Raw genomic sequence first — 144,179 nt, 5'->3', positions numbered from 1 at the left:
GTACAGCCTTCTCCAGCAGGGTAAGCACAAGACGCACCTGCGAGAAGCTGACACTGGGATAGCCTTTCCTATTTTTTTTTCCTTAGCCCACAAAGTTTTCCACTGACACAAGGAAAACACAGAAAGCCAGTTTTCCCAGATTTGTTTACATGTTTCCTAGGAAACCTCCAGATGTACAGATTAACTGGAGGGAGTAGGGATCAGGAACCAGGCACACGTGAGGCCTGCAGTATTAAGGGTATCAGGGAAGAAGTTCCCTGGAAGACAGCATAGTCACCATGGACATGACACCAGTCCCAAAGATGTCATTTGCAGGTCCTCCTCCCCGTTTTGGCAGAGGTGAATCCAAAACCCAGACTTGAGTTTAGGGATTTGAAGTTCAGAGAGCATCCCTCCATGGGGAGTTGTCAACTGCTCCCTCAGTCTCTCGTGGGACTCCAGGAGTTCTCCAAGGAAGCTCGGTGGCCTTGAATACGTTTCTTGTCAGATCTTGATCTGTAAGATGCATTTAAAAAGCTAGAGGGAAAATATTTCATGCACTTAAGAGTAGTGGTCTTCAGTTTAATTTAAAGTTATTTTGATAATATTTAACTTGAGTTTATATTATGTAACTATTTGGTGCGAGTGCAAACATGTCCCTGTCACATCTGAATCTCTGTTCAGAATTAGAACAAGTGACAACTTATACTCCTGAACCACAGCCTGTCTTCAGGTGGTGAAGTGCAGAGTCCGTTGACCCATTGGGGTGAGTGTAAGTGTGAGTCTGACTAAATCATTTGTATATATCCACCAAACTATCTAGAGAACATAGTTCTTATAGCTGTTGTGTATTTTCAATTATCACTGGATCCCTCAGTCCTCACCTGTTGGTAAATATGTAAGGCTTGGATGAACTTTGAATTTATTTGGTAGAAAGCAAAGTAGAAACCTTACTGCCTTGTTCTGTCTTGATATTTAACTTATTTCAAGATCTATTCTACATTGTTATACATGTTTGCCACTAGAGAAAGGATTTGTAGTCAGCCCTGGGAAGTGAGAATGTCTCTTGGAATTAGGCATTTACAGTAGTCAAAAGGGCTATGCAGCTTTAAAAGAAGTGGATTTTGTATTCAGAGTTCAAGTTAACTGTCTGTTTGACTCATGTTGACTTAATTAAAAAATCCTTAAAGGAAATTGATGATTATAAGAGATATTATCCCCCTGGCTTAAAGATTGAGAAAGCCAACAACCTGTTAACAATTATTTCACCTTTAAAAAAATTACTTAAAAGTTGTCTCTGCTTAAGGAGAGATGTATCTTGCAAGCTTTTTTGTTACTGAGATGTTTAACATTCTAGTTTCCCCAAAATGGAAATTTTTGTATGCAAATGTTTTCTATGATTTAATAAAAATATATGGCATACCTTTTGTTTAAAAGGCAAATATTTATAACAATGGCTTTGTTTATATGACTGTGTTTTTATGAGTGGATTTTCTCGTACATACAAACACAGAGACACTGTGGACTTGAGAGAGCTGAAAGTCTGCAGACGACAAGACTTCCTATACCAATATAGATTGCAATAAAAAGGTCAAAGATATGAAGTGATTATTCATTGAGAGGATGAGCTGAGTATTGATCTTTAAAGAAAAAAACCACATACTGTGATGTTTCATGAATCCTGTGCTGTCCAAGACAAGCCTTACCTAATGCTTAAAATAGAACACAATGAAACAATAAGCCTTTCCTTAAATGTAACTTCTTCATTTTTTATCCACCTTCATGAATCTGGTGTCCCACTCAAACTGGCATAAGGCATCTGGCTCCTCTGTCAGTACAGGAAGCTGCGTGTCCACCAGATGGTGAAGTTACAAACTACGTGTTCCCAGTTTGCAGACCGTTGAGTTTCCCGGTGAATGCTAACTTCTGAAAAGCAATGAGTGACAGTGAGCCCACAGAGGAAGAGCTTGAACACATCTATCCATCACGGCTAACTCACTCCAGTGTGTTCCCTTATAACATTCACAAAGCTCTTCCATCTCAAAAGTAAAGAAAGCTAAGCCTTCTGGATTGTCGTCCTTTCTTATGGTATTCTCCTGCAGCCAAGTCAGTCATGGTTCTTCCATTACCCTATTAAAGAGCCAACCCACACCAAGGTTCCCAGTGACTTTCTGATGGCCATATTCAAAGGACATATTTGGTTCTTTGGTGTCTCTTGGTCGTGACTTGAACTTTATCTCATCTTCCCCAGGTTGTTACATCTCCACAACTGACTCCTATGCATAGCTGGGCCTTCTCAGGCAGTACGTAAACCCATTGGATGTCACAGAGTAACCAGTTCACAACCTCTCCAGCTCACCTGAGCCTACACTCAATTCAGTGACACTTCAGTTTCTCCTCCGCCCAACCGTTATCCTCCGAATCTTTCCTCATGTTAGAGAAGAGGTATCATTACCCATGAACACTCACAACCTGGAAGAAAAACTATAGTCAAGGACATTGCTCTTAAATCCAACTGTCCAAGGTCAAGTGGCTATTCTACATGTTAACAGGTGACAGGAAGGAAGGAAGGAAGGAAGGAAGGAAGGAAGGAAGGAAGGAAGGAAGGAAGGACTTCTGAGTCATAGTTCTTCATCAATACCATGAGCATAGAAAATGGTCTCCAGGAGTCACGCGACCCTAATGACATGTAGCTCTTTGCTCAGTGCCAGGTACTCAAGTGCTCAATAAATGTGAACTGTGGTGCCACACACACGTAGCACTTCTTTTTCCTCCTAGTAGGCAGCAGTCACCAAATCCCAACACTACTGCCTTTGCCACACACTTCTTCATACCCATAACAGATTTTTGTTTATCGAGATTAGCAGTTCCCAACCCATGGGTTGTCACCCTTCAGGGGGTCAAATGAGCCCTTTCCAGAGGCCACCTAAGACCATTGGAAAACACAGGTATTTGCATTACAATTCAGAGCATTCAGAGCGGTAGCCAATTTTTATAGTTACGAAGTAGCAATGAAAACAGTCTTATGGTTGAGAGGGGGGTGTGTCACCAGAACACGAGGGACTGTATTGAAGGGTTGCAGCATTAGGAAGGTTGAGAACCACTGATAAAGACCATGCTTTCCTCTTTTTGTCTAAGGCTATTCTAGTAAACTACTTTTGTTTGCTCTCAAATTCTCAAATCCAGCCTTGGCATAGCAATGGCAGGAAGTTCCACCACTGCACACCCCTGACTGTGTCCCAACCTCCAGCTGCACCCCACTATTCTCAGGTAGAATCCAGCAGGACCAAGCCTGTTGTTTATGATTGCAATCATGTTCCATAGCCTGACCTCTGCAGTTGTCCCTCTCTGTGGACTCAGCCTCTTGTGACCCTGCATATGACACCTGCTCTACAGAAAGCACCTTTCCAGCTCTGGCCCACTAGTCCATGGTCTTCCGTTGAGATTCAACTCAGCAACCATGGTTTGCAGGAAGCCTCTTTTGACTCCTACTGTGTCCATGGCAGGGTTGAGCACCGAATCCTCAGGGTTGGCACACAGATTTCCTTACCCCATGCCCAGCGCCTGGGTGATGGTCCTCTTGTCAGTATCCACAGATCTTGATGGTGACCTTCAGGTCGGTGTCCATCAACAGAGAGAGACTGAGAATCCAAGAACTGCTAGATACTCAGTATTAAGTCCACTAAGCACTTAGTCCCTGCCCTTATGAAATTTGGAATCTATCAAGAAAAGGAGGGATTGAGAGAAGTGGACGGAGGGGAAACTACAGTCAGGAGGTAAAGTATGAGAGAAGAAGACAGACTCTAGGCCAAAAATTAAGAAAGTAATACAAGCTAAACTGTTAGAAGACAATTCTACTTTGTGTTTTATTTGCTATAATCCCTGTCATAGATACCCATTTGTAAATAGCGGAGGGCTAGGGTCAGGACACCTCCCATGGCTTTTCTTCTTAAAGAAGACAAGGCTAAAAGCTCATACTGTGTGTGGTGGTTTGACTGAGAATGACATTCATAGGCTCATGTGTTTGAATACTTGGTCCCCAAATGGTGAAATGTTTGGGAAGAATTAGGAGGTGTGGCCTTGTCGGAGGAGGCAATGGGGGGAAGGCTTTGAGGTTGCTAGTGCCTTCTCAGGCAGTAAATAAATGCCAGTTGGATGTCACAGAGTAACCAGCTCACAGCCTCTCCAGCTCACCTCAGCCTACACTCAATTCAGTGACACTTCAGTTTCTCCTCCGTCCAACCGTTATCCTCCGAATCTTTCCTCATGTTAGAGAAGAGGTATCATTACCCATGAATACTCACAACCTGGAAGAACATCAACTAAGTTAGCTCTGTCCACTTTCTACTTAATGGATAGAGTTCTCAGCTGTTCCTGTGGTCATGCCTTTACTCCACCATCATGGACTCTAAGCATCTGAAACCATAAGCCGAAATAAATGCTTCCTTTTGTGTTACCTCGGTCATGGTATTTTGTCACAGCAATAAGAAAGTACCTGAGACACCGCTTTTGCAAACATCCCAAGTTTCCTTCCCAGAACCCATGCCTGGTTGTTCACAAGTTTGTGTAATTCTAATTCTGGTGAATCCCATGCCCTCTTCTGCCTTCCAAGAGCATGTGCACATGCACATACCCACAAAAAACACATAGATATTTTTTTAAAAGACTAGCTACATAAATGGCTACATACGCATATGTAACTTAAGTGTCAATTGCCTATAGTGCCCTGAACCTTGAATCTTCTAAGGCCATTCTTCCACATTTAATATTCATATTAAATAACTGAGTTTCCACCACACATGGAAGAAAATTTATCTCAGCAATTATTATTCTCTCCGTTGGCCTCTAAATATCAGAAAAGCACAAACCTCATTCCGAAGACGAACTTTAGAATAATAAATTACAGCTCCCAGGAAAAAAACTTGGATCTTTGCTCTTAATCACAGAGTCTGACCGTATACACTTCAGACAAACTCCAAAGGCATCTCAGTGCCTATCCTGGTCAAGTGTTCAAAATCACAGGAGTACAGCTATGTCATGTTGTCTATCTTAGGATATTTCCCTTGACTAAGCTAGTAGATTAACAGATCTACACCATCCCATGTTTCTCAAAAACTTTTTAAGGAAAGCTTACAGAACGCTGAGGATGACTTTGTCGTGTGTTTTGTCTCTTGAGGTAAAATCTTTGTAACGTAAAACTTGCCATTTTAAAGCGTTCTCTTTGATGATGTTCATCATGTTGTACCACTCTATCTAGTTCCAAAATATTTCATCATCCTCAAATAAAACTATGTGTCCACTAAACACTCACTCATTGGAAATTCTCAGTTCAAACCAGCCCCTAGCAACCACTGATCTACTTCCTGTTTCTGGATTCACTCATTCTTCATACCTCATGGAAATGGAGTCATACAATTTGAGACCCTTTGAAACGTGTTTCCTTTACGTATTCAAGGTTCATCCGTGTTGTAACGTGTCATTTCTTCATATCACTAGACAATAGCCCATCGTGTTCATAGAACCCATCTATTCTAATGCATTGATCCATTCATTGGCTGACGGGTATCTCTTGTCCCACTTTACAGCTGTTATGACTGTGAACATTTATGGACAAATTTTTGTGCAGGTTCATGTCTTCAATCCCCTTGGATGGTTATCTAGGAGCAGAATTACTGACCATATGGTAACTATGTGTTTGAGAAATTGCTAGACTCTTTAAGGGTCCCTGTTTAAGGGTTACGCTGGAACCCCTGTGCAGATTTTTAAAGGACCGGTTGTTAGCCCCAACCTTCAGAAGTTCTGATGTAGCCTGCCTGCTCATTCTGTGGCTTAGGTACAAAGCTCGGAAACTCTCCAGCTGATTTTCCCCATCCTAGCTCAACAACTTCTGCTGTAGGCCTGAGAGAGCCAGAGATTGTGTCATTAGTCAATAACTCCTGCACTTAACCTCCCAAGACAGAATTTTCAACCCAGTTTGATCATATGTTCGGATACACTTGTTTTTTAAAAAAATATATAAAATTAATGAAAAAAATCAAACCTAGCCATAGGTCCATCCTTGGGAAATGCCCTCCTCATTGGGAGTGAGGGAAGGCTGGGATCTAAACACTTGGGCTATGTTTCACACAGGCAGATTTGAAGCAATATCTTGGGTTTGTCTCAAAATGTGGTCCTAGACAAGCACTGACAGCATTACCTGAAACTTGTAAGAGATGTAAATTCTAACTAAATAACTCAGACCCTATATCTTAGTAGTTCTGCAGTGACATAGATTTATAGTGTAAAAGCATCAGGTATCCTTCCTCTGCAGTTTCCTTGTAGCTACTTTTAAAAGACTCCTGGAAACACTGGCTTACGTGGATAGCTCTCAGAAGACATTGTGGGTGAGGGGTAGAAGGTGACAGAGATCAAGCAGCCCACTCAGGATGGCACAGCTGGTGTCCAGAAACTCAATGACACACTTTCCTCCTCTAAGCAAACTAGCTCAGAAGTACACCATTAGCTCCCAGCCTCAGGTATTACGTTCCTTAGACAGGTCTCTCGTGCTTGAGCCTGCTGCAGATCATCTGAAGGACATGTTGCTGCACAGCCATTGTTCCCAGCTTCTGAGGTCTGAGATGGCGCCCGAGACTCCACATAGGTCCTCAGGAGATACTGCCATGCTAAGTCTAGTCCCAGGTCTAGACCCCGTTTTCCCAAACTTAGCACTATTGATGTCTCAGATCAGGGCGCTCTGCCTTGTGTGGGACTGTCCTATGCACTGGAGTGTTCAGCTGCTGCCCTGACTTCTACTCAGCAGATGTGCCAGTAGTTCCCTACAGCCTTATGACTATTAAAATGCCTCCATACATTGTTAAACATTCCCTGATGGGGGTAGAGACAAAGAGCTCCGAGTCCAGAGCTATTGGTCTACCAGAGGCATCCGACCTTTTGATATCGTGACATGATGTCATTATCTGTAAATACATTGGACCCTGTTCATGGCCATCCTGGGATGTGTGAAGTGGCATCAGATTAGACAGTCCTGACATGCATGGGTTCTTCCAGTCATCCCTTCACGAGGACAGTATAGTGGGTGTAAGGACTCAGGCAGCCTCTCTCTGCCTGTCCTCACCACACAGATAAGACGGCTACAGAGGAAGGTAAAACCCAAGGGAGCAACCCTGTAGACACGGATCTCTCCATGCAGGGGAATGAGACCTGACCCAGGTCCCTGGCCATGGAGAGAGCAGAGGAAAGTGTGTTGCTAAGTTTCTGGACACCAGCTGTGCCATCTTGAGTGGGCCACTTGATTCCTGTCACCCTCTACCCCTCACCCACAATGTCTTCTGAGAGCTATTCACTGGAGCCAGTGTTTCCAGGAATCTTTTAAAAGTAGCTGCTTCAGAAACTTCAGAGGAAGAATTCCTACTGGCCATCTGTTGTTCTTACACTATAAATCTGTGTCATTGATAAGTTTTGTTTTGATCCTACATTGGTACATAGTGGTACCAATTGTACATGGTGGTTCATTTCATAAAGACATTTTCAAACGTATGTCATATACTAAGGCTGAATTCACCCTCTGTACCTTCCCCTTTCTTCCTTCTCGTGAAGGCCTTTCCTTTCCCCCAAACTCACTTCTAATTTCTTACACACACACACACACACACACACACACACACACACACACACATATATATATATAAAACATCATTTGATATATGTACTTTCGTGTTTATATATGTAAAGCATGCATGAGTGCATATGTGTATCTCTGTGTGTCTCTGTGTGTACGGTCATGTATCTACATAAAACCTAGGATTCACAAGTGAGAGAAAACATGCAAAATCTGCCTCTATAAGTCTAAGTGATGAGTTTTCTCTAACCATAATCGTGGTACTTTATCTTTACAGAGGGGCGGGAGTACTGAGGTCAAGGAAAAACTTATAATACTATGGCTTTCCCAAGGCTGTTAGCGGTTTAGATTATTAGGGAGGAGTGCCCTCTGCTGGAATTTGTGGGTTATTGCAATAGGCGCTCTGTACTACTCTGGAATCCTCCAGATTTCGGAATGTAATCGGCAGCCTGAGGCTGCCATCCTTGCCCTCTAGTTCTAAGGGCAGCAGAAACAGGACCTGCTCCCTGCATACTCGCGCTTCCAGGAGTTGAGTGCCTTAGATAGAACTTCAGTCCAGGGCTTCAGACACCACATCTTCTGCATTTCCTTGGTGAAACAAAAGCAGAATGGGGAAATCCGAGTAGTCAGGAACTTAGCCTGCTTCCTGCTCTGGCCCCTGGCATCATCTTTCACCTCAGCACACCTGGCTGTGAGACCTTAAACATCAACTCTGGAGTCCCCATCTCCTTATCTGTGACATGGTGGCCCCAGATTGCACGTTGGGGTGTTCTGGGGGAACTCAGAAGTGCCTCGAGGGCATGGTTAAAGGACAGCGAAGAGGATATGGAGAGAAGCTAGCAGACAGTTCACTCTACTTCCATGAGACAGCGTTCACTCAATTTCCATCCTTTTGGGGGTTTATTAGAGGGTTGGGATTTTTCCTTGGGTTAGGGGGTTGTTGAGGGGTTTTTGGTGGGGTTTTGGTTTTCAGTTACAGTCCTTGATGTTGAAACAGGTTTTCTTGTAGCTAAGATGCCCCTGCCTCCACCTCAAAGTGCTGAACTTAGAGGTGTGTGACATTATAATCTCCAAGGTTGGTTCTTTTAGGGTTTGTTGTTCTTTGCTTGTATTCCATATCTGTTGTGAGAATTCCTTCTACGAGGAGATGTGAACAATGTCTGCCCACTCCTCATAAAGTCCCAGCAACAAACCAAACTATGAATCCACTAAAGTTCATCTGGGGAACCGATGGGCTTACCACCAGAGTGTGAGTGAGGAGTGTGGGTTACCCCAAAACAGTAGCACTGGAAAATCTTCAGCAGCATTGGTGATGGCATCCCAGAACCCCTTTCACTTCCCCAGCCAACAGTTTCTAGCATCTCCTAAGACTTGAAGTCTCTGAGGCTGCAGGCAATTAAGGCAAACTTGAATACAAATGGTTAGCGAGAGTGGCTAGAATCACTGGTGGGGCACCAGAGGACCTGACAGGACCTCTCTGTCTTGTCAAGAGTCATCAGGGTAGATCTTCAGGGCCTCTTGCAAGCTGGTACAACTGGTTTGGTGAAAAAATGGAAGCTGTTTTGCTCAAAGGAGCACATTCTAGAATACATAATTGCATAGGCATGGCCTATTGCACACTAACTCAATACAGTACTGTGCAATGACCTAATCAAGTATTTTCTCTCCTCAGGCATCAATTATTCTTACACTGGTGACCTTTGAACTTCTAGTTATCTTGTAATGCATCACAGATTATTGAAGATGGTAGTTACTCTACTCCTACCTTCCCATCTCCCCGCCTACCTGGTTTTATTCTTAGATGCTTTTCAACTTAATGATTCAGCCATCTTCTTCCAAACCTGTCAGCCTATTGAACAGCACAGGTGGCCTGTCTCACCTTAACTCAACACCTGCGTTAGCCTAGCGATACACTGTTGTCTGCCACACCTTCCCAATATAAAGTGTTGATGGTCTCATTGTATGGGCGTGCTTTTGCACCGTCATAAAAGCCACAGATCACTTAATATTGTGTGATTGATACTGAAAAAGGAAAGGCTTTTCTCTCCAAAACAATCCAGAAGCTGACATCTAAAGTCCACGTTTCTCTGACCCCTGCCCTACACTCCCCTCTTCCCTGTTTTCAAGCTGTGCTATAGAGAACAGTGAAGGTCGACTTAGTTTTCCAGTGAGCTACAGCCAGTTACTCAGTGTGCAGATGACACTGGCTCCCTCCAAAATCCATTTCCTATCAAGTTCAATAACCTGTTATACACCGAGGGTCACTCTCCATCTTCTGTGTAGCAACTGATTCAACCAAATGCAACCTCACTGGAGCTGGTCAAGAAGACGATACCTTGTTCAGAGGAACAGAGAGATAATTCAGAGGATAACAGAGCTTGCCATACAAGCATGAAAACTGGAGTTCAAATCCCAGCACCCATGTAATGCTGGGCAGATATGAGGACGAATCTCAATTCCTACAATGTGTCAAGAGAGAACAACTCCCTAGAGTTGTACACACACACACACACACACACACACACACACACACACACACACGCCCTTGGTTGGCTGCTCCTCAGTGGTAGAGTACCTGCCTAGCATACACAAAGCACTCAGCTCAGTTTCCAGCACCAGAAGATATAAGGGTCTGACACAATGGCCACCCGAATTCTAGACTCTGAAGCTGGGTTCCCGAACTGTAACAGCACTTGTGCCTGCATCTATGGATTTGCATGCCACACGTATGTTCTGCTGTTGCTCAGTCTTCCGCTGGAGACACTACCTATTTTCTTCCTAATGTTAAAAATCTGAGAATTGAAGTCTGCGGGGTTGGACAATGAATGAGATTTTTAAATTCTCACTGGGTCTGGTAGAATTCTTTGAATCAACAGTAGCTCCTGGGGAAAACCCACTTCTCGTATACTTGAGAGGTCCCAGACTCGGAGCTCAGGAATGAACTAAGCTAACTGTTACTGTTTGATGATTAATTGTAAACTACCAAATAATTCCTTGGGTTTTTGGAAAGCACCAAATAATTTGCAGAGCACTTCACATGAGCCCCTCCAGGCAAGTACCTCAAGAAACAACAGATCGAGGACCGTAAACCCAGTCAACTGCGCATGGCTAGGGAGATCATAGGCCCTAGTTAGGAACTCATTGTTGTTTAGATAAACTGCCATGGTAAAAAGCTGCCGTCTAAATATCAATGTTTCTACTCAGACAGACACTCCTCCCATTCTCAATCAGAGAAGCTTGTCTTTGCAGTGAGTGCAGAGACTCACAGCTGCCTGAGATGCTTACAACACATGATGGTCGAGCGCTCAGCCCTAAGCAGGACATTTATACAACCCGCTCTGATGTTCGGGGAACATCGCAGAAGAGGAAACAGAAAGAGTGTAAGAGCCAGAAGCTAGGGGGAAGAGTTGCAAAGTGCTATTCTCAGGGCTCAACCTAGCCATTGCAGACAGGATCTCACAGCAGCTGGGATTGCTTGCGCTGGGTCAGCAACAAGACTGGGATGCCAGCCTCCCTTGCCCTCAGTTAACTGTGTACCAAACAGTGGCCCACCCATTCGGCTCCAAAGGGTAGTTATAAACCCACGGCCAAATAAATAGAGGGTGCTAGTTAAAAAACAATGTGCTATAAAACAAAAGGTCATGAAGGTAAGGAGACTTGTGGGGAGGAGGGAGTGGAACAGCCTGGGGGAGATGGTGATGGCGGGGAGAAAAGAAGCAGGATTCACCAAATACCTGTATGAAATTGTCAAAGAACAAATTCAATTTCTTTAAAGGTGACTTTCGCTGGGCAGTGATGGCGCACGCCTTTAATCCCAGCACTTGGGCGGCAGAGGCAGGCGGATTTCTGAGTTCGAGGCCAGCCTGGTCTACAGAGTGAGTTCCAGGACAGCCAGGGCTACACAGAGAAACCCTGTCTCGAAAAACAAAACAAACAAACAAACAAATAAAGGTGACTTTCTCCTAGAACTTCATCTTGGGTGACTCATTTGCTATACAAGGCCAAGGTTATGTCCAACCTGGACCCCAGTGTAATCTCCACGCAGCTTCTTTGGCCATGATCAGTGAATTTGGACACAGTGCATACTGTATCAGAGTTGGAAAACCCTACTGTGGAAACTTTTCCTGGGGGAATGTGAACGAATATCCACTCCCAGAATAGGGCATCAACTACAGAGCAAATAATGGCTCCACCCAAGTCTAGTTAGATGAGACAAAGAGTTTATTGGGCTTACTTACAGGTGACCCCCCCAAACAGTGATACCACTAAAAAGTTTTACCCAGCATGGGTGATAACTTCCTCAGAGCTGCAGAAATGGTGTCTCCCACCCACTTCATCCAACCTTCCACATGCTATATATTTTAGCCCCGCCCCCAACCCACATGCAGCGGTGGCAGAATTCCATAGAGCTGGCAGAGACACAAGAACAGGGTGGCCAGGGTGTTGGTGAGAGTTTAATGACCCTCCCCACCCCCTTCTAAGTAGGGACAGCAAGAGCCAAGCTCGGAGGTCACCTGTGAGTTCACAGCCGGCCTGATGATGACGGTGATAGTCTTGGAGGGGGAGGATCCTACAATGGGTCTTACATAATGGAAACATATCCTAGCTCTTCAGGCTTGGGTTGGAATAGGAAGAGCTGGAGGGAGGGGGTCACCTATACATCTACTCCTCAAAAGGAGCAGTGGCCCCTAATGAGTGAGTGATGGATGTTTCCTCAGGCATAGTCATTATTGGCTCTGTTATAAATGGGTCACCAGGATTGGTTTATCCAGTAACAGTAAAGGCACCTGAAGCTTTGCCTTCTGGTTACACACTGGTGGTGGATCCGGGTGCTTCACACAGAGGGACAGAGCTGACTGCATTCCCACTGAGATATTCATACTCTGTCTTGTCAGTAGTGCCTGGTCAGAGAAGGTCTGGAGACACCCACTGTAGGGACCCACATAGATTCATAGATGGTAAAAATGATGATACTTCTCTCTGCTGCTCCCACAAGCGACCTCCGGCCTCCCTGGCAGGTATGCTTGAAAACAAAGCTAGGACCCTTTCTCGCCGTTTGAGATAATAGTGAATAGACTGCAGCTGGCTCCAGGCAAAACTCCTCCCAGCTGAGGAGCTCTCGGAAGAGCCTGAGGTCAGATGCCACCACCACTGGGGTTTCTGGACCTTCTTAGGCTGTGCATTTGGAGCAAGGCTACAGCATCAAGACTGGATGTATTATTAGTCCGGGATCTCTAGAGGAACAGAGCTGGTGGAGTGGATCTATAGACACACAGAGCCGGGAGCTTATACAGGCTGTGGTCTAGCTAGTCCAATGATGGCTGTCTGTCTACCAACGGAAGGATCAAGAATCCAGTAGTTGTTCATACTGGCCACCCTACCTTGCCATAAAGCTGGCTGTCTTGGCTGGTCTTCAGTAGATGCTGGAATCTAGTATGCTTTAATGTCGGTGAAGGAATGGACTTGCCGGTGAGAATGAGTGCAAGCAGGCAAAACCCAGCAAGCTTCCTTCTTCCATGACCTTTCTATAGGCTGCCAGCAGGAGGTGTGGCCCTGACTAAAAGTGGGCCTTCCACCTCACATGATTTAGTCAATCCCTCACAGGTATGTATACCCAACCACTTGGGCTTTAGCTAATTCTACATGTAGCCAAGGTGACAACAAGAACAGCCATCATCCTGGACATAGCCCCAGCACTCCACTGTGGGTTGGAATTAGTAGAAACTAATTTCTTCTGCATCTTGTAAGTTATATAAACACCTATATTTGACAGTAGGACAACTGCCAATGCCACCACCCTGGTCGTGGCTCCCACAGGAAAACTGTCCCCAGACTCAGTCAGCAGGCGCCTCATCTTCTACCCCTTGGTTCCTCTAGATGGCAGCCTTCTTTCCTTCTGCTTTGCACTGTCCCTTCCCTATAGTAGCACTCTCTGGAAGTCTGTGTTAGCATAGAACAGCAAGCCAGGCCTGGTCTCTAAGGCTGCCACCTGTACAGTCAATGCAGTAGTAGTGTCTGGGGTCCCCAGGATGGGGGTATGTAGGGCTCCTAAAGAAGCCCAAATTCAGCCAAGTAGGGTCCCTCTCAAGAGAGCTCTGAATGAAGTCAATTCCTTTTCAGAAACATTGGCTCTGCAGATTTCAGGTGGCATCTATCTGCTCAAGCTGTGTGCCTTCAAAGCTGCAAAACTGTCCATAGCTAGGATTAGCACTGCCAGCACTGAGCTTTTGCCTTGCTACTTAAGAAAGGAGACACTCCCTTTCTGGCTTTGGAGCTGGAACAAGGGATGCTGGGATATTTTGTTTCTCTTTCTATGCTATTTTTCATCCCAGGCTGTTTGTTTGTTTGTTTGTTGTTTTAATTTTACAAAATATTCATATTCTATTTTCGAATGCTAGGGTTGCTCTTACAGTCACTAGGAATTTCTGGTCCCCATTGCTTCCCCAACTATGCTCCTAATTTCCAGATACAGCCATTCACAACTATTGTTTTAAATAATCATTTTTACAGGGGCTGGAGAGATGGCTCAGTGGTTAAGAGCACTGAATGATCTTCCAGAGTACTCAAATCTGATTCCCAGGAACGACAGCTCTCTGTAACTCCAGTTCCAGGGGATCCAGCACCCTCTTCTGGCCTCTGCAGATATCAGACACACACAAGGTACATGTACATATATGCAGGCAAAACACTCAAACACATGAAAAATAAAAAGAATATTTTTTTCAAAAATTAATCATTTCTTTTCCAAAAAAAAAAAAACAACTTTATTGCATGAGTCTGTGTGTGTGCAGGAACCTGAAGAGACCCGAAGAGACCAAAAGAGGCTTTGGATTCCCCTGGAACTTGAGTCACAGGTGGCTGTGAGCCACCCCTAGGATGCTGGGAACCAAATGCAGATCCTCTCCAACAGCAGCAATTCCTCTTGATCACTAGGCTCTCTCTCTGTCCCTCAACTGTTTTCATAATGTTATCCATAAACCATGTGTATATTTGTGTATATTCCTACGCCCATTCACACGTTAAAAAGAACTTCGTAAGTAAGGTAACTAGCACATACCTGTAATTAGAGCAGTCAGGAGACTGAGGCAGGATTCCACATTCAAGGCCACCCTGGAGTACTCAGGAAGACCCAGGAGAGGCCTGGGCTGCCGGTGGGAGTGAGATCAAGCTAATTAGTATATTCATAACCTCAGATAACAATTACTTGTTTGTAGTGACAGCCTTTGAAATTTCCTTCAGCAATTTTGAAATACACAGTGAATTTTTTCTTTCTTTTCTTTTTTTTTTTTTTTTAGACAAGGTTTCTCTGTGTAGCCCTGGTTGTCTCCATCTGTCCACCTGCCTCTGCCTCCTGAGTGCTGAGATCAAAGTTGTGCTCAACCACTTCCTGGCTCACAGTGAGCTTTCAACCATACCCACCAAACTGAGCAATCGTTTGAGAATTTGCCTCAATTCCTGTCTGAGATTCGGTAGCTTTGGGCCAGCATCTCCCCTTCCCCGCTCCCTAGGCCCTGTAACTACCCTTCGGTTCCCAGGAGCTTTATCGTTTTAGACCCAACAGGCAAATGAGGTCATGCAGTGTCTGTCTTAGTTAACTAAGCAGTATATTTTTCTAATTCTCTCTCTGCTGTCATAAACTGCAGAATTTCTTTCATTTGAAAAGCTGAATAGTATTCCCATTGTGTAAGTATTCCAGTTCTTTACTGGCTTATCTGTGATGGACTTACTTAGATTGATACCATAACTTGGCTCCTGTGAAGAATGCTGCAATCGACATGAGGTGATAATATCCTTTTGATACCGACTTAACTCTGAAGTAGAATTGCTGGTTTATATGGTGATTCTATTTTTAGTGTTTATGAACCTCCACACCTTTTCCATGCCTGAACTACTTTATATTCCCACCAACAATGGACAAATGTTTTCTTTTTTTTTTTTTTTTTGGTTTTTTTTTGAGACAGGGTTTCTCTGTGTAGCCCTGGCTGTCCTGGAACTCACTCTATAGACCAGGCTGGCCTCGAACTCTCGAACTCAGAGATCCACCTGCCTCTGCCTCCCAAGTGCTGGGATTAAAGGCGTGCGCCACCACCGCCCGGCTAAATGTTTTCTTTTCTCCTCATTCTCATCAGAACCTGTTGCCTCTCACCTTATGATAATATTTGTTCTGGAAGGCTTAGGATATCTCACTGTGTTCTCTTTGCTGCCAAACCTCCACTGTCATAGGTCATGCATGCACACACCCTGGGGAAGGGCCTGTCCCAGTCGGCGCTGCATACTGCCCTGAAGCATCCCCACCTGGATGAAGCTTACATCTGATGACATGAAGGAACAGATTTACACACTGGCCAAGAAAGACCTGGCTCCCTCCTAAATCGGTGTGATCCAGAGGAACTCATAGAGTGTGCCACGACTCCGTTCTGTGACTGGTAATAAAATCTTGAGAATCCATAGATCCAAAGGCCTTGCTCCTTACTTCCCCAAGGAGGAGCTCTACCATTTGACTATGAAAGTGTCTGTCTGCAAGCATCTTGAGAGCAACAAAAAGTATAAGGATGCTAAATTCCATCTATTTCTGATAGAGAGCAGAAGTCACCCATTGGCTCGTTATAAGACTAAGCAGGTCCTCCCAACAAATTTGATATCTTAGTGGTCCACAGCCTCTGCTCTAGTGCCATAAAATCTCTTGGGCCACTACAAAATATTAAGGCATGAATGGTTGGTAGCACATGCCTACAATCCCAGCTTTCAGGAAGCTAAAACAGGATGATTACTGTAATTTGAGGACAGCCTAGACTACAAAGTAATACCCTAGCTCAAAAAAAATTATTACTGAAATTAGATAAGATTAAATTAAATTAGGAAGTCATGTCCAAAACAAAGTGGCTTTAAAGTGTTAAAGGAGACAACGTACAATAAAGGTATGTCTGCCATGAATCTTGTGCAAATGAAATTCACAAGATAAGACTGCAGGAAGTTATTAGCATCCCACAGAAACCACAGAAGCAGGAGGAGGTGGCGCTTCCTTTCTCTCCACACGTGACAAGGCAGCAAGCAGAACTTGCATGGCGTGAACAGGCCTGTGCAGGCTCTGTGTTTTGTAATCAGTAAGGTTGAATTCAACCTAACCTCCTCAGTGAACACTGCCCTGTCCAGCATTGACACAACATTTACAAAAATCAGCCTTTTGTAAGGCCCAAAACAAAACCTGTATCCATTCAAAAGAAGTATGAGAAAAGCACATCCAGTGCATTGTTGAGACAGTGAAGATGGGATCCCAGACATCCTCACAAGATGCTGATGGGATGTGGGATGATACCACACTTGCAGTAGACCTTGGCAGTTTCTTAATCAGTTACACGACTACTGTGTGTCCAGCTCTCTCACTCCAAGGCACCTACAATGGAGAGAAGAAAGCTCTTGTCCATATTAGCTAAGTGCAAATATACATGCAGGTTTGCCTAGGATTGCTAAACACTGGAACTCACCTGCTGTGGCTTACCTATGGCCTGTTTCCTTGAACTTGATATGGATCTCCAGATCATGTTAATAGTACTGTGAGTGTAGAAATTAAATCCAGCTGTGGTGTTTAGTGTTGGAGAATGTGGAAAGTGATCAGGTTTGGATAAAGTCATTAGGGTGGGCTCCCAAGACTGGTGGCTTTAAAAGAAGAGGATTTGGCTTCTGCTGGTAATCTTAGCACCAGAGAAGCAAAGACAGGAGGATCACAGCAAGTTCAAGGCCAGGCTAGAATAAAGAATAAGTTTGAGCCTAATCTTGGCTACAGGGTGAAACCCTATCAACAGAGGGGGGAGGGTACCAGACCAGATGCAGACATGGACATGTACTTTATGACATGTCCTGTTTCAAGGCTCTGCCAACAAGAAGGTCATCATCAAAACAGAGCCAATGTCAGCACTATGACCTTAAGCCTCCAAAACTGCAAGCTAAACAAACCTATTTACTTTATAAAGTAAGCCTGCTTTGAGTATTTCATTATAGTAATGAAAAATTGACAAGCAGATGAATGAATAAGCATGTTGCTGTGTATTTATATTGCTACTGAGCAGTGAAGAATTAACTGTGTAACATGAATCTTAAAAGAAGCCAGACCAAAGAAGTATAGTTTGCATAGTTCCCTTTGTATGAAATGGCATACTAATTCATTGTGACAGAAAACAAACCCATGATTGTCAAGGAGATGGTGACTATAAAGGCATATGAGGAAACTTTGGAGACTATAGATAGGCCAATATGTCCTCTTGGTTTGTTGATACTTCCATGATTATGTCATTTGTCAAAATCTAGTAAATTACATGACTTAAATCCACGTAATTTATTGAACATCTGTAAGGCCTCAGTTGTTTCAACCCAACTCTAGGCATAAACTTAATGAGAACTACATGGGACCCACAAGAAGAAACTCTCCAATGCTTATTTTTCACTTTTTAAGACACATAAAATAAATAGAGTCCAATAGAAAGACAGTTTACCCATTGATAGGGATACTCTATTTCAAAAATTGGGTGCAATAAAATACCACCAAATAGTCAGGAGGCAGTGGTGACACATGTCTTTACTCCCAGCACTCAGGAAGCAGAGGTAGACAGATCTTTGAGCTTGAAGTCAACCTGGTCTACAGAGTGAGTTCCAGAACAGCCAGGGCCACATAGAGAAACCCTGTGTCTTGGAGGAGAAAATATATAGTCTTAGTTTGGGTTTTACTCCACCACCAAAAACATCCTGTGTGGCAGTGGTGTGTTGGGGGGAGCTCAAGCTAGCTCAAATAGACTAAATACCCTGCTGTGAGTTACATCAGATTGGCTCCTGTGTGTGTTTTTGGGATCACTAACATTTCCTTGGCACAACAGGTCACACCTCCTAATAGTGGCACTTCCTGGGCCGAGCATATACAAACCATCACACACACACACACACACACACACACACACACACACACATATATATATATATTTGATTTACTTCTTTTTTTAAGGTTCAAATTGATTTCAAAATTCCTGTAGAACAATGAGACAAGTGAGAACATTGAGGATGTCCAGAAACAAAAGAGCAGCATCTGTACAGGAACAGACTAACAGTGAAAGAGAGCCAAGCACACAGGTAAACCCAGAAGTTGACAGAACCTAACATATGGTAGAGAGATGGTAGACCAGAAGGAAGGGGCAGTTGGACCACTTAGACTGCCCACCAGGCTGACTATGGGTTACTCGACTTCACCAACAGAGTTGGCGAGTTGGACACTGCAGGATCAAGGGTCCATTTCAGGTACCAAGTAGCAAGTTGGCGCTGCTGGCTGCTGGCAAAAGGCTTCAGTTCCTCCCTAACTATTGATAAGTCGGGTTGTTATCCCTCCCTCCATCAAGACAATCCTAAAGGAGTAAAATATTCTAAAATAAAAATTAAACCATCAAAGTACTACAGCAAAGCATGGATGAATATTCTCATATTTATGGAGTGAAAAAAACAAGTATATTAAGAATGAAAAGGTTTAAATGTATAATGGGAGAGATCGGTTGATTTTAAATTTTAAAACTTTGGCGGGGGCCAGCAAGACAGCTCAGCAGGTACGGGAGCTTTCTGAGAAGACTGAAGACCTGAGTTCAAACCCTGAAACCCACATGGTGGAGGAAGAGAAACAAATGGCTCCTGAAAATTGTCCTCTGCCTCAACACACACACACACAGACACACACACACACACCACACACGTAGACACACACAGACACACACAGAGAGACACACAAACACATACACAGACATGCACACCACACACACACCACACACACAGACACACACACAGAGACACACACAAACACATACACAGACATGCACACCACACACACACCACACATGCAGACACATACACAGACACACACACAGACACACACACACAGACACACACACCACACACACACACACACCACATGTAGACACATACACAGAGACACACACAGACACACACACCACACACACACACATGCACACACAAATAAATGTAAAAATGTCAAATGTATATATAAACTAAAAATATATTTTAAAATGTACATAAGCAAAAAAAGACCAATTTCTTCAGTTAGTTCAAAGAGTAATGCCCATCAAGCCTGTGAAAAAGCAACCAAATCTTAGTAGGATAAGTATGAACTGAATAATGATTTTAAATAATGAACAACAACTGTAAGTATTCATTTTTCTGACATTTTTTACAGATTGAAAATTCATACATTCCTAAACTAGGCATTTCTGGGCTGGGGTTCATCAAGAAGCTGTGGTCCTTTTGACAGAGGTTACCATCATCAAAGAGCCAAACTTCTTCTGTTGTAGGTCAGTTCCCTATTTTGGTTGTTTAATTGTATAGGGGGTAGTGTCATAAAATTTTTGTCATAAATAAAATATTACCGAATGTTCAACAACCAAAAAAGCATTCAAAATCAAATGTGTCGTGAGCCCGTGGTATGACTGGCAGCTCTTGTCATGTGCTTCTTCTCTGCTGCCCTGTTCTGATCACAAGGCATGTGCTCTGCATTTCACATGTGTCACAGTACACAAAACCCTAATTCATTTAATAACTGTCTTAGTTAGGGTCTTACTGCTGTGAATAGACACCATGATCAAGGCAAGTCTTATAAAGGACAACATTTAATTGGGGCTGGCTTACAGGTTTAGAGGTTCAGTCCATTATCATCAAGGTGGGAACATGTCTGCAGACAGGCAGGCATGGTACAGGAGGAGCTGAAAGTTCTACATCTTCATCTGAAGGCTGCTAGCAGAGTACTGGCTCCCAGACAGCTAGGATGAGGGTCTTAATGCCCACACCCACAAAGCCACACTTACTCCAACAAGGCCATGTAGACATGATAGACATGTAGTAGAAAGACAAAGACTACTTGGCCCAGACAGTGCCTTTGTTCTTCCTAGACCTCTGTGGGTAAGAAACACTGTGCCCCAAACTGTACATGTTTTTCCCACTCTGCTCCCTGGAATGCAAGCTCTTGAGCTGTTTCAACAGTAAAGGATACTGTGAGGGAATCTATTTTGAATGAGTGCCATACTCTGTTTCTTTTGACTCCTTTTTTCTTGAAGTTTCCCCCCTTTGATCAGATTCCATAAGCATATTAAAGGCTCTGGGAATTCCTTAAGATGCCTCTGTCTGTGCTTTAATTTAGCATTTCTCAAACTAATTTGACTATGAACTTCATTTTGCTCCACATATACTGTCCTGGTCACAAGCCCTAGCAGCAGACGCCTTTGTCCTGGACCCCACAAATAATGCACATTCGTAGGACCTGGAGAAAGGCAATCATCTATTGCTTTTCCAGCCCCTGCACACTCAAACTCCAAGGCGACTATGTGAAAACACAATGAAAGTATGTGGGTGATGCTGCTGGAGTGTGGGTGCACCCAGCTGGCTAGGAGTCTGGAGAGGAGCCAAGGGGGCGAAGCACTTAGGTAAGAGAAAAGAAAAATGAATGCGCCAAACCCTTCTCAGATAGCTGGAAACAATCTGTCTTTACATAACCAAGCATTTTTCCCTGGTGGAGAGAGACTTCTTTTTCTCTTCTTTCTTTGTATTATGAGTCAGCAAGGTATTCACCAACAGTTGTATGCAGGGTGGTTGAAAAACATTTTGTGGACTCAACCATTAAAACTATGTTCTAAAAACCATGTGACATCAATACCTTGTATTTTTAACTAGATGGACATTTTAAGCTAGAAAGGCAAATACTTTTCATAAAGAATTTTGTTTAACCCTATTAGGTGCAGTAGTGGCACACATACCTTGGCAGTAACCAATAGCCCTCTAGTTGGACTTAAGACCCTCATAACAAGAGGGATACCATGTGTGATAACAGAAATCTAGCAAAGAGACAGTAAAAGTCATGATACAGAAAATAATATTTGGTGAAACTGAAGTATTTTGTAACATTCTATGCTAATGATCATTTACATAAGCTAACCCATTATAATGATATGCATGGCAGATAAACTTGCTGACTTGTTTCTAAAGTTTATTCGAAAATATTGTTCACAATTAAAGTTGCTGCAGCTCAGGCAAAGCAGTGGGGTTTTTTTTTAACTTTAATTTTTTTTAAAAAAATTCATGTCTACAAGTGTTTTGTTATTGTTGTTGTTTGGTTGTTTGGTTGGTTTTTTGAGACAGGGTTTCTCTGTGTAACAGCCCTGGCTGCCTCTCCCTCCTGAGTGCTGGGATTAAAGGCATGAACCACCAGACCTGGCTTTTTTTTTTTTAACTGTCTATGAGTGTTCTGCCTACATGTATTTCTGTACACTGCAAGCAAGTGTGGTTTGCACATCTCTTGTGGTTTGCATTCCCTGACAATGCATTGTGATTAAAGACCTGGTTCCTCAGGCGAAGCTGCCAGGTAGGTGATGGGACTTTTGCAAGTGGGGCCTCATGTCACTGGGGGGGGTCCTCAGCAAGGCCTCGAGGTACCAGTTCCTCCCAACTCCTCTTTTCTCTTTCTCATCCTGGATCAGGTTTGATGCTTGTTCCTGCGTACTTCAACCACTGCTCTCTGCCAGGATGGGTCGGAGCCAAGAACTGAGCTAATGTTGGCACCACGCACTTGAACTTCCAAAACTATGAGCTGAATGAGCCTCTCCTTCAGGAATAGCCTGTGTCCAGTATTTCATTCCAGTGATCAATAGCTAGTCAATATACTATTGAAGAATTGCACTAGAGTATTATAGACTCAGTTATATATGTTTTCACATTATTGTCAATAAAATGCACCTTATAAATCTTGCTTTTGCTAAGATAAAGGAAAGGAAGTAAACAATGAAGGAAAATACAAAATAATTGATTAGCCATCTATGCTTTTTATTATTTATCCAAACGTCACTTGGCCAACAACAGATGAAAAGTCAGACATATCTGAGCCTATTTGATTTTATAGAACACAGCCTCATGTAGTCCAGGCTGACCTTCAACTTACTATGTAGCCAAGACTGACCCTGAGATCCTGATCCTCCTGCCTCTATTTTGCAAAGCCTGGAGTTGCAGCTGTGCACCACATGTGGTCAGATATGCTTAATAATCATTGAATTAATCTTTATTGATTTCTACCATCTTTCAGATGCATAGAGAATTTTATCATCTTGAAGATGTTTCTCAAAGTAGGTAAATAATACACATTTTATCTAGCAGTGTGTTGTTGTGATTCACAAGCCGTGCAGCTGCAACTTAACATTCTTGTCTTCCTGGGAACAACTGTTCGGGAGACGTTGACGTACAGCGTGGTTTCCTACTCTGTTTTGATTTCACCATGATGTATTGCTGACATCTTTCACTACTCCTTGTCTTCCCATCAAGCTTGATTATCTTCACAGTAATTGTATGGATTACTTCACTGAATTTTCTGTCATAATAGCCAGCATTCGCTCAACATCCTTGTGTTCCTACTGTGAGTTCCTTGACCAATGATGTTTATAATTCAATATTCCACATCATCCATCAACATGCTATGGTTGTGGGATTTAAGGCCTCAGATGGCTAAAATGGTCTCATAAACCACTGTGTTGTCTATAGTATCTGCATACATTGCTGAAGGGAAGGCAGATTATTTCCTACTGATCGTATGGGAATTTTCTAGATGCATTCTTCTATACTGCTCCAGGTAGACATTACCAATGGTTTGGAATTGGCACAGTGGATGAAACCTATTTGCCTTTCTCTAGCCCAAAGTTGAGTCAGTTTATGATAGACTCACAGCACACCTAACTGAATAAAACAGTCTCCTTTGGGGGGAGTCTAAATGTTACTGATAAGTGACCTTTAATGACCTGAACAAGATTCTGAGTTTCATCTGAGAATTCTCTCTCCCATCCCTGAAGTCATGTTGAAAATGACAATTCCCTGTCATCCTTTAGGGACTTGTTCAAAGAAAGAAACACCAGACATGCAAGCACTTGTGTGGCATCCAGTTCACAGTGTTTAAGCCACGCTTCCAAAACTCAATAAACGCTTTTATTTTGAAGTAACCTTATTCAAGCATAGTCATAGCAAAGAAAATCTTGTGTGTAGCTTGATGAATTAGCATGAAATGAACATACCTGTGCAGCCAATCCCGTGAGAAATAAAAACCTAGCACCCCAAAGTCCCCATTCCCTTCCAGACTCCACCTTTCTACATAAAAGCAACCTCTGTTGCTTCAAAGCCATTGACCAATTCTGAACATGCTGTCAAAGGAATGGCATGGGATTTGCCCTTTCCCACGCCTGGCTTCTTCTGTTTGACATTCTAATACAATCTGCATACAGTGGCCATTTGCTCTCCATTCCCACGTGCTCACATATGATAGTCTCACGGTGCATTCATCCATTCTAGTGCTGGCTTACTTCCAGCTCTTGGCTACCATGAACGATGTTGCTAATAAACCTGTTGTGCCTGACTTCTGTTGCGCCCGTGTTCACATTCATAAGCATAAAGAGTAAGCTGCTTCAACTGTGGTGGATAGCTCCAACGTTAGTGAAAATTGACCAGGATTTCAAATTTGTTGTGGTGGAGTCCTGTCTTAAGCTGTGGTCAACTGTGGTTGGAAAAAAAATAAAAGAAAAATTTTCAGAAGTAAATAATTCATGTTGAAACAACTCTTTATCACGACACAGTGTTATAATTAGTTTGCTCTTTGATTGTCGTTAATCGCTCACTGTGCCTAATTTATTAATTAAACTTTGTCGTAGTATGGATGGATGGGAAAAAACAATTTAAATAACATATTACAGATAAGCTAACTGGTCAATCTGATCTGGGCCATCCCTCAACTAAGACTCCCTTCTCAGAGGACTCTAGGCTATCTTGGCAGTAAAGCTGACTAGGACATCTGGTTTTTACTATATAGCCCAGGCTGGCCTCAAACTAGTAGTAATCCTCTTAGTACAGCCTTCTGACTGTTAGGGTTACAGGTATATGCTACCACACATAGTCATACATTGCCAAGGGCCAGCCTCGGCTTGCAGATGGGTTCTGAGAGAAGAGTTGTCTGGGAGCACTGATAAGAATGACTTGAAGTCAAATCTTGGTTTCAAGCTGACGACCAGTCTGCTTCTATGTCCTGTATTCTCTCTGGAGATTTTTATATTCTGCTTGCTTGCTATTCTAAGAGACCTCTCTGTCCATGTTGTGTGTGCATGCATGTGTGTGTATGTGTGTGTGTGTGTGTTGTTCTCCAACCAGTTCTCTTTTTATCCTAAAAATTTCTCTGGATAGCTCATCTCCTGCAGAACACAGGTCCAGTCTTTTATTTTACATTTCAATGCAGTCATTTACTCCTGTTTTCCTTTTGATTATCTTATGAATCAATATCCCATGACCCGAGCCCCTATGAATCATGACCCCAGCCCTTTGATTATTAGGAGACAGCAAACATATCTTGTTTCTTAACATTGCAAAAGAATTCAGAGATCTGTCTGTCTTTGTTGAGCACAGACAACCCTACCCTGAAATTACCATTTCCACTACATCTGAGCCTAACGTTGCTCTGTCTTAATCTGATCCTGAACTCAGGAATCTACCTACCTGCCTTTGCATCTTTCTGACAAGATGGCTCATAGTATAGCTACCTCTCTGTTACTTTAGATCTGTGAAGCCCCTCAAATAATTCATAGTGTATCCTTATTTTTTGGCATAGTTGAGAAATTATATATATTCGCGAACTCATGTATGTAGAGCTCTCTCACATAGCTTTAAGGGCTATCCTGAAGGTTCCAGTGTTTACCATTTTGCTAAGAAGTAGCAGCACCTCAACCCCCAGAGCCATGCTGTTTCTAATTATCATGGAGTCATTAATGTTAACAGAGAGGATGTTCCTTAGAGGAATGTGAAATTTGTATGTTAGTATACAAACAAGCTTTCTGCCCATGGCAGCCGTCAATACCGGGTCCCTATTCCAGGGGCAGGAACCATGTCACTCTGTCCCCACCAGAGCCACACCAGGCTCCGCAATACATGTGTGGGTTAGTAACTTGCCATTTTATCTCATAGTCTGTCAGTCTAGTTTCATCCTAAAACTTACTGTCTTGATCACTGTATATTAAGTTAAATTAATATTGAAAAAGTATTAATATCTAGTGACATCAATCCTTCAAATTTGTTAAAATTTTCAATATTTTCTTGTTTCTCTTTGGCACACTACATTTTGTATAAGTTTTAGAAGCAAAGATCCATATTGTTAGGATCCAAGAATCACTGAAGAATGATACCCCAGACTCAAATAGTATGCAAAAACAAAGAGCATTTATTCAGCTGAATTTCCTGCACGCAGGGAATTTTCCTCTATTTGAGAATTGAGACCCCTAGTGGGCTCAAAGGCCCAGCTTTAATTGGGAATTCCAGGGAGGGGTATGTGCCCTTTTACCTTGGGATCTGACAGATTCTACAACTGGTTAGGCTCTGGAGACCTCCCAGGGTTTCGGGGGAGGATCGCTTATTCATTCTAGCTATCTATTCTTACTTCAGGCCAGAAGACAAGGTGTCCTCGGATTGGCTGCCTGAGGCTGTGGTTGGCTGACCACAGGTTCCTGGATCCCTGGGAAGCAGAAATTCAGGTCTTGTCCTAAACTGTCAGTTTGCAGCCTGTCATGAAGTCAGCCTGGCTCTGAGCTTAGTCTCTTCAATGTACCTCAAAAAGCACTGGGGTTTTAATGTGGCTTAATTAGAACCCATAGATCAGTTTAAGGTGGAATAATATAACATTGAGTTCCAGGATATGTACATGAAATTCCACTGATATGATGGTATTATAATTTCTCTATATAATGCATTATACTTCCCTGTTTAGGGTTCTTCTGATTTTTTCACTAATTTATTCATAAGTAGTTGATTTTTTTGGTATTATTACAAATGATGACAGAGTTAAAATTCCATTTTATAATTGTTGCCGTATAAAGAAATATATTTATTTTTCTTTCAAGTTAAGAACATTTATATTTATGTGTTTGTGTGCATGTATGTCTGTGCACCATGTGAGTGCAGGGCCCACAGAAGCCTGGACAGAACATCAGATCCCCATGTGGGTGCTGGGAACCAACTCTGATGCTCTAAAAGAGCAGCCAGTGCTCTCAACCTCTGAGACATCTCTCCAGACCCTACGATAAATTTTTCTGAAGCAACATTTTCACTAATAAACTTGCCGAATTTACTTCCTGATTCTAACAGCTACCAGTTTTTAAAATTACTACATGCATAATTATATTTAAGTTTTTAAAAAGTGGATTTATTATTTTCCAACCCTGTGGGTTTTTTTTTTTTCTTACCGTATTTCACAGGCCAAGAACTCTAGAATGGTCTTAAATACAAGAAATAGTATCAGATCTTTTTGTTCATATTTCTAGAGAAAGTTTTCAATATTCTATCACTAAATTTGATGTTTTCTGCAGGTATTTTATGGATGTCTTGTATTTGAGTTAGAAAAGCCCTATTTCTAGTTTTCTGCGCTATTTTTGACTTTTTAAAACTTAAACACTTTCCCTAAATCCCTTTATAAAGTCCTGTGTTTTTCCCCCTATAATCTACTAATGTGATGACACCAGTTGGTGTTGAGGTAATGCCTTATGTTTTGTGTAAAGCTTGTCTTTGTATTATTTAAATACTGATTTCTATACCAGCAGAGAGTAGAGAACAGGCCAGATTTTGATATTGTTATTTTTATGAAGTGTACCTATCTCAGTGTTTCGTAAACATCTTCTCCATCATCTTCTGATTGGTTTAATAAAGAGCTGAATGGCCGGGCTGGAGAGATGGCTCAGCGGTTAAGGTCATGAGTTCAAATCCCAACAACCACATGGCTCACAACCATCCGTAATGAGATCTGATGCCCTCTTCTGGTGTGTTTGAAGATAGCTACAGTGCACTTACATATAATGAATAAATAAATCTTTTTTTTTTTTTAATGAGCTGAATGGCCTATAGCAAAACAGGAGAGGATAGTCTGTCAGAGACAGGAACTCTGGGAAAGAATTAGGCACAGAAGATTGGCCAGCCAGAAATGAAGAAGCAGGTACCAGTACTGAGGAGAGGTAACAAGCCACACGGCAGAAGGTAGATTACTATAAAGGAGTTAATTTAAGTTATAGGAGATAGTTGTTATACTTGTCAAATGCTGACATTAATATTGTACTGTGTGTCATTAAACAATTTGGTAAATTCACCCTCTTTGTAGGCTCTGGTTTTGTATGGTATTAGCATTGATTAAGCCTGCTATATAAGCCTGAATTTCTTTGACAGATTTTATATTGTAGATGCAATTTATTTCTCTGGAAGATAAAGGACTACTCTCACTCCTCTTTCTTCTTGTGTCAACTTTGTAAGCTGTGTTTTCCCAAGACACTGACTATTTCAACTAATATTTCAAATGTATGCACATTGAGTTGTCCATAATGTCCTTTATGTTGAATATTCATAGGATTTGAAGTTATGTACCATTTTTAACATTCATATTTGTTTATTACACTCTCTATCTTGATCAAATTCTACAGTGGCATGTGCATTTCATTATCCCTTGCTTTGTTGAATCACTATATTTTTAATCATGTATTTATTCTCCATTTTGAGTCATATTTTGGATTTTTCCCTGGCTTTTTGAGATAGATCACTGCTTTTCAGCCTGCTTTATATGATATGAATTTAGAATTCTCTAAACAGCTTTAACTTGAGCTTTCAAGTATAGATATATTGTGTTTCCAATATTATTCATTCAAAATAAATTTTAACTTCCACTGTTATTTCTTCCTTGAATCATGTATTATTTAAAACTAGAAATAAAAATATTGTTTAATTTCCAAGTTCCTAGGAATTTCCTAATATTCTGGTTATTGATGCCTAGCTCTATAGTCAGAGACTATATAGCATGTCTAATTTTAAAAAGCTAAAATTGTAAGATATTGGAAATTACCTTACTACCCTGCATACGGTCAATGTTCCAAATACATACCTGGCATTGTGTCTTAAGTATATTAATAAAGTTACATTTATTACTTGTGGTTTTTGTGTGTGTGTGTGTTCATGTATGGTGTGTGAGTTTAGGTAAACATAAGCCACTAGTGGAGATCAGTGGACAACCTCAGGCATAGATCTTTATTTTCTACTTTAAGAGAGGGTCTCTCGGTATTCGTTTATGTCCATGCCACACTAACAAGCTGGCCTTCAAACTTGCAAAGATTCTTAGATCTCAACCTCTCCTCTAATGCTGGGATTACAGGTGCGAGCTACTGCGTCTGGTTTTGAGTTCTGAAGATCTGAACTCACTTATTCTTGCACAAGGGCTAACCACTGAGCAACCTCCACAGCAGCTCTACTCCTGTCATTTGAGTTAGGCCTTACTAATGTTTTATGCAGTACTAGTGATGGAATCCAGGGCTAAGCAAGTGCACCGCTATTGAACTATATAACCTTTCTCACAGGTTTTATAAAATCGATGTATTATATCAGCTCCTAAGAGAATTATATGGAAATCTCCAACTATGACTGTGAATCTCTCTATTTTTCTTTAGCTGTCATATTTTCTTTATATGTTTTGAGATATGTTATTAATCTATACATATTAAGCATGTCATTTATTGGTCCCTTTGTTTTTATATGCTATCTCTTTGGAGCAGCATTTCTCAAATATGCATATTGATATAGGGGTAGGATAATTAGTGTCTAGTAACACACTTTTCCTCAATAAACTATATGGTAGTAGCATCCTCAACCCAAACAGTGAAGATCAAAAATATCTTTAGGTATTGTCAGATGTCCATGGTGGTAGACACTTGGTGGTAATCACTCCTGGTTATGCACTACCAATTTATAGTAATGTTTTGTGCCTTACCATCTATCTTGTTTGGTATAAATAGAGCCACTTTTAGTTGAACCTGCAAGTGTCTTTACCTATCCATCATTCTACCTTTCAATGTCTTTATTCATGCTATCTCTCAGTGGTGGCTTATACCTACAGTCCCAACACTTGGAAGGCTGGGGCAGGGTGACTGCAATGAGTTCAAGGTCAACCCAGATGACAAGTAAAACTTTCTCAAAAAAGAGGAGTGGGAGAAATCTCCTGTGAGTGGTACAAAGTTGCCTTTTTAATTCAGTTAGGCGATCATTTAATTGAAAAATTTGTCACTTTATCCTTGGTGTGATCAGTGATGTACATGAGTTTGTAGGTTCTGTGTAATTATTTCATATTCTATTATTTTTTTCTCATTTTTTCCCCATTTGGGAGTATGAGGTATTGTAACGGTAAAGATTTAGAAAAGCAGCGGCTCGGGCCAGCTATCTAATCAGCAGGGCGGCTCTGCTTAGCAACCCTGGAGAAAGACGGATGAGTTGAAAGCAGTCCAGGGTAACAATTTATACCTAAAGGTTAGATATTGGGTAATAATTCTAATTGTGTGGGCATCTTGTTAATTGATCATTTCCAAATATATAAATCTACTGGATAATCTTTAAGTTTTAAGAGTCTTCATTCTACCAGGTGCCGCAAGCATGGCGGATAGTATCAGGGGCTCAGCCGAGCTTTGTGGAGGCAGCATGGTGGGTTGGCAGAGCCAGCCGCCATGCTGGCGACTTGTGGGTCTAGCTGCAGCCCGCTTGGCCTCTGGCTGCTTCCAGTGCGGAACATAGCAGCGGGAGTTAAGCAGAGCTGCCCCGCCGATTAGATAGCCGGCCGTGCCGTGGCTTTTCTAAGTATTTACCGTTACAGGTTATTCTTGTTAGTCTGAACATTTAATTATTATTACACCGGTAATTATCCTAAAAGTCACGTGTATCTTTGTTAGAATTTAGTATCTTAGTACCTTTGTTAATTCTTCATATCCTAGGAATGATTCCATTCATCACAATCACATGTATTTTAAGATTTTTAATGTGTGTGTGTGTGTGTGTGTGTGTGTGTGTGTGTGTGTGTGCTTACCTGAGTGCAGGTAATCATGAAGGCCAGAGACATCAGATTCTCTGGAGTTTTAAACCTTTATTTGTATTTTATGTGTATCGATGTTTTGCCTGCATGTATGTCCACACAGCATGTGTGTACAGTGACTGCAGACGCCAGAAGAGGGTGTTGGATCCCCTGGAATTGGAGTTACAGAAGACTGTGAGCTGCCTTGTGGATTCTGGGAAATGAACCTGGTCCCTCTGTAAGAGCCACAAGTACTCTTAACTGCTGACTCACCTCTCCGGGCCTCCCTCCTCCATGTTTTGGATTGAATATCGACATTTGTGTTCCCCTCATGAATGCTCAATTACAATTCTGTAATTCTGTGTGCGTATTCTGTGTGTGGGTGCACATGGTGGTGTATGTGAATGCATGTGGGGGGTCCAAGGCTGATGGTGAGAGTATTCTTCACTTCTTCTGCACTATTCATCAAGGCAGGGTCTCTCAAATGACCTTAGAGCTCACCTTGATGATATGGCTAGTGTATCTAGTCAGCTTGCTCAGGGGATCCATCTCCACCTTACAAACGTACCTTATAAGCATTGTGACTACAGACGAGACACCAAATGCACCCAGCCTTTACGTGGGTCTAGGGATCCAAACTCTGGTCTGCATGCTTGTTCAGTGAGCACAGTATTCACCAAGGCATCCTCTCAGTCCTCCTTAGGAATTCTTTGAAAATATTTATAGTTAATTTTATTCGTGTGCCTGAGTGTTTTGTCTGGATATGTCTGTGTCCACATGCTTTCCTGGTACCCACAGAGGCCAGAAGAGGGTGTCAGATGCCCTGGTACTGAAGATGCAGATGGTTGTAAGCTGTCCTGTGAGTGCTAGGAATCAAACCTAGGTTCTCTGCAAAAGCAGCTAGTGTTCTTCACCTCTGAATCATCTCCACTGCCACCTTTTTATGAATTTGTAATTCACCACATATAGCTCAAGTAAGCAATCACTGCCTAATCAAAGCACTCCACTTTTATTTTGATTTACTGCAATATTTGTTCTCTCAATTGTCTATTTCTTCTGTATCTTCCTGTTTCAATTCAGGACCACTTTGGTTTTGCCTGACTATCTCTCATTAGTATTTCATTTAGCACAAATGCGATGTTGATGCGTTCTCTGGATTTCAATTTCTACAGTCTTTTTATTTCTCCTTTATTTGAAAGCTAACTCGATTTAGAATTTTCGGCTGCTATTCATTTCTGTTGATAAATCAGCACGTTGTCTTGGGCTGTATCTCTGAAGATAATGATGGTTTGCACATCTTTTTTGTGTAGACACATCTTGTCTATGTGTTCCAATGATTTTATGATAAGATTAAGCTGTCATCATGATTGGCCTTCAAAATACCTTTTAATCCATGTCTTCATTACTAAGTCGATTTAGGCTGCTATAACAGAGGACTCTCAAAGGCAACTGAAAAGCTTACCCTTCTTATAGAAGCATTTGTTGCTTTATTTTTTTTTAACCCTCTGGAGGGCCTTTGTGAATTTTCTTAGACAATCCAATATGGCTTACTCATGTGGCTGGCAACCCAAATGTGGAGACAGTAAGAGCTCATAGCTGTTCAGGCTTCTCTCTCCTCACTCTCTCTCTCACTTCATCTTTTCAGTATCTTACCTATCATCTATTTTGGTCTCCTTTCTACTGCTGTGATAGATCACTATGACCGAAAGCAACATTTTGGGGGCTTACACTTCCAGGTCATAGTCCATCCCAAAGGAAAGTTAGGGCAAGAACTCAAGCAAGAATTTGAAGCAGAAACCATGGAGAAATGCTGCTTGCTGACTTGATGGCAGGCTCATGCTTACTCAGCCCGGAACCATCTGCTCCAGAAATGCTACCACTGATAATGTGCTCCCCGGTACCACATCAAGTAACCATCAAGACAACCCCCCACAGACACAGACATGCCCGTGGGCCAGTCTGATCTTGCAATCCATTAAGCCAGACTCATTTCTCAGGTGACTGGCTAGGCTGTGTCACATTGACAGTTAAAGCTAACTAGGACACCATCTCTTTCCATACGCCCTCTGCACAGCATCAAAATATTCATAATTCTTGACACAGTGTTGGGACTCTAAGAGGACAAAAGCAAAAGCACAATACCTCTGGATGTCAGATCCTGGAACTATCAAAGCGTCATTTCCTCTACACCCTTCCCTCCACATCTTGAGATACCCAGAATCTCAGCCTCTGAAGAATCCTGCAACACTGCTTTCACGACTCTGCATCTGGCGCCATCACTCTTTGCTCTCTGTGGTCCTAGGTCTCTAGAATATGACTGGTACACACCAGCACTTAACAACTATTCACTGAATAGATGAAGGAATGCATGCTAATATTGATCTAATGCTTTCTTCATAACCGTACACATTAACATTAGAACAATGCCAGCAAAAATGACGGGCAACTTTGTAGATTCTTTGAGGGCTTGATGTATTCTACATCCTGAATCTCTCCTCCCCAAGAAGCAACTAATTTATTAAACTTATCCACTTTCTCCCTCAATCTGGAACAGGACAGTGAAGGAGTAAGAGTTGAACTGACCTCGGTGAAATAGGTTTTCAGCTGTGTCTCAGAATTCCCAAGACCTGCAATAGTCCCAGGCAGTCCATGTAGCATCTTCAGAGACTTTTACTACGTCCTAGATTATTATGAGAGCATCTTGTTTATCTGCTTGCTGGCCTCAGTGTGGTTTCTTATGTTACCCACCCCCACTCTAATGCTCAGATGCTAATACTTTTGGGCCCCTAACCTCTCCCATCCTAGCCCATGTAGGTTTTATGGTACCTTCCGTCCACTTAACACTGCCTCCGATGCACACTTGATGAGGGGGTTCTCTCAGGCAGTTTGCTATGACTTTCAAGATGCCAGTGTCAACAAGCCAATTCTCTCTCAAGGAGGGTAAGACCTAGGGATGAGTTGCAGGCATTTAAGAGATGCTTCAAGTAGCAAAATCAGTTGAAATGGCCCTAATGCAAAGTCACAAGAACTCTCTTCCATCATAGTTACTGCACGTGTTGGATTAGGCCCAGCTTTCCCAGACTCCCATTTCAGTTACTTTCCCTTTGTCATATTAACAATTAAAGAGCAGTTAGTGTGTGCTCAGCACTTTCTAAATTATATATATATATATATATATATATATATATATATATATATATATATAATATTTGACATATTATATATGTTATAAAATTATAAATATGTAATATAATTACATTTATATATAATTTTATATAATTATATATATTCTACCTCACACATAATTTCAGGCAAAGGAATACATTTTTGGCAATTGGAATGGGTGAATTTAAGGGCAGGGTGTAAAGAAACTACAGAACTTTATTGGATGCTAACTTAAGAAGGAGAAGGTAAAAGCAGGGTCAGCTCAAAATACATGGATAGATATGAGTAAATAAGAATTTGCAAAAATAAATCATGAAGCCAGAGACAGAGAAATTATTAACCCAGGGGGATTTGAGAATACTGAAATTAAAAATAATCAAAGAACATGGATAGTATTCCAACTTTTGAATGGATTCCCCTCCAAGTTTTGGAAATAAAATTAATATTTTTTGTTGTTTTTAGATATGGTCTCATATAACCCAGTTTGGACGCACACTCATTTTGTATCTGAGGCTGGTTTTAAATTTTTGATTCTCCTGCCTCTTCCTCTCAAGTGCTAATGTAACAAGCAGACCAATTTCTGGGACCACACAGACTAAATAAATACATCAGGTTCTTTTTGTATGGCCCTAATGATACCTCTAAAGGGTTTCATACCATCTATTAAACAGTTCAATAGAGCATCGTTCTGGACTGTCCACAGCATCGGTCCTTTCGGAGCTTCAGTGAATGCTGCAGGACAGTGTCTCACCCCCAGCAGGTCTTCATCCAACCTGGCTGCAGACAGACAGGCTCTTAGCCAGGCATGTGGCGGTCCTGATGATCATCCAAATCAACCCAGAAGGGGATTCCCTGTTTCTGTGTTACTAAGTCTGGCTTGGTTAGGGCACAAGAGTTGGTCCAATAACACTGTGCTGAGCAGTCAGGTCAAGCTCAACTGAAAACAAGAGACGAAGGTTGGGAGAAAGGTCTACCTTCTCAAAATAACCCAAATCCTGTCAGTTATCCCCTTTAGCCTCCCTCTGCCTGCTTGGCTGGTTGTTTCCCCTTTCCACAGACACCAACACCACACTGAAACAGTCCTCTTCCTGCCTCCCTGGGGACTTTTCTCCACTGGTGAGAATGAGCTGTCCGCACTTCCTGCTTCCACAGTTGTGCCTGACGCACCCCAAGCCTCCACTCTGGTTTCTTTCCACAACTCTTCAGTTCCCAACAAGCTCACCAGCAACTTCCCAGTCAGCACACTAGATGGAACATCTCCTTCAGCGGCTCACTAATCCGATCTGTACCATCTAGCAAGACATTTCCTTTCTTCTAGAAATGCTTTAACTCTCTGGCTCCCAGAACGAATATTTCTCTTCTACACACTAACCTTCTGGTGACCTGTCTCCAAACTTGTCCGTTGCTTCTTTCATTCTACAGACTCTCAGGCTACGCCAGAGCTTCTACCACCACTCGTATATTGACACCACTCAAACCTCTACATTCTGTCTTAACCAACAGCCCACTAAATATGAGTCACAGAAATCTCAACACATCAAAAACTCATTCATGGCCCAGTCTTGCAAACCTGCCTGTTCTTCACAGACTTCCTAGCCTTTCCAGATGCTGAAGATCCCATTACTTAATCCAGAAACTGAGGAATCATATCTTAGTCACCATTCTTCCTACTACTTGCCATTCATGAGTTAGCAAGATGTCTGAGACCACATCTTCTCTCTGCTGGTGAAAGCCCCACTCCAACCCCTCACCCTCAGATTAACCTCTATACTGGCCACCTGAATATTCTGTCTAAACCCAACTATGATCACGTTACTTCCCAGCTTAACTTCCTTGCATGGCTTCCACGCTGATTACGTCTTTCCATTCTCTCCCCGACTCATGACCACCCTGAGCTCACTGGGAGCCTTGGCCATTCCAGCTTTGGACAGTTAGGGCTTTGGTGGCCTGTCAAGAGATGTGTCTTTGACGTAAGGATCCTGGAAACACTCCAGGTACCTACGATGTGTGCGACAAGATTTCTAGAAGTGAAAAAGCACATTCTCAGGCTCTCACAGCCAGGGCAAAACAAAACAAAACAAAACAAAAACAAAAACAAAAAACAAAAAAAACAAAAAAAAACTAGACTAATTGTGCAGCAGAAGAGAGGAAAGGGTGACCCTATAGGAAAGGTGAGAGGTGAATTTGGGAGAATTAAGAGATGCAAAAAAGAGATGGCCAAGCACTGTGAACAAAGTAAACGCTCCCCAGAAAGTCTACAGACTCTATACCGGTCACTGGAAGCCCAGCATGGGAAGGCTGCGTTAAAAGCACAGTTCTCCAGCACAAGTGAGTGAGGCAGATACTTGGAAAAGCCACTTTCTCTAGAGGGGAGAAAAGGCAAAGACGATAATTCACAAAGGAGAGCTGTCTTCTAAATTCGGTGCAGCACCAGCGGACCTTTTAAAGAAGGCAAGTTCACGGGGATGGAAGAGGCAGTGTTTACTCATTGAAGGGGCAGACTCGGAAAAGAGTGAGTTATTTTATTTGCCTCTCACAAAGGAGAATGCTATAAAGATTCGCACTCCCAAAATGTCTTTTTGAAAGCAGCTAGCTGAAATCCAAATAAAACAACGGTGAATGCACACGTTTATTGTAGACCTACTGACCTGTATAAAGAAATCTCCAGAAACTGCTGTCCAGCATGTTACCAGAATCGAAAACAACTGACTTGTCAGGGTAAGTCCTTTGCACCAAAATTATTGGCCCATGAAGCTTCCACACAGAGAAGCATACCTTAGGCTATGGGCACTGAACCATACAGGTCCATGTTCAAAACCCGACTGTGCCATTCTGTTGGTGAGGACCGGCCTTGACTCCAGTGAGGTAGCTCGCCCTAGGTGGGTCGCGTTGCATTGTTAAAGGCAGACCAGGGGCAAGAACCTAAGGAGGTCGCTTGTTCCTTCCAGCTGAATCCTGACCAGACAGCGAGTCTCCTGCACAGCTATCCCCAATGCCTGGGGCACCTTTGTGTCGTCCCTCCCCCCCACTCACCAGAGAGCACCCGCGGAAGTGGCCCGTGGGTGAGGGGCAGTCAGAAGGGGGTGCAGTCCGCGGGGGGTGGGCGCGAGCAGGAGGGGAAAGAGGGGCGGCCGGGTGGTGATTGGCTAGGAAACGCCAGGCAGCTCCCGGCCAAGAACAAAAGAGAGCAGGCGGCGGGCGTCCTCGGAGTAGGAGCTCCCACCCGCCGGGCACTGGCTTCGCTGCTGCGGGAGGACGCACCCACTAGCAGCCCGCGGAGCAAGTCAGGCGGCGCGCGCGGTTTCTCCGAGAAAGCCGGCCGTGCACCTAGGAATTAACCGGCCGGCGCGCAAGGGGAGGGAAGCGGGGCGGGCGAGGGGTGGAGGGGGGAATGCTGAGCGCGCGCGAGAACAATAATAAGATCGTGTTTGCGGTCGCTGCCCGAGGAGGAATTCGGAGGAGGCGCGAGGCCCGGAGCTCGCACGGAACCCAGAAGCTCGGCGGGGAGGCGGCGGCTGCATGAGGCTGGCGACGCGGCTCCTGTGAGCAGCGCGCGGCGGTAGCAGCAGCAGCGGGACTCGGCGCGGCCGGACGCCGGCTCCCCTCCCCCGCAGCCGGGCGGGGATCTGTCAGGCCTGCGGTGCCCCCCCGCCCACCGCTCGCCGCTCTCCCTCGTCGGAGCGGCCGGCTCGAGGCCCGCAGGGAGCGCGGCGCGGTCCGTCGTCCCGCGGAGGGGCGGCCTCCCGGCATCTTAGCGGCGACCAAGGACCAGCGGCCAGGGGAACGACCGGGATGGCGCGTCCGCGGCCCCGCGAGTACAAAGCGGGAGACCTGGTCTTCGCCAAGATGAAGGGCTACCCGCACTGGCCCGCCCGGGTGAGTACGGCGGCCGCGCGCGCGGGCCTGCCCGCCCACCATTTTCCCTTCATGATGGCGCGCCCGCCCCCTTTCCCCATCACCTCGGCTCGAGCCCGCCTCGCGGCTGGCCGCCGCCTGGGCTGAGCCGCGAGCCGCGCTGTGCACCGGGCTCCGGGCCGAGGCGAAGGTTCCGGGCTGCGCCCTCGCCGGCTCGGCGGCCATCCTGACGCCCACGTTCGAAGGCGGGTCCAGCCGGACAGGCCCGACGTCGCCTTCCTCATGGAAGCCGGCGGGGACCGGGAAGCGGGCCCGGGGTGGAGGCGCCGGCTCCCAGCGTGGTCCTGGCTATACGCCCTGCCCCGGGCGAACGTCGAGGCAGGTAGGAAAGCAAAAGGCTGTCCCCCGGCCGGCGAGAGCCGGTGACGGTCAGTCCTAGAAAGGGGTTAGTCGTGCGGGGGCCAGCGGCAGCCTCGTGGCAGCAATCTTCCATCTCAGAGCATCCTTCATCTTGCAGACTTGTTGAGTGTTTCCTGGGCGCGATTCCCTGTGCCCCACCTGCCCTCTCATTGTCCATTGCCTCCCTGCTGCCCTGATTCTTAGAAACTGACAGCAGATAGCCTGTCACTGGCTGGTGAGTGTGAGGAGCTCCTTGTGCCTTTTCACCTCCATATTTGTTTTAGTCGGTTCCCGAACCTTATTCTTGGCCTCGAACCAAACCCACGACAGCTCTCTTCTTCCTAAATAGCAAGACTGTCGCTAGGTTTTCTCTAGAAAGCATCTGCATTTAATACACAGCATTCAGTATTTTTATTATGCTCCCTGACTGAGGAAGAATCCCCACCGCGTGTGTGTGCGCCTTATGTTGAAAAAAGTCAATCACTTTTTACCTTTAATTTGTCTAAAATTAATACTTGGCAGTTGGCTGTCTGAAATAAATATAGGTAAAGGATAGTTAAGGCAGTTTGGAGACAATGTTGGTATTCTTGAGGAACAAAAATAGTCAAGGGGAAAGCTGACAAAAATTGGAAGCGTGAACTCATGTGTTGTGTGGTAATGAAGTGAAGATAAGAAGACCAAGGGGAAAATACACCCATTCACACAAGGAAGTGACATCAAGAGGGGCAGGCTGAAATTCAGTGAAGTTGAGGTAATGGACAGACATAATCATTCTGAAATCGTTTGTTTTGGCATGGTTTTAAAATGGAAAGGATATTGGGCCAGGAACTTAGGGATCTGGAGAGTGGTTCAGGCACTGTCAGGAACTAATCATTTTAACTGCCTGCACCTCCGTTTCTGTAACTTTAAAATAACTGTCCCTAGGATTCCTTCCAACACTAAGAACCTCAGGCGTCAAGAGGAAAAAACAGTCTTACTCAGATTCCACTCGGATGTGATAAGTTCTGCATGTATGAGCTCCAAGTCCTTAAGTAAGGCAAAGTTTCAAAGTCGAATTATTGGTTGTTGTTTTGTTTGCTTGCTTTAATCTTACAAAATAGTGTATAATACTTGAAGGGCAAGATTTGCGACTTTAGGGGTCTTTTGGGGAATCCCTGTGTGTATTGTGTGTATTTGTCAAGCAAATAAACAGCTCTGTGAGGTTGTATGTGTATATCTAAAAGTGAAAGGTCACAGCCATGCCATAGAATCTTGCCATGGAAAAGTATCTTCTGAGGGCCAAAAGGAAAATACAATGTCATTAACAAACTGCTGTCACAGGTTGCCCACCTGTGGTAATTAGTGAAACAGAACTGCTTACAAAAGTATTTCTAGTTGTATGAAAAAATTCCTAGAAGGTATAACTCCAAACCGATATAAAAAGAGAAACGAGAAAGCGAAAGCCATTAGGTTTTCAGATGCATGGAAGAAAAGTCCGTGTGTTCAATTTTACCTTCTTTTTTTCTTTTCTCTATCTTCTTTTTTTTTTCTTCTGTAGCTGAGGACCAAACCAAGGGTCTTGCTCTACCACTGAGCTAAATCCCCAACCCCTACATTTACCTTTAAGGAAAGACCTAAGGGTCACAAAAACCTATAGCAACATTTTGCATTTTCCAAGGGAAGGTAAAGGTGAGGAGAAAAGAGTGTTTTGAGGCCTTCTCTTGATTGCATATGTTCTCATTTTCATCCCAGTTTTATGCAGCATTATCCCTCCTTTTATACCTGCTGCTACTTATTTGCCTTTCCAGTACTTTCACCTTATATAAAAGCTAGCAATATGTGAGGCCCCAGAGAATCAAACCTGAGATGGGAAGATAAGGTGGGTTTTTTTTCATACTGTAGGAAGGAGCTTTTGAAATCAAGCCAGAGCTGGTCCATACAGGAATGGAAGCATAATTTCCTTGCTTCTGAGGAACATTTGTGGTTCAGGGAAGCACCTTGTGAGGAATGTGGGTCAAGAGGATGCATAGGAAAAGTTGGATTCCACTCCTGGCGGGCCTTGCTGCTTAGTGGTCTGGCTCTACTTGGATAATCTCTTCTGCATTTCAAGTTAGTAATAGTTCTCACTGCGGGGCTTTATTAGTCTCCTTATCTGTGCTTTCATTTACTACACTCCAAAAGTCTACTTTATTGTTTCCCTTTACCTAATTTATAAGTTGAACTTTTTCATAATTATATGCATTTCAGGAAGAAAACCAATTTCATAGGATTTTGTACTGCCTCATTTTCGATATTCACTGTGAATCTTGAAGCATACCGAGATGACAAGGAGCTACTATACCAAAGCAATGTGCTCGAGGAAATGTCTCTATTTTTTCCTTTATAACTTTATAACGTACATTGTACCATTATACCATTTTAAGTTCATATCTGGCTGTTTTCAGCTCTTTCATAAATGTGTTATTTTCTCAATATCTTACCATGAAAAATAATAAGAGAAGTTCAGTTATACAGTGAACATCCATGTATCTTTCACCTAGATTTGTGTCAATTATACTGTAGTATCACATATCTGTTCACATATCAATCAATCCTTTTATCCAGATAGCAGTCTACCTTACTTTTTCTTTTTGATTTTTCGAGACAGGGTTTCTCGGTGTAGCCCTGGCTGTCCTGGAACTCACTCTGTAGACCAGGCTGGCCTCGAACTCAGAAATCCGCCTGCCTGTGCCTCCCAAGTGCTGGGATTAAAGGCGTGCGCCACCACCGCCTGGCTACAGTCTACCTTAATTTGATATATTTCAATGTATGGTGTAGACATTATTATAATTTACTCTTAAGACAATTAAAAATGCTTGTCATTAACTGTATGTCAACATATTTAATGAATCTTTTTTTCTTATGAGGCAAAATTTACATAGAAGGAAACTTAAATGTACATTCACTAAATTTGACCAAAATATATGCTAGACTATATGTGACACAATAAAAATATCTACCAAGATATAAATTAGTTGCAGTGACTACGAAATTTCTCTTGTGTCTCTTCCCGGCAGATCTGTCTTCCTCCCTTTTCTCCCACCATTTATCTGTGTTATTTTAACATTAAATAGCAACTATTTCTTTGTTGTATATGGTTTTAAAAACTAGTTCATTTGTGTATAGGGATTTGCTAGCTTAATACTAAAAAAAAAAAATATGTACACAAGGATCTGACTTTTGATTGAGTTATCCTGTTGGTAAAATTGGAGCATACATCTCTAATACATGTAAATTTATCATAAAATATAATACATATATAAAATATAATACATCCTTTTACTTTATGCTACTACTATGTACCTTGTAAAATAAACACCAAAATGATCCAAAGGGGATGAAGTAAGAATATTTTATGGTTCAGATGTTTTATTGTCAAAGTATTAACAGTAATGTATTAAATCCATATTTTTAAGCCTTAGTTTTTAGAATATTTTTGGCCTGTACTTTGTGGGACTCAATTGGCCTTGTAGTTTTTAATCTTCTAAAGAGGATTTTTGTTTTGTTTTGTTTTGTTTTTCTGGGTTTTTTTTTTTAGATTACACTTGCCAATTGAGCCATTTTTGAAAGTCGCTTGCTTGTATTCATTAGCATTACCTGTGTAGAACTTTCTTAGTCATTTGTCTGTTTGGTGAAAGGTAGTGGAATTAAATATTCCATAATTCTGTCCAACCAAGCTCTCACAACTGTAAATGACAGTGAGCCTAAGGTAAATAAGTACAACTGCCCTGAGTAAGGACATTAGTGGTCATTCATATATTCAATGACAATGACACTTCTTAGATTAAAAAAAATTAAAATAGAAAGTGTCTTCTTCCCACACACCCACCCCATTCACCTTGTGTGTGTCTTATGAGCACTCTATGTTACTGAGTACAGAGTATAGCCTCAAAGCTTTTGTGCTTCAACTGAAGAGCTTTGTAAAATTGGAAAACTTTATATGATGGACTTCAGTGGAAAATCATGTGCTTTGCAGTCCCTAGTTCTCCCCTCTGCCCCAAGTTATTTTCAGGCATGTTAGCCCATGCCTTTAGTCCTACTACTCAGGAGGCTACCACAGGAGGATGGCTCGAGTTCAGAAAGCTCAAGGACAGACTGGGTAACATAGTGAGACACACACCTCCTCCCCATCTCAAAATTTCAGTGAATATATTTTTATATAAACTCTTTTTTGTTTTGTTTTGTTTTTTCAAGACAGGGTTTCTCTGTGTAGCCCTGGCTGTCCTGGAACTCACTCTGTAGACCAGGCTGGCCTCGAACTCAGAAATCCGCCTGCCTCTGCCTCCCAAGTGCTGGGATTAAAGGTGTGCAACACCACAGTCCGGCTTTATATAAACTCTTAAACACTGTTCATAAGTAATTAATATACTCACCTTCAAAATCTGGCTTTATCTGCTGAAATTGAATACACACCTACTTTGTGGACTAGCAGTCTGTTGTCTCAGAACCAAGAAAAGATAAATGTTTATGTCCAGCACAAGGTCTAAAAGTGTCTGTACAAGCAGCATATTCATAATAGACTATAGAGACAACCCAATGCCCCTCAGAGGAGACTTCTACAGTGTCAAGTATTACTGATACTGATACCCACAAAAAATATAAAGGTGAGCCAAAGAAAGCAGGCATGACAGTATACTGAGTAGAAACCTATTTATATAATGTTCAGAAACAAACAAAGCTCCTGTGCCTTCATCTCCTGGTGCTGGATAAGCCAGAGCTCACAGAAAGCGTGTCTAACTGTACTGTAATGGAATTCTGTCTTAATTTTTAGAAACATGTTTCGGGGTAGTATATGGTATTGCAGCCTCTCTCACACATTTTATATGAGGTGAGGAAGCAGAAAGTGTCCTATAAGCTACATAGATTAGATTTCACCATTTTTTTTATATAAAAACAATCAACATGTATTTATTTAATATACATTGTAAGGGTTCAAGCAGACTTAATTTAAAAAAAAAAACAAACAAAACAAAAATAACACAGCTTAGAAATCAAGGAGAAAGGACAGACAGTCTAAGAAAAAAAAGACAACACAGAAGAGAGGTGGACAGCGTGCATCAGGGCTCTTGGCTGGAGACCTGCTTTGAGTAGGTTTCTTGCAGGTACTTCTTAAATGCTGTGGGGTTTTTCCAGAGCTCTGCAGCATGTGTGTTCAAAGGGCTATCGATGTTGGGTTCTCCTAGCAGGCTCTGGATAGAGAGCAGGATGGTCCTGACGTCATACAGTGCAGACCACTTCTCCTTGAGGATGTCCAGGCAGATGTTGCCCTGGGTGTCCACGTTGGGGTGGTAGCAGGGGGTGAGGAACTTCACTGTGGGGGCGTTGTAAGGGTAGCCACTGGGGAACTCTAGGGAGAGCTTATACCTCAGGTCTTCGTATACAGTGCCGGCTGCTCCATGGATGGTCCCCACCCATTTGAACAGGTTGTCTGATTCAGGGAAGGCGGAAATTCCTTTGTCACCAGACATCATAAGGGTCATCAGCTCCTGCTGTAGCCTCTTACCCACAGGGCCCCGGGCGGCGCCCCCGCAGGGCTCGGCTCCTTTTCGAACGGCGGCAACGCTGGCAGCAGCTGGGTCGCGGTTTTGCGAGGCCATCCTAGAAGTGCTGGCACCAAGACAGGAGTGTGGAGACCAAAGGGCAACTGTCAGATTTCACCATTTTTATTGTTCAGTGTTTTGTTTTCCTTTTACTGCTGGAGATTTAGCCCAATGGTAATGCTCACTTAGCAATGTGAAGGCCTAAGTTCATCCCGAGGCGTTGGAAAACAGAAAAAAGAAGGTTTCATTTGCCACTTTACAACTTTCTCTCAGGTCTCCTTTCAGTTCTGGTTTCAGCTGCGTTTCTTTACTCACATTTGTCTTTCTGTTCCTTTCTTACTGAATCACTTAGGGTCATGTTTTGGATCTGTCTCAACCTCTGTCACTTGATAGAACTTTACAGAAAAGCATTTACCTTACCCTTCTGTATTGCTTGAAGTTCTGAACTCTTACTTAACTTTTGTTGGGTATTTATTCTGCGTAGAGCACAATACTAGGTGTGATTTAAAATTTAGATTAAATTTGTCGCACAGTAAAGCCATAAATATAAAGTATTTTTATCCCCTTTACTAGTATAAACATTTGAAACATTTTGGTTCCTTACCAAACCCTGTCCAGGCGGTGTTGGCCATGCATTTGTTTGCCTCTGGCAGAAAATACTAGTGTATAAGCCTTCCTCTCTGAAAGCAGGCCACACATTTTCAAGAATTTAAGTTTATGTAAATCACTGCATAAAGGAAGGTATCTATAGTGTTCACTATTTATGCATGAGTCCAGATAAGTTATCTTCAGGTAGAAAACAGCACAAGCCTCTTCCCCAAGGGGCTGCGTTGACCTTGCCAAGAAATAGGTGGGTTGTCTCATTCTTTTACATGAACTGAGAGCAAATAGGCTACTTAAACCCTTAATACCAATCTGTGCATTAATTCTTTGATGTACAATCTCTACTCTTATGATACTGTTTATAATTCTTTTGGACAGTGACTGATAGTTTAGAACTGTATACAGTTTGATTAGAAGTGTCCATGAGTATCAAAGCAGAATAGGCTAGTTACCAGGAGATCATTTTCTATTGTTAAGAGTACCCAAAGGTTAAACAAGAATCTGGTCGGCTTGGTGTGGTTACTGGCTTAGGCCTTTCTGATCACATCAAGCATGCTACTGGGAACACGATCTCCAGGTTGTCAACTGTCATTGGTAAAATAGGTAAAAAAAAGTATAAGAAGGTGAAGATGTAGCCCAGCAGTGATGGCGCATGCCTTAAATTCCAGCACTCAGAAGGCAGAGGCACTCAGGAGGCAGAGGCAAACATCTACAGAGCAAGTTCCAGGACAGTCAGGACTACACAGAGGAACCCTGTTTTGAAAAACAAACAAACAGGGCTGGTGAGATGGCTCAGTGGTTAAGAGCACTGACTGCTCTCCTAGAGGTCATGAGTTCAAATCCCAGCAACCACATGGTGGCTCACAACCATCTGCAATGAGATCTGATGCCCTCATATGGGTGTCTGAAGACAGCTACAGTGTACTTACATATAATAGATTTTAAAAAAATGAAGTGGGAACAAAAATTAAAAAAAAGAAAAACAAACAAACAAAAATATATGTGAAAATCATTTAGGGTAGTTTTGTTTGTGAATATAATTATTTTAAACCAGGCTTAATTTTGTGTGCCTTTTAATTACTACTTTTTAAATTATTCATCTTTATTATATTTTATAAACACCAGTAGACTTTTAAAAAATACTAATGTCCTTCACAATAAGTAGAAATGCTATTTATAAAAGACTATTTTAGCCAGGCGGTGGTGGCGCACGCCTTTAATCCCAGCACTTGGGAGGCACAGGCAGGCGGATTTCTGAGTTTGAGGCCAGCCTGGTCTACAGAGTGAGTTCCAGGACAGCCAGGGCTACACAGAGAAACCCTGTCTCGAAAAACCAAAAAAAAAAAAAAAGAGTATTTTAAAGGCAAATTACTAGTAGCCTTTTCATCTGAAATGTTTGACTCAATACTATAAACTATTTGTACTATTATCAACTTTTTAAAAAGAAAATAGATTGAATTTTATATTGTAGGTGCTAGTTTCTCCTAGTAAAATGTTGTATTATACAAATAATATTCATTGTAGAAGGATTAATATCACTGTATCTAGTTATAACCAACCTGAATATACACTTAGAATGGTTATAAATTATAATAGTTCCTGTTATACAACACAGGTTATTTCCATTTATAACTGTATTACAAGACTCAGCAACATTCTAAATCCTTATTTTATTTGACGAACCTCTAGAAATTCTATTTCTGAGTCAAGGGATGTGTATGCATTTTAGAGCTCTGGATTTATATTACTAAAATCGCTTTAACAGCGAAGCTTTGACTCCCACATGTTTATTAGCAAAAAAAATGAATACCTGTTTTCCTTCTAATTAATTAAAAATAAATAACTTGACTTTTTAAGTGTCTAGCATGCATAAGGCTCTAGGTTCTATCTTTAGCACCAATAAATAAATCTGTCAATTTAACGAACGCTCACATGTACCTGAATCAAGTTATTTAATTATGGTTAACTATCTCTGAAAGTATATATATTACATTTTTTTGATAATAGGATAAGGTAAATATACTTTTTACTCCAAGACTTATCTTAAATGCACTAAGGATTGCCCAATTAATGAATATCTTATTTTTATTATTGTTTTAAAACAGAGTCTCCTATTTTCCAGGCTGACCTCGAATCCATTATGAAATAATAAATGACTTTAAACTTCTGCTCTTTCCATTGTAAACCTTCTGAGTACTAGACTATGGACATGCATTACCATATTCAGTCATAGAGTGCTGGGAGTCAAACCCAGGGCCTCAGGATTTCTAAGCAAACACTCTGCCATCTTTCGTGATCCCTGACTGTTAAGAATGACTCAAGAGAGTGAGTGAGTCATTAGATTAGATGTGACATTAGATTAGATGAAAGGACTGAAGAAACATTTTAAATCTGTAAGAAGATCAGATAGATAGATAGATAGATAGATAGATAGATAGATAGATAGATAGTCAGTCCCAGTGTCTATGAAGCTGACAATCTTAAATCATAGAACATTCATTATTATAGTGGTTTGTATTATATTTCTCTAGCCCATATCTTTAAAAGCCCTTTTATTTAAGGAAATATAAAAATAAATAAGGTAGTAGTTATGTGTTTAGACAAATTAGAGAACTATTAAAATCAATTCTGAGTTAGTTGCACAGTATTATTTATTTAGGTGAAGATTTCAAAACCTGCATGTGTAAGAGAACAAGTACTCTCTGAACATCAGGTAGGCTAATTAAGAGTATTTAATTTGCTAGAGCCTTTATGTTAAGTTGTAAGACTATTAGCCAGTGTAGTTTCTACCAGTTTACTGCATTCCTGATCTCTTCCCTGCCCAAATACGAATTGATTACAGTTAGTCTGGTAAATAACTATATGATTACAGAGAACCACATAGAAGGAAAGGAAGAAAGAAGAAAGGAAAAGAAAGATAAATTCAAACCTGCAGGATAGCATTTTCCGGATACTGAGGAAGCCAAGCATCTGTTCTACCACTGTTTAGGTTTACTAGGTTGGGCATACCTTTTACAACAAGAAGAATGATAACATCTCAATCTTTTTCCTAGGGATTTAATTCCTATTAAATTATGCATGAAAGAACTATTAAGTGACTATTCAGTTACCTCCTAAGAGCTCCTAACTCTCTACTTGGTAATGAAAAAAAAAAAAGGATAGTAAAAATCTCAGTAAATGTTTTATATGGCTTGATGAGTATGTTTTTCAACAATTTCCTTGTGATTTTATAATAATCATTTTGGCATTAGGTTCTGGGAATTAATTGTGGGGCCTTCCTATTGTAAGATTTTCAAGTGCAATGAACCATTTCTAGAGATTCCACATAGCTTCAGAATTTGGGGGGGGGCAAGACATATGGCCATTTTGGTGTACAAGTGGGTCAGTGACTGAACAAATGAACCTTTCTGTTTGGTCACTGGGACTTGAACTCCATAAAAATGCTGATCATAGTTTAAGGCCACCGAAAGTGAGGTCCAGTTTCCACAGAATGCTAGAGTCAGCGATGGCAACAATGTTTTTTGTGTGGCCACTAGAAAGTTCTTGATAACACAGTAGTAGTTTCTAATGCAAAATATGCTCAAGATTAAAGTTATTAAACGTTTGGTTCAGTAGTGCTTAGCACATTTAAAAATAAGCTTTACAGAAGATTGAAAAAATTATGTAGGTAGGAATGTCAGAAAATAACTCAGCTTTAGAACACGCCTTTTTTGATTCTGAGGTAGAAACCTTGTACTAATGACATCTTTAATTTTAAAGGAAATGTATATCTAGTGGGAACAATATTATAAATTCTCAGTGAGTTTTGAATTCACATGTTGAATTGATTGAAAATGAAGTTTCTCTATACATGTCTTTTACTTTCAATATGAGACCAACTGTTGCCAAACAAAGTAAAACTTCATTGGACTGCTGTATGATTAACTCACTGATTTTGAAGATGTAGACTCTAAAAATGAGTAATTGCTGCTTCACTTAGGGTGGGTTTTTGCTTTGTTTGTTTTTGCTATATTCCCTAGGAAAAACTAAATGCTATTTTCTAGCACACAACACACTAGAAGTTTTCCCAATCCATACTTTCTACATGAGATGCAGCCTGATAGTTTTATATTTAATTTGATGTAAGGTTCAGTTAAGTACCAGTAAATCAGTTTTTACTAATTTAGAAACACTGTTTTGTTCTGTTAGGCAAATGGGGAGTTAATCTATTGTGTGTTATATGTGTTTATATGGAATAATTGTTAGGTTTTAAGAATAATAATGATTTACTAACATTTCCTGATTTGTGTATTTTAATAAAACTAAAGTCTTATATCAAAGTCATAAATAGAACAAATGAAATTGATATTGTGTTAGATATTTTAATCATCCAGGCCTAAATATTCCATGTTCTCAAAGGGCTTTAAAATACAAGCCAAAACTTTTCTACTTTCCTCTTCTTTCTAATTTTTTTACTGTAATATATCTGTAACTACCTCAAAGCTGTTATAATTTTATGCATAGCACTTGTTAAGGGTAAAAAGTACTATGTATTTACTAATTGCTATTTATGCAGTCTTACTATGTAACATTCCTTGGCTAATATTGAGGCTCTGGAATTTGCTTGGGTTTACAGTGCTACACTGTTAAAGTGTCAGACCATCTGTGACTAAGGATGAAAACTTTTGTTATGTTCACAAAATACAAGTTTGTGGAATACAGATAGTGGAAGTTCAGTTCCCAGAAGTTACCCTCTTACCTCTATAAGCACTAGAGCAGTCACACACAAAGTAAGTAAACATGTGGGGAGAAATGTTTAAAGGAGAAAATTTGAAGCATTTATATAGTATTTGTGGGCCACTAATCAGCACAGAAGCCCTATATAATAAATATTTTTATCCCTCCTTTTACAGATGGAAAAGAACTAAAGTCTAGAGAGATTCTAAGTATCTCCCCTAAAAGTTGCCCAAATATAGCAATTGATATACTGAAAACTGTCTCTAGTACTTACTTTAAACTATCCAGTCAATTGTGTGTTTATATCTGGCAATGCAAGTTTATTCATCTTTTCATTCAAAAGCTATTGAGCGCCTGTACACTGGTCTAGAGGCAGGGTTTATATGTGTGGAATCTGACAAAGACCCTGTCTTCAGGCATTGATTAAATAGTTGAAGAGATGGTGTGTGCTACCAAGTATGCAGAGTACAGAGTAGATGTTTCTATGTTACATAGAATATTCTGAGAAGAGCCCTTTAATAAAATAGCATTTAAATACAGACCCTTAGAGAAAGATCACTAAATCCTGAATGAGCCTATTTTTACATTTTGTTCCATTGCTTATTCCCTTCCTGCAGGCAGTTTTGAAACCTTTAATAAAAAGTTAAATGGTGCTACTTTCTGAAATGTAGGGTTTAAGATTTATTGTTTTAGAGAAGATAAGAAAATTTAAATGTATTAATCTAGGCAACCAACTAAGTTGCTTGGATTACACTCAGTTGATGGAACGTGCTTTGCTAAAGTTGATGCTCTTATTTATCTGTGTAACAGAAGGAGGATGTGAAGGTAAATGAAGTCACTCTGGTTTTGACAATTAGAAATCATGGTACAATACACGTACTATAAAACCATCGTATCTATATCATGTTTGCTACAGGATTTTGCTATTATTAGAGAACAGTGTTCAAGGTTGCAAAGAAAAAGACCACATTCCAATTGAAGAGTCTCAACAAGGCAAAACTTGACTCTTAATCAAGAGGTTATGCCACTCACAAAAGATGAAGAGCAAAGGGGTTCAGGAAGTGCACCTAAAGTTTATTCTTTTTTTAATTTTTTATTGGATATTTTATTTATATTCAGATATAATCCCCTTTCCCCATTTCCCCCACCACCCAGGAACCCCCTATCCCATCCCTGCTCCTCCTGCTTCTATGAGGATACGCCCCCAGCCATCCTCACACTCCCACAATTTCCCCCACACTGGGGCATCCAGCCTTCACTGGACCAAGGACTTCCTTACCCATCTATGCCTGACAATGTCATCCTCCCCTACGTATACAGCTATTGGCTGGAGTCCAGTCTCACAGTCTTTTCACAATTGGCTAGGTTTAAAAGACTCCACATAAAAGAAATAGAGAAAGCTGGTTGAGGTGTGCCACTTAATTTACATTTAAGTTCTGAGAATACAGCATGACCTTTATGTAAACAAAGGTTTTGCCCGGTGGAAGTGTTTTTAAAATTTGCATTAAAGTCTTACCAGATAGGGGAGATAAAAAGACTTGAATTCCTTGTCGGAAACACAAATTTTATACTGTTTGATAGAAAAATTCATATTTAATGTTTTTTATACTATGTGGCTCAGGCCTAGAACTTTTATAGAGCACGTACCAGCTTAATAACCACATACAAGTGAATGGTTTAGTAATGTAATATCACTTTCATCTATCTTTAGATACAGAACTTACTTCCTCCTATAAAAATGAAACTCTTATGTCCATGTAACAGTAACTCTCCATTTCCTACCTGCTAACCCCTGCAACAGTCTCTAGGTGTGTGATTTGTCTAGGCATCTTACATAAGAAGAATTATATATTATATATACTTTGAGACTGGCTTATTTCACTTACCATAATGTTCTCACGATTTTTCCATGTTGTGTCGGAATTCTCTTCTCTTTTAAAGACCAAATAATATTCGTTTGTGTGAGTGAAGAGTTGGAGTCCTAGCACAGAGGCCAGATTCTAGTGAGGGCTAGTAGGTATGGCCACTTACCCTGCAAAACCAAATAGAGGTTTCTTACCCATGAATGTAATTTATTTACTTCTCTGTTTATTTAGGCCTTTAAATGTCTTTATAATTTTCTGCACATCTATATTAAATGCATTTTTGTCTTGTTATAATTTTTGTTCATATTATGTGTGTTTAATTTATATTTTCTTTTTGTTTCTAGTCTTTGAAGTGTACCTAAAAATAAGAGATGACCAAGGCAAAAAGTTTCTAAACAATATCAAAATGATGGCAAATGATGGGGCTTTATGATAGCAAAACATAGAAATTTTCAAAGAGTAATTAAAGATAAAGTAAGATAGTTTAGACTCAGAAAAAGTGAATTCAGAAGCCAGTCCACAGATGATGCAGTCCACAGTAGGTGACAACTGTGGGATTACAGATGGGGGAGTGTTTTAAAGTGATGCTGGCATGCTTAGTTAGCCATGTGCATCGCTTCAGAGTTTTATTTTCTTTTATTTTTATTGACAAATAACCAGAAGAGTTTAAACAGCATTTGTTTTTGTTCACAGCTTTAGATGCTTCGTAGTCATCTAGTTCTGTCCCTTGAGCCTCAGGGGAGTAGAGCGTCAGAGTGAAGGAGCGTGCTAGAACAGCACTCTGCTCACTCATTGCTCTTGTAGCCCAGAAGCAAGGGGGGGTAGCAATGTGGGGACCAGGACAAGTTAATCCCCTTCAAAGCCATGCCTCCAGTTACCCACCTCCTCTAGCTAGCCTACAGTTCCACTAGCCCCCAATGGTTAATTTGTTAATTAGGTCAGAGCCTCATAATCTAATCATCTCTGAGAATGCCCTCACAAGCATACCCAGAGAAGTTCTTTATTAATTTACTAGGCATATTTAATCTTAATCAAGTAGACAAGATTAATATCTCATCAAATGTTCAGATGAGTTAACTGTCATAACATCTGCGTAAAACCAAACATCTATTTTTACACCATATACAAACGTCAGGTGAAAGTGTGACGAGCAAAGCTGCATGAACATCCATTTTATTAAAGAAATACATAATGGCTGTAAGTTTATAAAAGTGCTCACAGGCAAACATGGAGACAAAATATGGGACAGAAACTTAAGGAGGGGCCGTCTGGAGACCATTCCACCTGGGTATCCATCTCATGTGCAGCCACCAAAGGTAGACGCTGATGTGGATGTCAGGAAGTGCATGCTGACAGGAGCCTGATATAGCTGTGTCCTTAGAGGTCTGCCAGAGTCTGACATATTCAGAGGCAGATGCTCACAGCTAACCATTGAACTGATCGTGAGGTTCCCAATGGAGGAGTTAGAGAGAAGACTGAAGGAGCTGAAAGAGTTTGCAGCCCCATGAGGAGAGCAACAATACCAACTCCCCAGGGTCTAAATCACCAGCCTGGGAGCACATAGGGAGGGACCCATGTCTCCAGCTGTATATGTAGGGGAGAATGGCTTTGTCAGGCATAGGTGGGAGAGGACATCCTTGATCCTGTGAAGGCTGGACACCGAGTGTGGAGGAATTCAAGGGTGGGGAGGTGGTAGTAGGGGGGAAGGTGGGGGCACATCCTCATAGAAGCAGGAAGAGAGGTGATGGGATGGGGGTTCCTGGGGAGGTGGGATAAGGAGATAACATCTGAAATGTAAATATAATATCCAAGAAAAAAAGAAAAATAAATAAAGAAAGAAAGAAATAAAAGTGCTCACAGAAATGCAAATTAGTATCACTGTAGGAATGCCAGAAATTAAGACATTTGTAAGTATCATAAACTGCTGATGGTGTAACTCAAAAGAAATTCTTTAACACAACTGATGGACTGTGTAAGGGTCCAGCCACTTTGGAAAACAATTTATTTTGAAGTAGAATTCAATTGTGAAGTAGAATGTTGCATGCTTTCTGAATCAGCATCTATAATTTCCATGACACATATATTCCTGCTTCTAGAGGACTAGGAATGTAGCTTAGTTGGTAGAATGAAACACACACACACACGCACGCACGCACGCACGCACGCACGCACGCACGCACGCACGCGAGTTATTAGACTGGCTTATAGGCTGTTGTCCAAATATTCAATAATGGATTTTTCCCAGTAGGCCAAGGATACAGTAGTTGTTCAGTCTTTGAGACAGGATGTCTCAGCAGTCTCAAAGTGGTGCTAGAGTCTCCAAGGAGTCTATGTTCAAATCCCAACGAAGTAGCTTCTAATACTAGTGAAGGAACGCCTCACCAGCAGGATAGATGAATTTGCCTGTGAGAGTGTGGGCAACTGGTCAAAAAGCAAAGCTTCCTTCTTTCATGTCTGGGCTGCCACCAAAAGATGTGGTCCAGATTTAGGATAGGCCTTCGTACCTCAGATAATCTAATCAGTTCCACAGATGTGTCCAGTTTCTTGGCTGATACGGGATCAGACGTAGTCAGTTAACAAACAAGATTAGCTATCACACTACACATTGTCTGCATGCTAGAGATTAAATGCTGAATGGTATGAAAATGTTTCTGTCCTTGTGAGCCGTTTTCGTTAGAAGGGACTTATGGATGAGCCAGCAAGCAGAATCACCTGTAATTTAATATAACCATAAGAGAGCAGGAGATGAAGCAAGCTAAGGAGGGTGCTTGTGATGTAATGCTGAGATGAGGACGGGAGAGGGAGTGTGTGTGTCTGCATAACAAAGGGAAGGGCTCTCTGCAAATGCCAGTGAGATTTTATTATTCATTGGGAGAAATCCACTGAAGGAAAAAGTGACAGTGAAGTTGGAATAGTCAGGAAGGAGTAAGTAGATGAGTGGGGCTCATACAGATTCTCCTTTTGGTAAAAAGACACAGGAGAAGAGTTCTGCAAGGTAGACAAAAAAGCCTTAATATGTAGGCTTTTAGATTTCTTGGCCTGTTGAGAATTTTGTAACTGGTAAAAAGTCATTGGGGAATTTTGAGCAGGCAGTGGCAATCTGATTTATATTAAGGGACTGAAGAGTTGAATGCTAGGTGGGGAGGGTAAGGATTGGGGATGTTGAATGAAAGGGCCCTTTTAGGAGGCGTGTAGACGTGTGGGCCTTAGCTGACTGACAAGGACTAGGAGAATGATGAACTTGGAAAGAAGGGGCTAGTGTAAAGGCGTTTCTTAGCAACATAATTGGAAGGAATTAGTGATGACGAAGGTGTAATGCCTTTGAAGAACATTACATCAACAAGGGTCTTCCCAGTGTCTGGTGGAGACAGCCGAGTAGACAGTGATGCCGTTTACTTATGCGGTGATCAGCTCACAGTTTTTAGGACAACCTCAGTAAGTGATCAGAGACTTAAAAACTCTGGCATTTAGGTACTTACAAATGAGACTCATCAACTTATAGATGACATTTAAAGCCATGAAGATCACAAATAGATTAAGTGAAAATAGAGGCAACTCATGAGAAGAGGTAGTTTGTGTGGAGAGAGAAGAGACAGAGACAGATTTAAGTGATTGATTGATTGATATCCTGGAATTCAAAAAAAAAGAAAATGTCTCCAAAGACATTGACTGTCTTGGGAACACTATGTACTAAGGAAATAACAAATGTAGGGTTAAGATATGGCAGAGAATGATAAAAAAGACAATTCTGTAGGGAAATGAAAAAACTGATATGTGCAGGAAATTTCCTGAAGGGCAAATTATAATGTTATAATGGCCAGTAAAGCTATGAACACATGTTTAACCTCCCTATCAATCAAAAATGCAAATTTAAAAGAAAAATAACACCCAAATGCTATCAAAGATGGTAAAGGGGGCCATTTTTATATTTCGGTGGAAATGTGAGTTACTACAGCCCTGTTGAAAACATTTTATCTATGACCCAGCAAAGTCCTACCAACCTGTTCCATTGAGATTGTTACATAAATGTACGGTGAAAGGCCCTAAAGAGCAAGGTACATGCCCATCTCTTAGGGAAAGGTGAATATTCTATAATCATTCTATTATTAGTCATTTAAAAAGTTAACTGGTCCATGCCAATTTTAAGAATTTTCATAATGAAGAGAATTTTATAGAATAAAATTCCTTCTGTTTCTTTGTGTGTGAGAAGTATCACAGGCACCACTCCTCCCACACACCTCCCCCCAAACCAGCCCAACACTGTCTAAAACATTTGCTTATGGTTATGTGTGTGGAGATGGAGAACAGCAGACTTTGTTGTAAATAGTATTTACCTGGAGTGAGCAAGTCTAGAAGATAGGAGAGTAAGCCTGTCTCTACAAAGAGAAAGGAGCTCCGTGATCAAACATGCCCCATTATGTAGTGTGGGTGCACACATGTAGAAGATGCAGACAGATACCCATCACAGTTACCATCTCAGGGATAACTAATTTTAAAGATAAAGTACTAGTTGATAGGTATTCACTACCTCTTTATTAACCTATCAATGTTGCTTTAGATGGAAAAAATCTTTACATTGGTCAAGATTCAATTCATATTATTTTAGTTGTGAGAAATATACAGAAATGTTATGTTATGCTTTTTTTGTTGTTTTGTTTTTTGTTTTGTTTTGTTTTGTTTTTTCGAGACAGGGTTTCTCTGTGTAGCCCTGGCTGTCCTGGAACTCACTCTGTAGACCAGGCTAGCCTCGAACTCTTGAACTCAGAAATCCGCCTGCCTCTGACTCCCAAGTGCTGGGATTATATGTTATGCTTTTTACTAATGTTTATTTCTGTTTATTTTGTTACTTTCACTTTCCATTTTTAACTATCCCCTTTATTTTGGGTATAAACTAAATAATATGAGACTAATAACAAACATTGGAACAGTTTAATAGTTAAATTCACAAATAACTAACAGTACTTAATTGAGTGTAAATTTTGAACCTAATTATCTGATATCCTCTACTGTTAAACGTTTGTTCAGTAGACATAATAACATACTGTTAGGTTTTAGAGAAGAAATATGTAAATTATTATTTACTTTTAATTTTTGAATGGAAGTGAACTAATAGCTGGCAGTGTGTTGAGTACCTGTGTGTTTGCTAACTACCATTCATAAAATGTTATATCTAATCTTGTCAGTTTTCTCTTATGTCTTTAATTTGGTGTTGAGCTATTAATTCAACTGATAAGACTTAATGTGTTTTCTTACTTTGCTCTGTTGAAGCTATGTTTTGTCACTACTTATGTGATGCTGGCCTTTTCTCTGGCACCTTGAGTAAGGTCTGCTAATGAAAAGTCCTGAAGTCAGTTCTAGTTTAACACATACAAATCAATAATTAATATTGTCAATTCTGTGTAATGATTGATAACTTTGAATTTTATGTTCAGCCAATTCTCCTGTCTAAAGTAATTTATCCCTGCCTCCTATTACAATTGGTGAGGAATCAGCTAATATTTCTGACCTTGCCTATCTTACAGACCCCTTTCCCCCACGTCCTTACTAGCCATATTCTTCAGCCTTAGTCACCTCAGTGGAAATGAGGTAGGAATGGCAGGAAAGTTTTGTGGGTTTGTTTAGGTACAGAGTGTTGAGCTCTGGGCTTTCTATGTGCTAAAGTCCTCTGCTGTTGAAAGTTCTTACTTACACTTGACTAACAACTGGTGAGCTGGTGTTTCTGCTGCCTGGACTTGGCAGCTCTTTAAAGCTAATTCTTTGCTTGTGGATTCTTTGCAATTTCTTCTTAATTACTCCCTAATTGTCTTTATTTTACTTACTAATCTGTTATAATATGTTACCATTCCAAATTAAATACCTTCATAATAACATACTACTCTAAAATGTAGTAGTTTAAAACAGCACACATCATTTAATAGTGTCTGTAGATGTGGTTCCTTTGGCTCTGCGTCTTGAGAAGAGCAGTTACCTTAAGGTGCGATATAGGATGGACCACTTGTGAGACACATGAACAGTTGGAAGGGTTCAGGTCTTCTTGGTCTGTTGACCTAAGGAGTTCTTTTTTTTTTTTCTTGTCATTTGTTTGTTTGTCTGTCTGTTTGTTTTTCAAGACAGGGTTTCTATGTGTAGTCCTGGCTGTTCTGGAACTTGCTTTGTAGTCTAGGCTGCTCTCAAACTCAGATCCACCTGCCTCTACCTCCCTAGTGCTGGGATTAAATGTATGCACCACCACTGCCACCAAGCTAGGAGTTCACATCTTCATAGCTCTTAGACAGAGGTTGTCCTGTACTCTATGCCTTGCAGGGTTAAAATATCAGTTCATAGCACAACAAAAGTCATTGTCTGATTAACCATAGAAGTGACATCTTGTCATGTTTGTCGTGTTTTACTCATTACTAGTGTATAGCTACAGCTAGCCTGTACTGTAGCTACAGCCTGTACTGTAGCTACAGCTAGCCTGTACTGTAGCTACAGCTAGCCTGTACTGTAGGAAGGAGATTTTACACAAAACAATGGCTGTCAGGCATGGCTATCACTAGGCACCATTCTTTAAATTTAATTTTGTTTTTTTACTTATTCACTTTACATCCTACTCATTCCCTCCCTCCCAGTCACTCCTTCCCACAATCCTTCCCCTACCTCACCTCCCCTTCTCCTCTGGGCTGGTGAGAGCCTCTCTGGGTATCCCCCCCAACCCTGGCACTTCAAGTCTCTGTGAGGCTCTCCCACTGAGGCCAGACAAGGCAGCCCAGCTGAAGAACATGGTCCATGTACAGGTAACAGCTTTTGGGATAGCCCCGGCTCCAGTTGTTCAGGACCCACATGAAGACCAAGCTGCACATCTGCTACATATGTGGGGAGGCCTACCTCCAGCCTGTGTGTGTTTTTTGGTTGGTAGTTCAGACTGAGAGCCCCAAGGATCCAGGTTAATTGAATCTATTGGTTTCCTGTGGAGTTCTTATCTCCTTTGGGGACCACAATCCTTCCTCCTGTTCTTCCATTAGCATCCCCAAGCTCCATCTGCTGTTCGGCTGTGAGTGTCTGCATCTGTCTGAGTCAGCTGCTGGGTGGAGCCTCTCAGAAGACAGCCATGCTAGACTTCTGTCTGCAAGCATAATAGACTACCATTAATAGTGTCAGGGATTGGTGCTTGCCTGTGAGATAGGTCTCAAGTTAGGCAGGTTATTGGTTGGCCATTCCCTCAGTCTCCACTTCCTCCCCTGTGCCTGCATTTCTTGTAGACAGGATAAATTTTGAGTTGAAAGTTTTGTGAATGGGTTGGTGTCTCTGTTGCTCCACTGGGGTTCCTGCCTGTCTACAGGGGGTAGCCTCTTCTGGTTTCATAGCCCCAATATTGTGAATCACAGCTAAAGTTACCCCCCACCCCCATTGGTTCTTGGCACCTCTCTTATCTCAGGTCTCTGTCTTGTACTAGGCACCATTTTTAAAGCAACCTACAATTCTCATACCAACAACATTCCTGGGATTATCTCGTTTTTATTTCCTTAATATAAATTAATGTACATCTTCTTGGTGATCTTTTTCCTGGTCATCGTCTGGTACTATCAACTTTTTTCCCTCCCTGCAGTCTCCACCTTACCTGCAGGTGGCCCTCTTGAACAGGAGTTTAGAGATCCTATACTGCCTCTTTCAGGTGAACCATGAGTCTGACATTATTTGCAGGTATTCCTGGCAGTCTCCCTTGATTTCATGCTGCCGTCAGAATAACCAAATGATTCTGTCTGTAGCCTCTCTCAAAGATTTCACAGATTTAAGTCATCTAAAAATCTAGAAGACATACCTCGAGCTCCCAAGGGACCTTTCTATAGGTTGAAGTCCTTGGGAAAAGAGAGAGTCCCAGCATACCAGAATCTTCTCCAGCTCTTTTCCTCTCACCCTTTCTGTTTGTTACATAGAGTAAAATATACATGGATTTTGACTCCATTCTTGCTCAGTGGGTGATTATTCACTTCTTTTTTGGAATATACTATCTTTTTATTTTGGATCTTCAGCTAAAACTGGCACTCAGGTAGCTTTGTGTTGACGTCCTGACCTGTGATGTTTGCCGCCTTGCAGCTCTTTGATTTGGGACCGGTTACCCTCAATATCACTATCAAGGAAAGTGGTTGCTAACTAATTTATTAACCCAGACCCTGACACCTGATGAAGAGAAGGGGGCAGGTTAGTAAAGATTGGGGAGGGAGAGCAGGGTGAGAAGAAAGCACTAAACATCTTATTTTAGATTATGATAAATACTGTGTTTGGGGGATAATTTAACTGCTCATAGAATTTTAAATGAGGTGTTTAAGTTACAATTTACAGGAAAAAAAGATACATATAAAAAAGACTGGTGTTTAAATGGTGCATCATAAGTTATTTTTATTTAGACTAGTAAAATCCAACAGTATAGCCCTTATAAAAGACTGACTTAACAAAGAGAGTAGAAAGCAAAAAAGAAGTCCCAAATTGGAAAGGTGTATTTAGATAAAACAAAAAGATGACAGTATTTATGTGACACCAAAAGTGGGGGGTGCAAATTGTCACATAGCTTGCAACCTGGGTTTACAAGTGTTTCAAATAATTAACTTCATGTGCTCATCTTTAGTCAAAATTTTTAATGAGAAGGCACTGGAAAATCAGAATTAGGTTCTTTCCCTTATTAAAATATACTGTAGAAAATCTTGACTATGGTTAGGAAATTTTTGGATAAGAACCTGCTAAGAATTCTGCCGGGGTACCTGGAAAAGAGAAGGTTAAAGTTTCTAGAAATAAAGATTCTTTTTAAAAATTTATACTAAACTATAATAAAACAGAACCTAACACATAAGGATTGTGTTAGCAAGCAAAGGAAAAGGGTCTGAGAGAAGGCACAAGAAAGAGACCCACTCATTTACACTCATAGGAATTCATAAAAACCTAAACTGGAAACCATAATATATACTCAAAGGACCTGGTGCAAACCTGTGCATGCCGTGCGTTCTGCCTCAGTCTTTGTGAGTTCACATGAGCTTTAACATTTTGATTTAGAGTACTTGTTCTCCTGGTGTCCTCCACCTCCTCTGGCTCTTACATTCTTTCTGCCTCCTCTTCCTCAGGGTTTCCTGAACCCTAAAGGGAGGGATTTGATGGAGACATCCTGTTTAGGGTTGAAGTGTTCCAAGGTCTCTCACTCTCTCATGTCTGCCTGTGGGTCTCTGTATTTGTTTCCATCTGTGGCAGGAGGAAGCTTCTCTTATGGTGGCTGAGCAAGGCCCTGGTGTACCAGTATAGCAGAATATCATTAACGTTAGGTTTCAAACCTAAGACAAATGATGGAGATGCCTATTTAACATACCATACTGGACCTGACCACCAGGTTCTCCCTGTAATTCCCCAGTCCTTACATGTATAGGGCCCTTGTGGCTGGCATGCCCTGCCCTCTACCCTGAACTCTCCAGCCCAGAGAGCTAGGCTGCTCTTTCTTATGTATTCCAACCATTTAGTTTACCTGCTTGTTCTCGTTGTACCTTTGGGCCTCCTGGCTGCTGCACGTGGATCCTTTCTCCCCTCTTCCTTCCAGTCCTCCCCTCCCTACATGGCACAGCCCACTCTAATCACGTCCACTCTGAGCTCTCCCGGATATGTCTGCCTCTGACTATGCGCTCCCTTCTCTCTACAGTAAACCTTCATCATATCCAGGAACAGTCATGTCCTTTCTTTTCCTTTTTGTTTCTTTTTTTCGTTCAGTTAGGAGTCACTTTGTTGCATATATCAGTTGGTTTCACCCTAGGTCCCCAGGCTATCTAGTCTCAGGTCTGGTCACCCAAGGAGTGAATATGGGTTCCATATTATGGAGTGGGCCTTAAATCAAATCAGATATTGGTTGGTTGTGTCTACAATCTTTGTGCCACCATTGCCCTACCATATTTTACAGGCAGGACATCATTATTAGGTTTTGTGGCTGGGTTGGTGTTTACATTTCTTTTATTTTTTTCCCCATAAAATGACATTATTTTATGTATCCATAGTAACATTACTATTCTTAAGTTACTAATTTTATAAAACGTTACATTTCTTATAGTAGCATGCAAAGACTTGTGCCAAAGACACTAGAACACTGAACTTAAGGCTTAGGCACCAGTTCAACTTCTCCATGTTCAGTGAATTATGTAGGTGTGTCTTCAGCAATGAGGTCTTGCCATCAGTTTGTGGAAAGCAACTTGTAATCTTAGCAACAGCCTGGGCCACTTGGAGATTCTCACAGGACGCCTTTGGCCAACAACTTAGATGTAACCAAATCCTGGTACTGGAAGCTTCATTTGGTGACAAGAGATGTCCAGTTAGGGCTCTGTCCCCCATTATTTGGCAATTTATATCACTTTCATATATTTAAATATTCCAGGAAGCTTCTACTCTATAAACTTTCATACACTACCCCTTAGATGGCTCTTAATGTTAGCTCTCTCCCCCATTCCTTCTCTCATCCCCTTCTGTCTCCCCACTTGATCCACCCTGTTTTTAGCTCCTTTCCCCCATCCTAACTATGTATTCTTTTCACTTTTCCTAGTGAGACTTGTCTCCTCTAGTCCTTTACTTTATAACTAACCTGATTCTTCTGATTGTAGCTTGGTTATCATTCACTTAACAACTAATATCCACTAATAAGCAAATGCACATCATATTTGTCTTTCTGAGTCTGAGATATCTCACAGTGATTTTTCTTTTTTTTAGTTCTATTTATTTGCCTAGAATTTTCACGATGCCACTTTTTTAACAGCTGAGTAATACTCCAATTTGTAAATGTACCACATTCTCTTCATCCATTTCTCTGTTGAGGGACATCTAAGTTACTTATAATTCCCGGATACTTTGGATAGAGCAGCAATGAACATGTTTGAGCAAATGTCTCTGTAGGAGGAAAAAGTGTCCTTTGAGTCTATATAACCAAGACTGGTATAGCTGAATCTTAAGGTAGATGGATTCCCATATTCCTGGTGAACGGCCACACTGATTTTCATAGTGGCTGTACAAGTTTGCCCTTTCATTAGCAATGGGTGAGTGTTTCTCTTACTCTACATCCTCGCTGGCATGAACTGTCACTTGTTTGATTGATCTTAGTCATTCTGAGGGGTGTAAGATGAAATCTCCAAGTTTTGATTTACATTTCCTAGTGTGCTGGCTAGCTTTATGTCAACTTGACAGAAGCTAGAATTATCTGAAAGGAGGGACCCTCAATTGAGAAAATGTTTCCATAAGATCAAGCTTAATTAGTGACTGACAGGGAAGGGCCCTCCTCATTGTGGGGTAGTGGTATTCTTAGGGTGGTGGCCCTGGGATGTATAAGAAAGCAAGCCAATAAGTAGCAGCCTTGCATGCCTTCTGAATCAGCTCCTGCCTCCAGGCTCCTGCCGTTTGAGTGCCTTCCTGCCTTCCTTTGATGATGCACAGTGATACGGAAGTGATAAACCCTTCCTCCCCAGTCTGCTCCGATGATGGTTTCTTCACAGTAGTAATCCTAACTAAGGCAGCTGAGGGTGCCAAACATGTCATTAAGCGTTTCTCAGCCATTTGAATTTCTTCTTTTGAGAATCCTGTTTAGATCAGTACCCCATTTTTAATTGGGTTACTTATTTTCTTGATATCTAGGTTTTTTATTTCTTTATATACTTTGGATATTAACTCTCTATCAGATGTGTAGTTGGTAAAAATCTTTTCCAATTCTGTAGGCTATCGCTTTGTCTGAATGACAGTATCCTCTGCTGGCCAGAAGCTTCTCAGCTTCATGAAGTCCTATTTAAAACAAGCTTGCATTGATACATTTTTTTCAACCTTGGATTTTTATATCTTAAATACAAAAAGCCTTAAGAGGACTTTCATGTGAATATAAACACTGTAGCACATCTACAAGAGCCACAGGCAAACAAGTCTTACAGTATGTGTCAAAATGGCCTGGCGACTTCTTAAAACATTGATTCCTGGGGACTGTAGTCCTGTGTTCTTTATTGTCTAGTACCTAAAATATGTGTTGATAAGCTCCAAGATTGTTTACAGTCAGGCAGACTAATTTTGGAATATGTTATAATTAGAAAATCTGGTCATAAAATTTTTTGATTTTCAGAAATAAACTTGATGCAATTTTTTGCACTCTGAAATGGCTTGTTTTGATCTTTAGGGTGTGATTAAAACAGCAGCAGTAAAGAAATACAAGAAATTCTCTATTTATGTAATGACAATTATAGGCCTCTGATAGAAAGATTTATTTTTACAAATTATGACAACAAGGAAATTGGAGAGGGAGATTTTCCCCCCTTTAATACCACACTGACGTCACACTTAAATGATTATATTTTCCTATTCATTCTTAGTTTCTATCTTTAAAAATACGTACTTATAATTGTACTCAATTATGAACATGAAGTATTTGTTTTTGTTTTTTCTTAACAAAGTCATGAGATTTTTCCCATTATGAAATGTTAGATTTTTTTTTAACCATTATGACAACAATGATTGATAACCACTATTTTCCATACCTAGATAAATGAGTTAGTCATTGTGTGTGGGGGGGGTGCTGAAAGTCCAGACAGCATGTCACAACCCTGGTAAGGGCCCATTCATGACATCGGGGTGAATGATGGCATAATGGTAGAAATGTATCAAGAGGGAAATACTACAAAGAAAGATAGGAAATGACAGAGCCATTCAGGAGTCAGGCTTCAGCTGTAATAAAAGCTCACTGTTAGAAGAGCTAGCAAGGGAGCCTATGAGAAGTCCTGCGTCTCTTCCAGGACAACCTCACAAGTTCCACTACTTCTTAACACCATATACTGCACGGATATTAGGGATGACATTTTAAATATGATTAGCTCTTACAGTGGCTAGGAAAATTACTATTGGTAGGGAATCATCAGAGCCTGACTTTAGATCCTAGTGGAGTAGAAACAGGCAGCTAGATTCCTGAAGCTCATTGGCTGTCCAGCCTAGTGGAATCAATAAGCTTCATGTTCATGGAGAGAGCATGTCTCAAAAAATAAGGTGGAAAGCAATTGAAGAAAGGCACCTGATGTTCTTCTCCTCGGGCCTGTTATATGTGCATACACACAAGTGCAAAACCAAAATACAGCCCCTAGAAAGTTTCACAGGTTGATGGTAATAATAATTACCTATAATTTTATTTATTGACCACCTGGTGTTAGGGATTCTAAGCTACCTTTCACTTTGTAGTCACAGCAACAATGCTTGTCATGTGAAGAGATGAAGAAACTGCAGTTAAGTAACTAGCCCAAGATCACACAGCCAATAAGTGATAGAGTACCCATATCTAGCTTCCAGAGGAAAGCATGGACTTACCGTGTTATTAAATCTTAAATTTCAGAACCCCTGATTTGTGATTCCAAGGCTTAAAATGTTCAAATTACAATTGGAAAGCTGTATTATACTAAAACCATTTCTATATAAGCATGTTGGGAAATAGCTGATGATGTCTTATAGCTTATTTTGTTATTATAAACATACTCATTTTTGTAACTGAACAACATGTGTCTCTAAAAGACGGAAAGTTCAGCCGTCAGAGAAGACCGTGAGAGAAAATGATATGCTGGCGCTTATCTGTAATCCCAGCATTCAGGAGGCACAGGCTAGACCATTCCAAGTTGCAGGATAACCTGGGCTACATAGTAAGTTCCAGTCTAGCCTCAGCTACAATGAGAAGCCTGTCTCAACAACAACAAAATTAAAAATAGCATGATTATAAATAATTCCATGTAGTTTCATGTTGTTGAATCATGATTATGAGGAGAAAAATGACCATTTTTTAAAATAATCTAAGAAATTCGAACCTTATCATATCTGAAGTTTTCAGCCTAAGCAGTACATAAGATCTGATAGATCTTGAGAAAAGCTGACTTGTTTTTATTTTTAAAAACCCCAGAGACGGTTACGATACATAACGAGGAATGATATATACAATGAAAAAGCTGTAGAATATGGAACACGGAAGTGAAATAATACCTGTGCATTTTTAAGGCTTACATGGATGGAGAGAGAAACTCACCATGGTTTAGACCAATATTTACATAATAATGCGGTTAGTTCTCATAAATTTCCTGTGTTGAAACATGGTCTAGAGATATGTGTTTGTCATTGCTTTAAAAAATACAGGTTTCGGGGGCTGTAGAGATGGCTCGGCGGTTAAGAGCGCTGTCTGCTGTTGCAGAGGTCCTGAGTTCAATCCCAGCAACCACGAGGTGGCTCCTGACCACCTGTGATCTGATTCCCTCCATATGCAGGTGTACATACAGACAGAGCACTGGTAGACATAAAATACATAAACAAGCAAATAAATAGTACAGATTTTTTTCATGGGCAGCACCAATGACGTGGGCAGGAGGGCTGGTTCCACTTCCTAACCACCCACTGCTGGCAGAAGCCCAGGCTGACCAACTCAGCTACCACCCAGGCCCAGATCCAAGGCTTTGAGTTGGCCCGCCCCAACATTTATTCTGTCTAGAGTGCATGAAGGGGCTAGTCCTGTGGAACCATAGCCACAGGATATCTATGACTCTGGGCAATAGCAGGATATCAGAGAGGAGTCTCTGCAAGGATCCAGTATTGATGGTGTAGCAGAAGCCAAAGGCTTTGACTCTGATCAACAACTCATTGCAACAAACACTTGCATGTAAAGATTTTTGGGCAAAAGGATATACTGAGTTACACACTACAGCTTCCAGCGCCATTATGATTAACCAATATGTGATAGAGAGGTAGGAAAGATGGAGGATCTGAACAGTGCATGCACAGTAAAACTGGAGACTTGTCAGCGTGGTTGATAAAGAAGTAGGTTGTCACCCAGTAGGGTTGACAGGATGGTGTGCAACAGACTGGATCCTGCATGGACTCAGCCCCCAAACAGGCTGCCCAGCCACAGGATCATGTAAGTTAAGAATGGTCTATTTACTGCATTGAACCTCCTCAAAAGACCTCCACAGTTCATGTTCCTCCCAGGGGCCATGCTGGTCAGTTGCCTGTGCTTTGGCAGAGGATCATATAAATGTTCCCAGTCTGTACTGCAACCAGAGACCAAATGGATGTTCAGGGACTGTGCTGGTGCTAGAAACCATGTGGAAGCCTCGGATCCCTGCACCTACTAAATGAGGGACAAGGAATCCACTCTTGCCGTGTTAGCAATGACTGCAGACACACAGCTGAGAAAGAGGAACATAAAAGGCTTCTGTGACACTCCACACAACCAACCTCCACTCCAACCCTTCCCCCGAAAAAGTGACAGCCTATCAAGGAAGCCATCAAAGAGAACTTTTAAAAAATTGTGTGGGGATGCTGAGGTGTAGCTCTCCACAGTTGATGGCTTCTAGCAGGGATGCAGGTGGAGAAGGACTCAGCTTCCCTGAGGGGCCGACCATTAGGAGTTTGACACAACATGGTCTTGGATGGGTTGTTTGTTTGTTTGGAGTGGGGAGGATGTGAGGGAATGGAGGCCTGGGAGGACGGGGAGTGACCTCAATTGGGGTGCATGATATGAGATTCCCAAGTAATCAATAAAATGTTATGTTACTAAAAAGATCATAGATGGAACGTGAAAGGTCTTAATAAAAAGTACAGCTTTTGTTTCTCTTTTTTATTTCACTAGAACAGATTTTCAGGAGTAACTCTTAAGTCAAAAGAAATGAATAGTTTGAGCTCAATAAATTATTGTAATGGGCAAAACTAATTTACAGTTTTAAGTAGACCAAATAGGATGGTTAGAATAATTTTGCCAGGTTTGAGAAAAAAAACTATTAGAAATTTTATTACACTAATTTTATTTTGAAATTAGCAATGTTATCAAAACAATATTTATCTTGTGTTTAAAACATTATTTCATAACTGACTTTTTCTTTAATAGATTGATGAACTCCCAGAGGGTGCTGTGAAGCCTCCAGCAAACAAGTACCCTATCTTCTTTTTTGGTACCCATGAAACGTAAGTTAACAAGATAGCTTCAATTTTCAACAGTTCTAACTTGGCTGCACTAGGTTATATTACTTAACTGTGATCTGTACTATTTTATATGTTGTTAGTTGTTATATCAATTTATAAAGTGGCCAAACTTAACATATTTTTATTAATGAAAGATGTATTAGTTATTTTTGCATGCTGTAACAAAATATATAAGAGAAGCAATGTTAGGAAGAAATTGTTTATTTTGCCTCATGGTTTCTGGGGATTTCAGTTCATCTTAGCAGGGCAGGCATGATGGGATCTGTGTCTGCAAGAATGAGTGACGGGTTTTCACATGGTGAACTAGGTAGGACATGTAGGAAAGGCAGAACAGGGACAGGCAAAGGCATAGCTTTAAAGATCCATTTCTAGTGGCCTATCATTCAGGCCTCCCCTCATAAGACTTCACAACTTCCCAAATTAGCATCACCATCTGGGGACTGCATGTCCAAACACAGGAGTAGGGGAAGCATTTCAAATTCAAGCCATAAAATAAGCTTTCATTCATAGAAGTCTTGATTACTGAAAGCAGATCTTTGCTTCTGTTTCTGTTTTAAGTGTTGGCCATCATCCCACAGTCTCCTTCCGGGGCACTGGTAAAGTCCTGGAGTGGTAGACTCCTGGTAACCCCTCTTGAAGCTCTGTATAGTTTCTCTTTACAGAAGCTTCTTCAACTCATTTTGTATAAGACGCAGTTATGTTCTCCTAAACTCTTTCAACTGTAGACCTATAACAAATGTACTGCCTTTTAAAGGTTCTCTAATTATGTCTGTTAATATATAGATTAAAGTAATCTAGACGTGTATTTCCTTCGTTCACAATATTACAGAAGAGACCACAGGTAGAGGGGATAGACAGATTTGCTAAGAATTCAGTATCCTCTGTCAGACCCTACCAGTCCTTGGTATTACTTTTGTGTACTTGTTTGTGAGAGTCTCACTATGTAGACCAGGCTGGCCTTGAACTCACAGATATGCCCCTGCTTCTCCCTCCTACATGCTAGAGTCAAAGTCACTTGCCTTCACACCCAGCTTGTTTGCTTATTTCGAAAAATTAACCTGCTTCAGTTACATGCGCACCCTTCAGGGAGAGGGAAGGAGGGAAGAGTGAAAAACAAGGACTGCCTCCTAAGGAGGTGGCAGGGAAGGCTCCTGGGTCACTTCCGCTTACATCCATCATGTCCGCTGTCATGTCAACAGCTTGGCCGTGTGCCACACTCGGCCACACTCGGCTGTGGGGGAGCTGGGACACAACCTACAGCTGAGCAGTTCTAAACTATGGGAGAAGTCGTCTGTTAATGAAAACAATAAGAGAATGACACTGGGGAGACAAGTGGTGGTCTTAGCACACTTCAACAGAATTTGGCATGAATCTTAGCTTGCTGTTTCTTCCATTCTAACTTCACTTCATTCTGGTCTTGAAGACTCCAGAATAAAATCCTAAAGACAGATTTTTTTCTTCTTTTTTTCTTTTTTTCTTTTTCTTTTTCTTTCTTTTTTTTTTTTTTTTTTTTGGTTTTTCGAGACAGGGTTTCTCTGTGTAGCCCTGGCTGTCCTGGAACTCACTCTGTAGACCAGGCTGGCCTCGAACTCAGAAATCTGCCCGCCTCTGCCTCCCAAGTGCTGGGATTAAAGGCGTGCGCCACCACTGCCTGGCTTAGATTTTTTTTTTCTTATGTGAGAAATAATTGTGTATCTTTCAGGAAATAAACATTTTGTAAGAATTTTTTGATACTGTTTTGAGTTTGGCTTAGTTATTTTTGTTTGTTTTAGGTTTTTTGTTTGCTTTCTTGTGGGAGATGTGTGTGTGTGTGTGTGTGTGTGTGTGTGTGTGTGTGTGTGTTGCTGAACTAGCTGCAAGTCCTCAAGCAGGCAAGAACTTTACAACTAAGCTATACTCAAGCCCTACATTTTCATCTAATAAAGATTGTGTGTGCCTTTTCTTCATTAGGCACTTTAACTCACAGTTACTTTTTATGCACACAGTCAATGCTTGCAGACAGTCAAAAGCCAGAGTACTAATTCCTGTTATGTGTCTTTGGAAATGAACTAGCCTTGTACAGTGTCCATTTTCTCCTCGTCTTCATATTGTTTGACAAATAAGACTTCAACCTACCCACCCCTCAATCATTTTTATTTGTTCTTGGTTTTGTGTTTTGATCATACTCATTTCCCCTCCCCCAACTCTTCCTGGACCGCAGCTTCTCAATCCACTCAACTTTATGTCGTCCCTTTAAACCACCAATAGCAGTTTGTACTGCCCAAATATTCTTGGATGTGTGGTCTTCCTAGAGTATGATTGACTACCAGGGCTACATTCTTAGGTAAAACTGTCTTTCCTTCTCCTTTACTGCCAGGGTCTCACATAGCCCAGAGTGGGTTCAGACTCCTGCGCCCACTTTCTAAAGCATCAGGAGTGTGTATCAGCATGCTTCGTATAAATACACTTGTTAGCTGTATTTTTTTAATCATCTGATCAGTGTGAGAGATCATTGCTATACCCTGTCAGAAAATGGAATTTATGAATTCCAGTTAACATGTTGACTGGAAGTTTCAGTTTTTGCTGATTTCTAAAGTCCTATCTCTAGCTCACAGCCTGTTTTAATTTCCAGAATCATTTTCTAACTCCCTACTTGATGTCTTCACTTAAATGTCTTAACTGGGACTTTAGATTTTACATCTAACAATGAGCTTCTCCCCAAATATTTTTCTGCAAAAGAAAAATCATATTTCAATAAATAACTCCCGCATTCTTATTTCTTATTCTGGAACCTTAGAGACAGCCTCAAATCCAGTTTCTCTATCAAAAATTCGTTCCAAAGAATGAATTCTGGACTTAACTATTTCTTCTCCAACTACATTGTCCATCCTGGCCCAAGGTGCCAGTATTAACTTTACTTCAGTAGCCTTCTGTCACTTCTTACTTACATCTTCCTTCCTAACCTTTACTTGGTTTCCAACACAACAGCCAAAATGATGTTGTTGACACATCTCAGAACCTTTCATGCCTTCTCATATCGCTGACTACCTTTGCAGTGACCTCCAGGCCCCTAAATAACCTGTGATGCTAACTGGTTACCTCTCCATCCTTATCCCACGGTGGTCTGCTGCTGCTCATCTCACTCTAGCCCCGGCCTCTCTTGTGTTTCTCAGACACGTTGTTCTTCCCCAGGTACAACACAAATGGTTCCTTCACCCCCCGTGTTGAGGTTTGATCTGTTCTTATGTATTGTAATGCTAAGTTCGGGGGTCCAGGATAAGAGATAAGCCATAAGGCTTGTCCCAGAGACTAGAGAATCTGCCCTTAGACTCAAGTGAAGCTATGTGACTGTGCCTCCAGGTTATTCCTGATTGGTGAATAAAGATGCCTACAGCCTGTAACTGAGCAGAATTGAGAAAGGTGGGGCTTAGTGTTCCCAACCATGAGTAAGAAGAGAAGAAGGTGGACAGAGAAAGACTCCGAAGGTTAGGAGTCAAGAAAGCATGGCCACTAGGGCTGGCCAAATGGAGTTAAGTGCAGCCTAGATAAAACATAGTAAGGAATAACTCAGGGTTATTATAGAAAATAGATTTTAGTAGCATAGAGGGTAATTATCTGCCCAGCTCTAGTACTGATTAATGCTTATTGTAAATATTAAAAGTTGTGTGTCCTTGTCAATGGCCCGTCGAAGGTCTGAGTCGTATAAGTTTGGAGGCCAGCATCTGGATTAGAACTTCCAACAGCAAACATCACAGATGATTCATTTTTACCTGGAAAGGGCCCTCATGCCTCACTGGACGACAGGGGGACCAGAGCCATTACAAAGTCCCCTTCAATTACTGGAGGTCAGGCCTCTATCCCCGCCTTCACAAGATTAGAATTGCCACAGCCCTTCTATACTCAGGGGCATTCCTGCTTATACACTGAAGGCCTAAAATCAGCCATAGGCCTAAAATCAGCAATAGACCTGTCATACATGTATTCTAACACCAAGTCTTGGGTCTCTGTGGAAAAACATTGAAACAGATGGCTATAAGCTATTGTAAACAGGCAGCTTTTGTGGAAATTTACCAGCCTGAGTAGTCATAGACCTTGTAAATAGGTAGCCTTGGCAGATAATACCAACTTAGATAAGGACAAGTGAATCATAGGCAGAGGCATAGTGACCTGTCCCCTGAACCTTTACCCAGGCGATACCCTGTTCTGAAGATATCTGTATTCCCCCTGAACACCCACGCTCCAGTGGCATCCCCTCCCCCATATCCTGCCTTTTTGTGTTTATAACCCCTGTGTGAATAAGTAAAAATTATGATTTGATTTAAAAAAATAAATTAAAAAAAAGGTTGTGTATCTTTTAACCAAAACTGAATAGTCAAAGGTGGGGTAAAAATCCCATATTGGGATTAAATGTTTTCTACAATTCCTTCTTTTCTTAGATGTTCCCTTTCTGGTGATGCCTTACCCAATCTTTATAGCTAAAATTGTAAAAGTCATTCCTATCCGTGATAGCTAGTTTTAATTGTCAGTTTGACCCAATCTAGAATCACCACAGAAAGGTTCAATGAGAAATTATCCAGACTAAGTTGGCTTATGGGTATGTCTGTGCGGGTATCTCTTAATTGAGTTGATTGAGATAGAAAGACCCACCCAAAGTGACAGCAGCACTCCCTAAAATGTCTTCTGCGTGTATAGATGGAGTGAGTTGAACTTTAATTTGTTGCTCTGTGCTCTTGACTGTGGATTTAATGTGTCTAGCTGCTTCAGATCTCTGCCACTCTGACTCCTGCAGTTATGGATGATAACCTACACTGTAAGCTGAACAGATCCTTCCTTCCTTAAGTGGCTTTCTTCAGGGTGTTCTGGTTGTCATTTTTGGTTTTGGTTTTAGTTTGTTTATTCACTTTGCATCCCATTCAATGCCTCCCCCCCCCCCAGTAACCCCCTCCACAATTCTTCCTTCCACCCCCTCCCCGTCTCCTCTAAGAGGGTGGGGAACCACCTGGGTATCCCATACACACAATTCAGGGTGTTTTATCACAGCAATAGGAAAAGAAACTAAGATACCATCCTTCCTCTCTGAATATACAAGATGCATGCTTTGTTTACTGTTTTAATATATTAGCACCTATACTTTATGAAGGCAGCAGTGACTGTGCCTTATTCTCTGTCGAATTCCAGTACAACTGCAACAATGCCTGTCACATTAGAGGTGTTCGATTGTTATTTGTTAAATTAATAGGTACATAAACCTTAGTTTGAAATGTAAGTCTCCAGGGTGTTGGCCAGAGTGAGCCTCAGCAGCTCCACTCACTAGAGTTAGATCACAGACAGCGGTTCTGCAGACCGTGTAGAGTGCAGCAGTGCGTAAGCTATAGAACTGAGCTACCTTTTAATGATTACAATTAATTTAGAGTAAGATATAAATTAGATACTATTCTGTATACTTCTGGTTTGCTCTCCTCCCTCCCACTGATGCCCAATTTACGGAAATAATGCTGGTTAACTATTCTAAATTATTAAATAATTTTTATCCTAATATTTAACTTCTTACTATAAATCTCACACACCCTTACGTAACAGTAAGATTAGCATAGATACTAGTTTAAATGATGATAGAAGCAATCAAAGTAAATGCTTTAGTTCTACTTGTATAAGTAGGAATCAGTTTCAAACAAAGCATATTGTATAATATTAATGTAAAGTCAAAATAGGACAATCCAGAGTTGGTGGCTTACATACTCAGATGTCCATTTTATTGCCTTGAAATATGTTTCTAAAGCATCTTGTGATATGTGCTTAGCCCACAGGGTTTATGTATACTTTAAATATGTTTATTGTAATGTGCTCTGACATCACACTTGATCCTGATATTTAGAATACCTTGTATTTGAAGATCAGCATGTCAGTTCTATTTCTATCTATCCCTGCAGTGCATTTCTAGGTCCTAAAGACCTTTTCCCATATAAGGAATACAAAGACAAGTTTGGAAAGTCAAACAAACGGAAAGGATTTAATGAAGGATTATGGGAAATTGAAAATAATCCAGGAGTGAAATTTACTGGGTACCAGGTAATAGTTTGCATCACAGTCTCTTGTTGTGTCTCATTCTTTGCTTTTAACTCTTATGCACCTGTGTAAAGTGTCCTTCGTGTTAGTACTAACTTTCCATTCATTTGAGGTCAGAGTTCTTCCTTGATTAAGTACCAGCTCGTGCCAAAAAGAGCCTGAGTTAAGTGGACATTTAAAAAATTGACTTTGGCAGCCACTTGAATCATTAATTGAATCAGGATTACACATGCTGCTAAGGTTAGCTTCAGTATCTTGGTTTCAAGCTGCACTCCTACCTCAGCCTCCCTAGTAGCTGAAATTAGATATATGTGCCACTGTGCCTGGCTCCCATAGTCCTTTATTTTGAAAATATTAAAAGTAGGTCAACGGCTTTGAAATTAAAACATAGGGGTTTTTTCCAGTTTGTGTTCCTGCTCTTTTTTTAAAAATGTAATTGGCTAATTTTTTTTCCTTAGACAATTCAGCAACAGAGCTCTTCAGAAACTGAGGGAGAAGGTGGAAACCCTGCAGATGCAAGCAGTGAGGAAGAAGGTGATAGAGTAGAAGATGGAAAAGGCAAAAGAAAGAATGAAAAAGGAGGCTCAAAACGGAAAAAGTCCTACACGTCAAAGGTCACTGAAAACCCCCTCCTCCTGTTAATGTGTCCTTCATAAGCACTGAAACTTTCAGGTTGGGTGGAAGGTTTAGCTCTTTGGGAAAGTGCTAGAACATGTCATTTAGCACCACTCCCTGCCCTCCACCCCAACACATACACTACAAACTTTAGAGGGAGTGGTATGCCAGAGAGAAAGCCAAAAACCCCGAGGTAGTAAGGGGGTCACTATGGACTCCTCAAGGTTGACTTGCCCTGGAAGTACCACATGCTTTGTTGCAGGATGAGGGCTAAGCGTATAGGCTGAGCCAGACACTGAACGGAACTGGTTGTGCAGGAATGAGGAAATTCAACTCCATGAGAAAGGAGAGAGAGAGACAATAGCAAGTAAATACATAAGTGGAAATTGTGAAAGGAGTTCTGAAGGAAATGAATGAGGTCAAGAAAGCATGTACTAGAAAAGTGGCCAGACCTTTCTGTAAAGGCACAGCTTATGCTAAAGACTTGAAAGAAGGGTAAAGGAGAAGAGCCATGTGTGGCAGAGGGAAAGGAATGGAGCAGGAAACCTGAGAAGGCAAAGGCCTCACATGCACCTAAACTCAGTGCAGGCATGCCCAGATCCCGAGGGGGAGGGAGAAAGAGAGAGAGAGACAGAGAGAGAGACAGAGAGACAGAGAGACAGAGAGAGACAGAGAGAGAAAGGCAAATGCTGCACAGGCAGACATGTATGCTGTGTCAGTGAATTTGGAATTTAGTCCAAATGTAGCAGCAGTGACATCGGGATTTACAAAAGAAAAGACTAGGTCTGTTAAACAGTATTTCAGATATGCAATCAAAAACACCTGTGATATTTGTGAAAACTATTTGTCCTGTAGACACTAAAAGCAAGATAAAGAAATCCTTAAAGACCTAAGGTTCAAGATTTAGTAGTCTATCACATGATTGAATACTTGAAGAAATTACTTCTATTTAGATTCTTATATTTAATGGCTAGATATATTTAGAAATCATCTAAGAAAACAAGTACCAAGAGCTTCTCAGACTATTAAAATTTTATTTTGACAATCTTTAAAATCCATGTTACTAACATACAGGTAAAATTGTATACATTTCCTATATTCCTAATTGTGTTATTCTCTGTGTACCTTATTGATTACAAACATGATAGCTGGGGCTGGAGAGATTGGTCAAGTGGTAAGGTGTTTCCTGCACAAGTATGGGGACCAAGTTTAGATAACCTAGCACCCACCTAAAATCTGGGCTCACGTGGCTGTAACTCCTAAGCTGGGTGGGTAGGTGAAACAAGATGATCCCTGGAAAGGGCTTGCTGGTCAACTCAATCAGAAAACCCCAGCTCCATTGAGAGACCCCATCTAAAAATATAAGGTAGATTTAGGCCATTTGAGGATGTCTATGTTCTGGTAGATAGCACCCCACCAGTGAACATACAGGCTAAATGGACATAGTGGGCATTAAGTTAAAGTAAAAACAAACAAACAAAACAAAGCACAGGCACATGCAGTCGGAGGGGAGCAGTGGGAGAGGAAGAGAAGGAGTTGAACACACGTGTGCACACACATATACACCACACTAAGCAGGCAAACAAACATGATGGCTTTTGATGGAGGTGGAGTTTATAAATGGTTGGAAAGAAATCCCTCTCCCACTGTTTCTACTATTGCATTTATTTTTAGACTGAATTTCTTTTAGCATTTTGGGTTTCATTTAAACATCCATTTGAGTTATTTTTATGTAATTGATTGCCTGCTGAGCTTCTCCAGAATGTGTTTGCAACCCTAGATTATGTAAAAGCTATATAAGGTTTGTAGGCTTTTAACAATGAACATGTGACCTTTAAATGTCATTATTTCATTGCATGTTTCAAAGATCAACAGTACCAAGACTCGTAGTTAGGATGGAGTTAGCACTTTACAGCAATGAAGGTGAGGGCTAAGGTTTATCTGTTTAGATGATTGTTTAATTTTAATTGGCTAAGATTACTATTTATATTTAATTTCAGCTTTCACAATCACTTTAGAACTGTTTAAGTTTTTGCCGTTGGTGTTTTTGCACAATGCTAGGCAAATGCTCTACCACCTGAGATACAGCCCAACCCAGAATTTTAACGTTTTTATAACAATTGTGTATTAGAGTGGAGGAAGGGAGGAAGGGTTGGTTTTTTGTTGTTGTTTTTGGTTTTGTTTTTTGTCTTTTTTTTTTTCCTTCTAGAAGGACAATCTCTGTAATCTAGACTATCCTGGAACACAATTTATATCCCAGACTAGCCTTAAACACTCATGGTAGTCTTTCTGCTTCAAACTCCCAAATGATGTGATTTCAGGTATGGGCCCAGAAGCCAGTCAGAACTCTAGCTCTTTACTGTCAGTATCACATAGGAGCTCTCATGTGTATCGGAATCCTGTGAAGTGCTGTTGACATGCCTTAAGGCCTAGCACTGCTAATTCAGACTTTTAGGAAAGGACAGGGAATCTAGTTTCTAAGTCTACTGACATGGAAATAACACTTGGAGAAACTATTTCCTGGTACTTGTTCTGATTCCCACTGTATTCCTTTTATTGAATGTGTTAAATCTCTTAAAGTTGAGTAGTCTCCCTTTGCACTTAAAAAACTAGTAGTCAGTGGACCTCCGAAACATTCCAGTTAGATAAAGGATTATCTCACGTCTCCTCTGTTTACCTACTTTCATTTACCTGTGAGGGAAGAAACTTCAGTAATCAAAAAGCCAAAGTACAAGAGATCTGAAGAAAATTATGTATCTTTTAAGTAAAGGTATAGCTGACTTATATTAAGCACTAGCAGATACTGAAAACTATAGATTAAAAGTATTTGTATGCAAATGATTACAGTTAAGGCTTATCAAATTCTTAAAACAAATAACTAGTAAAGATGCTAAAAGAGCAAGAATTTTAGTTAACGAAGTAACAATTAGACATAAAACCAGCTCAGAACTACACTAATAAAAATAGATGATAAACACCAATTTCAAACAAACGTATAGGAATTATGATCTGAAGAGATTTACAAAGTTAGTTTGGCAGCTAGACTTCCTGCTAAAATACTAAATATCGTTACCCATTAGTGGAAGTACAACGATGCCCTACTTCCTGTTGATATTGAGATTTGGTGTTTGTATAATACCAAGTGCTGAGAAGCCTAAATTCCCTGCACCGGAGATACAGATGCTAAGAGTGGCAGATCACGACTGTTATCTGAGGATTACTGGATAATGCAGTTAGCACACTCAACTGTTACATGATAGTTACTAAAATGAAAAAGTTACCTTTATATTGTCATATGGAATCTTTAACTGACCAAGCACCAAACTTTGTTAATAAGTCTTTTTTTTTAATCTAAAAGCTAAAAGTGATAACATTTTAAACTAATATTTTTAGTGCAGTTTGTAGTTTTAGTAAAATAGAAGCAATGTAATATGTTCTGTCATGTAACTGGATGATCTTTCTCTTTGTATCTTACATTTATTTATGTATTTTGAATTTATTTATTTAAATGTATGTGTATGTGTCGCCTGCATATATGTATGTACAATACATGTATGTATTGCCTACAGAGACCAGCTATGGGTCTCCTGGAACTGGAGTCACAAATAGTTATGAGCCATCAAGTTGGTGCTGGGAACTGAACCCAGGTTCTCTGTAAGTAAGTTCTTTTAACCACTGAGGCATCTCTTCAGCCCATCTCTGCATTAAACAAAACAAACCCGATAAACTGGTTATGTCGATAAAGGGCTGGAGAGGTGGCTTAGAAATTAAAAGCACTTACTGTTCTTGTAAAGGACCAGAGTTGGATTCTCAGTACTCACATCAGGCTACTCACAACTGCTTATACCCACACCTGCACACACATACACGTGCACAAACAAAATAATGTAATTTTAAAAATCCGATTGTATGAGGGGCTCAAATTTAGTAATTCATTTCTGGAAGGCCAAAAAATGATTTGGTTGAGTCCATTTGCCTTAGCTTTTGTTTGCAAAGTATTTGAAGATTAATTTCTTTTAAATTTCCCTCTCCCTTTTCTACTTCTTTCTCTAGAGAAATGGTTGCATATAGCCCCAGTTGGTCTCCGACTCATTATTAGATCAAGGTTGCCCTTGAACTTGTGATCCTCCTTCCTCTGTCTCCTGAGGACTGGGGTTACAGACGTGCACTCTCATGCCCAGTATGTATAATGCTAGAGAATCAGACCCAGAGTCTCCTGCATGCTAGACAAGCACTTCTCACTGAGCTGTAATCTCAGCCCTCAAAACTTCTTAAGAGGAAATGAATTTGACAGATGAAAAGGCAAAAAATGTTAATTATGCATTAAAAATGCATTAGAACAAACTGTCTAGCTTTTCTACCTCGTGGTCATTCACACAAGCCATTAGTCATTGTTTATATGCTTAGAATTAAACTCATTTTTGACTTAAAACAAAAAACCACTTGAGAACAGTCATCACGGTGACGCAGTGGGTGAAGTCACTTGCTAGCAAGCCTGATGACCTCAAGTAGACGCGGGAACCACTTGATTGGAGGACAGAGTTAGCTCCCACAGGTTATTCTCACTTCCACAGGCGCCGTGGGAGGTGCATACACCCACAAATACATACTCACACGCAGTAAGTAAGTGTCGTTATAAAAAGTCAGGGCTGGAGAGGTGGCTCAGCAGTTAAGAGCACTGACTGCCCTTCCAGAGATCTTGAGTTCAATTCCCAGCAACCACATGGTGGCTCACAACCATCTGTAATGGGATCTGATGCCCTCTTCTGGTGTGTCAGAAGACAGCTAAAGTGTACTCATATACATTAAATAAATAAATAAATAAATAAATCCTTAAAAATCCAAAAAAGTCTTTTAAAAGGAAATGTTAGAAAATTCTACATTTCTGACAGCCAGGGCTACACAGAGAAACCCTGTCTCAAAAAAAAAAAGAAAAAAAAGAAAATTCTACATTTCATCATTTAAATAAGATGTAAATTGGAGACATCTTTTTGTAACTTTAGTACTGTTCTGCCCAGAGACTTTTGCTACAAGCTATAGTTTGATTTCAAATGCAAGATGACAAAGAAAATAGACCATTTTACCAGTATAGCCTTAGTGTTTAATTACCCATAGATTAAAGATTAACTTGTGTTTGCTGATACAAAAGCTTTGTCTAGGTTCCTTCTGTGTATATCCTTAGCCAAACTGCTTCAAGAAGTATTCTGCCTTGGATCGCATGTGTTGTCTTGGAAAGTTCGCCTCACTTCTCTGGACCTTGGCTTCTATTACTATAATGTGACAGAGAAGGACATGATGATTTTCTAATGTCTCCTGAGGTAGTAGGTGCTCCCCCAGTTGTGGGTATCTGTGTAGTCTAGTTTTTAGTAGCACACTTCTTACAAGAGTTCGGGAGCTGTCTAGCCCACATCTGCTTCCTTTCTAGCTAGCTAGTTAGTAGAAGCCCAGAGAAGTAAAATGACTTGTCCACCATCACCTAGCCCAGTCTTGGTGCGTGTGTTCTCTATATGTGCTGTGTCAAGCCACACAGACTACATGCCAACAGCTCCTTTTGCACCTCTATACTTATATTTGTGCGTTGGGAGCTCTACTTTTGACTCTAATTTTTAACTTGTCTAAATGTTTAGAAGTCTTCTAAACAGTCCCGGAAATCTCCAGGAGACGAAGATGACAAAGACTGCAAAGAAGACGAGAACAAAAGCAGCTCTGAGGGTGGAGATGCTGGCAGTGACACAAGAAACACGACTTCAGACTTGCAGAAAGCCGGTGAAGGGGTGAGGATGTGCTGATGATTTCCTTATCTTCTGTTGGCCTCTTAGAAGACACTTCACTGTGGACTCAGTGTCCACAACTTAGCATTAGTACCCGTTCAGCTTGTTACAGCCATTCACAAATGAGTGAGTGGTCAGGTGTCTAGACTCTGAAGACAAGAGAGAGCCATTTGGAAAGTGTACCATCTTGGAAAAGTCACACTCTGAATATTATTTTTTCAAACTATGTTAGTAACTATAGAGTATTTTAAAGTAGGTTGCAAATTATTGATAGTATGAAATTTAATGGTTCTGTTTCTTTTATCACAAAGTCAGTGGCATGTCTAAAGTAGAATATGTAAATGAAGTATTCTTAATATAAATATAAAAGATTAATTAATAAGGCAGCTATATTTCTTTACCTTATGCTATTCCCCAATAACCATACAGAAGAAATAAGATTTATTCAAAACTGCATTTCAGTAGCTGAGCAATTAAATGATTACTTTTACCTCCTGTGCTGATCTGTCTCCTCCCAGCCCCACCCACGGCACTTGCATATGATATTGAGCTGGCTCTTCGGACCCCTTCTCCATGGCTCTGATTCCTCCATCCTGCTCTGATCTCCTTCTTCTCCATGGCTCTGATTCCTCCATCCTGCTCTGATCTCCTTTCCCCATATCTATCTACCTCTACCTCTCCCCCTCTCTCTTTCCTTCCCCCCCCCTTTCTCCCTGCTGGCAGATGTCCCACCCTATTCTCTATTCTGCCCAGACATTGGGTGATAATCGTTTATTGACAAGGCAGAAAATAAATGGTAAGAACTGTTTACACAAACTTGATGGAAGGTTCTTGGTATAAGCATTACAGTGCCATGTCCAGGTTGAAACAAAATATGAGGGCAGAGAAATCAGCACTTGAGTAACAAGGGTAAGCCTTACACAGTGCACAAACATTATGTATGCCTACAAGAATAAAAGTGTTCAAGCTATATTTGAGTACTGATATTTAAAATACCCATAGGAACAGATTTACTTACCTTGACTTTTGTTGACATCTGTTAACTTTGGCATTTACAGGCAGGTCCGAATTCATAAAGTGTAATAAAGGTCATTTGTGCACATAGGCATTTCCCATAGCCTTTCTTCTGTGTACGCTCCTTCAGATAATGAGCCCTGACAGCTAAGCACTTGAGCGTACAGCACTGGCCTAAGGGTTGGCTCTCCCACTACCGTGATGGAATGAGCAGATGAGTGGTGACACCCACGAGCTACTTGTTACAGCCTTGAGCTCTGACTGTGTGTCTGTTCTTACCTGTTCATATCAGCCCTGGGCCGCTCACCGTTTTCCTCCTTCATCTTAGTTATCCATCGTTACTCTTGAAGTATGGCTTTAGTTGTTGTCTTACTCCTGTCACTCAGGGTAGCCTTCCTCAACTTCCTCCTCCACCCTCCTCTCAGTTTTTGAGACAGGGTCTTGCTTTATAACTCTGTCTGCCTCACTAGGTAGCTCAGGCTGGCCTCAAGTTCATGGCCCCCATGCTTCAGTCTCCCGAGTGCTGGGTCTGCAGGGTGCATCACCACACTTGGCCTGTCTCCTTGTAGCATTTGGTATCACTAGACAGTTTGTTTTGACTTCCTTACCAACCACCATTCTCTTCTGCTTCCCCTCAGGCTCCCAGAGCTCTCCTTCCATCTGTCTAGGTACACTTCCTTAAAAGTTCCTGTTCTGTCTTATCAACAATGTTAAATTTGGCTTGCTAATGAGTATTTTTTAATGATGGCATTTACTCACCTCTGTGCTTTTAAGGTTTATTCATTTGGTTAATTTTTAAAAAAAAGTTATTTCTTGGGGTAGAGCCTGTCACAGCTTGCAAAGGCGCATGGATGAAGGTCCCAGGACAGTTTTTAAGAAGCCATACTCTTCACATCAGTCCTGGGGATCCAGCCCAGGCCTTGGACTTAGCAGAAAGTACCATCTTGCCAGGCCTTATTCAGTTTTCAGTGTTTCAGTTATATGACATATAGAACGCTATATTAATATGCCACCGTTTATTCAGTCTGCTATTAATGGATATCTGGCCTATTCTCAGCTTTGGCCAGTGTTGTTAAAAGCATTTTGTCTCCTCGTGCACATGCTCAAGTTCTTTAGGTATGTAACTAGAACTGACAGTGCTGACGTGCAAATTCACGGCTTTCAGCCTTATCTAGTTGCTTTATAGAGGAGTTGGCCAGTTTATGCTCAGGCCAACAGCATATTAAAGCCCCTGTAGTTAACTTGGTGTTATCTGACTTTTATTTTTGGCAATATGTTGGTGTAAAATAGTCATTATGGTATGAGTTTGTAATGCAGTATGATCAGTGATGAGATCAAGGGTTTGTTGTTGTTCTATTTTGTTTCTATCAACCAGCCATGTTTCTTCTTCATAATACACATGTCCGTCCAGGGTTTTTGCCTATTTTCCCATTAGACATTATTTTTAGTGGCTTGTAGGACTTCACTTACTCTGTATGATACTTACTCTGCATGATATGATGTTTGTGTCTTATCTCTTCACTTTCTTTTGCTTTTTAAAAAAAATCATAGTTTGTTAACTTTATTATACTCAATCGTTCACTTTTCTTTCCATGGTTAGCAGTTTCTGTCTTTAAACATAACCATGTCAGCTGTCTTATTGAGATTGTGTTACACATCATAAGTGTCTGCTTGGGTTCTCCTGGGTTCCCTTGGTCAATTACCCACCTACCCTAAATTATAGTAGCTTTTTAAAGAGTCATGATACTTCATAAGGCTAACAGCCTGATGTTAAACTTATTGTAAATACTTCATAGTCATGAGCTGGTAGAATGTCAGAGAGCCTCTGTTTTCTTGATGCACAAATCTCTAAAATGGTTCAATATATGATTTATCCAAATGAAAAGTCAATGGCACCATGACCCTTAGAAAGCCGCGATGTGTTAGATGAGTACATATCATGAGGGACTGTTAGGGCAGAAGTGCAGGTCCCTGGGTGCTTGGAAGATGGGCTTATAAAGCCCTCTTGTGTGATTGACGGTTTTCCAAGGAAACAAGGTCATGGCTTGAAGGAGTGCAGGAAAAAGTACTGAAGTTTCACAAGAAAGAACGAGTTTTTAAATAGTTTCTTAGAAGAGTAGGAGAGTGAATGAACTTGAGAAATGCGGGTAATTGTTGAGGCTCTTGGGCTAGTGGGCATGCATCTGAAGGAAGCCGTGGGAAGGGCTGAGGTTTTCTCCAGGCAGAATGCGTTACATAGGCACAGAGAGGGCAGAGTTCAGTTCACCTTGAGTATGGCAAAGGAAGTTGAGGCCAGGGGGGGGGGCTAGCTATAGAGTCCAAAACATGTGAATTAATTGAATTAATGTTCAGTTTTTGCAGTTTCTCACACATTGTAGATACTAATCCTCTGGGAAATGTAAAGTTGGCAAAGGTTGTTCCCCTGACACATGATAGGTCACATCTCCACCTCCTTCATCTTTTTCCTTTACCTTAACAGGTGCTTTTTCACTTTGTATAAGCCCATTTACCAGTCCTTGGCATTATTTCTTAGGCTGCTGAAGCTTTAGAAAGTCCTTGCCTATGCTTGTGTCTTAAAATATTTTGCCTGTTTTTCTTCACTTTTTTTAGGTAAAAAAAATTATTGAGAATTTCATAGATACGTATAAGGTGGTTTTGATCAAATATTGATCGTTCCAGTCCATAAGCATGGGAACCCTTCCGTCTCCTGCTTTCCAGTTTGTTCTTCAGCATCTTCAGTTTTCATCGTGAAAATCTTCAACCTCCTTGGTTAGATTATTCCTGGGCATTTTACTTTCTTTTGCAAATTAGATGGTTTTCTCTGGTTCTCAGTGTATAGCAAGTGTTCTGATGTCTGTACATGGTCTTTGTAACTTGCTCCTTCGTTTATGTGGTCTGGGGATTCTCTGGTAAAACTTTGAGGAGCATCCACTGCATATGAGGATGACTTCTTTATTTCCCATCTCCAGCCCTTTCCGTTCTTGTGTATAGGAGTGTCTTAAAGGGCATTGCATTAAGAACTTGTCTCGTCTCCTCCTGTTGCTGTGACAAAACCCTGACCAAACCACCTTGAGGAGGAGAGGGCTTATTTGGCTTACATCTCAGGTCTGTAGTGAGTCTGTTATTGAGGGATGCCAAGGCAGGAACTGAAGCATGGCAGGAGCTTGAAGAGGAAATCACAGGGGAATGTGCTTTGTTGGCTTACTCATTGGCTTTCCCACTGGTTTGTGATCAGCTAGCTTCCTTATATAACCCAGGACCACCTGCCTAGGGATGGTGCTGACCACAGTGTGCTGGGCTGTCTAGGTAGTGTCACCTTGACAGCTGATGTTAACAAGGACAGAATCTGAACGTTTTGTGTTTGGTTCAGTAAAGTCTCTTAGGCTATGTGACACTGAGGATAGCTTTTACTTGTTTGCAGATACTGGATACTACTTCCTCACGCGGCTCCTTTGCTGTCCTGTACTACTTCTTGTATTGATGGATTTTGTTATAGTTTAACCATGTTCTAAGTGTCACCATCTCTTTAGACGTCTGTAAATGTCAAGAAGCTGTCATATGGACGACTTAAAGTTATAGTTTTTACTTAATCAAATTTTATCACTGGCAACAAATACTGTATTTCTTTTCCTATGAATTAGTAAGTCATTTTATTTTTTTATGAAGTGCCCAATACTAAAATTTTTATCAGTGTATAATAACTACACAGATTCATTAGGAGTTTTCATATGCGCGTGTGCACACACACACACACACAAACACACACACACACACACAGCATTATTATATTTATCCAGGAGGCCTGGTCCTTGTCTACTCCCACCTCCTGCTTAGCTCTTCCCTTTTCCAATCTAGAATCTATATATGAGAGAAAACAAGCCTTATTTATTTTTCTAAGTCTTGTTTATATGTTTTAACACAATGATCTCTAGTTATAATAATTTTTCTTCAAACACCATAGTTTCTTTTGACTGAGTAAAGTGAGTGTGCATGTGTGTGTTTGTGTGTATGTGTCTGTCTGTCTGTCTGTCTGTCTGTCTGTGTCACGTTTCTTTACCCTTTCATAGGCACCCAGCCTGATTCTATAATATTGTAAGTGCCACAATAAACATGGGTGTACATGTACCTTACTGTATGCTGCCTTTGGTTCTTTGTATTCAGGATTAGTATACATATTTGTATATTCAGGATTAGTATACATGATCTGTAATAATTCTGTCTTACTGATTTTTTTAAAAAAAATGTGTATGCATGTCTGTGCATATGTATGTCAGAGAGCAACACTGAAAATCCTCTATCATTGTCCACTTAAAAAAAGAAGACAGTTTCTCAGTAAACCTGATGCTCACAGATTTTGCTAGGCTGACTGGCTAGTGCCTCTGCCTTGTCTGTTTTCCTCTTGCAAGCACTGGCATTACCACTATATACTGCCATACCCAACTTTACATAGGTACTAGGGATCCGAACTCAGGTCCTCATGCTTGAGCAGCAAGCACTGTACTCACAGAGCTGTGTTCGCAGCCCTTATTGTTAGTCTTTTGGGGACCTCCATACAGATAATAACAGCTATGCTAATTTGTTTCCCCAACAGTGTGTGAGGCTTCCATTTGTCACCTGTCTCCTCCCCAGCATTTGATGTTTGCTTTCTTGATGATAGATAGCTATTCCTGCTGGCATGAGATGGAATCTTACTGTAATTTTGGTTTGCATCTCACTGCACAGCTCACCAAAACATCCATATCATAATACCAATTTTTTTCATATAAAAATGGTATATATGAAAAAAATCTTTTTGGGTTCTTCCTGCCATATTTTGGGTATCCATTAACTTTGCTGTCCCCTAAAGCCTCTTTCACTGTCTCTCATTAAAATACCTTAAGGTAGACTCCAGATGTCAGTCAACATAGCCATACAAGGCTCAAAAGGAGACCACAGAACATGACCACCACATTGGCTTTTAGGTCAAGGAAGCATCAGGCCTAGCAGATACCCAGAGTTCTCTGTCAGTCTGTAGACACCATTAAATTAAAAATGACTACTTGTGAGCACAGTAGTTATAGTAGACAGTTAAAAGCCATACACGCTACAGTCACTCCACAGCGCCTTATTTAAAGCAGAGAGCTGTGCTCTTACAGTGCTCACGCTGCTGCTGCCATCTCTTCCGTGCACGGACAGCACACGGAGACTGCTGTTGGATCTGCTTTAAACTGTTCTTTAATATGAATTGAGCTGTTAGGTGAATTTTCTGCCACAGCAAACAAAGAATTTATTGCCTTTCACGTAATATTAATAAAATATACTTTTAAAGGTTTCTTTGATTAACAAATTTTCATTATTTGGGTACCTTCCTCCTCCTAAGGGAAGAGTCCTCCAAAGTATCTGTGAGTATAGTCATATGTTCAGTGTTTCGTTTACTGACAAGTCAGTTACAAGGCATTACATCTTTCAAGTTCAAAGGTTGTAAATATGCCTTTAAAGGTCTAAAGAGCCACTAATCTTGTTTGGGGTATGGACAGAGAAATGTAAATGTTCTATTCTGTGGAAATGGCAAGCTTTCTACCTTTTCTTCTTGTGAAGGTCAAACATCTACCCACATGTGTGTTGACTAGGTTGTTTATGAGATAACTCAAGCTGTTTTAGGGGGAAAATATTTGGGGCCTGAGTTCCCTTTTTTGTTCATCTCATGAGAACTAGAAGTGGTTAATATATTTAGGTTAATGACACAGAAAACAAAAATAACATCTCTTTGGGGAAATATAACCTGACACAATTTAAAGTAAAATCTAAATTTGAATGTAATTCTTGGGTCTATAAGATGGCTCAGTGGATAAAGTGACTTGCCACCAAGCCTGATAACTTGAGTCTTGATCACAGAGTCCACATGGTAGGAGAGAACCTACTCCAGCAAGTTGTGATCTGACCTTAATATGTGTGCTCTTATCATGTGCATGTGTGCACACACACACATACACATTTTAAAAGGATAAAATATAAAAATTAAGATTTTAATTATTTTACAAAGCAGGAATATATATTATCTTTGTCACATGTATGCCATATAAGTTTTAAAAAAAAAAATCTGGACTTTCTTTGTTTCATCTGTTTTTATTTTTTTCTTCAAAAGAGCAGAGTCAGAGACCAGACGTGCTGATGTTAACTTTGTCCTTGGCTAGCCCATGTGTACCACAAGTAACTAAGTTGCAAATCCTATGAAGCACAGTCTGAGAGTGCCCAAATGGCTTCACCATTATACTGGTCACCTCTATTGAGACAATCCAGTTGTATGGCACGGGTCAGCTCTATCTTAGCTTGGTGGGCACCAGCAGTACACACCTCCTTGAGTGGTACAGCATGTGCCACTGCCATAGCTTCCTCCACTGGAGAAAAGACAAAGGTACTCTTCAAGGTTTGGTTTTTGACAGAATACTGACAATAGCGTGTAACTTTTTAGTTGATAAAAAGCAAAGCTTCTGAAACTGTTTTGCCAAGTATTGTTCCTGCCATGATGCTAATTCAGACCTCAGAGAACAGTAGTCCGGTGCCCACAGGTGTGACTAGCTTCTCTTGTTAGTGTCCTAGCTCATCTAAGGCTTGTTTTATTTGCTTTTTATTTTACAGACCTAACTACCGTAATGAATGCTGCATATTGAGAGAAACCACAAGAAGGTTAACTGTTTGATTGTCTAATTCTTGGATTTGATATGAACCAACAGTCTTTGTTGTCACTGACAGAGCCCCAGTATGTGTGTGCATTATTCACATTCCTCTCTGTTCTGTTGAAGGGAAAAGAGACACTTTAACCTTTTTAAGGTTATTGGCTTAATTTTATGTTATTTGGTTGCATGAAGTTGCCCTTAACCACTAAGAATGATCAAGATTTTGCAGACGTCTCCGTGTCTAGGCTCCTTTTCCAAGGCAGTCATCAGCTTCCTGCCTCTACCCCACCATCATCAACTACTCAGCTAAATAGTAATTCATATTTTTAGATGACTACTCAACATAATACTTCAGGATGGGATTTTCTTTATAGCAGAACCCAAGAACCAACTCCTTGATACATACTGTTGGTATATTGGAGATGAAATTAGAGTCATCTTCCAGTTTTAAGGCCATGTGTAAAGTTTAACCATACTGTACAATACCTATTCTGTATTAGAAATAGCTAGTTGAAACTTATACTTCTCAAAACTCATGTTCCTGTGTACACAAACTGAGTTTTTATGTGAACTTAGTAAGTCTTTTTTGTGTCATACCAAAATAAAGCAAGGATTTATTTTTTTCCCAAAGCCAATATGAATTGAGCTAATCACTCAAGATGGTCACTTTACACTCGAAAGCTGAAATCAGCAGGAGCACTATGGGAAAACAAAGCATAGACTCTTGAATATAGACTTTTTAAATAAACTTTTCTTTTAGAACTAGAATTAGAGTAGTTAACGTTCATCTGCCAACCATTATCATGTGGACATTATTGTCGCTGTTGTGATCATAGAGAGTCTTATTTATTTTTATGCCAGCTTATACTGTGAGAACACGTTAGTCAGTCTGGGTCTCGACAACCCTGCTATGCTTGTCCTTGGAAGATCTTTTGTGTATGTTTGAGGTTTGTAGCTGAAAAGTTTACTGTAAAAAAAAAAATCAAAAACAACAAAAAAATGTATTGTTTTTACAGAATAAATTTATTGGAATGTGTACTGGGAGTAAGGTTTGAGGTTATAAACAACTGAGTTAGTGTTATTTGGCTTCATATGTGTAATGTGAAGTATTAATGTAATTCCTGTATTATAGCAAAGACTGACAGCAAATTGACATTTGAACTATGTGCAGGTGAAAATTTTATTTTTTCTATCATTTTTTTTAAATATTCTGGATGTTAGGTTAATTGAAAACACTGGGAGGGACAGGAGGGAGCAGCAGTAGGATCTGTCTGCACGTCTAAGACAGCACCAGCTCAGTGGACCGTGCATACACACAGCCTTATGTGCATCCTGTTTGCTTTTGGTGTTCTTACTTTGTTGAAGAACTAATGAGCATGAACATGAAGAGAAAATAAGAAGACTTAAAAGCCCAGTGTCATTGTGATGATGAAGGTGACATGAGGCTCCGGGGCTTGGATGCACCAGTCCACTTACTGTCCTTCAGGCTTGTTCCTGTCTTTTAGCAATCAGTAGTTCCCCTGTTGTACTCACACAGTTCCAAGTATGGAAAAGTCATTAAGAGACAGGTTGTCAAGTCAGTTTTTTTCTTTAAAGATACTTTTTAATTTTAAATATTTTATTTTAAAATAATGAAATTTGTCAAAAGATCTCTTCATTGTCACACAAAACATATGGAGAATGTCGACAACATTTTAAATTGGAACATATAACACAAAGTTTGTTTGTTTGTTTGAGACAGGGTTTCTCTGTGTAACCCTGGTTGTCCTGGAACTCATTCTGTAGACCAGGCTGGCCTTGAACTCAGAGCTTGTCTCTAAAACCCAAGTGCTGAGATTAAAGGCGTGTACCAACACTACCTGGCACAGATTTCTTAAATCAAAAGTTCAAAATTTGTCATGAAAATGTATATATAAAATGCTTCAAAATTAATAAAGTTTATCTTCATAAACACCAAAAAATAATTTTATTGAAGATATACACAGAAACACAAGAGAAATATCAGCCAGCCACCAATAGAACAAGTATTCATTAAGGCAACTAATAAAGTTGATTTGTGTCATCTTAGCTACTTAAATTCACAATAGAGGTTTTGACAGCAGTTTTTAAAACAGCAATAAATGATACGCTTTCCTTGTGAAAACACTTGAATCAATTTAAAACCATTGTGATGATCTGGCATTTATATTAAGATTGTCAACAACTCACACATTTCATATGAAGCTATTTCCCCAACCTGTAATTGCTATTGAACTCTTTCCTATGCATAGTGAACACGGTTAGTGACTTCTGAGTAGTTTCATCTTTATGCTTTTTGTAGGCACTAGAGTTGTCATTTTCACACATACTATGTGCAAACAATGTTAAGATCAATGGTCACATTCACAGACAAATGTTGATATATTCCCTTAAACAAAATGTTTCTCAACTTTAATTTTCCTCCAAAACTGAGACTATACCTGTGCTGTAGCATTACTTCACTCACGTGAGTGCTGCAGAGCGAGAGTGCTCCTGTGAGTGTTCCTATGTGGAAGGGGAGAAAAGAGAGCAGAGCGCCAGTTCCATGAACAGGCCAGAGAGAACTGAGGTATGTTTATTCCAGCTTTTCATCTGCCTTGGTTCTTATGAAGAACTCGGGATTGTAGGTACAGCGGTAGGCCAGGAGCTGAGGAAGAACTCCGTATGCTATGTTTAATGCTAGAAAAAAGATTTTCCATTCTTCCGGGACTCTGTAGACATATGCTGTTCTAGCATGAAGGGACGCACCAATGTGAGAAAACTGAGCCTGTTTACATGAAAACAAAACAAAGCAGAGTAAGGATGAGAGCTGTTCACTTGGGCTAATGATGAACTCTCAGTGTCTCATTCAGACCACGTGTCTTCAAACCTGCCTTAAAGGTAGAATACCTTTAGATAATCCAGTCTCAATACAGTCTTTCACTAAATTTAAGGTTGTTCTTGATATAACTATCCAAATAATGTATCCGTATTAAAGTGTGATTTTTATCATTCCAGTTGTGTGTTTTTAACCTACCCAGTGCTGAATACCAAACAGTACTGGCTCAATTCAACAACAAAAATGAAAAAAACTCCCCCCCCCTTTTTTTTCTAATTTGAATTTAAGGAACACTATGTAGACACTCAGCAGGGTCTTACAAATTGGCTTTGACTTACAAAGTTGTTTTAACCTTTAAGCTGTAGTTAGTATAATGAGCTACTTAAAAGAAACACTGAGGGCCTCAGACCGACCACTAGAAGCCAGAGCTCAGAGCGTATCAGCATGTACTGCTTATTCATTCGTGTGTTTGGTTTAATGTAACTTCCTAATAGCACTGTGGTTGTTTGTAAGGTAAGCTTGTTAATAGCTTGGCTGTGGATAGCAATATGATAATAAAATGACAAATATATACACAGGCAGCCTTTCCAAAAAAAAAAAACCTGAAATCTACTTAGAACTGTGACTGGTCAGTGTAAATTTCAGAACAGAACAGGCTCCCTCTGTTTATATGGAATAGTTTATAAACTCTTCAGAATGTGCCGGTTGAATTTTGCTTGGCCCATTTGTTTTTTGTACTTTTCATAAGCACAGAGATAAACTATTAGGAAAGTAATACAGGCCATAGCAGGATTAAAAACCGAGAGAGTATTTTCTCAGAAAACTTACATTACTATAAAATGCAAACCCCAAGTCTGCACTTTTATGTTTGCCTGAAATTCAAGATACACAGAAATAAAGACTGAAGATTTAAATGTAGTTAAATTGTAAATTATCAGTGTACTATGATCAAAGTGAAAAGATGAAGGACCCTGCAATCTAAAGAGACAGAGTATCAATGAATCACTGGGAGTTTGTTTTTAATGGCTTGTTACCGTATACGTCCTTCCACATGGAATCAATTGAGAGTGCTAAGTGCTGACAGATAAAAGTACTACTTAGCATTTGATGCAACCTTGACAAGAAAAGAGCATGTTTAGGAATTTGTACCAATGGCAGATCTATTAATGGGCTACAATTTATAAATTACTGGTATATTCCAGATACCGCTAATATGTTTGTACTACTCTGGAAATAAAAATTAAATTCCTGTGGTGTGTTGATAAGGACCAACAAGTGGATTACCTACCTACACTGTGATCCTTAGGCACTGAGAAGGTTCTGCCCTCAGACATACCTCCCTAGGGTACATAGGCAAAAGCCCAGCAAATGTTTGCATCTCAGGGCTACACAGACAAAGACCTTGAGAATCAAGGGCACTTTGGAAGCTGCCTTGAGGAGACACTGCTGTGGACAGTCTGGGAACTGTGAACAAAACTCGGCTCCTGACACTTTCTCTAGGTCCTACTTTAGCTGTTTTTCTGAACATACAACAATTTTCTTCTGGACTAGAGGCCAGTTTTGAACCCTGGTTATGTCCAATTTGTGGGTTTACTGATTCTATCCCTATAGATTATTGTGTTCATCATAAAATGACCGAAAAATACTACCCATAATTCCTAAGAATAAGTAACATGAGCAGATGGGTGTACTTATGTAGGCAGACCTGCCTGAAAAGTCAGCGACTATGTGGGCCCTTCCCTGCACTGGACAGTGCAGTTAATACCTCATTCTCACCAACAGGAAGCTCATGGCAACATTCAAAAAATGCTGTGTCCTTAGATTAGATTGTACGCCCACTGGGCAGATACTGTGTCTTATGTTTTGTGTGGCACCTATCACAATGTTAGAGTTCAATAAACGTTCAACAACAATGGTCTTGTGACTGTCAGAATACAAAGGCAACCTTTAAGCATTTTTTCTGTATCTATGGGAGTAGGCCATTATACTTAGAATTCTTAATAAGGGATGAAGATTATAACCATCTTTACCAAAAAGTGTGTACCCCTGAGAAAAGAATAATGAGATCTGCTGTGTGCTCTCCTGGTACTGCACGGGGTGTATTTGTGGCAGCTGAGTGGACCCACCCCTGCAGCTTCCTCTGATGTCAGCTGCTCAGGGTTCAGTTTCAGGTGAAGAGGGTTCCTTTCCCAAACCTGCTTCCCTGCAGGGCCTAGAACTCTGCCTGGGAACCCTGCTGGAGTTGAGGGAGAGAGGTACTGTGTGCTGCTAAATTCCACATCCCAGTTATAACTATAAAACTCACTGATGTGGCTGACACATCTGCTCATTTCCCTTTGACACAGATTCTAAGCTTTGTACCAGCCGGGTGGTGGTGGCGCACACCTTTAATCCCAGCACTTGGGAGGCAGAGGCAGGCGGATTTCTGAGTTCGGGGCCAGCCTGGTCTACAGAGTGAGTTCCAGGACAGCCAGGGCTACACAGAGAAACCCTGTCTCAAAAAACCAAAAAAAAAAAAAAAAAAAAAAGTTTTGTACCTAGCAGAAATAAGATACTCATTTTTGTTTTGGGGGGTTTGGTTTGGTTTAGTTTGGGTTTTCTTTTTTCTTTTTTCTTTTCTTTTTTTTTTTTTTGTCCGATTGAATGCTTAGAATGTAGTAATTAAAGTAAGCAAAAGCTAAATTGTAATAGCTCCCTTTCCTGTGTTTATATAGAAAGTTAGGAAAGGGTGACCTCCCTATCCTAGTCCTTCTCCTCCCTAATCTCAGTCGTGTCTCCAGAATGGAAGTGAGTCTTATGCCCACATGAGTGTGTTACCTGGGCCCCAGGCAACACAAGCAGATGAGCCCCAGCGCAGAGGCTGACAGTCCTGACTCTAGAACCACGTGGCTATCTGGGATCATAACTCCACCACAAGCCAGGTAAAGGCCCACGTCAGGCCGGGGAGGAGTAGGCATACAAAGCTCAATTAAATCCCTGTCTGCGATCTGGCACTTAGTTGACAACCTGGGCTCCTTGTTTTTAGATCCCCTTGTTGACCTTTAACTCCTCCATCAAAGGATAAGCATGTAAGAAAGTGAAACCCAAGGTCAGAAGTTAACACGAAAGGTGCTTGGTAATGAAGCCCCGGAAGTAGATGGGAGATTGGTAACCTAGTTAGCTACGAGCTTCCTAAAAGGTTAAGATACTCCTTAAAGGTTTTCCTGAAGCAAAACTTACAAGACTTACCTCAAGGAAGGTCACCGCTTTCTCCTAGACTGTCCCCAGATGTGCCTGTGGATCCCAGCATAGCCAGGACAGGAGTGGGAGCTAGGGTAGTGCGTGGGCAGGGATGGCACCTGACTCAGCTGCCCCAGTCAGGGCGGGCTTACTGAACACCCACTAGGAGGCTGCCTCTAAGCTGTACATGCAGTATAAGCAGACGGTGTACATGCAGTATAAGCAGACAGTGTACACGCAGTATAAGCAGACGGTGTACATGCAGTATAAGCAGATGGTGTACATGCAGTATAAGCAGACAGTGTACATGCAGTATAAGCAGCTGTACTGAGTCTTTCAGGAAATAAGAAGAGTCTACTTCATGTTCAGTACTGATGCCCAGCATAGGCTCAACACACATCTCTTAATTGTTAGAGCTGCACTAAGAACTGACCGCTCAGGGATGGGAAGCACTAGTAAGTAAGGTGAGAGGCTCTGCCATAGTTCTCATTGGGCTTACAACTCTACTCCTATAGCAAGCTGTGTATGAAAAGAGATTTTATTGTAAGTCCCCCAATGGAACTTGGCCTGATTTTTATTTTAAAATATTGACTGAGCTTATATTTTTTTTTATTTGAAGAGAACAAATTTGGAAGGTTCCTAACACACTCTGAAATCAAAGACCCAATAATAACCAATCACCTAATATGTCTTCCAATGACGTAAATAAGAAAATACTAAGATGTTTTCTTATTAAATTGCAGCACCTTAGGACTTTACTACATCACTCAATGTGTACTTTAAATGAATAAGACATGGTGGCGTGTGTTTGTTATCCCAGCACTTGGGAGGCTGGAGCACGAAGGTCACAAGACCAGCCTGGACGCTGGGGGAGCTGGGGATCAAACAGGTTTGATCAGACAGAAAGGATGTCAGTAAGAGCACACATGTGTAAAGTGAATTAGACAACAGTTTTAAAAATTTGGGGATGCTGGTCAAGGTTACAGAGAACCTTTCTGCCACGGGTGCACCTCTTAACAGGCAGGGCTATTTCCTAAGTACGTTTGTCAAGTGCAGAGCAAGGCACATTCTGATCGTGTGCATTATTTCTAACTTTTACATAAGCTGAACACTATGAATAAGAAGGTGGTAAAACCCAAACAAGAGCTAGGAGGATGCTGAACATATAATCCCTGCACCATGCCATGTGGGCTGATCCACTGGGAGAAAACTGACATTACAGGACCTGACCCTCATGTCCTGGATCTGTACTTGACAGCAAGAATGACTTCAATCTATCTGGTCAAACTGGACTATGATAGATAAGCCCAAAGGGTGCTGCAAAGCTTAAAGTTTGGCTGAGCTACCTCTGCTATGCCTATAGCCCATAGTGCCCTTCCCAGGGTCGCCTGTTTGGAGTCACAGTTACCCACTTGCAAACCAAGCCTCATCCACAGAACAGTTGGTCCTACTGTAGGCTTTAAACCTATTTGTCTCTAGGTTAGGCCTTCCTAAATCTCCTGTCTTGGCCATATGATTCTTCCACATAACTGGATATGTGTGTCTAGCTCTTGAGTTATCCTGGGACTGACCTGTCCTTTGCCACCTTAGCTGAGGATACTCAGAGTCCTATCTTGGGGTGGTGACAGTAGGCAAACCAGTGCCCATGGCATGTAGAGGATGTCCACCTGAATCAAAGCATAGTTAGCTGTTGGACTGGCTGCTGAGAGTGAGGTGAGTGTGCCTGTTTGTCCTGGAGGGTACAAGTGAAAAGGGAACCAAGCCAAGGAGACAAAAGCCACAGCACCATTTGTGGACCTGTGAAGACTAGAACAGGAACCTTCTCACCTGGAACTGGAGTTCCAGATGATTGTGAGCCACCATGTGGGTGCTGGGAGTCTGCCCTGATCGCCTGATTCCATACCTAAATTCTTCCGTCTGTTGTTCCCTGAAGCAGTTCAACCTAGTGAAGTTCCATTCAACCCTCAAAAACTGGCTGCAGGCAGCACTGCCTCCCACCACTATGCCTGCCCCACAATGGCTCAGCTCCCTGATGCCACGTACAGCCTTGTGCTAGTACGCTGTGCTATTGGGCACTACCTCAGCTGACTGCTTTGCAGAAGCAGGAGGGGATGATACTGTAGATATGAACATTAAAGCTGGGCAGAAGAATTTAGCTCTGTATGTCATTTGGTGATGCTGTACCTCATCTTTGAAGGGATATTTAAATAAAAACACAGAAAGATGTTCCGACCATCACACCACTGCTTCGGAGAACTGAGATCACATTTGCCAGCCTCCCCTGCAGCTAAATTGCAAGATCTGGTCCATGGAAACTTCCATGTAATCTTTGCATAAGCTGACTCAACTGGCCCCAGTAAACACACATTTACCTCATTAAGCCACTGAGAACTTGTTTACTGCCACAGAGCATGTAGCCGACCCTCACACAAAGCAAGTAAATCAAAACAGGTTAGAAGCTCAGACTAGCATAGTGGCAACAGGCTCACTCTGGAAACGACTGACTTGACCTGACCCTAGGGATGGTCTTATATGTAGTGGGGGAGGGGAAGGGGAGTATAAAAATTATTCCAGGGCTGGAGAGATGGCTCAGTGGTTGAGAGAACTGCTTGTTCTTTAGAGGACTGGAATTCAATTCCCAGCACCCTCATAGTGGCTCACAACCATCTGGAACTCCAGTTCCAGGTGAGAAGGTGAGATCTAGTCTCCACAGGTCCACAAATGGTGCATGGATACACATACAGGCAAAACACCCATATACGACGGTAAATGAATTTAGAAAGTTGCAGGCTTTTGGCTTGAGCTGGCCAATACAAGCTCAGGCTGTTGACAAAGATGATGGACAACAGGAGAAATGGTGAGACCAAGCATCCTGTCTGAGTCTGCATTTGACAGGCTACCTGGACATGGTGGGAGATTGCAAATCGTGAGTTCAAGGCTAGTCTGGGCTACAAAACAAGACTGCATCAAACAGGACAATACGTTTTCTTGTGTAGACGATACTTGCTTTGCGTATGTGCTTAAAAACTCGTACCTGCTTCCATTACAAAGGCACCAGAAGTTTCTCAAAATGCCTCAAAAGAAAAAACTCTGATGAGCTAGAGAGACATCCAAATGAGATGATTAAGTTGGGAGTTAAATTTAGGAGTCAGGGCTGAAGAGACTGTCACCAGCTTACAGTTAGTTGTAAGCTGTAAGGCCTGGAAGATGCTGAAATGAAAACCCAAGCCAAGGCCTTGAGGACCAGGTATTCAGAGGCTGACCAAGGAGAGCAAAGTGGTGTTTCTTCTGCAAGCATCATTTTTTTTCTATGACTATTCTAATTAAGTACCCCAGGAAGGATTTAACCCACTGACCCCATAAGTACTCTGTTTTCAACCCTATGAATTCTGGGGTCCTTCTGCCATCGTGGTTACTGTACCATGAGTGTGTAATTAACTGTGCTTTGCTTCTGGGTGGACCTCAATCTCATTTCCAGGTCAGTGATGCTTTCATTAAACACCTGCTGTCAGACAGGGACGTGCTGAGGTGCCAAGGTGAGGGAGCAGGAAGGCTCAGCTTTCCAGAAACAGAACCAGCCTCCTTGGTTCTGTTGAGCATTGTATAGCAGAGCTCTGGACTCTTGACTTAGAACAGACAGGTTAAGAGTGACAGCTCTCAGCTCATCAGTAATCATAGTGTCCATAGATTGGGAAACAGTTCTATTATACAGCAGTGCCACATGTCACTTTTGTGACTCTGGAAAAACCTTATTTTCACCAGATAACTACATCTATAAGGTGGTATCATTAGATTTAAAGTAAGCATCTCTCTCTCTCTCTCTCTCTCTCTCTCTCTCTCTCTCTCTCTCTCTCTCTCTCTCTCTCTCTCTCTGTGTGTGTGTGTGTGTGTGTGTGTGTGTGTAGCAGAAATGTCATCCAAAAACTAGAAGGTAATTTCCTATTCATACACCAAGCAGAGATCCAATAAAAGCTAGAGAACTAATGAACTTTCTCCCAGGGGAATATTCTCAGTACCTGAGCTAGACCTCCTGCATGGACCAGCGTTACATCCGGCATCCATGAGCACCCAGGGACCACTAAGCCATAAAGTGCAATCACATAGTAAGGGACGGAATAGAACATGTATGCCAGCATCTGTGTAAAAGAAAGAAAGAAAGAAAAAGAAAAGACAAATTAACGGCCTGACCTTAACAAAAAGCAAAAACATGAAATATTTTCAAAGATAAAATGCTAATTCCTATTCCCCTTTAAAATAAGAGAGAATTAACTTTAGACAAATTGTAGGCTTTGTAACTACTTGACCTGAATTTTAGGATAAGCAGCAGGGTCCTTTAGGTAGGGCTCTTGAAACTGTGTGTAGAGTCGGCAGAGCTCAGCTGGGCAATCCAAAGCAATCTAAGGACAGAGCGAGTTCATTATAAATAGTCTTGTCTGGTTCTTCAGTTTGCTGATAAGGCTGTGTGCCAGCTTTAGTCATAAGCTGCTTCAGATCTCAACATAAATTGTGTGTCTTTATAGGCTCACCAGTAACAGGAAAAAGAAATATTCAAGAAATACTCAGACTTCTCTAAATGACTAAGCCTAAGCCTAGGTTAACAGTGGAGTGGGGCTTTTGAGACTGATTGTCACAGCGTCAGAACCCAGGCTTGGTGAGCCAAAGCCCAGCTGCTACTATAGATGGCCAGTTCCACTCTTCTTAGGAATAACTAGTCAAGAAGTCTCTACGGGAAGAAAAAGAACAATTCTGCATAAAATTAAATTAATTTTTACTATGCTTTGCAAGATTCAAAAATAGCATCCACCTCTCTCTAGCGCCTCAAAGAGCATATGGCCATTAGAGGCAGTAAAGGATGCTCTGAAAGCAGGGTCCTCCTGTGAGGCCCCTTCTGTCCACTTTGAAAAAGAGCAGAGAGCAGATTTAGCCCTGGCAGTGAATGCTAGGCCACAGAATAGGCTCTGGCACATTCCTGAGACACTGTTCCCTGAGGCACCATTCATCATATCCTTGGCTGCACATGAAAATTCCCACCTAGATGACAGTGTAGATTACAGGCTTGCACTAGAGTTGGGCCTTTGCCTGAGTTCTCATCTGCAAAAGCCTCACCCACTATACATGCACATATCTCTCTCAGGAGCAAGAGAGAAAGGACATGGAAGGACTCCCCTGTGTCTCTTAGGTTTGAACTTGGCAATCAGAGCAAACCAACCAAAAAAAAAAAAAAAAGAGGTTCTATGGCACGTTCTCAACTTGTTCCAACACCAGCAAGTTTAGAATAGTTGGTAACTGTGGAAGCTGAATATGATTAGCAAGAATTCTGAGATAGTAAATATCTCTTCTAAAAATAAATTATAAAGCTGGGTCATTGTGAAGGATCACTAATGAATTAAAACTGTAACAATTGTTTATTGAGCATTTACTATGTACAAAAATGATAAAGGGCAAAGAGGAACAAAAACAAAAAGCTCAAGAAGCCTTCATGTTATCAGACTCCAAACCTGAGCCTAACTCAGCATTACCCTCAGCAGTGAGGAATCATGTGACCCTGTACAGGTGAGGTTCGGGGAACCCGTCCTTGATTCCGTCACCCCTACTCTTGAGAGTACATGGATGCTGTGGACTACAGGTGTATTGAGGTCTTAGAGGATCACCCTGACCAAGGATGGTGGCCTTTAAATCAGAAATAAATAAATAGAATAGAATAGAATAGAATAGAATAGAATAGAATAGAATAGAATGGAATAGAATAAGATTCTAATACTAATTTCTCAGGTGCCTAAAATACCTCTAGACAGAGCTTGATCTGAGGACTCAAAGGAAGACGAGATAGCCCAGGATGAGCCATTTCTTGTGAGTGGGGGGACTGAGGGCAAGAGGGCAGCAGGAAGGTAGTCCAGAGCTCCAGGCAGGAGCAGAAGTTTGTCAGTTTGATTTCACACACATGCACACGCACGCACGCACGCACCAGTTTTTTCCTGTTTGGAATAGTATATTGTTATTTTGACATTATGCTTACCAAGCCTCTAAACAGGCAAAATCCAGTTGCCAAGAAAAGACACATGACCAGCATGAAGTCGAATGGTCTTCTCAGCAGGGTCTTTGCTTGGGCTTCTTGAAGAACCTGAAATAGAGTTTGTCACCAGAGAACAAACTTGTCTCACAGCCAGGGACAAGTCTGGAACCCTGAACACCACTATATGAAGAGCGAGTCTAGAAGCTGCACAGTTCACGTCACAGCCCATGGCACTGAACGGCACACATCTCCTCCAGTGCATTCCCTCTCTGTGAGATGGAGGCACTGAGCCAAGCGATGGGGGGCCCTTCCAGCTCTAGTCTATATTTTTTCTTGAAATTACATTTTTATGATTATAAAAGTTAGCTACGTTCATTTCAAAAATGAAATGTTAGAAAGTAAACCCTAAGCTGCCACACCGCCCACGGTCCCCATCACACATGGTTCTCTTTGGTTAGCTGGTCAGCTGGTGGTTGATGGATAGTTTGGGTTGGTTGGTTGGTTGGTTGGTTGGTTGGTTGGTTGGTTGAGACAGGATCTCAATTATGTGGCTGAGATAGACTCCCTAGGTAGCTCAGGTTAGCCTCAAATTCATGATCATCCCGTCTCCACCTCACGACTGCTAGGATTAGATGTCATGTGTGCCACCATGCCTAACTCATATGTTTCAATACATTCACATGTATGTACATACGCTCGCACATAACCTTTTTGAAAAACAAGACTTAGAATATAAACGGTTTGGCATTCTTCACTGAGTAACTGCCTGTGAGCACATCCTCACGTGATTAAGAATTGAGAACACCATAAGGAAGCCACTCGTCCTCCCAATCCAAGACCCTGGGCAGTTTTCACTGTAACTGTAACGCTTCCTCTGATGGGGAGCATCTGTACCACCGATGTCTGAAACTGCTTTGCAGAGTACTTCTGAGGGTGTTGGTTTTGTTTGTTCTGAGTTTAGTTCTTGCTGTGTAACAAAGCCTACAGCTGTGCTTTAGCATTGGAATAACTACACAAATGCCTCGGCGTCTCTTGTTACGCAGATGGCGTTCACACCCTGGCATGGAGACCTTTCTTTGAGACCACAAAGCCAGGGCCACGGGGTTCCTGCTTACCATTCCCTGTAACCCTCGCTCACTCCTCAAAGACCTGTATGAGTGTAGCTGGTGTGAGTGTAGCAGCTGTTGACCTGAGCTTACACAGCAGTATCTAAATATTTACAAATCAACTGTTATAATGTACCTAGAGCAAGATGTAGACCTCATGGTGGGTTGGTTCAGCACATGGGCGGCCATGACTTTATCCCCAACACTCCCCTAAAACAGTGTTTTTACCATTTCTATTTGTAAAAATAACTGTGGCCAGGTGTGGTGGAGCACACATTTAATTCCAGCACTCAGGAGACAGAGACAGGTGGATCTCCGTGATCTTGAGGCCAGCCTGGTCTACAAAGAAAGTTTAAGGCCAGCTACATAGTGAGACCCTGCCTCAAAAATAAATAATACATTTAAAACCAAGAAATGGCTTTCTAAGATGAGTAATTGTACTTTAGTAGTGTGTTCACATATCAGGTAGATCTAAAGGTTCTTACCCAAGGATCTCGTGTATAAACTGAAGAGAAAGTTAGAAAGAAATCACTAGATTTAACCAACCCTTCAGGGCTAGACTTACTGACCACCTCTGCAGTGGATGGAAGGGAGGGGCCTCGGGTGTGGCTTCGGCATCCAGGGGCCTGCCTCCCCAGGCATCAGACCCTATGGCCATGGGATCACCTTGAACACCTCTGCAGTAAATGATATTACTGAAAGAAGTGTCAGGTGCTCACACACAGGCCATTAACAACCCAGGCAAACCACATGCTCTGAACTTCACCTGTCACACTAACACAGAAGGGTGACAGGAGCGGAGCTGATCCCTGCAAAGGAAGTCTCCAGAAGTGTGGCCTGGATGAGCTCAGGCAGAAGCAGACTGTCGGCCATGTTACAGAAGATGCCAGCAAATGCCAAGCCATCAGTACAACCCCGACTGCCCCTCTCCTCACAGGAAGTGAACGTGAGCCCTGAGAACATGGAAGAGTTACCGGCTGCTGGAGAGCTAGCCTGAGCTTACACCCCAGCACCTAAATATCCGCATTGGATACATCTATATGTAATAAAGTCACCTTTGAGGGATAATTATAGTTTTCTGATGGCTGATTATAGATTCTGAAGCCAGCCCAGACCGGAAGACACGTATACGGTATGCTTAAGAAAAATGCAGGGCAAATCCGTGTCCCATACTTTCCTATTCAAAAGAAAGAGGAAAAGACAGTCAAATGTGTGTTCACTGCGTTATATACTGCATACGTAAACACAGTAATGTTTAAGCTACCTCCCACCCCAAATTATACAAGTTTTCAATGAACCAGGCAATGTTTGTATTAGATAAAACAAAGTCAGCTTAAAGCTGTGAGATGTTTGTAAGATGCCCTAGATACATTAAAAGGTACGTGTAACACATATGTCCTAAGGTTGTGCACATCACGTGACTTCTCTTGCTTCATCCTGGAAGACAATGTCCCAGCGCATTCAGCTCGAACTCTCATCGCATGTGGGGAGTAAGCACAACACAAAGAGCCGTAAGTGGTGCCTGTGCACTAAATGGCAATTGCTCAGCTAACTGTTCAGTGCGCATGTCTGAAAAATGGTGGTGAAGCACCCCTTAACAGGCGAAGGCACCGCGGGGAATAGGAGCAACTTTGCAAAACTGTTTTCATAACCTTGGAATTACTCTATTATAGTATGTTTAAAACAACATCTCTTAAAAAAAAAACTGTCATCAGAAAACAGACAACAATGACAACAAAGCAGCTGTTGAAGCAGGGTTCTTACCTACGATGTTTCCAGGCACAAAAACCACAATGCTCATCACAATGGATCCGACCCAGTATAGGCCAATGGTTCTGTAGCTTTCCCTACAAGAAAACATTTTTGATTCAGTGCACTTGTCTTGGGATACAAGAGACCATCCTAGAATTATCTTTCATTCTAGCTATGGAGGCACATGACTAGAAACACACTGACTCAGATGATAAGCACAAGGAACCCTGGCGATCAAGCACTGCTTCCAGAAGTGACACAGTACAGAGCCACCTTTGTGTCTTTTGTGAGTTGGCACACTCATTCATGAAAATGTGGTGTATGTGTGTGTGTGTATGTGTGCACATGTATGCACAGGCCTATCCATGTGCATGCCTGTAGAGACCAGAAGGCCATGTCAGGCTCCTCTCAATCTCCCTCCACCTTATGTTTTGAGACAGGGTTTCTCACTGAGCCTGGAGCTCTGGCCAGTTCAGCTAGGCAGGCTGGACAGCAAGACCCCAGGGTGCTCTTTTCTCCTCACTACACCCCAATACTGGGACTCCAGGTGCATGCCCTCACACCTGAGTGCTGAGGCTGTAAAGTGGACTTTCTGTGGCAACACAGAGTTTGGGGTAAAGCCCCAGAGGTGAGGATAGTGACATGTCCCTGTGTCCTAAAGGGGCTGCTCTAATCTCAGTGATGGCCAGATGTCCCTTCAACTCATAACCCAGAAACAACACCACACTGGTGGCTGAGAGGAATCCAAAAGGAGGGGGCAGAGTGGTGAGCACTGTGTGTTTTCTGCTCTGCTGCGGCCCCCTAATGGAGCCAGCCCCACCGGGCCAATGATTAGTCTCTGAATGCCACAGGAAGACAAACAAGACCAAGCTGGAGCATGACACAGGAAGCAGAGGTCAGCTCATGGGCACATTGCAGCCTCCCAGGGGCAGAACTGAAAAACCTCTAATCTCAGGCTGCACCAAGGCTGGGGACGCTCAGGCTGTCTGGAAAGAGTTCCTAGTCAAAGACTGCCTCCTGGGCCCAGAAGAAACCGTGGAAGCCACAGTGGACAGACGGTGAGGATTCAGCCGAAGCCGTGGAGTACTTTTCAGTCGTTGTGGCACAAAGATTTCTGCTGCAGACGTCCCCAAAGAGCCCATGTGCTGTGAGATACAGCTAGCTAGTTACAGCAAAGGACCCTGGTACCCCAAAAACAGCAACTGTCACGAAATCTTACCTAATTTCTTAAATAATATAGTTATACTCCCCCAGGGGCCGGCCACAAAGATTTGAGGGGTAAGCCCAAGTCTGTGCAATTTCCCAAGCCCCAGGGCCACACCTGAACTTGAGGAGAAACTGGCATCAGGGGAACCTTTGAAGTACAATGAGTTCGACACTGAGTCCTTGTGGACCCGAGTTCAGATCTCTGGCACCCAAATGACAAGCCGAGCCTGGTGACGGGCACCAGACTGAGGGCAGAGACAAGGAAGACCCCAGGTGCTTGCTGGCCAGCCAAATCTAGTCAAAATGGTGAGCTCTGGCCTCAGAGAGAGACACTACCTCTAAAATAAGATGGTGAGCCAACAAGGTGGTTCAGTGGGTAAAGGCATCCGCTGCTGAGCCTGCCAGCCTAAGTGAGGTCTCCAGACCCCACGTGGTGCAAGGAGAGACCCCAGCCCTGTGTAAATTAACCTCCACACGCCTATCATAGCGTGGGGGGGGGGGAGAGAAACATGCACCCAAAAATGATAAAATGCAACTTTAAAAAATAAGGTAGAGAAGAAAATGAGGACTGCATCCAATGTCAACCTCCGGCCTCCATATAGGCTTGCATGAATGAGAACACACTCCCACACAGGTGCATACACATATGCCACATATGCGATCTCTCTCTCTTTCTCTCTCTCTCTCTCTCTCTCTCTCTCTCTCTCTCTCTCTCTCTCTCACACACACACACACACACACACACAGAGGTTTATTGTTGTTGTGTGTTTGTTTATTTGTTAAGACAGGGTCTCACTGTGTAGTCTTAGCCTGGAAGTCACTTTGAAGACCAGACTGGCCTTGAACTCACAGATCCGCCTGCCTCTGCCTCCTGAGTGCTGGAATAAAGGTGTGAGCCACCACACCAAGAGAGGTTAAACCTGCCTGAGCTGTAAACAACAAACATAAAGCAATAAAACAAAACAAACCAGTGGTACAGGGAAATAAAGTTTTGTTCCGCTCATAGAACATTCCCGTCCTGGCGTGCCCACGCACATCTGCTTCTGTGCGTGCGTTTTCCTTACATACCCCTTATGAGCTGCCAAGGACACCACAGCCACCAGGAGAGCTAACTTACTCCCAGGCTATGGCGGCCACCATCACCAGGTACATCAGGTAATGAACAGAGCCATCCCAGTAGCAGATCATGTGCCCGTAGGCCGTGTTCAGATAAGGTTCACCCTAAGGAGAGCATGAAAGAGACATTTTTAAGGAAGACTCAAATCTTCACATTGCAAATAAAACAACAGAGCTAAATGCTGCTCTCTCACTGAGATGAAACAGCTTTCTTCCATGCAGTTGGTAGGACTGTGAAAATGCGTCTTTACCCTGGGGCTGCGAAACCCAGGATCTGCCATGGCATCAGACAAGAGAATCCCTGACAGACTGGCATTTGATTGCTCAGCAAAGGTTTGTACAACAACACAAAGGCATCAGATGGCTGTGTGGTCAATCCCAGCCAACTGGAGCAAGGCCAAACCTGGGCCTGCAGGTGCTTGGCCCTCGCCAGAGGGGCGGCCCAGGAAGGCCCTGTTCACTGGCGCCACCTGCTGGCCGTAACCAGTCATGCTGCTCTTGTAGTGGACCAGGCCGAACCGGAGCTGCTGGTGCTCAATTCTGCGCGCACACAGAGACAGGCAGCGCTGTGCTCAGCTTTCTACCTACCCTTTATTTACCCTTCCCAGCAGGCTTGTGGGATGATGTGGACTGACTGTCCAGAGAGGAGAAAACACGTTTCAAGAGCTTCAAGACTTGCCTGAGGCCACAGAGCTGACATGGAGCGGCTTATGGACCACCAAGAACCACATTTTCTGAGATATGTTCAGTTTCATGAACACAAGATTGTACGATGAACTATGCATGTTTCTCTTCCCCGGGTAGTCATGTTTCCGGGTCCCGTCATGGGACATGGTTTGCTCCGTGGTGTTTTCTCTCTTCCTTCTCCCAGGTCAATACCCTCCCAGATTGCTTCTTATGTATCCCTAGTATGCTTGCAGTCCTCTCTCTAACTAGGAAAGGTCTGAGCAGCCAGACTGTATCAAACGTCCAAGGAGGCATTCTCTGAAACTCTGTGGTTCCGGGGTGGGGGGGGAGGTGGGGGGGGGGAGGACAACAGCCATAAGCCCAAAGTCAAATCAAATTCAAATCACAATGGGGGAGGAAGCCACACCCAAGGAAGCCTGGTCACTGCCCTTTTCTCTCACCGTGGCACTCTGCATAATTCCAACTGATTGGCTCCAGTCATTCCTGCCTACACACTCAGCTCTGAGAGCCAGCACTGGCCTCCTCTGAGAGCTTGACAGACACCTGTGGGCCCCTCAAACTCACCTGAATTCCTTCAACCAAGCTTCAACTGCTTCTCCCTTCAGCCAAGCCCTCCCTGGCCTCTCCACACAGGGATCAGCCAGCTCCGAGCTCTGCTATGCAGACTTTGGACAAATCTCACCAATGTTATATCTGTGCTGTCGTCTCAGGCAACCTTCCCTCTTCATCACAGAGTAGGCCTTCAGAGTCACGAATAGAAGGACCACTGCTACAATGGGCGTCACCTCTCCCCACTTCCGGTTTACCACACTCCCGCTGCAGTGCCTCCCTCTGTCTGAAAGCCTAGTGGTCAAAGCCTACCAAAGCCCACCTCTTCTACTAGGTCCTCAGGTCTTTCGACTGTCGCACCCCAGCTTCCTTTCTTGTACCTATTTGCCCCAATTCTTGTCAACCTCACCAGGTGGATACCTTGCCCCTGACCAGCAGCCTCCCTCCTGAAGACCCCTCCTCTGGGCTCATTGGCCTCTCTCCAGGCTTCTCTTCTGCCTCTGTCTGCCCACCATGGTCCATTTCCAAGGCTCCTCCCCTTCTGACCAGTCTCCAGAGTTTGAGCATCTCCTTATCACTATGTGAGCAACTCTCTTCTTGGACTTCTAAGTTTCAACTATATTTGGGTAGTTCCTGAGTCTCTCTAACACCAGACCTGCCATCTGGGGCATTAGTAGACGTCCTTCAAGTACCCAAAACTCCGAATGTTCCCAGATGAACTCTATGTTACCCTGCAAACATTCCTAGGCCCCTAGGAAGGCCCTTAATACTGGACCTGCTCTCCAGACCTTCGCCCCAGCTTCCCCTTTGCCAAGGAAGGCCTTTCCCTTCCTCGTACCGTACAGAAGTATGCGTGGTCCTCTCCCACGGCCATTCTGAAAGTCTATGGAAACAACAGCAACTCAAAGAGGCCTTCCCAGCCAGTCCCAGAGCCCATTCATCTGTACGGAGAGTGTGTCCCTGTCATAGAGAGTGTGCCTCTGTCATCATACCCAGGGCCATGTCATCTTCCCTTCACATTAGACAGTGACCTCTTGAAGGCAGGAGACAAGGTTAGATTCAACGACTGCCCACAGAACTTTGCTCCTCACGCCTTCAATTTAGTGACACCAGCGTTCGAACTAACCTTAAAGCGGGAATCAGGACGTCATCCAGGGTCTTCCTCTCCATCATCCCCCAACTCAACCCCGAATCCCACTCAAAACCCTGAAACTCAATCCTCTCCACTTGCCCTGCACTGCCTCTGGCTACCTCTGTGCCTTCGCTGGCCTTGCAGAAGCCACCTTAGGGATGTCCCACCTCATGACATAGCTCCACGCCCACACGCTTGCCTTCTTCCCTGGTTCAAACTGTCCTCTCACACGCTCCTGGGGAGACATATAAAACTCCCCATGATTTGAAGCCAACAGGCAATACTGTTTTTATCTCTGTGCCTTATTCTCTATGTGATCTTGAGCAAGTCACTTGGCCACTCTAGGACTGGATTCAGGCCATTCACTTGGCCACTCTAGGACTGGACTCAGGCCACTGTAAATTAGAAAACAAGATTGGTTTCCTCAATGCTATGATTTGGTTGGGAGGGACTCCGAAAGTATAAGTAAGTACCTTGATAGTATTTATTAATATTATTATTATTGTTGTTGTTGTTGTTATTATTTTATTATACAGGTCTCACATTGTAGTCCATGCTAGCCTAGAACTCACCATGTCAAATTGCCCTCAGACTTGCAGCAATCCCCCTGCCTTAGCCTCTCAAATGCTGAGATTACAGATATACTGATTACAGGTAGGCTGATTAGGGATCTCCGGGATTGTAATACTAGATCTCAATTAAAGGGACGATCACACAGTGGTTCTGGAGTGAAGGGGCGGTGACTAGAGAGTGGCCTCCTGGCCCTCTGCTTCTGTGCCTGACTTGCCACCTGCCTGCTTGGTGGCTGGGGAAACACTCCAACAGAAGCCTGCATTCGAGCCACCCGGTCATAGAGTGACCCCTGAGCAATCCCGTACCTCTCTCAGGTAGTGTGTCATAAACCCATCAATGATGCCATCTTGCTCCAAGCCTATGATGAGGTTCACCACGCTGGTAAATCCAAACACCGCATACACTAGAACAAAGGAAATAGCCGCTGATAATGCACGCCGTAGGAAACAACCAGGACGGGGCTTCCACCAGGTATCATGGAGTGTTGCTCATATTTTTTTTCCCAGAAGATGCTGTGGGCGTCATCTACACAGAGAAGCAGACTGCACCTACTTCACATCAGCTGGGCGTTTACCTGTGGTCATGGACCTCTCCATACCTATCCAAGGCTCTCACTGAGGGAACTCATGTCGGAGAGACAGTCACAGTGTCCCAGAAGACCCTGCCAGGCCACCCCACCATCCTCATTAGCTTCAAGTGAAACTCACACCCAACTTGGGCAGCAGGAGCTACGCTTGTGACCAAGCAGCCAAATCGGCCTCAGGCGGTCTAGAAAAGGTGGGTCACCTCAGTGTGGCATGCAGGACAATGAAGCCTAGTATGTAAGTGACAGCCGAGAGCTTTCAGAAGAAAAAAAAAAGGCAGTGGGTTTTAAAAATGTGCATGAGATGGTACAGCTGGAGATGCAGGGAGGTGAGTTGCTCATCTGAGGACTCCAGCCAGCTGTACAAGATCCCTAAGCTTTAAACACGATGAGTGCCCACCAGCTAAGGGCCAGAGCGTTTAACAGCTGGCGATCCCACTCAGGGGATCTGAGGCTATAAGGAAAACTGCATTTCCAAGTTCTAATGAACTGGTGTCTGCGCCTGTGGAAGGGGCCGTAGAGAACCCAGTTGGTGAACTGAAAAGCTATGGAAAACAAAGGGACCGTGGAAAAGCTGCACGATGGGAAGCCACCAGGAATGAGGGGTCCCTGAGAGTTCTTCATCAGGCTCCACTGGGGCAGGCCCATGGCTACTTCCTGCTGACGTTACCACTTTGACTCCAGGGTGAGTAGGCATCGTGTCTCCTGGAAAATCCCTTACCAGCTGCTGAACCATGGAGGGTTAGAACCTCTCCCTCCTACTAGATGAGGAACCTGGTCCAAGGCTTGACCCCAAGGTCAAAGGGTCCTCCAAGTTCTAACAGAACTGAGGACACAAGAGTGGTTGCCCTGCCTCAAGGACGGGGGACTGCATCAGTAGGCTAAGTGTGGGTTCTTGGGGGGGGGGAGGAAGACGGGGAGGGAGAGGGAGGACAGACAGCAGTGGGAGACTGGGCTGGGACCAGATCAAAGCCTGTAGGGCTTTGGGGTGGGACAGGGATATGCTGATGTCAGAGAGGTGCAGCTAGTGCATGATTTCTCTAAAGGTCAGTTTTGTGTGTGTGCAAACAGGGAGAAACCTGTGGTCGCAACCCTTTGTGGGTCACCTAAGACCATTGGGAAACACAGATATTTACATTATGATTCATAACAGTAGCAAAATAATAATTTGAGGCTCACCCACAGCATGAGTATTTAAGGGTCTCAGCATTAGGAAGGGTGAGAACCGCTGTGTAGACTGAGACACTATAAGCTAAATTCAGTCCCACGTGCCAGCCGGATGGCCAGCTGAAGGCAGAAAGCCCAGCCAGGAGGCTGAGGTAAGAGCTTGCTGGGGGCTCAACAGGGTGCAGGAAGGAGGCCCGCCTGGCCCTGCCAGTCACTCCCTAGCAGGACTCTATTTAGAAAGTAGATACCACAGCCTAGAAGGGGAGGCTTAGAGGGAAGGACCTTCTCCTGAACAGCCCTACACTTCCACTTTCTGTGGCCTCAGAGCAGTCATAGCTCAGAAGGAATTCATACCCAATGCCCGGCTTCCTGCCAGAGTGGCTACAAGCCCTTCCCCTTTGAGGAAGCCTACCTACCGTAGAACAGAGGGTCCCTCGGTGGTTTTCTTCTGACAAGGACTCGAGCCAAAAGGGCCACCAGGAGCAGGATGAGGGCAGCAACCCCAACAATGGTCCAGGAACTGTGAGGGACCAGAGCAGGGAGGTGGTCAGTAATCACAATCAACAGTGGCGCCTGGAATTTCCTGGCTGTTGAAGGCCCTTGCTCCCAGCGCTGAAGAAGGCTCCTGGAATCCAGCCTCAACTGCATTGAAAAGTTTGTGCTGTTTATCTACAGCACGCTGCCCTCCTGTTTCTCTAGCCTGGAAGCTAATAAGCCTACGCACCGAGTCTGCCACCTCCCCTGGGCCAGACATAACCCCTCACACTGAGTTCATTACGATTGCACACACACTCTGGGGAGAAAACTGTGCTTCCCTGTGAGGCAGGCACCATTGCTGGCCTCAAAGAGACTCCAGATGAACAAGAGAGGTCTCTGTCTACAAGGAGAAATTTATCTTGTGGATTCTGAGCTCCACCTGCCGTAAGGTCACCCCAGCCCTACAGAGATATCCAGATTGCCAATACTGGCAGGACTTCCTTTTCTGGACAAATACCTGCATGGTTCTCTCTGTCATTCTGCTATATACCATCCGCTCTCCCTCCACTACCACTCAGAGATGCTACAGGCACTGATTCTCAGCCAGTACACCTCTCCACACCATGGCCTGCACTCTGCGATCTCCAGATAACCTTCATCACATGCCTCTGGGAGCGAGGAAGACAATGGTGGAGGGGAAAAAGGGGAGGGTGAATGGAATGGAAAGAGAAGATGGGCAGGTGAAGGAGTAAGAAATATGAATAGTGGATGGAGGGGTGGTAGGTGAAGAACATATGATGTATGGATGATTTCTGTAATATGAGAAGGACGCTGGGTCCGTGTGAGAGCTAAAGACGGGAGGTTTCTGATGTCTCACACCAGTGTCTTCTCCAGACTTCTCACAGGGGTCCAAAGCAGAGGAAGGAGGCGCTGTCACGTGTCACAAGCGTGATGCTGCTCTTAAGATATCCAGGGAAGAGAGGAGCAGCTGGGTGAGCCATACAACAGACAAAGTGTGAATGATGAGCTCAGAGGCAGGTACTGGTCAGGAGACAGCCCTCTCCCTGGACACAGAAGGCTGAGCTCAGGCAGCCTGCTCACGGGGCTGGGTGCTGTGGAGTATGGCAGGCAGCATGAATCAGTTCGGGCTGCCCTGTCATACTCTCCACCTCTGAGGGAGGAAGACAAATGAAGAGAAACTGGGGCAGTAGGTCATTTCTTCCTCCCAAGTCTGTCCTTGCAGACCTTCTAGGGAAAACACCACATGCCCGAGACAGACAAAAAGAGGTCTAAGTGGGACCCCAGGTGATGGGTAAGGATCGATTTGAATAAGTGATAGTCGTTGGCCGTGAGTGGTGGGAAAAGTTACTGGGGCTCCTTAATGAATCATCTGGGCTGCCAAACAGCCCTTCCTAGGCTTCTCTCCCAACAAACACCAGGCTAACCCTCCCCATTCCTTACCTAACTCACACACACCTGAGGACACCTACCAGGTTCCGTCCCCAGATCTCACCATAACTGAACATATGTGGGTGTACTGTGAGACCCCCCTTAACCCCTTCCTGGCCCTTCAATCTATCTGATCATGCTGTTTCTCAGAGTTTCATAAAAGACCCTGGGGAAACAGAAGCCCAAGTTAAGAAAGTCAAGCGTAACTGAATGCCTGCTACACACAAGGCACTGGGCTGGGCAGAGCAGTACCAAGACAGGCTGCAGTCTGGGAAGATGAGCTCTGACCACAGGAAGGAACTCTGTGGGAAAAGTGAGTCATGGGGCTGAGGGGGCTCAAAGCAGAAGTCCCTGATTCGGATGGAGGATCCACAAATGTAGAAGTGACCGTCTCATTCACTCAGGGCTGTCAAGTTAAGGGTGTCTTCAGGAGTCAGCAATGGGGAGACAGGAAGAAGGAACAGCCACAGAGGCAAGAAGGTAGAGCAGGTGTTAAAGATCAAAGACAGTCAACGCTGGGGGCAGGGTAGGGGAGCAGAGGCTCCGAGATGTGCAGGGGCTCAGGCAGGAGACTGCCATTGTCTGTGCCAGAGGAAGCCAGCACCAGAGAGACCTCAGAGGCAGATACAGACACTAGAGTAGCCCTGAGACTTACCAGGAAAGGGGACAGTGGGAAGGAGAAAGTGAAGGGCTGTAAGGGAGGGGTTATGGACTGCTGGTATTTCATACTTCAGGATGGGGGTGGGGGCGGGGGATGGCTGGAACTAATCCACTCCAGGGCTCAGCACTGATCAGTAACACACAGTGATGTGTCATCAAATCCTCACCCCCACCTGCAGCCCTTCCTAAATTTCTCTTCCAGCTAGTACCTGCCCATCACATCCACTTCCTTCCCCTACCGTACTCACCCCCTTCCCCATGCCCTGTTCTGTTATCTTCATAACACGCTACTCTGTGTATCTGATGATGTCTGTCTTAATGCATGGCTCCTCAGCCATCCCTGGCCTGTTCACAGCTGGTCCCCAACTTCAGCAAGGGATCCAAGCACAGAGGTGTTCACTGAATGTCCACTGAGCTGCTTGCTTGTGGTATTACTTTAGTAGCCTAGGTCCCTGTGCTCTATTGACAGGCACAAAACATCTAACTGCTCAGAACTGCTGCTTCAGGAGATGCATCAAAGGTCGGGTTGGTCCGAAGGCAGAGGCAGCCTGTGTCTAAGGAAGCGTCTCAGTGCTCATGCTATCTGGATGAGGTGACCACATCAGTGAGAGATAACCCACTGACTGCGTGCACACTCCGCTCGCGGTCTGGAGGTCTGACGGGGCTTGCAGGGTATAGACTGATGCAATTTCCTTAGCACCAACTGCTGTGGAAAATATAGCCGGTTACTTCCTCCTCCAGCAGCCCACAGTCAACTTCAGCAGGGCCACCGCTGGCGCCTTTCTACTGACCACCGAGGCCTTCGGTTGCCCATGGGGCCTGGTCAGTCAGTGATCCCTTTAGAGAAGTGAAAGCCAAGACTGAGAGCAGAGCCCTTACAGAATCCTTCCGTTCCACCCGTTTCCTTAGCATTAAACTAATCACTGTGCCTTGCTCCAGGCCAGCATCGAGCCTCTGTCCCTTTCACAGATCCCTTGCACAAAGTTCCTGCAAGATCCTTGAGGTGCAAATACTGCCCGTTTGACAGACCAGAACACTAAAGTCAGACCACCCTGTGAGTTGCAAAGCCAGGCCCAGAAATCCATGGTTATTTCTGCTAGCCGCTCACAACAGTTTCTAAAATTAAAAAAAAAAAAAAAAAACTACGTTAAGTACGTGAAATTCCATACATGGAAAGCTTTACTTTCAAATAAGGCAGTTCGTGCCTTCCGTGTTGCTCTGCACCCCTCTGATGTTTTTGAGAGCCTCGGAGGCAGAGGCATTTCGGTATTGACCTCGGTAATACCATCTACCTCCCCAGTACTGGCAAAGAGCAGTCGCCCTCAGACCTTGAACTGCCCTAGCAGCCCAGCCGAGGACCTAGGGCCGAGTGACCCTGGTGCCTCCCTCATGCTGCGGGCGTGGCGTTCCTGGACGTTACCCAGTCCCAAAGCCGCAGTCCCAAGCCCGTGGAAAAGTTGTGGGACGCTCGTCGACCCCGCGCGCTCACTCACTCGTGCTGGGCCGCCAGGTGGTTGAAGATGTAGGTGACCGGGATGGCTGAAAGGGACAGCACGAAAACCCCCGTGGCCGCAGAGGCACTCATCGCCACCTCCAAGTCGCTCTTCTTTCACCGCATCGCTCCCGGGGGTTCCTGCCCCAGCATCCGGCGGCGCCGCGCCCCTCGCCGCTGCCCTTCCAGGCGGCCCCCGGCCGCGTCTCCTCTGCGCGTCCCCGTCGTCCGCAGCTGCCCCGCGCGCGCAGAGGCACCACCCGGGTGCGCTAGGGCCGCAGTAGGATCCCCAGAGGCGTCCCTACCCGGCTACCGCTAACGAACGCAGGGGTTCAGCAGCCACCGCTACTAGACAAGCGCCCCAGGACGCTTGCTTTAGTGGGAAAAGGAGGGGCCGGGCGAAGGACGCGGGTCACAGACGGGAGCTGGGCATCCTCGAGCTGGAACCGAGCTGGGCTGAGCCAAGGGCCAGCAGAGGGTGGAGCCAGATCCGAGGGTGTCAGAGCCCGCAGGCCCGCGAGATGAGATCCGCTCAGAGACCTGCAGGGACAGATGCTCCTGGAACCTTGGGAACAACCCTCTCCCCCTCTCCCCGCAATGTCCCCCCAACACACACACAGCAGCCATCAACGGCCGCAACCAATGTTCCAGTGCCAAGTGGAAATATTTGTTTTCCACCCTGGTTGCTCGCTCACCGGCCCTTGACCTTGATCAAGTTACTGACACATTCTGCCTCTTTTCTCTCTGTGAAATGGGGATAGCCTGCCATTGTATGATTGTGGAAATCATCAGAGTTAACAAGTATGGAGTGCTTACCCTGCGCTGCTCCTGTCTCCTGCTCCCTTTCTTTTTTTCAGCAGAACTGACCCCTGAAGGATTGCCCTGATGTAAGACACTGAGGCAGCGTTCGTTCCTTGCCTAGAGTGTTCTTGGAGGCCAGGTTTCCACCGGCTAGCCTGGCAGGTCCCCAGGGCTAAAGAGACTAGAAGACTAGGGCTCTCCGTGGAATACTGCCAGACGTCTGGGGGTAGAGCATGATAGCGTCCGATGTACAGCTTGAGCAGTATCTCCGATGGGCTCCCCTGGGCCTGAGCCCTGTTGGTATGGATGGTCCTGGGGAAGGGAAACAAAGTGGGCTCCTGAGCAGCGGCGGGGGTAGCAAAGCGCATGTATTCCTGTCTGTAAGACAGCGGCTTACAGGTCATTTGGCTCGTTTTAAATGTGAGGAAAATGAACCATAGATGGGCAATAACCTGTTCCAGGTCATTCGGTTGTCCCAAAGCCAGCTCTCCTAATTCCTGTCCTACCTTTTCTTGAAAACATAGCCAACAATGGGCACAAAGGGGTGAAGCCTCTATCCAAACTGCAGCATCTCCAAAGATTCTCCCAGAAGTCTCAGCAGGAGCCTGGACAGCACTGTCTTCCATGGTCGCTCCTTACCTTTATCAAAGGTTGCTCCGTCATTTCCCAAAGTGCCTTCCATCCTCCAGGCCATCTCTCAGGCCAGTTTCCCAGATCAGTCCAACCTCCTCCACATCCCATACCTAGCTGCCTTAGCCTTCTGGGTGTATTTTGAACCCTTCTGGCTGCCTCTCTTGTCTACTAGACACTTGCTGGATATCATTTCTACTTATTCTTTCTCATCCATGCTTGGTTTGATTATATTTATGAAAACAATTTAATATAGAGTCTGAGAATGTAGCTGGTAGTGCTTGCTTAGTGTGCACAAATCTTAAGGCTCTGTCCTTGTACATTTCATAAACTGAATTTGATGGGGCACATCTGAAATCCCAGCACTAGGAGACAGAGGCAGAGGGATTCAATGGTTCAAGGTCATCCTCAGCTACCTAGCAAGTCTGAGGTCAGCCCGGGATAGATGAGATTCTGTCTCAACTAACAAAAAGGTACCGGAAAATGCCACAGAATATGCCACATCCTGAGCCCCACGTCATCTGTTTTGGGTGGAAATGCTGCAGTGCTGTGGGCTGGAGAAGAGAGGATGGTGAAGATGGGAGGTAATCAGGCTCCTCTCAGAAAACCTCAAGTGCAGGAAGCCATTTGTAAGGTCCGACCTGATGAGGGGGGCATCTTAAAAGCCTGTGGTGTGCACAGCTGCTTTCCAGAAAAAGAGGCAGCAAGAAGATCAATCGGGAAGCTTCTACAGTTTATCCTGGCAAAAGATGATAAGACCAGAACCAACTCAATTGCGACGAAAGGGAAGAGGAAACAGATGTGAAAGATGTTAGAACGAGTCGGACGAAGTAGGCGGAGACTATAGAGGAACGTTTTTTCAGGGTGGGTTGGGCTTTCAGTACCTACAGTGTTCCAACCATCCCAAAGCCAATTGGGGGTCTTGATCTGTTCCAGCAAAAGAGGCAATGGCTGTAGATACAAGTTTGGGTGTCCTCAGCCTAGGGGTGGGGCTTAAAACCAAGACAGTGAAGTCAACATAGAGGAAGAGTCAAAGAGAAGGGTAAACGAGAGCTGTCTGAGAGGGTGTGAGCATTACCACCGGCAGGGCAGTACACTCACACCTACCCTGACAGCACCATTAAAAGGTCACGCGCAGCTTGTAACAGATCACAGCAGACTAGACGGTTCCACGAGGGGAGGTTTATTAAGAGAGTGGGAGAGCGGGAGGAGAGAGAGAAGAGTAGAGAGGGTAGAGGCCGTCCATGACCACGTGGAGAGAGGGAGAAGGGAAGGGGGGAGGGGAAATGGCAACCTGCAGGGGTCTCAGGACCAAAAGAGAGAGGAGGAGCCAAGCAGCCCCTTTTATAGTGGTCAGGACTACCTGCCTGTTGCCAGGTAACTCTGGGGAGGAGCATACCTGGCTGTTGCCAGGTGACTATAGAAGTGGAGTTTAACAGATTGCTAACAACCATCAACTAACATCCCACGGCTGAGAGCAGGCAAAGCTTTATGACAGGCATATTGGACTTGTGTTCTCAGTGCCTTATCTTAAAGATGAAAACATATAGTGAGCGGTGGGAAGGTTTCACAGGAACTTCCCCTGGGCTTGTGAGTAGTCACAGCCTAGCAAATATAAACCCGTCTATAACAGTACCCTGTAGATTTAAAAGTAATCCCCATCTTTTGCCACTCCATGTCTGTTTCTCTGCTTCTCCGGGCAGCCAGGCCCGTTGGGCACCAGGATGGGCTGGAGGGAGGAAAGCTTAGCTGGGGCAGTTGGGTGCAGGCAGGATTTGGTTCAGCAGTATGTTGGCAAAGAACATACATCCAGAAACGGCTTCGAAGAACTGTTTCAGTTATTGGGAAGGACAAAGGCTATTTAAAGCTTTGGGGATGGTGAGTGAGGGCTATCTAGCTGAGTGCACATCATTGGCTGGGACCAGGATGCCTCATTTGCATAAAGAGGAATCCCAGGTGCTGTTGGTCATGACTTTGTGAGGGAAGGAGGAAGTTAAACCCGGCTACCAGGTTTCCTGACCTCCTCTGGTGAGGCAACGGTGGGGGTACAAGGCTACATGCGCCAGGACATTCAGGCCCAGGGCAGGGGGAAAGCAATCCCACTCCCGCCGATCTGGGGCGAGATTTCCAGAGTTTGGACACACCTTGACCCCACTCTTGCTCTAGGCATGTTGCTCCATGTCCCACGGCTCCACGACCCCTCGATCTTAGCTCCTGTAGACAAATCCTAAAGAATGTTGGGCCTTTTGTGGATGAAGAAGGTGAGAACTCAAAAAGAAGTCAATTGACTTGCTAAAAGCCAAAGGGCAAAGAAGAAGGAATGACAAATTCATGTCCCCTTTCAGTTGCTCAGGATGCCAAAGCCAGCCAGCAACAACACTGGAAGTAGCACCTAAGGAAACTGTGTGCACGCAACTCAGGTTTGCCTGGGTGGCCCAGAGCCTCACTCAGTACAGCTTAGTAATTTAAGTTTGAGAGAGGGACAAGTCCTGCTTTTAAAAGGACATTTGGGAGATCTGGAGAGATGGCTCAGGAGTTAAGAAAACTGGTTGCTCTTCTTCCATAGGATCCAGGTCCGATTCCCAGCATCCATGTAGCAGCTCACAACCATCTGTAACTCCAGTTCCAGGGGATCTAATGTCTTCTTCTGACATCCAAAAGTTTTAAGGTATTCAGGCAATGAAATAGCTTTTTTTGTCTTATAGGTATTTTTAAATTTTCTTCTAAAGAAGTATCGATCCTATAAACTGTGATTGCTAAAACTATAGCGATAACCAAACGGCAGACTGATTTCAAGTGTCTTGAAGGTAAAACAGAAATAGGAATCTGTCATCATGTTTGCAGTATCGATTCAACAACTGGCTAGTGAGAAATTAAACTGAAGGTTTCCATCAGTGAGAAGAAATGAAAGCAAGACTCCGAGGAGCTTAGTCACCTGGGAACTAAGAACTCACATTTAGCACTTACTGTTGAGGTCTCCCAGATGGATGGTCTTCTGCAAAGTACATAGAAATCAGCCAACCTTTCGCTTTTTACCGTTCCCCTCCCCCAACGCCCCTCCACCCATGCCACGCCTTCCCCCCCCCCCCCCCCGCCTTCCCTCTCTGTCTCCTAGGTTTCATTTTTACTTGAGTTTGTACAGCTGCGAATGTAACTCAGTAATAGAGCACGTGCCTAGCATGTACCAGGCCCTGGGGTCGAGTTCCCATATCACAAAAAGGAAAGAAAAAAAAAAAGCTGAGTATGTGTTTGTACAGAAGCTTACATGATCTAGATGAGTGTGCACTCAGCATGTTCTGTGGGCAACTCTGTGGCAAAACAAATGATGTGAAAGTGATCCAAGTTAGGACTGTATGACTCATGGGGTACATCATGAGGACGCTGTCTGATGACAGAAGCCAGGAAGGAATAACCCACCACTTCCCTCCCGAAACCTCACTACCGGAAGAAACTCTCAGTGCCTATGACTGCTTAACTCTACAGTGAATACTGTAGACTCAAATTATAAATAAGGATCTTGGGGCGGGGTGGGGGGAAGTTGCCGTGTGTCCAGCCCCTAACAGTGCCAAGCATAGAACATGCTCAGTACCGACCGCAGAGGGGACGCAAGCGTGGGTGCCAGATATAGAGTGCTTTTGTAAAGGTCCTAAGCGTTGCCGGCGGAGGTCTGCAGTTTTGCCCTGGGTTTCCTAGCAACTAGAGGGGGGTGGGAGAAGAAACACAATCGGCTGTAACATTCACCCTGCCCATAAGATTAATAACAGAGCAGTTGCTCAGAAGAACTCTTCCCTCGGTCTTCTTAAGGGAACATTCCTACAGTAAATGTGAGCTCATGTTCTAGACAGCTGGTGTTCAGTACTGCCTCAGGCAGGTGAGTGGCATTTTGCCAAGTGTCACTCAGTATACTTGAGTGGTCAAAGCAATTTCATTGAGATAAGAACTCTCTGAACACTTAGACTGGGTCTAGAGGGAGATTTTATAAAATCTGAGGGCAATGACGTATGGAAGGTACTTTTCCAGCAGTCATACCATCCACCACTTCCGGTTAAGTACAGGATAGACATCACCACCTACCTGATTACAGCACTCTCTTGCTTTAGGTGTCGCCTTCCCAACAGAGCATGCTGGTAAATTTCTCTTTGCAAAGCATTTGCCATGCAAGCTTGGAGAAGTGAATTTAATCCCCATAACAGGTGGAAACATAGTGTGGTGATGTTCGCTTGTAACTTTAATGTGGAGAAACAGGCAGATTCCTGGGGCCCACTGCCTGGCTGTCTTAGTCGCTATTCTAGTGCCGAGTAAGGAGACATGACCATGGCAACTCTTATAAAAGAAAGCATCTAATGGGCGCTGCCTTACAGTTTCAGAGCTTTAGTCCGTTACATCATGGTTGGAAACATGGCGGCATGCAGGCAGAGGTGGTGCTGGAGAGGTAGCCAAGAGTAGAACTCTGGAAGAGAGAGACTCTGGGCCTGGCCTGGACTTTTAAGATTCCAAACCCATGCCAAGTGACACACTGCCTCCAACAAGGTTACACCTCCTCCCTCCCAAATAGAGCCACTCCCTGATGACCAAGCATTTAAATGGCCCATGGGGCCATTCTTACTCAAACCACCACGCCAGCCAATCTAGCCTAAACAGCAAAGTCCAGGACAGTAAGAGACCCAATCTCGCTGGGCGGTGGTGGCGCACGCCTTTAATCCCAGCACTTGGGAGGCAGAGGCAGGCGGATTTCTGAGTTCGAGAGTTCGAGGTTAGCCTGGTCTACAGAGTGAGTTCCAGGACAGCCAGGGCTACACAGAGAAACTCTGTCTCGAAACAAAACAAAAAAAAAAAAAAAAAAAAGAGACCCAATCTCAAGATAACAAGGCAGGGAAGGGGTTTCCTAAGAAATGATACCCAAGATGACTTCTGGTCTCAATAAGAACACATACACATTCCCAAAGAAAGTTTTAAGGCCAAGCTTGATGAGATATATTTCTATAATCCCAGGACTTAGAAAATAAAAACAGAGGGTGAGAATTCACAGACTCAGTTCCATAATGAGTTAGAGACCAACCTAGGAGATGAGACCCTGTCTCCAAGCATGGAAGGGAGAGGGAAGAAGAGAGAAGGGAGAGACAGGAAGGACATTTTACTATACAAGAGGAGATAGGGAGATTGAAGTTTTTGTCAGCTGGCAAGCAAGCAAGAAAGCGTTGCATACTTTTAAGCAAGCATGGAAAACAGAAGGTTGACACTCTAAATGAAAAAGGTGCATTGGGACGGGCGGTGGTGGCGCACGCCTTTAATCCCAGCACTTGGGAGGCAGAGGCAGGCGGATCTCTGAGTTCGAGAGTTCGAGGCTAGCCTGGTCTACAGAATGAGTTCCAGGACAGCCAGGGCTACACACAGAGAAACCCTGTCTCGAAAAAAACAAACAAAAAAAAAAAAAAGGAAGAAAAGAAAAAGAAAAAGGTGAGTTGGGCTAAAGCCCTGTATCAAATCCCAGAGTTTCAGTAGTGTTCAGGGGGTCCTGAGGCATGACAAGAAGACTTCCCCAAGTTTTCCATTAGAAAGAGCTGTGTAGAGAAGGGCTTAAAAACAAATATCTGAAAAAGTAAATCCTTTTACTTAAAAAGAAAAATGGTGGCCGGGCGGTGGTGGCGCACGCCTTTAATCCCAGCACTTGGGAGGCAGAGACAGGCGGATTTCTTAGTTCGAGGCCAGCCTGGTCTACAGAGTGAGTTCCAGGACAGCCAGGACTATGCAGAGAAACCCTGTCTCGAAAAACCAAAAAAAAAAAAAAAAGAAAAATGGTATGATTGACAGGTCAAAGTCTGAAGGCTAGGCAGAAGCTATGACACGGGGGTCAGGGTGGGGACAGTGAACCATGCCGTTGGACATCAGGCTTGGCAGCGTAGCCTGTTCCTCCCAGTGAGACACTAGCACAGATGAGCTGAGGTCTGTTAGTGGGTCTCACTTCTAAGTCCACTCTCTTAGAACCCAGCTATGGTGTGATAAGGAAAGTCCCAGTGGCCATGTGAAGAGACCAACACAGAGGACCAGGGCTCTGTCTGACAGCCATAGACATTCCCAGCAAGTAGGCAGCATTTTTAACCTCCCAGCCAACCCAACACTGACAACCACCTGAAGGCAAAGTTTCTTAATCGTTACAGATTACAACGTTTTGGTGTCCTAAAGCATTGAATTATGGGTTGTTTGTTATGCCACAGTGGGCAGTGATGAGACAGTGACAGGAGAGACCAGAGGAACCTAAACCTGGCCTAGCCAATGCTTCCTGTGGGAGAGGATGAGTAGGTCCAGGGTCAGAGTCCACAAACACAGAGTCTGGATGGTCCTTCAGGAGCAGGGCTGTGCATGCCTGCCCTCTTCCCTACAAGACTAGGAAATGGCCTGAAGTAATGGCTTCCTGTTTCCTAATCAGGGTCTGTACTCCCTGAAGGACACAGGTGATCTGCCAAGGGAATGTTTGTTTAGAGGAGGCTGTGTGGACCCGGCCTGAAGTGCTGAAGTGTCCTATCTATTAGAACAAGGCCTGCTTGGTACTCTATGCTCATCCCTAAGCTTGCTACTACTTCTCGGTTCTACGTTCTCTCAGAGCCTGCCTGCTTACACGAAACTCTCTGCTGCTCTGTCAGCTAAAGAAGGCCTGCCGAGCAACCTACACATCTTCAAAGACACAAAAACGTGCATATTGACCACCTTTGTTCATAAATATAAGCAAAACCCAAGGATTTCTAAATACACCGGGAAAACCAGCAGCACAGAAGACAGGTCCGAAAAGAACCAACTAGCAGGCTGACCTTGGAGGAAACAGGCAACTTAAAGAAGAGTGTACTCCAGAACTGGTTAACATCTGGAGGGGTCTGAGGTGTCTTAAAAGCAAGGAGAGGTACTACGGGAAAGGAACAAGAAGCAACAACAAAGCAGTTGGTCCAGGAATCTTGGGATGTACAGTAAGAAAAACAAAAGAGGGGAGAAAACTAGAGATCCATCAACTGTGTGATTAGGAAAAGATCAGACATCCTCCTGCATCACCTTCCCAGTCTGAGACTATAGATGTGTACCATCGTGCGTAATTCAACACTTACTTAAGTTCGTGAGTCCTTAAGACTGAAAAATCTCACTGAATAGGATTAGGAAAAATTAAATAAATAAACTCCCGTCCCTACATGCCCCTCGACCTGGTCTGCTCTCTTCTGTTCACAGGCCTGTCCATCACTAGCATGCTGCATACTTTCCTTATGCACTACACATATTAGCTGTGACCTAGCTTCCCCTACTATTCTGCCAGCTCCAGGAAAACAGGAACTGTTGCCTGATCTATTCACTAACAAGCAGTGCCTAGACTCAAAAGATGCCAGCAAAGATTTATTGAATTAAATTAAACCTGGGTGCAAAGAGCAGTGCCTTATAACTCCAGTTATAAGAAAGAAATCATGAAAAAGTTGATATTTCCTTCAAGAGAACAAAAAGCAGAGCTGTCACCCAACACAACGACCTTTAGGTCCTAGAAAACGGAGTCAGCAAGTTAGAGGACATTGGTCCTAGAATAATAAACTCTGCCAAAACAGTTATTTGTACAGTGCTAAAAGAGTAGATAAGTTTTCAAACATGCTGTAACCCAGGATATCTACTATCCGTACCCCCTAGACAGGAAAATTAATCAACAATACTGTTCAGTAAAAATCACAGGAGGTCCAAGGAAGAAGAGAACCTAGAAACAAGAAGCTGAGACTCTGCTTAGAGCAACACCATGTAATGATGTGATTTTCACATGCCCTCTGGCTCCACTCACACTAACTCCAGAGTCTGTTCCCCACCCTCCCCCATGGAGGCAGTGGTCCTTCCCCTCACAGGCAGCCTTCCTGGATTTCTGAGCTATAGAACTTCATGAAGTTGATTAAAGTGATGGCCGAGAGTAGCTTACTTACAAAAATAAGACTTTCACCATGAAATTAATTAGCAAGCAGCCAAGTAACAAAGATAAAGATGTGGCAAATACTTCCAAATAGGTTGTTTGAATATCAAAGGATCAGTGGTAGAGGCAGGCTGTGGAATAACCCACTGGACACCATTTCTATCATGGACAGACTTGTTAGCAAGTGTTTTGAAGTGTTGATGGCTTTTGCTACTTTTCACACAGTGTATGTAAAAATTTAAGTGTCGTGTCACATCCTGCCTCCCTCTGGGAGCTCCTGTGTTCAAAGCTGTGTCCCCAACTGCAGGTGCTATTGGAAGGTGACTAGTCATAAGGGCCACTTAACCAGTGAGCTAATCCACAGATGACTTCATACTGAAAGGGTTGTTGGGGGTGGAGGCTGGCTGGAGAAAGTAGTTACTTACCTAAGTGCATCTGTAAGGGGATATTTTTTCCAGACCCTCTGGTTTCTCTCAGGGCCTCTGGTTTACCACAAGGGGAACCATTTTCCTCCCTCACATGCTCCTGATGTTCTGCCTCAGACCCAGAAACAACAGAACCCAGCGACCAAGGATTGAAACCTGTGAAACTTTAACATTAAGTAGATCTCCTCTCCCTGTAGGTTCATGTTCTCCAGCATCATGTCTGTGATTAAAGCTGTTTTGCACACCCTACAGCTGGATCTTGAATAGCAGATAACCAGAGAATATGACTTTTGAGTGTTGGGAGTATCAGCTGTCTGTCACATATGCTCTTCCTTCAGTAGTTCACCATTTCCTTGATCCTAGTGTGGGCAAGACTGGCCTATAGTCAGGAAGTAGAAAGGAGAAGCAAGAAAGAGAACACAGCACAGAGATGAACAAACCACACCCTCAGTGCTGGAGAGCTAAGTGAACCTCCACCCTAGTTGTCAGGTTTAATGCCAATGACCCCAAAGGACTTTTCTGCACTGACTGAATACTTCCTGTACTAGGCATTGTGGGTAAGTTGGCAACTCATTCAGAGTCTACAAGGGAGTTAGGCATATCACTCGTCACAATCACAGTTGGGTTGAGAAAACACAATAATGAGAGCGTGGGCCCCACATCAAGGGAAGTGTGAGGGAGACGGTATCTTCCTTACCTGTGGCTAGGTTCATGGCTGAGACACTGAAAGCAAAAGACAAATGATCAAGAGAAAAGTCATGTAAGTGGATTTGCAACTTTTCTGTGATACCACAGCCTTCAGAAATGAAGGCTTGATGAAACACAGAAGCCTGGGTTTATTTATGTGCGACTTGATGGAAAGTGTATATCGTGGGAAGCTAAAACTGAACAAAGGCAGCAATCACAGGTGGGGGCGGTGCCAGACCAGTTTCTTCAGGTTCTGCTTGGCATCTCTGGGTCTTCAGGGATAAAGAGTTCCCTTTCCTCAAGGGCAATTCTAGAAAGAAAGCTTTGTGACTTGCTTCTCAGGGATAGAACGAGGGGAATGATGATTTTCTGTTTTTGTTGTTTTCTCAGATGTCAAGATGCTGCATTCAGAGAAAGGTATCATAGGCACTGTTCTGCTGCTGTGGAGAGACACCGTGATCAAGGCAACTCTTATAAAAGAAAGCATATAGTCGGGTTGTGGTGGCACATGCCTTTAATCCCACATATCTTGGAAGGCAGAGGCAGGAGGATCGAGGCCTGAGTCTCCACAGCAAGTTTCAGGACAGCCAGGGCTACACAGAGAAATGCTGTCTCAAAAAAACAAACAAACGAACAAACAACAAAAACACAAGAAAGCATTTCATTGGGGCTTGCTTACAGTTTCAGAGATTTAATCCATTATTACGGCAGTGAATATGGCAGCCTGTGGGCAGGCATGGTGTTGGAGAAGTAGCTGAGAGTTCTACATCTGGATCCACAGGCAGCAGAGAGAGAGACTAGACCCAGCTTGTGTTTCTGAGACTGCAAGGCCAACCCCCAGGGACACACAACTCCACACCTTCTAATTCCTCTCAAGTAGTGCCACTCCCTGATGACTAGGCGTTCAAAACTATGAGCCTATCGAGGGGTCATTCTTATCCAAACCACTACCAAGAAATAACATGTCCTAAACATCAGCGCATAGGCAAGTCAGCAAATGTGACCTCAGAAGGAGAAGAGTGGAGGGGACCTTTCAAAAAGCATGCGGAATGGCCGGATGGAGGAAACGCTTGGGACAAGGGGACTAGTAGCAAGTTTAATGAGTGCTCAGCTAGGCTGTCTCAGCTAGGCTGTCTCAGCTAGGCTGTCTCAGTAGCTGGGGCTGGTGGTGTGCCGAGGTCAGGTGAGCAGGAGGAGACAGGCAGCAAAGAAGGGAGAGGACAGTCATCTCAGCAGGAAACTAAGGCGCCTGTGCTGAACCATTGAGAGCAGAAAGGACATGTTAATTAGGAACTGGAGCCTAGAGTCTGGAGGCTAATTGACCGAAAGTAAAGTGGGCCAGAGGATTTAGGGATGGCAGGTGGCGAGGAGAAAAGGAGCCAAGGAGAAAGCTTCTCTGAATCGTACTGAATTCCCGTATGTTTTACGGTTTCCCTCTAAAGCCTGGAGACGGGTTCCTCCTTCCTTATGCTTGCTGCTTCCCAAATAAAACAATTGAGTGTTATAAGCTGAGAAAGAAAGGAAAGACTATCAAGAAGTAGTTGTAAGATAAAGATCTATTGGATGAAATCATCCAATCATCTATTGGATGAAATCATCTGCACATCCCCCTCCACCCAGGTTCCCACTATGTAGCCCAGGCTAACCTGGAACTCATTCTCCTATCTCGGTCTTTCAACTGCTGGACTCACAGGAGCCTGTGAGTTTGCCTTGGAGCTTTCCTCAGTGTTTGATTCTCAAACACACACACACACCCCTCCCCCACAAGGCTCTGCTTCCCTTGGGAATGCAGGAGTTCTGAGAATCAGCACACATCCCTCACCGAGCTTAGGGAGAAGCGCCTTGAAAATCTGATAAGAAAAAGCCTAGAGAAATAAGGTTCCTTCTTCAGTATGAGTGGTTTGGGATGTCACCAAAGACATGGCCTCTCTGCCTTCCTAATCCCACCCTCAGCATGCTGGATTTTCACCGTTAAGCTTGGTAATGCAAGCCTGGTTCCTCAGGGGTTTTTAATTTCACTAGACTAAAAAAACCTTCCTATTGGCTAGAACTCACAGTTTGATCGGTGTCACCAACAGGGAGACAAGATCAGTCTCGGTTACTCCCTGAAAGCAGAGTACAAGGGCACGTGCTGCCACTAAATGAAACCGGATTTGATAATCTAGAAAAGAAATAGAAAAAAAGTGGTCATCTGTGCTTTCGGACATCACAGGAGAGGAGGAAAATATGTAGAAAGAAAAGAAGGAAACAAAAGGCCAAGGCAGTCTCCTAAATACTTCTTGGTGGCACTTAACAGTAGAAAGATTTTTTTTTTTTTTTTTTTTGCTGTTGTTGTTTTGTTTTTCAAGACAGAGTTTCTGTGTGTTACCCTGGCTGTCCTAGAATCGCTCTGTTAAACAGGTTGGCCTTTAAATTCACAGAGATTGGCTGGCCTCTACCTCACAAATGCTGGGATTAAGAGCATGCACCACCATGCCCAGCTTAAAAAAAATTTTTTTAAAGATCTTATCCATGCAACACACTTAGCAGGATACAGCTTGAGTGTACTGTCGTGTCTGGGATGTACGCATGTAAGGGTCCTAGCACAGTGGAAAGCTTTAGTAAAAGTGTCTTAACTACTGCATTACAGAATAAGGTGTTTCCTAACTCCTTGGTGTAAGTGGTGTCCTGCATGTTCCAGTATGTTCCTTATGGGCCACTGTACATCTTACTGTGGGAGAGGCCAGCTCTTCATTACTGGTCCCAGATGCCTCTTTGCTGGCCCTAGACTCAAGGTCATCTGCATCTTTTTAGTCAGTAGTAAAGGCCAATATTGGGTAAGATCCCTGGGAGTTGTGAGTCTAAACAATTAATCCTTTAGTTATCCCAAGTAAATAATAACAATGATATGGAGTTCCTTAGACAGGTGAAGAAATAAAGGTTGGCAAGATTTAAACTCTTGCCCAAGTTCATCTAGACTGAACGGAACAGCAGAGCACCAGCGCTTGGAGGCTTTCTACTACAGCTTATGGCTGACCGTACGGTGGTGCCATTTCATGCGACAGGAATATAATCAAGTGACTCCATCTGTAAACACAATGGCTAGCATGCTGCACAGTTCTGTTGCATTCTGTTGTGACTAAGGCCACAGGTAAGGCTGATAGCCTGACTCTCTTTCCACTTCACATCTAGAATTTTGGCTGAACTTCTTAAGTTTATGTTTATCTATGTGCGCGTGTTTGACGTGTCTGTGTGGGTACATGTGCTCCAGCATGAAGGCATAGATCAAAGGGCAACTGCAGAGTTGGCTCTCTTCTTCTAACATTCTGGGGTCAAACTCACGGGGGCTTCAGGCTTAAGGGAAAGTACCTTTACTTACTAAGCCATCTTTATGGTGTGTGCCCGTTGACTTTTGTCAACTTGACACAAACTTGACATATATGGGAAGAGGAACCTTAGCTGAGAAGATGCTGCCATCAGATTACCTCTAGGCAAGTCTGTGTGACATTTTTTTTATTAATAGCTGATGTGAGAGGATCCAGCTCTCCGTGGGTGATGCCACCTCTGATTAGTTTGCTCTGAATGGTTTAGGAAAGTAGGCCAAGCAAGTCATGAGTGAACACACCAGTAAGCAGCATTCAGGATGCTGAGAACAATTATAAAACTCGTGCTACAAAGCCCAGGCAGAGGCAGTTTCAGAGCGTGAGGTCAACCATCATGCCCAAGGAGATCAAGTCACAGAACAGAAAAAGACTCAGTGGCCTTGACCGTTAGATCACCAGCCAGCAGCCTTAGAGCTACATGCAGGAGTGGATGACAGAGCCAGACACCACCAGCCTGAGGAGCATGAGGCATGTGAGGAGATGAAGACCCTTAGACAGGAAGAGGACACATGAATGGAAATGTGAAGGAAGGGAATGAATGGAAGCTGAGGCTGGCTTAAGGAAAATTCCCATGATGGGGAATGGCCATATACTCATAGATATCTCGAAAAAAAAAAAAAAGAGCAATGGAATGGCAACATTGATGTCACCAGAAGGAGAGTGCACAGAGTAGTTCTGCATATCGGGATAAATTCAAGTGCAAAGACAGGAAAATTAGTCTTGAAAAGAAGGGGGATTTCTGCAGCTGGCAGGCAAGAGTCAAGCAACTGCTTACACTTGGATTGTCTACTTTCTGAGGGCTAGGGAACAAGTGGAGATGGGCAGAGAGACGTGTTCACATAACCAGCATCTATATTTATTTCCCTGTAACCCAAGAGGCAGCAGATGCGAGAGAAGTGGACTCTGAAACCCAACCTGCTGCTTTGTATTTCATTTCTGGCCAGGACATGTTTTTCGTGGAAGGTCATATTTAAATCCCGCAGCAGAATCGCGACAACTGTGCTCAGAACACATGGCCCAGCTCCACCATGCTGTAGGCTCTAAGGCTATTTTTATTATCACAAAAATCTTGAAGAGATCGTGTACTTTGGACTAATTTTAGTTATCTGCCTTATATTTGACTCCAACATCGTAGTCTGAGACATCTAACAGGAACAGAGCAACTGAAAGATGACAGTAGATTAAAAGTGGAAGGGTAGCACGGACGAGAGCAAATGCAAACCTGTAGGTTGAAGGAAATGAGACACCGTAAGGTAAACAAAAGTAAAGTCAAAGTAAGTTACGTAGAGTAGGCCTTAGGCCATGTGTAGCACAGAAATTAGCGGTGAGAACTTAAACCTGTGGCCCGGGGCTGTGATGCTGAAGAGGTTAGGGAATCAAGGGTTCAAAGCTACCCTAGAATACATAGCAAGAGTCTTTAAAACAAACAAAAAGCCAAACAAAAAGAAATCAGCAGTTCGTATTAAAATGGACTCATTTTTGAATAATCGCTAGCATCTTGTAACAAGGAAAATGGGGAATGGAGAGATGAGGGAAACTGATCATGTCATATAGCCAATTGTGGCCCAGACACAATTCAAAACCAGGTGAACTGATTTCAAAATCCTTTCTCTCATCAGTCCCTACTCTGTAAACAGCAGCTCTCAAACTGGTCTCAAGAATCTTAACATTTTTGGTCTTTGGATCTTAGAAAATATAGCAGCTTTTATAATGAAAGATCCTTAGCTTACGGGGAATAAACAGAAAGGTTACTACCCTCAACACGGGGAAGAGCAGCTGTGAACAACACGTAGTTAGCATCGTACTCAGTGGGGAAAGATGGAAGACATTGTCCTGAAGATGACCATTAGAAGGGGGGGTTGTCTGCCTCTGACATCTGCGGTACCATTGATCACCAGGTTTGATTCAGCTGATCTGTCTGGATGGCAAAGTGTTTTCTTTCTCTCTCACTATCCCAGGCACATCCCTCTTAAGGCTGTGCGCTGAGAAGATGACCTTTCCTACAGGGAAGAACTAGTCAGTGGTCAAGGCTATTAAGTACCAGGCTCCCCTTCCAGAACCTCCAAAGCAGCTCTCAGAATTAGGAACACAATACGCTGGTTCTCACCTCCCCTAGTCAACACTGCTCTAGGACTCCGAGACAGAGCAATCAGGAAGAAGAAAAGAACATCTCAAGTGGGAAGTATGAAATAAAACTGTTTTTAGTCACAGAGTATCTGATCCCATATAGAGAAAGCATCAAAGAATATATGCACAAAAGCCATTAGAATTAATTGCTGAATTTGGCAGTTTGGCAGATAATAGCATCAAAACCCAGAAATCTGTCCTATTTTTATATGAACAATGGACCATTTAAATATACTTTTAAAAAATTCCATTTGTAATAGCATCAAAAAGAATACTTAGGAATAAGATTAAGAAAGGAGAAATAAGTTTTGTTGCGTGTGTATGTATGAGTGTGCACATTCATATGTGTGCAATGTATATGAACATGTGTGCACTTGTATGTCAGAGGACAAAGTATATGAACATGTGTGCACTTGTATGTCAGAGGACAAACTTCATTCCTCAGGTGCCATCTATGGTTGTTTGGTTTTTTTTAAACAAAAATAAAACCAGAGCCTGTCTTAGTCACTATTCTGCTGTGAAGAGACACCATGACTACAGCAGCACGTATTCTTTTTGTTTTGGTTTTTTGTTTGTTTGTTTGTTTCTTTTGTTTTTTCAAGACAAGGTTTCTCTGTGTAGCCCTGGCTGTCCTGGAACTCACTCTGTAGACCAGGCTGGCCTCGAACTCAGAAATCCACCTGACTCTGCCTCCCAAGTGCTGGGATTAAAGGCGTGCGCCACTACCGCCCGGCAACAGCAGCACTTATAATGGAAAGCATTTAATTGGTGCTTGCTTACCATTTCAGAGGTTTAGTCCATTGTCAGTATGTGGCATGCATGGTGTTGGAGAAGCAGCTGAGAGACCTACGTCCTGATCCACAGGCAGCAGGAAGAGAGAGACTCTAGGCCTGGTTTGTTTATTTGAAACCTCAAAGCCCACCCACCTCCAGGAATATACTTCCTCCAACCAGGCTACACCTACTCCAACAGGAGTCATTGCTATGCAAACTAATACAGTATCTCTAATTGATCTGGAACTTGCCCAATAGATAAGCTGGCTGGCTGCCAAGCCCCAAGGATCTGCCTGTCCCTACCTCTTCACTGCTAGGCTTATAATCATGCACCCCTATGTCCAGCTTTTTGTATGGATACTGGGACCTGAATTTAGGCCCTCATGTCTGCCTCTGAGGACACCAGATACACATACATGTGGGCAAATACTCATACACACAAAATAATAAATAAATCGTTTAAAAAAGAAAATTGGAAAACTAGACCAGTGGATCTAATCAAAATTTAAAAGTTTTAAGGTTCTAATAACAGTAGCAAGAAAGTAAGAAGACAAGCAATAGAATGGAGACCATATCTGTAAGCCACACTTTCAATAAAGCGCCAGCATTCCAGAGCATATAACGAACAATTGCAACTCAAAAATCCAACTTTAAAATGGCCAATAAGCTCATGAAATTAATGAGTGAGTAAGTACATGAATAATCAGAGAAATGCAAACCAAAACCACAAATGAGGCGCCATTTTACAACCTTTAAGCTCTTATTGGGTCTGAGGCAGGAGATAATATACATTTCAACATACTGCATGGAGAAAGACTGCCATCTTGTCCAGAGCCTCAGAAGCAGCATTTAGATGCTGGAGTACAACAAACCTCTGTGTGGCTGTGTGGGGGAGTGGCTGAGATGCTGTGAGTCACTGTTCTAGAAGCATGGTCACGTCTCCATCTTCCATCTCGGCATCTGGGACACAACTCCAAAGAAGTGGCTGCTGCTCAGGATAGATGACTGGATGGTGAGCAGAATGGGAAGAATACATTCAAATATTTCACTAGTACGTAAAGGTTAGTGTGGGGGCAATGGCGCCTAGAGTTTCCTCCTTAAACTCTAATCAGAAGTCTAGAAAAATGTTCAAAGTAAACTACTCTCATGGTAACCATAAAGGTTGGAAAAGCAAACAAGAGAGAGTGGTAAATATACCCCCACGATAATCAGAAGCACTGAGGAATGGAATTTCCTTATTTATCTTAAAGAATATTGGTCTTACCAGGTCCCACCTACTATGTGAGCTGGGGAAATGTGTCTAGCTTGTTTCAGTACAATTTGTCCAAGGCAGGAAGACAACCAATCCCTACACAGTCGGTTTCCTCGATGAGACAAGTCTCTGAGAGTCTACCTTTTCCCACCCTTTCTGTATGCTAGCAGCTGTATGTTGTGGGGAAGGACCCACGTGACCTCAGGATATTGTTGAGATACTCAGCTAGCTTGGCCTTGTCCTGGTCCTGTCATACGTGCAGGCTGGTGATGGCTGACACACTGGCCCTGCCCCTGGCATTCTGGTGTCTACAGCTGACCTTAGCAGTCATTCTAACCTGTGGCCTAGTTTTGCTTCTCTTGGCTAGAACCTGAGGGCTGCTCTCCAGCTGGCTCAGCCTCAGTTTGACTTTTGCTAACCCCATGAGTTTCACTGACACATTGTCTACCAAGCCCTAGCTGGAAGGTCCAGGCAAGGAGGACACTTTGCCCCACCCAGCAAGACTATGGAAATGTAGTTGCTCTTAACTACACCTAGGCACTAAGAGAGGCTCAAGAGTCAGTACCACATCTCCTCCTCGACCACTGAATCTTCTCCAAATTACCTTGATAAGGAGGCTAAATTCCCTCTCCTTCCTTCCAAGGTAGGATAAATCTATCTCAAAGGAAGAACATTAAGCCAGGCTGAGGTGGTGGACACCTTTAGTCCCAACACTCAAGGTCTCTGAGTTTGTGGGAGACGGGGGCTGGCTTTAGGAGCTGCAGGAAAGGCAAGCTTGGGCTTTTCTCTCTTTGACATGTCCTTTGCCTGGAGCTCAAACTGGGGTCACAGGCATAAGCGCTCGCGTCTTAGGAGTAGAGGATTTTACATGCTTCTCAGTTTCTGTGGCACACGTGAGTGTTCTGCCTTTGGCTCCTTCTCTCCAGCTTCTATTCATATCCTCAGTGCTCAGCCTTTAAAGAGCAGCCAGTCCAGCAGCGGCTACCGCTGCATGCACTCCCAAAACACAGAAATCACAGGACCTAATCACTGCCTTTCATGCTTTTTAAATCTCTTCTCTTCTTTGGCATCAGCTCATTTTCCAAAATAGATCCTTCCCTCTGCCTTTCCCTTGGCTGCCTTTTCTAGAGTTTTCCTCAATGCCTTTCTGTCAGTGGGTCTTTTTCTTCTGAGTCCTCACATCTGCTCTAATTATAAACCAGCATGCATGGTGGCATATGTTACCTTCTCTAGGCTGACTTCCAGAAAGCACTGACAAGCAAAGAAAGAAGGGCTCTGGAAGGAAGCCGCATTTAGTTTAGAGCATGGCAAATTGTTGTTGCTGCCATGGTATTTAAAGAAATACAGAAAAAAAGGAGTTTGATTTTTGAGCTGAGCAGGCCTTCCACCTCTTGATAAAGTAGAAACTTCCTGGGACAAGAAATGTTCATTCTAGTCACTTTTGTAATCTCACCTCTATCTTTGCAATGGGTGCAGAAGTGAATTAAATAGCATCTCTTCAGATTCAGGGTAATGCCTCCTGGCATTTCAGAGACCCAAGAAATAATGGTTACTTATGACAGCTATGCCTGGTGTCCCTGTTGGAGCTTACCTGGGAGTTCACTTAAGATTTTAATGTAGTCTCTTCCCAGTGTTTTTTCTTATAAAAATCAACCTCCTTTTTCCCTCAATTATCAAGTGAGGGAAATCACCCTTAACCTCCTCATTCCGTAAGATATGATAGCAGTGGTTATAAGCTTTCCTGTGTATATTGTGCAAACAGTTTTATAAAGTCTTAGGCATTTCAAATAAAATGCCATACTCTGAGCCCAGAGGACAAAACAGTGTGTTGTGTACCCGGCTGTGTGTGATCACTCTCTTTTTGTCAGTATTATGGGTTGAGAACACTTTTTTCAGATGAACAAACCTCTTTCCAACAGATAATTCTTCCTCCATCACATGGCTGGTTGTCCTGTAGTGGTCATGGATAGAAGGAACCTGAATTGAGGAACTGCCTACATCAGACTGTCTCGTGGGCATGTCTGAGGCACATTTTCTTGGTAAATGGTTGGTGTGGGCTATGCCACTCAGGGAAGTTGTATTGGGTTGTATAAGACAGCTGGCTGAACTCAAGCCAGGGGAAGCCGGCTAGTAGGCATTTTTCCTCCATGGTCTCTCCTTCAGCTCCTGCCTCAAGCTCCTGCCTCTAGTTCTTGTTCTGACCTCCTCAATGATGGACTGTAACCTGTAAGATGAAGTAAACCTTTTTCCCTAAAGATGGCTTCAGTCAGTATTTAACCCCAGCAACAGAGAGCAAAATAGAACAATAGTCAAGTGTCCGTTTTTTAAAAAGCATAATACTCCTGTATCCCTGTTTTAAAATCTACACCCGGCTCTATTTCTTCAAGATAGAGTACCATAGACAGAATTTCTTAAACAAAGTATTTATTGGCTCTAATCTGTGGACATACACTTCTGAATTACTCCAGTACATTTATTGTTTTATCTGTTAAAATCGAGAATGAGCTGTGGATATAGTACATTGGTAGAGTACTTCCTTAATATGTACAAGGCCCTGGGTTTGAGTTTCAGAACAAAAAAGGGAGATGCGTATTTGTCTTATTGATTTACAAAGGTCCTTTATATATTACAATCCAAGCCTTGTCCATTAAAAACTCTTTGTCATGTAAACTCAATATTATTCTGTTCTTTCTACTTTTAATTTTATTATGTATTATTTTTTTAGGTAGATAGTTTTTAACAGTTTTAACCTAACACATCCTTATTTTTTTTATTTTATGGACATTGATTTTGATGTCCTGTTTATAAAGGCAATTCCTATCTTAAAAGCAATCATGTCCACTTGAATTTATTCTGGTTCCTTTGTAGTTTCTTCTTGGTGCTGTTCTTCCTTGCTCTTCCTTTTCACTATTACGGTTTTGTTTTGTTAAAAGCAAGATCCCTGTATAAGGCTCAGACTGGCTTTGAACTCACTATATATCCCAGGCTGGCCTCAGACTCGCCTGTCTCGACCACCTGAGTGCAGAAATTACATACAATTATCAACACAGCTAGGTTTCCATCATATTTTAAAACATACAGACTACCATTTCAAATACATAGGGGAGAAATACACTTTAACTCACATGAGTTATATAATTTTACACTAGTCTCTTTACTAACGAATGCCATACTTTCTCCACTAACATGAACTCTTATCTTGTTTGTCTGTCTGTCTGTCTATAATAGAGTTTCTGGATTTCCTAGTCTCTAGAGTATAGTAGACTACTACTTATCAGCCACATATACTATGATTTGTGGAACGCCAGACCCTCCTGTATGTTTTCCACATCTCACTTCTGCAGGGCAGCCCTGTCTTCAACTATAGAAGCTAAAGCTCATGGCAGTTCACCGGCATGAGGACCCCAGCAACATCTACACACAAACCTGTGTTTTTTGTAAACTTTGAAGAATAAGATATTTCACAACAGTTAGTTGACTGCTGCTTATGAAAAAGAAAATCTTCCATGACAATTTCCCTGAGTTAGAACATAAAAAAGGAGGTAAGTGGAGGTGCACTTAGCTGGGTTTTGTAGGACATCCTTCTGTGGCTCCCAGTCTAACCCCTGCCCTCCCCCCTCACTCACTCAGTGCTGTAGGACAGGGATTCTCCACCTGTGGGTTTGGACCCCTTCGTGGGTCGAATGACCCTTCAACAGAGGTCCCATATCAGATATCCTACATATCAGATGTATGCATTACCATTCAGAACAGTAACAAAATTACAGTTAGGAAGTAGCAATGAAATAATTGTATGGTTGGAGGTCACTACAGCATGAGGGGCTGTATTAAAGTATCACATCATGAGGAAGGTTGAGAACCACTGATCTAGCAAGCTAGTAAGCAATGTTCCTTCACGGTCTATTGTATGGATCAAGCCAGCAGCATGACAGGACACAGGATCAGAGCTTTTCTATAGTTGGGTATGAGACCTAGAGCAGGTGAGTAGTGGGAGAAAACAAGGTCAAACATTTGTAGCATTTGACGCCAATTCACCAGTGGAGAGTTTCTCCCAGTCCATCCAAGCACCCATTTATGCAGACTTGGCTCTCATTCCCAGGTGATCAAGCAGAGGTCTCCTGCTGTGAACACGATCCTTGATAACTCACTGGTTTCAAGTAGATAACCGTATTGTTTTTGGGAAGCCTCACACAATAAGACAATCAGCATTCTCGTTATTTCTAGACCCCGCGTCAATACTATACATCTCTGCTGTAGCTCACACAGAGAAGCGTCAGTCTTCTCTGGATTTCAGAACACCCTACAAAAGTGACTGCCTCCACTATCAACTGGAAAAGCTGAAGACAGTTACAAAAAAAAAAAAAACAATAATAATCTTCTGATCATTTTAGAACACACTCTGTTTTTCTCCCTTTTCACCCCCTCCCGCTCTCCCCATGCCTGACCCCCATCCCAGCTCCCCTCCCCATCCTACCCAGTTCCCTCTCTCCTTCTACTTCTGATGTTAATTTCCCCTTCTAAGTGAGATTCAAGTATCCTCCATTGGGCCCTCCTTGCTGCTTAACTTCTTCGTGTCCGTGGATTCTAGCATGATTATCCTGTACTTTATGGCCGATATCCACTCATAAGGAGTACATACCATGCATGGAAGACATTTTCTGATCTTACGGAAGAGTCACAACTACAGGAGCAAAGCCTTGCAGAGGTGACTTCATCCTTCAAGAGTGCTGGTGGGTTTGAAAGGCTTGTGTAACAAAGACTGTTCAACCCCATTTTCTACTTAGCTTAGCGTTATTTTTTTTCTTAAAAGTTCCTCCACACTCAGACTCATAAAAATATATAGTAATTTTACAGATGATAAAATGAAATAAGGAGAGGTCAGGGCAATGCTGGTTAATACACCGTCACTAAATTAGAAAATGCTGACCTAGAACATCTGTAAATGACCTCACTCCATTTTATTGCATCTTACCTCAACTTTATAGTTGTAGGTACATTTGATTTTTATTTTATAAAAAAAAAAGATTTTTATTTTATGTGTATGGGTATTTTGTCTGCCATCTTCCATGTATGTTTGTGTATGACTTGTGTGACTGATGCCATCAGAGGACAGAATAGGGTGTTGGGTCCCCTGGAATTGGAGTTCTAGATAGGTATGAGCTGCCATGTGGGTGCTGGGAATTGAACCTGGGTCCTCTGGAAGAGCAGCCAGTGCTCCATCTCTCCAGCCCATTCTGGGGACAAATTTATCTTCCTTTTTTTTGTTAATTGAATAATACAATTCAAAGAGCTTTCCAGTACACAGATATTCTGCAGGAGGCTCCGTGAGCACCTTGGTCAGCAGAATAACAATCCACAGGAGACAGGAAGGCAGTTTGGGTCAGCGCCAGTGTTGGTTCAAATTTTGGTCTAACCCCAAGTTTATTTTGAGCACATTTAAGTGCAACAGAATTTGGTGAAAACTTCTCTGGTGATAATTAACTCAATCCTGTGTGTACAAGAAAGCATTCGGCCAGGCAGTGGTGGCACACACCTTTAATCCCAGCACTTGGGAAGCAGAGGCAGGCAGATTTCTGAGTTCGAGGCCAGGCTGGTCTACAGAGTGAGTTCCAGGACAGCCAGGGCTACACAGAGAAACCCTGTCTCGAAAAACAAAACAAAACAAAACAAAACGCATCTGTAAATCTCCCTGAGGAACAAAGTAAACTAAATAAAGATCCGACATGACTACATCAACTGTTTGTAAAGAACATGTGACAGATTCCCTAAAGGTGGGTTCTAAAGACTGACTGAGAAAAAAAAGCTTATGTGGGAGGATCTGGTGTGGTCTCAGACCACAGCGATAGCTCCAAGGTCAGCAGACAATAACCACCTCTGCTTCCAGCCTTCTGGCCAATAACAGGTTATATGTTCCTTCCTTTGGAGGAACAGCCCTGTGTGTTGAACATCCTGGTGCCCCTAGTGCTCCTCTATGAACACACAGACCTCTGCGTCTCTTACAATACTCATTTTTTAATGACCATATGAGTAGACCATAATTTAACCAGTCCAGTTCTCTCTTGATGAGTATCACATGAGTTCTGGAGATAGAACTCAGGCCCTCAGGCTTCGAAGGCCATCACTTTACTAACCGAGCCATTTTCTTGACCAAGTTAAATTGTTTTCCTAATTTTGTTCGCAATTATACATTGCTAGCATACAGAAGTATAACCGATAGTACTTTTTTTGTAATAAAAACTTTATTGTATTGTTATAGAAACAGACAGGTTGATCAATGGAAACAAAGACCCAGAAATACACCCACATACCTATGGACATTTGACAGAGTATACAAAACTATACAGTGGAAAACGAATGCGTATTCAACAAATGGTGCTTGTCCAACTGGATATCTGCATTTGGAAGAATGTAAACTAAACTCTTTATAAGAACAAATAATCAGATTTTACTATAGCCAAAGACTTAAAAAGACATTTATCTGGGGAAGATAAAAAAATATATACAAGGATTCCTTGTAGGCTGTAGTACACTTCAAAGTAAACAGTAAAAGATAGAGACGATTGTGGCAGCTTGTAGAGATACATTTTTTTTTATAATTTATTTTTCTCAAATCGTAATTCATTCACACAGGGGTTATAAACACAGAAATGCAGGACGTGGGGAAGGGAATGACACTGGAGTGTGGGTGTTCAGGGGGAATACAGATATCTTCAGAACCGGGTATCGGCTGGGTGAAGGTTCAGGGGACAGGTCACTATGCCTCTGCCTATGATTCACTTGTCCTTATCTAAGTTGGTATTATCTGTCAAAGCTACCTATTTACAAGGTCTATGACTACTCAGGCTGGTAAATTTCCACAAAAGCTGCCTGTTTACATTAGCTTATAGCCATCTGTTTCAATGTTTTTCCACTGAGACCCAAGACTTGGTGTTAGTATACATATATGACAGGCCTATTGCTGATTTTAGGCCTATGGCTGATTTTAGGCCTTCAGTGTGTAAGCAGGGCTGCCCCTGACATCTCCTCCCTTCTCTAAGTATAGAAGGGCTGTGGCAATTCTAAACTTTCGAAGGTGGGGATAGAGGCCTGACCTCCAGTAATTGAAGGGGACCTTGTAGTGGCTCCAGTCCCCCTGTCGTTGTCCAGTGAGGCATGAGGGCCATACTCGTCCCGATGTCTTTTTCCTGGAGAGGGGATACTTTTGACATCAACCCCTATGCAGTCAGGCTTGTCCCTCAGGGAACCCAGATAGATTTTTTATCTTTTATGTATATTCCCTTGCAGTGCTTAGCCTCGCAGCCTAAGCAAGATTTTAGATCGCCTGTCAGAGGGGGTTCTGGGTGGCCCCTCTCTGCTTGGTCTAGGGGCAGAAGTCCCCCCTTTTAGGTTGGGTGGAGATGGGTTTTGGGAACACCCTGTATAAAGTAACAACCTCATCTTGAGTCTCGTGGTCCTCCATAGCTAACTTATGATAATGTATCTGAGTAGGTTTTGCTACCAAATTATTTATCTGTTGTATCACAGAGTTAGTCCGTCTATTTGAGGGCCAGGGACCAGCAGAAAAAAGCAAAAAGAACCCAAATAATGGTCCCAAGATGGGAGGAAATAAGGTTGACAACTTTGGAGAGGCTGAAAACCAATTCTTGTACCAGCGTTCATCTGTCTCTTTCTCTCTCTGATTTTTCTTAGTGCCTTCACTGACCTATTTCATGCTCTCTTTAACCCTCCTTGTCTTGTCTATGTAAAGGCAACATTCTTCTTTAAGAGCTGTACACAGTCAAGAGCTGTACACAGCCTTTTCTATTGTAATAGAGTAAATCAAGTCCAATAAGGATCTTTGCGGTTTTAGGATAACCGATAGTTCTTATATCTTGCGAACTTGAACTTGTTTCTAGGAATTTTTATACTTGTGTGCATATATTTTGCACAAGAGCTTCCGTTATCCCTCCCTCCTGCCCTCCCTCTCTACCTCCTTTCTTTGGTGTGTTGAGAGGTCTAGGTATAGAGCCTGGAACTAGCTGTGCAGTGTAGTTCATGTTGGCCTTGAACTGACAATTTTCCTTCCTCAGACTGTTAAGTCACAGCATGTACCACCATGCCCAGCTAGTTTTTAGGATTGTTTTACAAGTGAGATTATTGCATAATTATTAACTGCAGATAGCTTCCTCTTGACTAACTGGCCTGGCCAAATCTCTAGCACAAAGACACTTAAAGGTGGTAAAAGCAGATGATATCCTTGTCTTACTCTGTATCTTAGGGGGAATTTTTTTTATATGATATTAACTAAAAATTTTCTTTATGCTCTTTGTCAAGGTGAAGATGCCTTTTCTGTTCTTAGTTTAATATTTCTATGATTAAAAAATAAGAGTTTATAATATTACTTAAACTTTATATTATAAAATATTTTATAATATAAAAAATGTAACAATTTACATAAAATATTGTGAACTGAGAGTATCTAGCATGCAGAAGGTCCTAGGTTCAATCCCAACTACATGTAAAAGGGGGTGAGGGTATAGTTGTGCAGGTAGGAAATTAGAAGTTCAAGGTCACCCTCCACTACACAACAAGTTCAAGTCCAGCCTGGGCTTTATGAGTATGTCTCAAAATGCATGCATATATATGTATGTATATGTATGTATATGTTTTGTCAGATGCTTTATCTAAATGACATACACACACACACACACACACATATATATATGAGGGATAACGGAAGCTCTTGTGCAAAATATATGCACACTATATATACATATATATATATTCTACTTATATAATGATATACTAATGGATTCATAAACTTTGCCTTCCTAAATTTCTCTTGATAATACTTAAAATTTTTATATTCTTTGTGTGTGTATGTGCTACATATGTGTGGGTGTTCAAAGAGACCAGAAGAGGGCATCTATCCCTTGGAGCTGGAGTTACAGGTTGTGAGCCACCTAACACGGGTGCTGAGAATCAAACTCTGGTCCTCCAGAGGAGCAGGAAGAGCCCCTTAACTACTGAGCCATCTCTCCAGCTCTAGCAATATACTTTTGATATGTTGATAAATATGATTTGTTGGGGTTTTTTGTTTTTGTTTTTTGTTTTGTTTTTAGTTGGGGATTTTTGCACTCATAGTCATCATGAATATTGATGGCTTTTCTTTTTTGGAATTGTCTGCCTGATTTTGAGTTCTCTGTCATCCCCTCTTACCAAGACTTTTCCCATCAATGTTTGCAGCTTTATAAAGTGTTTCCTTAATTCTCTCTGCTTGGGAAATAAATCAGAAAATGCTCCCAAGAGTAAAAGCTGACTTGATGGTCATTTCTCTGATTCTGTTCCCTCAAGTTTCAAGATCTCCGTATTCATTACTCTATAATGCTGATATTTGATTTTGCTAATTCTTGACCACATTTTAGGAAGGTTCTTCTGAACCCTCTCTTCAAGTAGGCTTCAACTAAGGCCCCTGTCCTGGTTTTGGTCTGCCCAGCTCGGTCTTAGCAAACATCCAACTCTTAGCCCTCATGTATCCTCTTAAAAGTTTCCATGTGTCCACTGTCTTACTTAGGCCACAAGTCCCTAGCTAACTTTGCTGAATTCACAGCTGAACCTGAGTTTTTCTTCTGTTATAATGCCCCATTGTACCAATCTTAAACGAAAGTATTCCTTAGTGTTTTATTAAGTATCAGAATAATCTTTCTTTCAGCAGTGCCCTCACATAGTTCTTTTATATATTTTTCATATTTGGTATAGTTGTAGGTGGGAGAATGAGCCAGGAGTGAGTTGCTACATTGTGACAGAAGACAGTGCAAAGGTTCCTCCATCTTCTCTTCTTGCTGAGGCCATTTCAGGTTTAGCTAGAATTTGATCTCTTTGATGGCGAATCCCATAGAAAATTACTAACTCTATCGTAGGAAACAAAGGTCAAAATGTCCTGGATAACTTACCTTAGCTTCTGTTAACCTGCCTGTTCGTGCAGAAGACCCTCCAACTGACTGCTTATCTTCGTTTCTATACAATAGCTTGCTTACACAAAGCCCCGAACTCCTCTGCTGCTTATCAAGATGCCAGTAAGTGGTTTTGCCTTCAGAGCTTCAAAAACCCCATATTCTGGTTACTCAGGGCCACGGCTAAGTCCTCTAATGTCTGGGTGTGGTCCTAACCAACTGGAATCAGGAATTGGCTATAAACTGTATCTGAGTGGTCATCTCTGGTGTGCTACCCATAACATTATTGCTAAATCCATAAGTCTACATATAACGAGAACTCATTGTTCTAAGACTTTATTTTACAATCACAATTAAAAAAAATAGTAATGGAGATATAAACTGTGACTCAGAAAAAACTACCAAGGGGAATGCAGGGCAGAAAGAAGAGCAAAATGGTAGAAAAGCAAGCGGATTTTCTGTGACAGCCGTCAGGGTGGAGAATCTGAGCTGATAGAGGTTGTCTGGTTTGATCTCAAATTAGGTGCTCTTGCCTGAGGTAGTTGACCTTTGGGGGAAGGTTCAGAAAGGTTTCTGGAGGATTTTAATTTATTTTTTTCAGGAGAAGGTTTCTCTGTGTAGCACTCACTGGCTGTCCTGGAACTAGCTCTGTAGACAAGGCTGGCCTAGAACTCAGAGATCTGCCTGCCTCTGCCTCCCTGCTAGAATTAAAGCCTGAGTGTATATGTGAGCATGTGACACTCCCACCCAGCAGGTTCTGGAAGATTAAGGGAGAGTCTTGGCAAACAGCAACTACTTTAAGAGATCTGCTTTTCAAGTAAATAGAAACCTTTAGGCTTGTTTACCAGACAAACAATCCTCTGTTTACTCAAAATCCTTGTTGAGGACAATGTCAACTAGCACTGACATTTTGGAGGAAGCAGGGCTTCAGACCTGACTTTCAGGAACTTTGGATTTTTTTTGTTGTTGTTGGTTGTTTGGTTTTGAGACCAGGTCTTATTCTGTAACCCTGGCTGACTAGGAACTTGCTTTGTACACCAGGCTGGCCTGGAACTCACAGACAGCTGCCTGCCTCTGTCTCCCTAATTCTGGGATTAAAGGCATGTGCCACTGTGCCCTGCTCCTTTTGTAGTTTTTTTAATTACTCATTTTTGTGTATCTGTAGATATATACATATTCTGGAGTGCCACAGTGCTTGTGGAGTTCAGAGGAAAACCAGTCTTGTTTCTCCCACGGAAAAATCCAGTTCTTTAGTCTTAGCAGAAATTGCCTCTACTTGCTGAACCATCTCTCTGGCCCTGTAGGCTATTTTTATTTAGTTAGTTATTTTTGAAACAGGGTCTCACTGGCTGGCCTGGAATTCACAGGGCTAAGCAAGCCCCTGTGGCATAGGTTCAAAGGTGCTTCATCACACCCAGCTCTGTTTTTAAAATTACATTCCATTTTTTATGGGATGGGAGTACATGTCACACTGGACATCTAGAGGTCAAAGGATAACTCTGCAAGAGTTGTTTCTCTCCTTCCACCATATAGGTCCTTGGGATTGAACTCAGGTCCTCAGGCTTGGTGGCAACTGCAACTCTATTTTTAAAGTCCCATAATAAATAATTGAATTGTATACATTTCAAAATTAATAATAGAGCCTTTTCAGATTATTTTTTTAATATCCCCAAAATAGAGATTAAAATAAGGGGGGAAAAGGTTCTGGCATCTTGCTTTTGTTTTCAAAGAATCAGCTTAAATTTCTTTTCCAGTCCCATTATAAAGTCGAAGTGTCGGACTCTTAGATAACTGGTCATCTGTAAGTCAGAAGGTTGGTTTTCTTTTGTTTGTTTGTTGTTTTTTGTTTGTTTGTTTGTTTTTTGAGACAGGGTTTCTCTGTGTAGCCCTGGCTGTCCTGGAACTCACTCTGTAGACCAGGCTGGCCTCGAACTCATAAATCCACCTGTCCCTGCCTCCCAAGTGCTGGGATTAAAGGCGTGCGCCACCACCGCCCGGCTTGTTTGTTGTTTTTAACCTCCAATTATTCCCATGTAGTAAAAAAAATCATTTTCTGGGTCTTTTACCTTCTGTCTATAACAACTGCCTTATCTTAAAATCTATTAATTGCTGCAAGGTTCAAGAAAGACTCCCACATAATGACAACCACATAGGAACACTGTGCCCCAAAGACACGTAGCTGGCAGCTACGTGAGGGGAAAGGAGTTAAGACGAGGGGGTCTTCGCTTACTGCCCAGGCTGGGTTCCCAGTTGCAGCAACGCCCTGCCTCGACCTCCCATTTTACTGGGATTAGAGGCATGAGCCCATCTCAGCTCAATTCCTAGGGTTTCCTGGGTGGTTTGCTCTGCATAGGAACCGAAAACGAGGCCGAGGAGGGTAGGAGCAGGAAGGCCCTCAAACACAGGGATGGAAATGGAAGAGGAACTCTCTCAGGGCGTAGTGGAGCCTGGACGGACGGAATGGGTTTAGGGGCTGCAGACCTGGGGAGACATTAGTGGGCTTCCTAGCCTCTCCGCTCTGCTCGGGGTTTCCAAAAGCGACGCAGTCATCAGGGCTGTGACAGGGCCACCGTCCCGCCTTTAGTCCATCAGGGCGTCTCTCCTCCACAGACTCCCTTGCCATGCCCTCGAGGTCCCTCCACTTCCAGCTCTCCCACCAAGAGGGCTGGGGCGGCGTCCTCGGGACCCAGCAAAGAGGAAGAGGCAGGGAGAACCAGGTAGAAACGAGGGAGGCCTGTGAGGACCGGGGGTCGGCGGCCCGGCCCTCAACCCTCCCGGGGCCGCGCGCCTCCCGCCTCAGCAACGCCGCCCCGCGGGAGGGCGGGGGCGCGCGGCCGGAAGCGCCTTTCCCGGAAGGCAGGGGGGCGGCGCCGGCCTCAGGGCGGCTCGACCATGGCGGCGGCGGCGGCGCGCCCGGTGCTCGCAGCCTGAGCAGAGCCGCGCAGCAGGAGGATGGCCTCGCTCGGGTCATCAGCGGCTGGGGAGCCGGCGACCGGAGCTGAGGCGGAGCCAGGTCCTCCGGCCCCGCCGCCGCCTCCACCGCCGCCACCGGCTCCCTCGCCGTCCGCTCTCGGGCCGCTGTTGCCCCTGCAGCGTGAGCCGCTGTACAACTGGCAGGCCACCAAGGCGTCGCTGAAGGAGCGCTTCGCCTTCCTTTTCAACTCGGAGCTGCTGAGCGATGTGCGTTTCGTGCTCGGCAAGGGCCGAGGCGCGGCGGCCGCCGGGGGCCCGCAGCGCATCCCCGCCCACCGCTTCGTACTGGCGGCCGGCAGCGCGGTCTTCGACGCCATGTTCAACGGCGGCATGGCCACGACGTCGGCCGAGATCGAGCTGCCGGACGTGGAGCCCGCCGCCTTCCTGGCGCTGCTGAGGTGAGCGGCCGGAGCGCGGAGCCGGTGGCCCGCGGCCTGGAGGGAGGCGGCACCCAACCGGGCCTGCGCCGACTCCCGGGTGACCTTGGGGCAGGCGGGTCGGCCTCCCTCGGTTCCTCCCTGGCAGGCGATGCT

At 42.9% G+C, this 144,179-nt stretch overlaps 5 protein-coding genes and 1 pseudogene across 6 annotated transcripts in view; 4 read left to right on the top strand and 2 right to left on the bottom strand.

Moving 5' to 3' along the window:
* Bnc1 (basonuclin 1) overlaps window positions 1-1,570 on the top strand; it is a 26,079-nt gene extending 24,509 nt beyond the window's left edge. Inside the window, exon 5 of the mRNA XM_028754868.1 lies at window positions 1-1,570. This exon is cut by the window's left edge and continues 790 nt beyond it. The gene's annotated coding sequence lies outside the window, so the exon portion shown is untranslated.
* A 14,253-nt stretch (window positions 1,571-15,823) lies between these two features.
* On the top strand, window positions 15,824-16,274 carry LOC114610312 (annotated as a pseudogene).
* A 20,785-nt stretch (window positions 16,275-37,059) lies between these two features.
* Hdgfl3 (HDGF like 3) lies at window positions 37,060-91,494 on the top strand. The gene is made up of 6 exons (XM_028754765.1): window positions 37,060-37,550; window positions 66,548-66,624; window positions 72,552-72,690; window positions 73,146-73,301; window positions 78,930-79,076; window positions 86,706-91,494. Exons 1-6 carry the CDS (start codon window positions 37,467-37,469, stop codon window positions 86,709-86,711), a joined length of 609 nt encoding a protein of 202 aa, XP_028610598.1. The 5' UTR covers window positions 37,060-37,466; the 3' UTR covers window positions 86,712-91,494.
* LOC114610270 (ubiquitin-conjugating enzyme E2 C) lies at window positions 42,909-43,543 on the bottom strand. Its single transcript, XM_028754766.1, has one exon. The coding sequence runs from the start codon at window positions 43,541-43,543 to the stop codon at window positions 43,004-43,006; it is 540 nt and encodes a 179-aa protein (XP_028610599.1). The 3' UTR covers window positions 42,909-43,003.
* Window positions 88,681-113,302, bottom strand: Tm6sf1 (transmembrane 6 superfamily member 1). 2 transcript variants are annotated; one of them, XM_028754762.1, is made up of 10 exons: window positions 112,762-113,302; window positions 109,099-109,202; window positions 107,238-107,335; window positions 103,993-104,096; window positions 101,682-101,764; window positions 100,973-101,094; window positions 98,815-98,919; window positions 97,103-97,195; window positions 96,815-96,934; window positions 88,681-89,528 (listed from the first exon to the last, which is right to left on the bottom strand). In XM_028754762.1, the coding sequence occupies exons 1-10, from the start codon at window positions 112,851-112,853 to the stop codon at window positions 89,337-89,339; spliced, it is 1,113 nt and encodes a 370-aa protein (XP_028610595.1). In that variant the 5' UTR covers window positions 112,854-113,302; the 3' UTR covers window positions 88,681-89,336. The 2 variants fall into 2 exon arrangements, with proteins under 2 accessions (XP_028610595.1, XP_028610596.1); XM_028754763.1 differs by having other exon boundaries at window positions 103,944-104,096; window positions 112,762-112,947.
* Window positions 113,303-143,614: 30,312 nt separating this feature from the next.
* Window positions 143,615-144,179, top strand: part of Btbd1 (BTB domain containing 1) — a 37,412-nt gene continuing 36,847 nt past the window's right edge. The window contains exon 1 of the mRNA XM_028754885.1: window positions 143,615-144,044. Within this exon, the coding sequence (XP_028610718.1) occupies window positions 143,626-144,044 (419 nt within the window). The 5' untranslated portion in view covers window positions 143,615-143,625. The remainder of the gene's footprint in view (window positions 144,045-144,179) is intronic.

Source organism: Grammomys surdaster, unplaced genomic scaffold (genome assembly GCF_004785775.1).
Source record: "Grammomys surdaster isolate TR1022 unplaced genomic scaffold, NIH_TR_1.0 126036, whole genome shotgun sequence".
Taxonomy (NCBI): Eukaryota; Metazoa; Chordata; class Mammalia; order Rodentia; family Muridae; genus Grammomys; species Grammomys surdaster.
The sequence above is the reverse complement of the archived record's forward strand: the minus strand, read 5'-3'. Positions and strand labels throughout refer to the sequence as shown.

Coding starts and splice junctions, on each gene's coding strand:
- Hdgfl3 (XM_028754765.1), top strand. CDS start 37,467: ATGGCGCGTCCGCGGCCCCGCGAGTACAAAGCGGGAGACCTGGTCTTC. Junction 66,625..72,551: donor TTTTTTGGTACCCATGAAAC/GTAAGTTAACAA, acceptor CTATCCCTGCAG/TGCATTTCTAGGTCCTAAAG. Junction 73,302..78,929: donor AAAAGTCCTACACGTCAAAG/GTCACTGAAAAC, acceptor CTAAATGTTTAG/AAGTCTTCTAAACAGTCCCG.
- LOC114610270 (XM_028754766.1), bottom strand. CDS start 43,543: ATGGCCTCGCAAAACCGCGACCCAGCTGCTGCCAGCGTTGCCGCCGTT.
- Tm6sf1 (XM_028754762.1), bottom strand. CDS start 112,853: ATGAGTGCCTCTGCGGCCACGGGGGTTTTCGTGCTGTCCCTTTCAGCC. Junction 107,336..109,098: donor GAGGGACCCTCTGTTCTACG/GTAGGTAGGCTT, acceptor CCTTTGTTCTAG/TGTATGCGGTGTTTGGATTT. Junction 89,529..96,814: donor ATGCAGGAGGTCTAGCTCAG/GTACTGAGAATA, acceptor TCATGTAAACAG/GCTCAGTTTTCTCACATTGG.